The 123,899-nt window shown below is 41.8% G+C and overlaps 2 protein-coding genes and 1 non-coding gene across 9 annotated transcripts; 1 reads left to right on the top strand and 2 right to left on the bottom strand.

Moving 5' to 3' along the window:
- Nucleotides 1-341: 341 nt before the first annotated feature.
- On the bottom strand, nucleotides 342-25,788 carry MED1 (mediator complex subunit 1). Of its 2 annotated transcripts, XM_039227719.1 has the most exons (17): nucleotides 25,582-25,788; nucleotides 23,065-23,171; nucleotides 20,400-20,478; nucleotides 17,109-17,163; nucleotides 16,874-17,006; nucleotides 16,132-16,160; nucleotides 13,406-13,477; nucleotides 12,440-12,514; nucleotides 11,919-11,992; nucleotides 11,486-11,575; nucleotides 10,296-10,407; nucleotides 9,293-9,417; nucleotides 8,914-9,032; nucleotides 7,038-7,239; nucleotides 5,409-5,504; nucleotides 5,191-5,296; nucleotides 342-3,852 (listed from the first exon to the last, which is right to left on the bottom strand). In XM_039227719.1, exons 1-17 carry the CDS (start codon nucleotides 25,604-25,606, stop codon nucleotides 600-602), a joined length of 4,752 nt encoding a protein of 1,583 aa, XP_039083650.1. In that variant the 5' UTR covers nucleotides 25,607-25,788; the 3' UTR covers nucleotides 342-599. The 2 variants fall into 2 exon arrangements, with proteins under 2 accessions (XP_039083650.1, XP_039083651.1); XM_039227720.1 differs by lacking the exons at nucleotides 16,874-17,006; nucleotides 23,065-23,171; nucleotides 25,582-25,788 and having other exon boundaries at nucleotides 20,400-20,416.
- Nucleotides 25,789-32,857: 7,069 nt separating this feature from the next.
- CDK12 (cyclin dependent kinase 12) lies at nucleotides 32,858-109,990 on the top strand. Of its 6 annotated transcripts, XM_039227676.1 has the most exons (19): nucleotides 32,859-33,965; nucleotides 39,208-40,095; nucleotides 47,984-48,160; nucleotides 49,844-49,983; nucleotides 50,500-50,670; nucleotides 55,114-55,303; nucleotides 61,847-61,903; nucleotides 62,282-62,383; nucleotides 68,743-68,820; nucleotides 69,831-69,947; nucleotides 70,678-70,809; nucleotides 72,436-72,647; nucleotides 73,813-74,265; nucleotides 78,211-78,628; nucleotides 90,337-90,443; nucleotides 90,903-91,046; nucleotides 94,806-94,877; nucleotides 102,260-102,342; nucleotides 108,006-108,237. In XM_039227676.1, the coding sequence occupies exons 1-15, from the start codon at nucleotides 32,917-32,919 to the stop codon at nucleotides 90,338-90,340; spliced, it is 4,188 nt and encodes a 1,395-aa protein (XP_039083607.1). In that variant the 5' UTR covers nucleotides 32,859-32,916; the 3' UTR covers nucleotides 90,341-90,443; nucleotides 90,903-91,046; nucleotides 94,806-94,877; nucleotides 102,260-102,342; nucleotides 108,006-108,237. The 6 variants fall into 6 exon arrangements, with proteins under 6 accessions (XP_039083609.1, XP_039083607.1, XP_039083608.1 ...); XM_039227678.1 differs by lacking the exon at nucleotides 78,211-78,628 and having other exon boundaries at nucleotides 32,858-33,965; nucleotides 108,006-108,238; XM_039227677.1 differs by lacking the exons at nucleotides 102,260-102,342; nucleotides 108,006-108,237 and adding an exon at nucleotides 109,871-109,990.
- LOC120229166 lies at nucleotides 42,936-43,042 on the bottom strand. Its single transcript, XR_005527684.1, has one exon. It is a non-coding gene; the product is annotated as a U6 spliceosomal RNA (small nuclear RNA).
- Nucleotides 109,991-123,899: the final 13,909 nt, after the last annotated feature.

Below are 123,899 nucleotides of genomic sequence, written 5' to 3'. Positions count from 1 at the left end.
AATTAAAATATTATGAATAAATAGCTAAAATTATCTTCCCTCCCCCAATCACTCCTAAGAAACAGACACCAAACATTACTTAAGTGTCCAAAATGACCAAAGTCCTTCATTTGCCCATGCCTCAAATGGACAACTATCCAAACAAAGTGAACAACCTTCATGCAAATGCATCAAGGAATGTATTGCTTTTTCATTTGCTGCCCAGCCCTTCAAATACATGCACTAAAATGAGTTAAAACATGGCCTAAAAATGGAAAAAGGGAGAAAAAATATATATGAATATTTCCCACAAAACTGTTTCCCACCCTTCCCTCTCCTTATGACCCACCCACCCCCTCCCTTTCATAAGCAAGTATTTTAACTTTTTTTTTTTTTTCTGGCAAAAGAAAAAGTGATTCTTGGTAACCAGAATCAAACCCTATTATCTCTTTAGTTGGGTCTGGCTATGCCTTTCTAAATTCACCCAGCTCAGTGTCAAAACCATGCCATTTAAGATCCTTAAACACAAAATCAGACCTGCCTGACTCACCCCTTATGGTGGTTTGCCTATAAACTTACTAGTTTTTCTCTGGCCACTTTTGTCTTAAAAAGTAAGGGTCCTAATTGCCAATCAGGGCCACATCCATAAGATCATCATCTTCCTCCCCAATCATAAAGTCAGGGCTGAGCCTTGAGGGCCTGTCTGTAGATAAAATTGTGTTACTTGTCATAGACAAGGACTGGTCTGAAGAGATGGGTGATTTAGACCAACTCTCTGGCTTGAGGCTATGAGATTTCTTCTTGTCTCGGTCTTTGTCCCGGTCGCGGTCTCGATCTTTGTCTTTTACTTTCTTCTTTTCTTTTTTGTGCTTCTTATGCTTTTCTGTGCTGTATTCTGGAAGTGGTCGGATACCATCATCTGAGCTGGGACTGTTCTGATAAGATTTCTCTGCTATGGAGGAGCCTGACTCACTTTCACTGTCCAGATTCTGGGGGGTATATGCTGGTGACTTACTATGGCTAGGAGAGCCACGCTCATGCTTTGGAGTGGAACCACTGATGAGTGGAGAACCATAGTTTTTGGAAGAGGCCATCTGAGGCCTGAGCCCTTCTCCACTACTTTCCCCAGGTTTCTGCAAAGTCACTTTGGCTTTAATGCTGGGGGAACCCCCATCATGCTTGCTGATGATAATTTTTGCCACACCTGTGCTCCCCACATTTTTTGACTCTGAGGTCTTCTTAGACGAATCCACTGAACCCCCCGAGGTGGAAACCTTGGATTTTTCCTTATCGCTTTTCTCACGCTTACCCTGGAACTCTCCTCCTGACATGTTATGTTTGGAGGACATAGGATGGCTAGAAGAATTTGTGCTCACCCCCATCTGGCCATCCATTGGGTCTTCACCTCCAGGGCCACTGGTGACAACCCCATGCTTCAGTTTATCTATGACAGCTGTTAAGGACGGCTTCTTATTTCTGCTGGGGGACTTCCCTTTGGAACTCCCATGCTGGTTCTGGGAGGAGGACATGGAAGAGCCACTTGAGGAAAAGGAAGAGGAAGATGCTGTACAAGAATTAGATGACGGGGGAGTTTTCTGAGACAATGAGCCTGAGGATCCTAACCCTGAAGATGACTTCATGCCAGTGCCTGAACTAGTTCCAGACAAATGAGAACCACCAGAACCTGAACTGATGGGGGACTTGGCTTTAGAGGATGGGGGAGTTCCAGGGACAGGCTTCATTGGAGAGGCAAGCTTATCAGAGCCTCCAGGTGGCCTTGAATGAGAAGGGGATATGTTTGGTTTACTTAAAGAGGGATTCATAAGTGAAGATGGCTTCCCTTGAGGTTTCATCTTAGTGCTGCTGGAGCCACTGCTCAGTCCATGCTTGGTAATGGGAGAGGAGCCTGGCTTCCCCCCAGACTGGGATGAATTTTTAGACTGGCTAGATCCAGAAGATCCTTGGCTAGAATATACACTGCTACTTAACTTGGAACTTGAAGAACCTTCTGATTTACTGCTTTTCATCTTGCCTGAGTTGGAAGCAGAAGATGAGGAAGAAGAGGAGGAAGAATGGCTATGGTGGCTTTTACTGCCTGAGGAAGACACAGAGCCACTGCTGGTATACTGACTGTGGGAGGAGGGCTTGCCCACCATCACAGTGCCTTTAGGAATCTGAATAGTGATCTTGGGAATAGGTGGTGTGGCAACACCTGGGGGAGTCTGCGATCTTCCTGAACTGCCTGGAGATTTGGATCCACCTGTACTGGTAGGTGGGGTGAAAGGTCGGTTAGAAGAACTGTGAGATGGAGACTTTCCCTCAGTGTCTGCCTTCTTTCGCTTTGGAGGCTTATCTTTGCTTTTGCCATCATTAGAAGGGGTCCGGCTGCGCTTCCCTGGTTTGCTATCTAATCCTGGTCCTGACAGACTACTATTACTGCTACCGTTGCCTTCCTTTACTCGCTTTTGAGTCTTTTCTTTCCCTAAATCCCCAGTAGTCAATAAAGGACTCTGGCTACCACTGTGATGCTCCATGAGATCTGTAGGACCCAAAGCCTTACCAGCCACTGCTATAATACTGAAATCAACTGTGTCAGCTTGGCTATTGCCTTTAAACTTAGTCTCCCCATTATCACCTCCAAGCACTGGCACCCCCAAAGTATTTAGCGCCTGAGATGCAAATCCTTTGAAGTCATCATTATCTCCACTTTGGCTACTTTCATCAAAATATTCTTCTCCAAAACCACTTTGGCTCTGGCTGTTCAACAAATCAGGATTAAAATCTACTCCATCAGGAAAAAAATGATTGGTAGGAGAGTCACTACTGGGGCTTCCAGCAGCATCTGCAATTAGGTCAGCTGGATCTGTGTACGGATTTTCATTATTATTGGTTTGAAACACATCAGGGTCAAAGAGGGCACTCTGAGAATGCCCAGAGCTTGAAGAATCTCGAACAGGGGTGCCAATGGGTGGGCAATCGTCACTAGTGCTGGGAAGCTTAGAGGCTTCTTCCGCAATGTCTGAAAGGATATCAGTTACATCTGGGCCAATGCTGTCTGAACTGGATAGCCGGACCATCCTTTGAATACTGGGCTGGGGGTGAGGTACTGGTTGTGGGTAAGTTGTTGGGGGAGTACTGCACTGGCTTGGAGCTGGAGTAATATGTGGTGTATCCAGCGTGTCTGCTGTCATGTTGACATCAAAGATAGGGTTCTGTGAGTCAACATCCATTGAAAATAGCTCCCTCTGAAAGTCATCTTCAGTCTGGTGCTTGGGTTTGTCAGGTGGTAATCTTGACGACTTCTTCTTCTTTGTCTTGTTGCTTCCCGGGCATATTTCCATCCGGGGTGAGCCGGAAGAAGAGTTCTGCCTTTCTAAAGGGCTGCTTCCATAAAGGGTTGAGAAATCCTGGGCAGGATTATCTTTAAGAAGGTTCATGAGCATCGGGTGGTTCTTGGTGTTGCCGGCCATCGAAGAGACAGGTGGCGGCGTGTGATGAGGAGGGGTCGGACTCGAGCCAATGGTAGACCCCCCGTTCCCTGTGATTTGCAACAAACTGGTAAGAATTGGGTTCTGAGACACCTTGCTGAAGTCCTCCCCATGGCCCACCGACTCATGCCGATCTTTGATGCTCATGCTCATATTAAACAAGGTGGTAATGGGACCCCCCGGAAAGGTGTTGGTTGGTGTAGTGGTACCACTCATTGGGTTGTTGCCTGTGGTCATGCCATACCCTGGGCTGCTAGCCGGGGGCAGGTTCTTTTTCACCATGTCTTCAACTGTCTCTGCAATGAGGGACAGTGCTGGGGTGTCGGCCTGAATGGTTTCAGCTTTCCTCCGAATAGCCCTCATCGTCACAGGGATGGACATACATCTGTAAGAGAAGATGTTAAAAACAAAGTTAGTAATGTACTAGCTGCTGAATGAAAACAATTTTTATTTGGGAAAACAGGCTTTAATTCTGCCTGGGAATTCAGACATGCCATCAGAAGTTTATAGTAAGCAATTTTCAGGTAAGGCAAATAACCCGAAAGGCAGGAGTAGTCTATAAAATGGAGAGCTTTGAGCAAATTCATTCTAAAAAGAATCTGGAAGTGCCTGGGTGGCTGAGTTGATTAAGCATCCAACTCTTGATTTCGGCTCAGGTCATGACCTCATGGTTCGTGAAATCGAGCCCTGCAACAGGCTCTGTACTAACTGCACATAGCCTGCTTAAGATGCTCTCTGTCCCTCCCCTGCTCACATGGACGCTTTTTCTAAAAATAAATAAACTTTATAAATAAGAATCTGTATTAGTAAGCAATCTCAATCTCTTCTGAAGCACTACCAAAAACCAAACAACCATAAACACAGAGTCCAAATTAGGTATCATACTGAACTAAAAGAAAACTGATAATGAACTCAGTAAGAAAATGCCCTCCTTTTGGGGCTTCACATGTTATTAATGAGATTGCTATTTATTTTATGAATGAGCCAATGGAAAAATCGCTTGACTCATCAAGTTCTAAACTTTAATGGCTTAGATCATCCCAAACCTATACTGTGAAAAATACTGTTGTTGATATAAAATCTTGTTTATTTTAAAGTAGTTTTTACCCTTACAAATTTATAAACGTATTTTTTAAAACACTTTGTTCTAGAACATTTTGACAACATTTCTTAAAAGAAAAGATATAATATTTTAGGCTTTTGAAGTTCATACAGTTTCTGTCCAACTATGCTGCCATCTGAACTTAAAAGGCACCACAGACAATATGTAAATGAACAGACATGGCTGTGTTCCAATAAGATTTACTTACAAAGCAGGCCACAAGTACCGACTCCATAAAAATCTCAAAATTACATGTTTCTGGGAAGCTAACTGGCTTAAGTATCTTCCCACATGCCACCATTTGACATACTACATGTTATACTACATATGTTAAAAAGTGAAACAAAAGATAAGTGAAAAAAAATCTCCATCTTATTTTAGCTCTCCCCCTCCTAAAAGAACCCTAATACTGGGCCTAAAACTACCTACCTTGCTTCCTAATACTCTCATAATATTTAAAAAACCAAAGCTCACATTGCTTTTGAATCCCAAAGCAGAGAAAGAGGAATTCAAAGCAATGGCCAAATGCTCTCCTCCTAAATTTCCAGTTCAATCTAATACTGAAAGAGTATTTCTTATACACCTCTTAATGGGACTCTGAAGGAAAAGGGCCAGTGCTACCTTTGAACAACTTTGGCAATGAAGTCATCTGTGCAGATGAGTGCATCTGACAGCCCCTTGTACAGTTTACAGCTCACATGTGTTGAGTCCTGCACATCCATAACCACTGAAAGATAAAATTATATAGGAGGTATTTGAAAGACACTCAGCTTTTGATTTTTGAAAAGAAGATAAAGGGTCCAAACCACTGCCCTAAGTGCTAGCCCCCTCGCACTCACCACACACCAGGGAGTCATTCACAGGGTGCTGAAAAGATACGCTGAAACGGGACTCTGAGAGGGGACACACTTCAAATTGGAGGAGCCCAGGAGAATCTAACAAGCAAACAAAAGGGTCATAAAATAATCAACTAAATATTAGATACAAGTAAATACTAATCCCTAAGTATACGGAATGAAATTCTGTCTCCTGAGAAACTAAATCCCACACATTTTTTACACACAAAACTTACTATATCATTCATAGGTGATAGAAAGAATCAGATTCTAAGAACTATGCCAGCTTATGTTATAAATACTCCAAAACAAAGAAGTAACTAACCTTCCATTTTCTAAAATGAAAGCCATTTAATCCCTAAATTACTACAGACCTTCACAGATGTAAACACCTTGCCCTGAAAATGAATTCTGAAAATAAACTGGCCAAGGAGAGTTTTTCATTCTATGTGATAAGCAGATATCTAGAACCACTAAAATAAACCCTGCTATCAGCATTTGCAGATGTTAGCTATGCAACCCATAGTTTGGTAAGCAGGGATGTAGGGGCTATAATCTAAAATGATATAGTTATGCTGAATACACATATGTAACCATCATCATAAGCTCCTAAGCTAAACATGCTGGCAGCCCAGAGACAAGGATCATATACTTCTTGGGAAAAAGCATGCATCTCTACAAAACTAACTTCATAACTATCTTATGAAAACTAATATCCAGATGTACTGAAACTATCTGGAGAATTCTCCCAGGATTCAAATACATAAAATAGAAAGAACATAGCAAACTTGCATATGGTTAGTGTCATTACTCTCTAAACTTTCTCATTTTAAAGCAGGTGTTATTCTCAAAAATGCTATCTCCTGATTTACCTTCCCTGTTTCTTTTTGCCTACCATTCGCACTGACACATTTCTATTTCTGAAGTGCTTTACAACTAAGGTAACAAAATCAACTGTGGTAAAATAGAGCAGCCAAAATTCTTTTCAGGGATTCTAATAGTAAACTGCATTTGAAAAATATCAGCTTTCAGAATCCTGGGAGAAAAAGCAAAGGGCACAGGTCTTACCCCTTTTTAAGCTTAAACTCCCCAAAGAATGGGGAGATGAAATATACTCAGGCAGGACTAAAAGCTGGGAAGCACTGTCCTAACAACCTTAATTTAGATATCAAGAAAATGTCTCTGGGGTGCCTAGCAGCGCATTCGACTCTTGATCTCAGGGATGTGAATCAAAGCCCCACATGGGGTGTAGAGATTACTTTAAAAAAAAAAAAAAGGGGGGGGGGAATCATCTCTTCCTCCAGTGTCCCAAGTTCTACCTTACATATCTGCTGTAAGGTTCAGGATCACAGGTACCCAATTAAATATCACTGTATGCAGAGAAACAGGAAATCCATTACAAACAACCAGTGGTTTCCAAATGCCAATTTATTGATTACTTCTATCATAACTATTTGTGGAGCTTAAACTAGATTCCCAACTCCTACCACTGAAGTTCTAAATCAATTTACTTGGGAACAGAAACAAGTTTTAAAAGTTCCACGGATAATATAATAAGCCACCAATTTGGAGAACCACAAGAGTAATCAAGTTTCCATTTGCCAGTAAGTATATCAAAAGGAAAAGTAGTACCTTCTTTCAGAATAGTTCTTTTGACACAACTTCCTATTAGGGTGTTATAGGCCACTTGATGTCTGATCAGATTTAGAATAAGAGGAACTCGGCCAGGGTGCTGAAAGGTGATTTTGCTAACTAAGGTTCCCTGTAGACTTCTGCCATCTGGAAGAGGAGCATCCTTGTTGAGGAAATAGCAGTGCTGCTGACCCGGAAGAGCCTGGGCAAAAAGAACAAAGGAAACGAATGCTATTTACTCACCCATCTTGCTTCAACCACAGAATATCCTGGAAAAAAAAAAACTTCTCAAAAGTCAGCAGCAATTTCTTAGTGAATAATAAAACTCCACAGTGAATTCTTTGATCAGCCGATGTTATAAATGCCAATTACTTATCTAAAAAGACCCCCCTTTTTTAAATGTTCTGCTAGTGGTTTCCTAAGCTAGCTAACAAAGATAACCGCAGAAATCTGTTTAAAAGTGGTTCCTGCAGGGCGCCTGGATGGCTCAGTCAGTTAAGCACCCGACTTTGGCTCAGGTCGTGATCTCATGGTTTGTGGGTTCTGGCCCCGCATCGGGCTCTATGCTGACAGCTCAAAGCCTGGAGCCTGCTTCAGATTCTGTGTCTCCTTCTCTCTGCCCCTCCCCCACTAGTGCTCTGTTTCTGTCTCTCAAAAATAAATAAATGTAAAAAAAAAAATTATAAATAAATGAGGTTCCTGAATCGTAAGTGCTATATGTGTATCTTAAATAAAACACCTTATATAATTTAATGCAGTCAAAATTTGGGGAACTACTACTTTAGTCTAGACTATCATCAAGTATTCAAATAAATTCAAGTCCAGATGAAGTTTTGGAACCTTCATTAATTTATTCATTCCAGGACTTTCTTCTCTGTATGTACTTGAAAGATCTTTTCAGGTTATGAGCTCATGATACTTGAGATAATTAAACATTAAGAATTCTTTTTTTTTATGTTTTTATTTATTTTTTTTAATTTTATTTATTTCCAGGAGAGAGAGAGAGAGACAGCGTGAGCAGGGGAGGGTCAGAGAGAGAGGGAGTCACAGACCGAAACAGGCTCCAGGCTCCGAGCTGGCAGTCAGCACAGAGACCGACGCGGGGCTAGAACCCACGAACCGCGAGATCATGACCTAAGCGAAAGTCGGACGATCAACCGACTAAGCCACCCAGGCGCCCCCATTTTTATTTCTGAGAGAGAGAGAGAGAGAGAGACAGTGTGAGCAGGGGAGGAGCAGAGAGGGAGACACAGAATCTGAAACTGGCTCCAGGCTCTGAGCTGGCTGTCAGCACAGAGCCCGATGCAGGGCTCAAACCCACGAACCGCGAGATCATGACCTGAGCTGAAGTCGGACGCTTAACCAACTGAGCCACCCAGGCGCCCCTAACATTAAGAATTCTTAACATCTGGGGCGCCTGGGTGGCTCAGTTGGTTAAGCATCTGACTTCAGCTTAGGTCATGATCCCATGGTTCATGGGTTTGAGCCCCGCACTGGGTTCTGGCTGACAGTGCAGAGCCTGCTTGGGATTCTCACTTGCTCTCTGCTCCTCCCCCACTTGGACGTACTCACTCTGTCTCTAATTTAAAAAAAAAAAGTTCTTAACATCTACTTATAAAAGCTTGTAAAAGTTCAGGGTACCATTATGAGACTTTCATCTGAAATTTTGGCCATGAAATGTACATTTCCTGACTTGGAAGCTCATGCTCTCTTTCTTCAGTATGTTTCAGAAATTTCTGTAATTTCCTGCCTGAATGGAGAACTAGGATATGACCCAATAGTCCGAAAGATGCTTCTGACTTCAGTATTTCTATAAAGGAAGATTCTAATCCTGGGTTCAAATATAACCTACAACAATCTATAGAGCTTTACTTACAGCATAAAATCGCATGTTGTGATTCAAAGGTATGGGGTCAGGGTCCTTTGACAGCTCAAATTGAGTAATCAGTTCGTAGAGGGGTACATAAGTTGGTTGAGTTTCAAACAATGGAATTCCTGGAAAAACAAGAATCAATATAATGATCACAATAACATCAAAATGGTAACAGCTCTGTTTTCCCTTCATGACTTCTTCATTCATCCATTTACTGAAAAAGTACATAATAAATATTTACTAATACAAAGCACTATGACATTTATACCCATGAGTACTTTTTTGAGGCCTGCAAAACTGAAAGAGGTCTAAAATAATCTGAATTTGAACTTTATTTTTTTACACTTTTAACAAGTATTACTTCCTGACACTTAAAACTCACCTGTGCAGTTCTGAAGTTTCTGAACAAATGCTCTAGATACTGGGATTGGCTGGGGAAATTTCAAGAAGAAACAGGCAGGAAGATCAACACTGTTGGCACTGGTGATTGAGGAGAAAGAAGGAGTCCTTTCAAAAAAAAAAAAAAAAAGGGATAGTTGGATTTTTACTTGATACAAAAATGAAAAATCTAAACACCTGTTCAGATATGTCCGTATCATTTAACAAATGCCTATCAAAAGTTCCCTCTTTTGGGGGGTGCCTGGGTGGCTCAGTCAGTTAAGCATCAGACATTGGCTCAAGTCAAGATCTCATGGTTGGTGAGTTCGAGTCCCGCATCGGCCTCTCTGCCAACAGTGCAGAGTCCGCTTGGGACTCTCTCTCTCTCTCCCTCTCTCTCTCTGCCCCTCCCCTGCTATGGTCTCTCTCTCTCAAAAGTAAATAAGCATTAAAAAGAAAAACAAGTTCACTCTTTTGGGACACCTGCCTGGCTCAGTCAGAAGAGCATGTGACTTTTGATCTTGGGGTCGTGAGTTTGAGCCCCACATTGGGTGTAGAGATTACTTAAAAAAATAAATAAAATGTTAAAAGAAACAATTGTTCACTCTTTCAACTTTCTTCCCCCAGTTCCAAAACATCCTATTTATTAACCTTAAGCACTTAATCAAACAGCTATCCTGAGACAGGCTCTCTACTTATTACTCCGACATGACTCCAAATCAATATAAATCCCATGATAACATAAAAAAACTAAAGTAGCCATTAAACCAAGGGAATTAGTAAAGTTCTCCTCCTTCTCTCTCAGGATAGACAATGTGCTCTATAAGCAGACTTCAGAGAGGAACATTCAAATAGATATTGAAAAGAGGAATTAAACAGAGAAAATAAAAAACCAATTTCTAGAAAGTTAAGTGAGGGAAGAGCCAAATGAAAATATTACTTATTTCATACAGAGCTTGAAGCTCAAAAAAATGAACTTTGCTACCCTGGAAGTATACTTAACTTACCATTTGTTGTCAACTGGATGTGACCCCATAATTAATGGTGTAATTGGAAGTTTATACATAGCAGATGTTCCTTCAATTGTTACTGATGCATTCATGCCCAAAGATCGAGGAACTGAGAATAGGAAAGAAAAAGGGTATTACACAAATTATAAGGAACTTAACATTTAAAAACAAAAACAGGCTAACTTCTGCATAATTTGTCAACCCTAATTTGTCAGATAATTTAATACCTATAGGACTTAGAAATTTGAGAAGCTGCCTTCTAACAACCAGTATTTCTCTGTCAGTAAATAAAACAAAATATAGAAAACCATATACTCCAAAGAAAAAATTTTTTTAAATTTTTTTACTGACTGAGCCACCCAGGTGCCCCTTAAAGGCACATTACCAACATTTACTTATTTTCTTCAACTCCAGAATGCATTTAAATAGAATTATGATTATAGGAGAGTCAATGACTAAAGTTATAAGGGGACCAAAAGAGGGATTAGGCCATTTCTTATTATGTTTTTGTATATTAAAATGCAAATGGGGGGACCTGGGTGTTCAGTTAAGTGTCTGACTCTTGGTTTTGGCTCAGGTCATGATCTCCTGGTCTGTGAGTTGGGAGCCCAGTGGGGCTCCACACTGAAAGTGCAGAGCCTGCTTGGGATTCTGTCCCCCATATGCATATGCTTTCTGACTCTTGGTTTTGGCTCAGGTCATGATCTCATGGTTTGTGAGTTGGAAGCTCAATGGGGCTCCACACTGAAAGTGCAGAGCCTGCTTGGGATTCTGTCCCCCACATGCATATGTTTTCTCCCTCATTCTCTCTCAAAATACATAAATAAACTTTAAAAAAAAAAAAAAAGAACATCCATTATTGTAATTCTTTAATAAGAATTGGCTAATTTCTTCACCTTTAATATTTAAAGGGGATTATTTCAAGATAAATGGTTTATATCTTTTCATTCATTTACTTACTTGTTCATAAGCATCTGTTAAGCTTATATTATTATATATGTATACACAACGTATGTATATACTTATGAGAGTGTGTATGCATCAGATGCAAGGATTGATAGAAATAGCAAACTTTGTTAGGGATGGCAAACCAGGAAATATACACAGGCTCAGGCATTCAAATTATTTTAAATATTTTTTAAAAACACTGAACAAAACTTTCAGTTGCTTTACCGTTAAAGCCTTACCATTATTCTCATGCAAAATGATGGGAGATGTAGTCTTATCATCCAGCAGGTCAGAAGGAGAGGCATAGTACTTCAAGTTCATTAAATGACCTATGAAAAATAACTCATCACTACATCTCTATCAGGTAAATTACAAAAAAGAAACCCATTCCCAGTTCTACAAAACTGTATATGAGAAATAAATAAGGAGACTCATGCTCCAAAGCAACTTATGAAACATGATGGAAGCACAAATATTAATTCTAGTGCCAACAATTTACTTCACAATTTAAAAATATAAATGGGGGAGGGCAAGTGTTGACACCTTAGAAACCATCAAAAAATACACAACTAGTTAAGTTTCTCCCTGTGCTTATAAGCCCAAAGTGAAATTTAAGTAATGACCCTTAACTAAAATTAAACGTTTCTTAATAAGCAAAGTAGGATCACATACCCCCACTTCTTGGAGTAAGATAGCCAACACTTCCATGAAGAATCTTATCCAGAGGACCAGCATTAGTTGCTTTCCTATGAGAAAAATGATCTATGTTTGCTTGTATTGAAGCCCTAAAGGTATTAGTGCACAATGTATTAATGAGTTCAGCTGCTAAAAGTCTTACAATATTATCTTAAAAACTCTGTCATATAACTGGGCATATAGCAATTGTATTTCATTCTCAAAGAGATCATTTGCAAGTATAAACCGGTATGTAATATGGTGAACAAAAAAAATTTTAAGTAGACTATTATTTATGAGATCAGAGGCTAGGTTTGACAAGTTTTCAAATAAAAGTGATGGAATACCAACCAACAACTTAGACATACCGATACTCAGAAAATAGAATGTGATCATTTCAGAAGTAAAGGGAGATGGACAAGATATATGATATAGGACTCTAGTAAGCCCCTACATGAAAAGTTTTAAGAACAAAGTACCCAGAACAGTCACAGAATTGACACCTTAGCCAGTCTTACCAATACATAACTGCCATTTTAGATAGATCCTGTTCTAAGGATTGGAGAGCCAAGTACATTTTAGTCTTCAGTTTGCTAGAAAGTAGATGAAGAGAACAAGAGTTAAAGAGTTGAAAAACACACATATACATACACACATACAAACATTAACACAGTCTAGAAGGCAATTCTGTTTGAAAGACCCAAGCTAGCTAATAGAACCCCAGATACGTTAAAAATAAAAATGATGGGGGCGCCAGGGTGGCTTAGTCGGTTAAGCGACCGACTTTCGCTTGGGTCATGATCTCGCGGTTGGTGGGTTCGAGCCCCGCGTCGGGCTCTGTGCTGACTGCCAGCTCAGAGCCTGGAGCCTGTTTCAGAGTCTGCGTCTCCCTCTCTCTCTGACCCTCCCCTGCTCACGCTGTCTCTCTCTCCCTCCTAGAAATAAATAAAAATATTAAAAAAATAAATAAATAAAATAAAATAAAATAAAAATGATGAGCAAGTTCAACAACTCATTTGTTTTCAGCTTAAAAATCAATATGTTGGGGCACCTGGGTGGCTCAGTTGGTTAAGCGTTCAACTTCTGTTCAGGTCATGATCTCACAGTTCATGAGTTCGAGCCCCATATCTGTCAGTGAAGAGCCTGCTTGGGATTCTCTCCCCTCACCCTTCACCTCTCCCCCACCTGCCCTTTCTTTCTCTTTCTCTCAATATAAATAAACCTAAAAAAAATCAACATGTTGAAGACATCTCAAAGAGCTAAAAAGGTCTAAAAGAGGGCTCTTTTAGCATCATATCCATTAACACAGATATTATTTATTTAAAATACCTTCAAACTATATAAAGTTGGAAGCTATAGGTTGTCAGTATGAGACAAAATCACAAATAAGATAGGGAAGAAGACCTGGCAAACTTTTAAGCACTAGATGATTTATATTTATACAGATTTTTCCAACAAAAGCAAAAGTATAAAAAAATACTTACTTGTCCCCTGGAAGGTTATAAAGATTAACAAGACCCTTAAGGTGCTTAGAAAATTCATCAAAATTTTTTTCCCTATAAGGAGTTCAGGAAAGAAGAAGGAGAATAAAACACAATTATTACTCAAACTTAATGCAAAGTGCTAAAAATCATGGCTATATAAAACTAATTTTAATAATTTACTTTTTCCCCAGCCAAAGTTTTCTAGCATCAATCAAAAGTAGCAAACAGAAGGGACACTTGGGTGGCTCAGTCGGTTAAGCATCCAACTCTTGATTTCAGCTCAGGTCATGATCTCACCGCTCAGGTTTTGAGTTTTGAGTTTGTGCTGTTAGCACAGATGCTTGGAATTCTGTCTTTGCCTCTCTCTCTGCTTCTTCCCAGCACACACATGGGCACATGCATGCTCTCTCTCAAAATAATTAATCTTAAAAAGAAAAAAAAGGGGCGCCTGAGTGGCTCAGTCAGCTGGGCATCCGACTTCGGCTCAGGTCACGATCTCACCGCTCTTCGAGCCCCGCGTCAGGCTCTGTGCTGACAGCCTGGAGCCTGGAGCCTGCTTTGGATTCTGTGTCTCCCTCTCTCTCTGCACTCCCCCATTTGGACTCTCTCTCTCTCTCAAAAATGAATAAGTGTTAAAAACTTTTTGTAAAAAATGTGTTCCTTTCTCTGTCCCATTTTTCTGGAGTAGGTACTTGTAAGCGGTACAAAAAAACAGTCAAAAAGACCTCAATAGTTCATGTATTACAATAATTTGCTCGTATGTAATGAGAATTTAAATAAATCACTTTCGGGGCGCCTGGGTGGCTTGGTTAAGCGTCCGACTTTCGCTTGGGTCATGATCTCGCGGTTGGTGGGTTCGAGCCCCGCGTCGGGCTCTGTGCTGACTGCCAGCTCAGAGCCTGGAGCCTGTTTCAGAGCCTCCCTCTCTCTCTGACCCTCCCCTGCTCACGCTGTCTCTCTCTCTCTCTCCTAGAAATAAATAAAACATTAAAAAAATTTAAAATAAATAAATAAATAAATCACTCTCTTTTCCTCTTAATATGTATCCGAGATGATTGGATGTTCTGAGGAAAAAAAAAATTTGATTGGAGAGGAAATGGAAGTCAAATAAATTTGGAAAATAGAACACTTGCATACATATGGCAATGTAAGGGGAGAGAGGAAAATGAACACTTGGATAGAGATGAGAGGCCTGGAGAAAAGGAGATGAGCACTATGAAAGCAAACCACATATTCTAAAATGTTCCTATGACAAGATCGGCCCCAGGAAAAAGAAACTACTACCTAGACCCTTCGCATCCTAGAACCCAATATTCAGGCTTGGATTTTTAGTCAATTGGGCAGGGTCAGGAATCCAACATAACTCAACAATTCTAATTCTCTGTATCTTATTTCAAATATAAAAAAAATGTCTCTTGAAAGCTAAATTGCCCTGACAATGTGAGATATTTGGTCAGGCATTTATTGAGCAAATATGAGCACTTACTGCCCCAAATGCCAGAAAGACAGTAAAAAAAGAAGAACAGGCAGCAAAATAAACTCCGTACCTTAAATTACCATCTATACAAAGTGACTAAAAGTAGCACATAAGGGCTAATATTCTTTCTGAAGTTCCCATTTCAAAACATGCTTATAAATCAACTTTAGAACACCACAAGTTCATAAATTGGTGCAGTCCCCTACTCCAGGATTAGAACCAAAAGTATTGGCTTTCTGGACTATTCTGGTAACACACCTTTTGCTAGACTTAAATGATTCAATGAAATGATAAAAAGGTTATTTTTAGGTTACATTGCAATGTTTAAAAGGTAGTTCAAATTTGGCACATTTGGCTAGAAACACATTAAAATGATCACTGCAAAGGCCAAGTGTAAAACTTATTTCTTCAATATTAACATCTTAAGACATATCCATGTAGTATCTGAGAACTTAGCTATATTTAAAACATAAAATTGATGTAATGACTTTTTCAAAATCCCAGAAAGTAAATTTCTGCTCAATGTAAAGGGAAAGGATAATCCAGGAGGAAATGCCATTAACTGCTAAGAAATGCTTCAAGCCTAGTGCTTTTCCTATGATGGGAGTTCATCACACAAACACCTTAAATGTAAAACAATTTTTCTCAAAATTAAAGCAAAAATAAGTTCTTTTCATGACAGACTCAATTTTCTCAAGCCTTCTCTCATTCAACAATTATTTGCTACTTATTTATTTTTGTTGCACACAGAATTCTTGAGGCCAGATCACTAGTTTTCAACCAGGAGTGATTGTATCCACCAGGGAACATTTGACCATATCTAGAGATATTTTTTATTATCACAGGTCAGAAAATAGATATGACTGACACTAATGAGGAGGGACCAAGAATGTAGTTACACATCCTGCAATGCAGAAGGCAGCCCCCGACAGCAGCAAAGAATTTTCCAATCCAAATTGTCAATACTGCCAAGGTTGGAAAACCCTGGCACAGACTGAATAAGTTGAGAAACCAAGCTAAGTCAATTCTGAAAGTGAACAAATAGAAACTCTGGAAAATCTTGACCCAAGAAAATAAATTCCTCAGGAGAGTAATTTTTTTTTTCTTTCGATAAGGAGAATAACTTCTGACCAGCCTCAAGGCCCAACTGTAAAGAACAGCATCAGGGCGCCTGGGTGGCTCAGTCAGTTAAGTGTAAAGAATAGCACTGTCTGCCAGTTATCAGGGAACATAAACATCATTTGCTTACCTTAGTTGCTGTACAAGTTCTGGACAGCTCTGAAATTAAAGAAATCACATTAAAACTTTAAACTACTTTAAGGCTTTTGAAGACATCAAAAAATTTTCTCTTTTATTGGTAGCACATGCTTTATAACAGGAACATTGAAACTACAGATAATCTTTATATTAAGATATCAAAAAGCATCTTCTTCCTACTTGGTAAACCATGGGGTTGGGGTGGGAAATTCAAAGTTAAAATATATGAACTAGTTTATAAAGGAATCAACTTTCAGTAGTTTGTTTAAAACATTAGGACCTCTCTTTAATGCCATCCTTGGAGTCACATTCAACTGTCTTGGTTACACACATTAAACATTCATCTCTATTACAAGATTTTTCAGAGACGTTAACTATATATAAGATTATCTGTCCTTTTTGATTATTAGCCCTTTGAGGATAAGAGCTTTATTTATCTCTGTATCCCCAGCACCTATTGTTCAATTGCGGCTCATGTTTGTTGATATGAAATGGAAAGGGTTTCTCTAGTGTCTCCACTTGTCAAAGCCTTTGGATGATGTCAGAGATGGACCTATGTTACTCTAAAGTCCATTCTAGAGCTATTGGTATTATATTATAGCCCATCACATCATCTCTACAGTGGCTCATGAGAAAACCTAAGCCCCAGCTATTTCAAACCCCAACAATTCATTTTAAAATTAATGTCCCTAAGTAAACCCCACAGATTCCAGTGAAATATCAACAGCACATACCACAGGATTCTCCCCATGGTGAGCCACTTTTACATCACAAAGCTGTCCTGCAGGATCTAACTGCACTTCCACATAGAACATATCTGACGTGATGTAACATTCAGTGCCACTGGCACTGAGATGAGAGCCCAGTCTAGCAGGAACAAATCAAAACAAAAATTAATAGAAGACACATAAATAAAGCCACCCAAAGTCAACACTAAGTTAAATACTTCGTCTAAGATAGACTACTTACCCATTCTGTCTTGCTATAGACTCCAAACGATCAGTCATTGCTGGTAAAGATGTTACTAGGAAAGGGTTAAAAAAAAAAAAAAAGGAAATCACAAAATGCTCCAAATAACTTAAAATTTTATTCTTCGAAGACCAAAACATCCTAAAGAGTATATCCATACATCCAAGCCATTATATTCAGCAGTTCAAATGCTTATAATTTCTGTAAGTTCATTAGTAAGACTTAGCTGTGACCTAGACAATAAGGATCAAAACAAAAGGTGTATTTGAGGAGCACTTGGATGGCTTAGTTGGTGGAGCACGTGACTCTTAATCTTGAGGTTGTTAAGTTTGACCCCAGGTTAGGCACAGAACTTACTTTAAAAAGATCTATTTGGGGGACCCCAGGGTGGCTCAGTTGGTTCCAAGCATCCTACTCTTGGTTTCAGCTCAGTTCATGATCTCACGGTTTGTGGGTTCGAGCCCCGCGTCAGGCTCTGTGCACACAGGCTTAGAGCCTGGAGGCTGCTTCGGATTCTGTGTCTCTCTCCCTCTCTGCCCCTCCCCCACTCGTGCTTTCTTTTTCAAAAATAAACATTAAAAATTTTTAAAAAGACCTATTGTGGGGGGCGCCTGTGTGGCTCAGTTCAGTTAAGCCTCTGACTTTAGCACAGATCATGATCTCACAGTCCATGAGTTCGAGAACCATGTCAGGTTCTGTGCTGACAGCTCGGAGCCTGGAGCCACTTCAGATTCTGTGTCTCCATCTCTCTGCCCTTCCCCTGCTCATACTCTGTCTCTCTCTCTCTCAAAAATAAATAAACCTTAAAAAAAAAAAAAAATCTATTTGGGTAACTCAGTCGGTTAAGCATCCAACTTTGGTTCAGGACGTGATCTTGCAGTTGGTGGGTTCGAGCCCTGTGTCAGGCTCTGTGCTGACGTCTCAGAGCCTGGAGCCTACTTCAGATTCTGTGTCTCCCTCTCTCTGTCCTTCTCCTGTGCGCGCGTGTGCGCTCTCTCTCTCTCAAAAATAAACATTATAAAAAATTTTTAAAAAAGATCTAGTTAAAAACATCATCAGACCTTTCTCCTCTCCCTGTTGCATTATTCATTTGGGACAAATTATCTTTAATTTCAAAAAGACACATGTATCTGCTAATGCTAGAATAAGGAAGATTAACATCAAAACCAAAACCAACATAAAGAAATAGTCAGTATTCATAGCATCATTATTCACTACAGCCAAAAGGTGAAAACAACCCAAATGTCCATTCATGGATGGAGGAATAAAAATGCGGTATATACATACAGAATATTATTTAGCTTTTTTTGGAAATGTTTATTATTTTGAGAGAGAGAGAGAGCTGGGGTGAAGGGGTAGAGAAAAGAGAGAGAATCCCAAGCAGGTTTTCACTATCAGTGCAGAGCCCGACCCGGGGCTCAATCTTATGAACCATAAGATCAGGACCTGAGCTGCTATCAAGAGTCAGATGCTTAACTGACTGATCCATCCAGGCACCGCTATTTAGCTTTTTATAATAGAAGGAAATCCTGATACATGCTACAAATGGATGAACCTTGAAGACATTATGCTAAGTGAAAAGCCAGTCACAAAAAGATGAGTAGTGTTTGATTCCACTTCTTACAGAGAGAAAGCAGAATGATGGTTACCAGCAGTTGAGGAGAGGGCGAAAGGAGGAATTACTGTTTAATGAGCATAGAGTTTCAGCTTGGGAAGATGAAAAGTCCTGAAGATGGACAGTGGTAGTGATGGTTATGTAGCAATGTGAATGTACTTAATGTCACTCAACTATAATCTAAAATTGTTATAATGGACATTTTGATGAACAAAGATTCTTAACTATCAGAGAAGGAAACATTAGAAGGGGCGACGAAGGTTGTAGATACCTACTCTCAGACTTCAGATGTCAAAGGAAACCTGAGGCTGGTGGGGGGAACTATTCAGCTGAATCAAGTTCATTTGTGATGGATCAGAGTAAAATCTGTTTTTACTTTCATTTCTCCCCCAAAATATACAGAACTAATAGTTAGAATCATGAATATTCAAGCTCATGATTTAAATTTTATTTGCTTTCTTGAAAACACTGTCCATAAACAATGTGAAAATCCTTTAGAGTTAAAATGTCCATTTTCTTATTTCAAGTCAATTAGAAGAGAACATCTGAAGAAGGGTGCCTGGGTGGCTCAATCAGTTAAGCATCTGACTTCGGCTCAGGTCATGATCTCATAGTTCGTGAGTTTGAACCCCATGTTGGGCTCTCTGTTGTCAGCTCAAAGCCTGGAGCCTACTTTGGATTCTGTGTCTCCCCCTCTCTCTCTCTCTCTCTGCCCCTCCCCCAGTCGTGCTCTGTCTCTCCCTCTCTCTCTCAAAAATAAATAATAAAACATTTTTAAAAGGGGGGGAGACACCTGGGTGGCTCAGTTGGTTAACAGTCTGACTTTGACTTAGGTCATTATCTCACAATTTGTGGGCCTGAGCCCCGCGTCAAGCTCTGTGCTGATAGCTCAGAGCCTGGAGCCTGCTTCAGATACTGTGTTTCCCTCTATCCCTCTGAGGCTTGCACTCTGTCTCTCTCTCCCCAAAAATAAACATTAAAAAAAAGAGAAAGAGAACATGTGAAGAAAAAGAACTTTCCCCTGCTATCTTATAGTTACCTTCCATCAGTTATCTTTTGAGTCTCTACCAGTCTCCAAAATAGGATCAAAAATAAATGTTTCAAAAGTTCAGATAAGAGCTCATCTTGGGGTGCCTGGGTGGCTCAGTCGGTTAAGCATCTGACTCTCGATTTTGGCTCAGGTCATGATCTCTCAGTTCGTGAGTTTGAGCCCTACATCTGGCTCTGCACTGACAGTGTGGAGCCTGCTTGGGATTCTCTCTCTCCCTTTCTTTCTGCCCTCCCCTCCTCTCTCCCTCTCAAAAATAAATAAACTAAAAAAAAAAAAAAAATTAAGACGTGATCTCAAGTCCGTAGTGAAAACAAGATCAACACCTAGCACAGAAAATTTATCTATCTCAATTTCTATTTCTCATGTAAGTATAAAACAGTCTATAAAAATTGGGTGTTTTAAGAAAGCATATTTCAGGGATGCCTGAGTGGTTCAGTTGGTTGAGCTTCTGACTTCAACTCAGGTCATGATCTCCCAGTTTGTGAGTTGAAGCCCCACACTGGGCTCTCTGCTGTTAGTACAGAGCCCACTTTGGATCCTGTCTGCCCCCTCTGTCTGCCCCTCCCCTCTTACTCTCTCAAAAATAAACACTAAAAAAAAGCATATTTCAAACATGTTTACAAACCTTTGAGAGCTTTCTGCAATGTCTCCAGACAGCTGACCAAATGTTGGTGCCCTCCAGAACTCATCACAACCCTCTTCTCCTATAATAAGTAGGAAAACATTTGAGGTAGAAATTAACCAAGTCAACAGTGTTTCAGATAAATGCATTTAGTCCAGTAGTAAGAATTCAGGATACTGTTTAGACTATATGTTCTAGGTCTATATACTTTAGATAATCTATAGACTCCTGTTACTCTGTCCATCCTTTCATAGAAGGAAAAGTTCATAAACATGGATACATCTATATCCACATACATGAAGGTAGGAAAAGGTACGCCCAGATCTTTAGATTAGGAAGAATCAAATACAATAAATGAGATCAGCTTCCTGCAGAAATAACTACATCCTGTGTTTAGTCAGTTAAGTACAATAGCTCAGGAGATTTGGCAATTTCCAAATGTAACAAGGTGATTTGCATGTAATCTAAGAAATAAAACCAGGGGCACCTGGGTGGCTTAGTCGGTTAAGCGTCCGACTTTCGCTTAGGTCATGATCTCGCAGTTCGTGGGTTCGAGCCCCGCGTCGGGCTCTGTGCTGACTGCCAGCTCAGAGCCTGGAGCCTATTTCAGAGTCTGTATCTCCCTCTCTCTCTGACCCTCCCCTGCTCACGCTGTCTCTCTCTCTCTCTGTCTCCTAGAAATAAATTTAAAAAATATATGTATAAAAAAAATAAAACCAGACCTTAGTAAAATCAGAATGACTCTTAAAAAAAAAAAAAAACCAAAAACGCAGTATAGCAAAAGGGACTCCCAAACAACAAAAGATCTGACATAGTTTTTCTAACCCTATCCAAAGAAGTTTCTCTCCGCACAACATTCTATTCCCTAGAAATCTGAACAGTTTTATGATGCAAGGATAGTTTTTCAGGCCTTTCCATGTCCTAATCTTTGTTCTAAGAAACAAACATCTGATTAATTAATAAGTTGGCTTCCCTTGTACCTTGAATAGATAAGGGGTTGCTCTGCACAATGGATAACAATATTCTGGTAACTGGAAAGATAACCTCTCTGTGGTAGATTAATAAATTGGCATCCTGATTTACATTTTAGTCTACTAAGATTTTGTTACTATGTCAGAAAAGTCTTAATACACCAATAGAATTAGGTTTCTGAATCTGCAGAGTGAGAAGTAGACAGAAGCTATGGTGACCAAAAACCAAGACAGCGGTATCCCATGAGAGGGTCAAAGTAGCCACCTAGAATTCCTCTATCTCATGATGTCTCTCTAATGACAGTATCATTTACAGCTCTCTGATGATAATATCATTTACAGAACATATTTCCAACTAGAATATGGCTACCTTGTAGTATAAAAATGACAACCTCTGAATTCCCAGACAGGAAAAATTGTCATTCTTTTATTTAAAACATTAAAATATATATATAAACATTTTTATGTACATAATCCTCAGCTAAAAGATATACATATGTTTTTCAAATTTACAGTTACAGAAATCTTTTAGCAATACAACACTTTAATATCCATTATCTCACTCAATTCTTTCAATAAAAACTATGTGGAAAAGCGAACTGGTATTGTGTGTCTCTATTTCCCAGATAAGAAAACTGAAACCCAGTAAATAATGTGTTCAATGTCACATAGGTACTAAGTACTTCAAGTTTAGGTCTTTTGATAGCAAATTTAGTTCTTTTGCTGGAGCTATACTGATATGATCACATTAAACACTAATAAATCTACTAAACTGAACTTAGTCCGGACCCAAAATAAGATTTGGTGGGGTGGAAGGGGTACTTTCTTGAAGTATAACATATATACAGAAAAGCATATGAATCTTAAGTGAAGAGATCCATGAACGGACAATCACAAAGTGAACACACCTTTAATCATTACCCAGGTCAAATCACAGAAGTAAAGTTTTCCTACATCATTTGACTACCACTGGAATCACATGGATGAACTTTTAACATCCAGTCACGCCCCCTTGTCTTCCACTTAGCTTCAATTTAAGTGCTCCCATGCTGGTAAATGAGTCAAGAAGTAATAACTGACAGAGTGAACAGGTGAAGCTAATTAAGAATTAATCATAAACTCTACTAGTAGTATAGGTATATGAAAATACTATCACATTAGAACCAAAGAGCTTAATAGGAAGTGAAGAACAAATGTCTCCCTACATCAGTCTATCATATATGTCTCTTTTAGGTGTATTTCCAAGCACCTTTGCCTAAGTTCCCCAGTGTACTATAGCTCATGATGAACATAATTTTATAAACAGAACTTCTTATGTACTCTTTCAAGTTGATGGGCACCATTACTCAGGTGTTTTGTGATAACTAAAACTGAGGACACATTAAAATATTGGTTTTAAAACATCTACATGGGGGCGCCTGGGTGGCTTAGTCGGTTAAGCAACCGACTTTCGCTTAGGTCATGATCTCGCGGTTCGTGGGTTCGAGCCCCGCATCGGGCTCTGTGCTGACTGCCTGCTCAGAGCCTGGAGCCTGTTTCAGTCGGTGACTCCCTCTCTCTCTGACCCTCCCCTGCTCACGTTGTCTTTCTCTCTCCTAGAAATAAAACAAAACATTAAAAAAAAAATCTACATAGGGAGCTTAGCTTATTAAATAATTATCTGAGCACAACACTTTATCCACCACCATAATCCTCACCATGACTTGACGCACAAGCTTAATGGTTTCACTCCAAGGTCTATTTTGGTTAAATTTTGCATGTAGCCGTTCCAAGAGAGAACTCATCTTACTCAGCTTCTCCGACTCTACAATATAAATCAAAAAACAGTATTAGATACTCTTTCAAGACATTTGTTTTTCTTGCAAAGAAACTCCCATATCTTATCCTTGGTAAGAAACTCAGTTAAAATATTTTTCAATATTTACTTCAAAACATACAAATAATTTATTTTTAACCACAAGATGACACAAAATGGGGGTCTAATCTAACAAACACCTTACAACTAGTTTCTGTTCAGTTTTTTGATGAAAATTGAAGAAAGAATCATCTCTAATCATGTTTCAGGATCAAGACTACAATTTAGTGACAAAATCATTTCATGATATGCATGAAATCCCTTGCATGATATATGTAGAGTATACAGTTGAGCATGGCATTACTATGGTTAGTTTTCAATGGGAGATACAGGCTTTTTAAATATTTTGATTAACTCTAAGAGATCAATATATAAGTATTATCAAGAAAACAGGCTATATTGCCATTTTTATTCTTGTTTGAATTCAAGCTAAACCTATATGGATAGGGAATATGTCAACAACTAAAGGATAAATTTCCAGTAGAAGTAAGAGAAAGGTAGAAAAGACCTCAGTTTCTGTACTGTGAGTAAAAAAAGCTCTTGTGCTCTCCAACCTTCTTAATTTTTATTACTGAATTATAATTTTCATATTGAAATTTAGTTGATTTTTATTTTTGAATTTTATTATTTATTATTAAGTTATAGTTTTTTATATTATTGAAATATAGTTTTTATTTTTATTTTCATTGAAATATAACTGATCCTTCCTCTAATTCATGTATTTCTAGTATGAGCAAGAACCCATGTTAGAGATCACTGGCAATACAAAAACACACAATATGGGGTGTGTGGGTGGCTCAGTCAGTTAAATGTCCAACTCTTGATTTCAGCTCAGGTCATGATCTCATGGTCTGTGAGACTGAGTCACGCATCTGGCTCTGTGCTGATACCGGAGCCTGCTTGAGATTCTCTCTCTGCCTCTCTCACGAGTGCTCTCAAAAAAAAAAAAAAAAAAAAAAAAAAAGAATAAAAAAAACATACACACACTATGTCTGAGATGACATCCGTAAGGGTCTTTAAAAATTATTATTATTGAAATATATATGAGCAAGGACATGTGCTAGAGACCACTAGCAATGCAAAATACACAATATGCCTAAGATGACATCGGTGAGGGGGTATACATGAGTTAAAGCGGAAATAACCATGACACAGAGCAAAATGAGATATCCTGTTAAAAACAGAGACACATTACTCCTGAAAAGTTCATTATTAGTCGTGGAGATAATACAGAAAAAGTGACAGTTGATGATGACATTGAAAGACGAGTTGAATGTCAGCAATCAGAGTTAAGGCAGTGGCATTTTCTAAATCAAGATTCAAATTCCTTCTTCCAATGTCCTCATATTCTGAAAAACCGGTTTGAGGGCTGTTTCAGCCAGTTTACATAGTTTAGAACACACTGTTGGCAATTCTCACTTCCAAGACTCACTCATTCCAACAGTATTTTACGTTCTGGGGATACATTAGTGAGCAAACAAGACAAATTCCAGTCTCATCCAATTTCCATGTTACATTCATCAATCCTCTGCACCAAAGGAGTATACCTTTCTTCCTCCTATTCTTTAAAATACACTCCCCACCCCACCTTTTCCTTGAGAAGCCTGATGATAAGTACTTTATACGAATGTTCAAATCAAACACTTTCTGGGTCAGAAACTACACAACCCTGAGTAAGGCCCCTGATCTAACAAAGCTCAAAGTGGATGGATCAACATTAATACAGTGATTCTTATTAACAGAACTATATCCAAAATAGCAAGGAAGCAGTTAAGAGAGTAAGACTCTAGATATTCTAAGTAAGGTTCCAACAGAAAAGCTGTTTTTCAGCAGTTGTCCTAGCCATCGAAATAATGAATTCAGCGCATTTTACAAACATACAAGATTTGACCACTGTGGCATTCTATGGAACTACTGACTTTTAAAATCATAAGGTCCTAATCATTTTACTCGTGCCGAAACATCCTCCAATACTTGACACACAGCTTTGTATTACTATAATTATATTTCTTAACGTGATTATTCAGACAGCTCTTCTAAAACAAGGTGTAAGCAAACTATAGATTCACTCGCCTGGTCTTCCGTCAACTTTGGGTCAAAAATGTCCTGAGGCCCAAATGACTGCCCCTAGCTAAGCAGGAAACCTTTACAGAAGTTGGGAGCCCGCATCACCCCAAAGTCAGAGACCTCCATCACCAAAGAAGGCAGTCAGAATCTAAAACTGACACCTATCCCGCCTCCTGGACTCCACGACCTCGGGAGCGTAACCCCCACGGAGGCATCGGCCCCCCAGGTCCTCTCACAGATTGGCTCCCGCAAGCTGTGTCCCGCCCCCTGCTTTCTCCCTCAAGTCACTCACCCTCGGTTTCCCCCTGAGCCTTCATCCTGACGGTGGGGAGGTCCTGAGTCCTACACAAGAGGATAAGCCCTTCCCCACCACTAACGAGGGAACCAAGTTGGTTCGGGCTCTCGGGACGCAAGGCACCAGCCGTCCCCACTCTTCCCAGGGAGGCTCAGTCTGAAGTCCCCGGCGGCAAGAAGAGAAGGGTGCTCCCGGCCGCCGCCATTTTCCCCACGGAACTTCCCAAGTATCGCGAGATTAACCGTGATCCTGCGAGAGCTGGGGAAAAGGTTGGGCACCAAAATATCGCGAAAAATAGTGAATGCGGTGCTTCTCGCGAGAATTACCCAGTCAATCCTTCCCTTAGCCCTCGGTCGTCTCATGATACCTCCTCCTATGTAGGGTGTTTGTTGTCTGGTATCGTTTGGCTCTACTTGCGAATGGCAAAGGAGTTCGTAAATTAAAATCCTGGGATCTCTTAACTGAAAGACTAGTTCTTCAAAGAATATTGGTGTCAAATATTTCATTAAAAATAATATGATTTGTTGAGATACTAGATGGAAAATTATGCTATAAAAATTATAATGTAACATAAATAATTGTTGTAACATGACGTTCCAAGCCAGTCCAATTCACTTAATTCCCACGTCCTAATTTTTTCTTAAAAATTTTTTTAAAATTTTTAATGTTTATTTAATTTTGAGAGCGAGACAGAGTATGAGCAGGGGAGAGGCAGAGAGAGGAAGACACAGAATCTGAAGCAGGCTCCAGGCTCAGCTGTCAGCACAGTCCGATGCGGAGCTCTCGGGGCTCGAACCCATGAAATGTGAGATCATGCCCTGACCAGAAGTCGGACCGACTGAGCCACCCAGGTGCCCCTCAAATTTAAGAAATATTTCTCTTACAATTGTTTTGAAGATCTGGAAGATTTGGGGTTAAGGTAAACGAAGGGGTCAGAACATCATGCTATTAATTATATTTAGAGCACCAAGGTGTATGACAATTGGTAGTGTCCCTATTTTGTAATCATAGTAAAAACCGCCAGTTTAGCTTGCACTCTACATGACAAAGAATGTGTGTCCTACCTCTTCCATAAGTAAATCCTCACAAAGAGAAATTTGGAGTAATGCTGAGAAGTTCATGGCCACTGGAACTGAAGAACTAGGCTAAAACACAATGCATTCGGTGAAAATTCTTAACATGGTTATGGCTTTTTTTTTTAATGTTCTTTTTCTAAACACATCTTTGAAAATAACGGCTGTAAAGTTGGAGTTTACCTAGTTCGCTGCAAGGATACTAACGGTGGATTTCTACTGGCTCTTCAGTATGAGACTGTCCACATTTCAAAAATGCTATTCAAACATCCTCCAAGGACATTCCAGCAGATAACTACAGACACAGCACTTAAATTTAATAAAAACAAATCTTTAGAAGTGTCTGAAAACCTGTCCATTACCACAAAGGTATCTGTAACCATGCTCCTTGAAAGTAGAATTCAAATTTAATTTCTTATCTATTCTTTATCCTCATTTCCTTTGAGTTACTACAGAGTGAGTTTCTTGGGGCTGGATTTGGCTATCATTTTTTTTTTATGTACTTATTTTTTACTTGTGTATTTTAAGAGAGAGAGAGAGAATGAGCAGGGGAGGGGCAGGGAAAAGGTGGACAGGGTCTGAAGCCAGCTCTGCGCTGACAGCAGCAAGCCTGAAGTGGGGCTCCATCTCACAAACTGGGAGATCATGACGTGAGCCGAAGTCTGACACTCAACCAACTGTGCCACCCAGGTGCCCCTGGCCTTAATTTCCCACTACCTAACACTGTACTTGGGCCCAGTAGGCAAATTTTTATTGGGCCTACAAAACTGTGCTAGACCCAGTTCTTCTCCCCTTGCCAATCCCCAGCCATGCTGGCCTTTTTTCTCTTGCAGAAAATTCCTGCACTCTTTAATCTCCCAAGGTCCTTGAACAGGTCTTTTTAACTGCTGGGAGGGGCCTTCACCTGACCCCTTCACCTCACCAAGGCCCTCTTACTCAGAGGTCAGTTGTCTTCCTCTAGGCTAGAGAAGCCTTCTCTAACCCCTGACTTGATCAGGTCCACTGTTAATTATTTCAAACATCTCTTTAATAGCACTTTACCATCAAAATTAAGTACAGGATGGTTCAATGCCTGTCTTCTCTGTTAGATTGTTATTGCCAGGAAGGTTACACTGGATCTACTTCTTTCACTACAGTCTAATGACATTGCTTGGCCAAGTCCCCGACACCCATCAGAGACTCAATGCATATTGTTGGTATAAATTGATAGGGTTGTCAGATAAAATACAGAACACTCAGGGAAGTGCCTGGGTGGCTCAGTCAGTTAAGCATCTGACTTCAGATCATGATCTTATGGTTAGTGAGTTCAAATCCCATGTGAGTCTCTGTGCTGACAGCTCAGAGCCTGGAGCCTGCTTCCAATTCTGTGTCTCCCTCACTCTCTGCCCCTCCTCTGCTCATGCTCTGTCTCTCTCTCAAAAACAAATAAACATTAAAAATATATATGCAGAACACTCAGTTAAATTTGAATTTTAGATAATCACTGAATATTTTTGGTATAAAAGTATGTTCCAAATATCATATAATGTAAATCTAGCAACCTTAAAATTGATGAGGTACAGAGAGTATTTTACCCAAGTGAGAATATTCAAAGATAATGCATACTTAAAATGCTGTTTCCAGGGAGCCTGGGTGGCTTAGTTGATTAAGCATCTGACTTGATTTCAGCTCAGGTCATGATTTCACAGTTCTTAGTTTAAGTCCCATGTAGAGCTGCGAGCTGACAGTGTGGAGCCTGCTTGAGATTTGCTCTCTCACCTTCTCTCTGCTCCTCCCGTGTGTGTGTTTGCTTGCTCTCTCTTTCTCAAAATGCTATTTCCTCTTATCAAAGTGTTCTTCATTCAACAAGCATCTGTGGAATCCTAATTCTTGTATATTAGGTAGGAGATCGGGCATCTGGTTCTGGATTTCCGCTCATGTCATGATCCCAGGGTTGTGGGATCAAGCCCCACACCAGGCTCCACGCTCAGCATAGAGCCTGCTTAAGATTCTCACTCTCCCTCCCTCTGATCCTCTCCCCTCACTCACACTCTCCTCCTCCCTCTAAAAAATAAAATAATAAATAAATAAATAAATAACACAGCCCAACCCTTGATGGACTCACCTGACTTAAGAGTTCTGAAAATATGATTGGTCACAGTAACCAGTTACTCAAAAAATGTTTGTTAATTTATCATTGTTCCCAAAATATCAATATTAGATATACAACTATATTTCTTCATGGAAACTGTACACAATATGTAACCTCTATGCCAAGTGTAGCTATGGAATTTTAAACCTTATAAGCATAGAAATAAACTATACCAAATTTTGGTCACAGGAGAGAATAGGAAGTTATAATTTCTCATTTGTACATGCAGATAAAATGACATTGTTGAAAAGTTTGTGCTCCAGACGTAAAGATGGGAGAGACATGTAATTAAACAAGAAAATCACTGAAAGTGCACGTAGGAGCAATCTTTGTTTACGGCAAGAAGAGAACAATGGTCAAGTTTTAAATGACTAAGCTTTGACGGAGATTTAAGAGGGCACTTTAAACCTAAAATCTGAACTAACAAATTGATCTAGGGTGGGGAGTAGCAGTTATTGACTTTAGTTAAACATTTCCTCTTGGGTACAGCCTGAAGAGAAGCTTTCTGACTTGCTTTGGGGGATTTACAGGGAAAGTATAGTCTTCATCTGACTGATTACCTTGAGGTTCACAAAGTTGCCCTGACTCCCTGTCCTGGGAGGTCATGCAAATAAAGCATATTATGCAGTTCTGGAATTTCTGAGTTCAAAGTTTTTCTGTAGAGTGAAGTAATCCTTATTTTATAAAACCACTGCTATTGTCACCAACTGTTGGACAAACTTCTGCAGTTTACGCTGATTTTGTATTAAACACCTTAACAAAATATATTTCCTAGATTACATTTTTTCCAGCTTTATTGAGATATTAACATTAGAGTAGCATTTTATCCACCAAAAAGTGATAGTGTATTGAAATAGAAAGAGTACTGGTCTAAGATTAAATGAAAAGCTGTCCCTGCTCCTGGCACTTCCTACACTTACTATAAACATACTCCAACTCCTGGGTCTCAGTTTCAACCTTTAGTATATGCATATAGTAATACTCATCCTGGCCTGTCACCAGGTTTTTTGTTCAACTGATATCTACTGACAGGCTTAAAAGAGTTCTGCGGAAAACTGAATAGTGCTATAGAAATATAAGATGTTAGGGGCACCTCGGTGACTCAGTGTCCGTCCGACTTCGGCTCAGGTCATGATCTCACAGTTCCTGGGTTCAAGCCCCGCATCGGACTCTGTGCTGACAGCCAGCTCAGAGCCTGGAGCCTGTTTCAGATTCTGTGCCTCCGTCTCTCTCTGACCATCCTCTGCTCATGCTGTCTCTCTCTCAGAAATAAATAAAACATAAAAAAAAGAAATATAAGATATTATAAAAATTCAGTAAAACTTTCATTTACTCATTCGTTAGAAGTCTCTTAGTCTTCAGTAGGCAACCAACATATAATTAGGAAAGTTTCAACCACTGTTTAATTTATATGATGAATTTTACTTAAGATTTTATTTGACGCATTACAATAATTTCTTCTAATGTCCACACTTTTCCATTTTACCACTAGCGCAGATGCAACCTGGGTCAGAAACTTAATCTCATTTAAATTTTTTTGAATTTATTTATTTCTGAGAGAGAGAGAGAGAGAGACAGTGTGAGCAGGGGAGGGTGGTCAGAGAGAGAGGGAGATACAGAATCTGAAGCAGGCTCCAGGCTCTGAGCTAGCTGTCAGCACAGAGCCCAACGCGGGGCTCGAACCCACAAACCATGAGATCATGACCTGAGCCAAAGTTGGACGCTTAACCGACTGAGCCACCCAGGCGCCCCTAATCTCATTTAAAAGATATAAAAAATCAGAGTGATTTTGCTGAACTCATGCCGGTGTTTGATAAGGTGGGTCAGTCATTTCATCTAATCGGCCATTAGTCTCATGCTATCTGCTATCATGTCAGATACTGGTGGGGACTTTTACATCCAGGCTTTCTTACAGCAATGAATGAGGAGTTATCATACCTGAGTTCCAGTATTAATTCTATGCTTTTTTTTTTTCTTGATGGCATTAATTTTTCTTCCATGGTTAATTAAAGTTTATCTTTTACATTTTTAGCCAACATTTATAGACTCAAACATTTAGGTAAAAACTTTCTTTTACTGCTACCCATGTGACCAAAAGCAAAAAGAAAATTTTGAGGGAGTGATTTTGAGAGTGGGTTCTTTTGCCTTCATTCAGGATGTTTTTTGGCCCCTAATTTACTGGCTGATCGTCCCATCTTTGCATATACAAATCCTTTTTAATCTTCCTGACCCAACTCAAAAGCCCTACTTTTTTTTGTGTGTGTGTTTATTTTTGAGAAAGAGAGAGAGAGAGAGAGAGAGCACAAGCAGGACAGGTAGACACAGAATCCCAAGCAGGCTCCAAGCTCTGAGCTGTCAGCCCAGAGCCCGATGTGGGCCATGAACCCACAAACCACAAGATTATGACCTGAGCCGAAGTCAGAGGCTCAACCAACTGAGCCCTAATTTATAAAACTTTTTCTTAACACTCCCAGCCTCCTTCTGAATTTCTGCAGTGTTCTGTATCACTCTTACAACATTTATCATCTCATATCTTGTGTTATTAATATTTTCCCCATGTCTTGCTTGATGCCCATATGAGAGTAGACACTATTTCACAGAGAAAGGCCTTAAAGTCTCAGATAAATTTAAGAATAAATAATTTTGGAAAAGTCATTTAGCTTCTCAGTGCCTTAGTTTCCTCACATACACAACCTTAATTCAGATGATTGTTGTGAAGATGGAATGAGTTAATGTGTGCAAAGTTTTGAAAAGTAGAAAATGAAGGGCAGGGTAAGAGATTATTTGTTTCTTGCACGTGAATACCATGTTTTGCTTGTTCATAATTATAATCTACCATGTGAAGATAAAAGGCTAAATGGTTCCAGAAAAGTCACAGATGATCCCAAGAGGTGATGAATTTTCAAGTTAAGATTTTAAACAGAATAGAAAGAGGAAGTGGCACACTTTACAAGAGCTGTGCTTGAGTGTTAGACTTGAATTTGAATCTCGTCTTCGTCACTTGCTGGACTAGCTTTGTTACCTTGAGTAAGTTATTTACCTTTCGTGACTATGAGTTTTCTTATCTGTAAAACGGGGCTGAGGATATCGTGTTTTGCAAGGTAGTAGGAGACATAGGGACAATGCGCCTAGTATACGCTATGTAAGTGGAAAGCATTGTTAATGCTTAGGCACTTCGGTTGGAATGTCCGCACATCCGCCCTTTGTCCTGTTGACATTTTTTCATCCTGGTAGTTAAAAAGAGTTGTTATAAAGTGTGCAAAATTAGTCCTGCGCCGGAGCCTGGTTGTTATTTTTTCAAGCGTTATCAATAAAGCTTTGAATAAAAAAAAAAAACCCACTGCCGTTTCAATAAAGCTTTGCTCAAATGGAGAGCGAGGAGCCTATCGCGAGACTCTGGCGGAACGAGTTTCCTTTTCGGGACGTGCTCTCGCGATATTTGAGCAAGCAGCGCTGAGAGGTGAAAGGGAAGCACGAAATACCGCGAGAGCCCACAGGATTCTCGCGGCGTTTCCTCGGGTTGCCCCCTCCCCCCCTCCCCTCAAGTGCCGTTTCGGTTTAACCTAGTGTGTGACTGAGTCTGTGTGAGGGAGCGAGTGAGTGTGTGAGGTATTGAGGTGAGGCAGAGGCAAGAAAAGGGTCTCCCTCAGGAGCGAGGGACAAAGGGGGCGTCAGGCACCTAGGCCGCGGGACCCCAGCGACAGGAAGCCGCCCGGAGCCGGGCTACCGGGTAGGGGAAGGGCCCGCGCAGTCTTCACAGGGCCCCAGAGCCGGAGTCGGCCCCACAGCCCCCGGGCCGTCGGCTTCCTACTTCCTCGACCTCCCCGGCGTCCGGGCCTGAGGATTGGCTCGGCGGGGGGAGTACGGGAAACAGACTTGGGCAGCTACCCGTTGTCTCGCAACTCCTCTGCTGAAGAACTCTCATTTCTTTCCTGGCTCCTTCACCCCCCACCTCATGTAGGAGGGTGCTGAGGAGTCGGGAGGGAGGAGGAGCCTGGGCTACCGTCCCTTCCCTCCCCACCCCCTTTTAGGGGCGCTTTGGTAGGCGTGGGGTTGGGGGGGTGGGTGGGGGTTACTTTTCGGAGTGCTGGGGAACTTTTTCCCCATTTTGAGGCTAGGGGAAAGGGAATGCCCAATCCAGAGAGACATGGGGGCAAGAAGGACGGGAGTGGAGGAGCTTCTGGAACTTTGCAGCCGTCATCGGGAGGTGGCAGCTCCAACAGCAGAGAGCGTCACCGCTTGGTGTCGAAGCACAAGCGGCATAAATCCAAGCACTCCAAAGACATGGGGTTGGTGACCCCCGAAGCAGCACCTTTAGGTACAATTATCAAACCTTTGGTGGAGTATGATGACATCAGCTCTGATTCAGATACCTTCTCTGACGACATGGCCTTCAAACTAGACAGGAGGGACAATGATGAACGTCGTGGAGCTGATCGGAGCGACCGCCTGCACAAACATCGTCACCACCAGCACAGACGTTCCCGGGACTTACTAAAAACCAAACAGACAGAAAAAGAAAAAAACCAGGAAGTCCCCAGCAAATCGGGATCTACGAAGGACCGGATCTCAGGAAGTTCAAAGCGTTCAAACGAGGAGAATGAGGACTATGGGAAGGCACAGATCTCCAAAAGCAGTAGCAACAAGGAATCCAGGTCATCCAAACTCCATAAGGAGAAGACCCGGAAAGAACGCGAGTTGAAGTCTGGGCACAAAGACCGGAGTAAAAGTCATCGGAAAAGAGAAACACCCAAAAGCTACAAAACGGTGGACAGCCCCAAACGGAGATCCAGGAGTCCCCATAGGAAATGGTCTGACAGCCCCAAGCAAGATGATAGCCCCTCAGGAGCTTCTTATGGCCAAGATTATGACCTTAGTCCTCCAAGATCTCACACGTCTAGCAATTATGACTCTTACAAGAAGAGTCCTGGAAGTACCTCAAGAAGACAGTCAATTAGCCCTCCTTACAAGGAGCCTTCGGCCTACCAGTCCAGCACCCGGTCACCCAGTCCCTACAGTAGACGACAAAGGTCTGTGAGCCCCTATGGCCGGAGACGTTCTTCCAGCTATGAAAGGAGTGGCTCTTACAGTGGGAGATCACCCAGTCCCTATGGTCGCAGACGGTCCAGCAGCCCTTTCTTGAGCAAACGGTCTCTGAGTCGGAGTCCACTCCCCAGGTGAGCTATTTCTCTAACGGCCTTTTCTTCCTTAGGGTGGGTTATGAGGAACGGGCAATTAGTCATGTTAATCTCTTGTTGAAGCCCCCAGTCTTCCTCATTGACTAGACCACTTTGCTATCCGCTAGTGAATTCAAGTAGGTGAATCTGGTCTTCTCTCAACCCAGAATTCGGAGAAGTGGAGAGTTCACATGCCTAAAACTGCTAAAGGTAGGTAATTCCTGCGGTGAGATACTCCGTTGGAAGCTCCTATGAGAAAAACCCTCTCTCGATAAGTTTCTGCTTATCGAGTGCACAGGTTGATAACTGAGCTTATCCCAGAGCAGATTTAGCGATTTCTGTTGCTTTGTCTTAAATATTTTAAAATCACCTTGGTATTAGTGCTTTAGACCTCACTGGATCTGATTGGAGATGTAAGAAGTTACAAATTTTCATTTGTATTATCTGGAGGTATTTGCCGAAGTCATCTATCACTTGTGTGTGTGCTGTTCCCTGAGTCTCCAAAGCTATGATTTATTTCCTAACTGACGATGTTTTGATAATTCTTGTCTTATAACTGATGTTTCTAGTGGAAATTCAGCTATTTAGTCCTTTTTCCTTTTGTTGGTATATAGCCTAGCAGAAATTGGTTCCAAGGAAAATTTGATTATCAGCATCACCATTAACCTACCCTGTGACTACTGGCAATTTTCAGACTCTTTCTCCAAAAAAATGGTATTAGTGCCTTCATCATGGTATCTTAGGAAGACAGGCATGTTGGTTAGAAATTTAATTGTTGAAATGAATTACTGTTGAAAACTGTGTTTTTATTCCTAGGTGATGAGTTGTATATCCCTCTTTGTGGGCTCACCTTTGTCCACAAAAGAACATGGGCTTTGGAGTTATACCTGAGTGGTATCCTAATCTTGCTTTGTGAACTTTGGCAAAGAATTTATTTCTTTCTGCCCGTGTTTCTTTATGTGTAAAATGGGAATAATAACTACCTTATTTCTAGAGTAATTGTGAGGATTAAATTAGCTAGTAAATATGAACTGCATAGCACAGTGCCTGGTACCTGGAGCAAGTCAGTAAATTCTATGAGCAAGGAAATGTTGTTGAACACTAGTGGAGAAGTTACGCTAATTTTTAAAAATCCGTGCATGTCTTTTAATATGTCAATATGAGAAATTTTCACTGACTTAAAGTTACAATTATTCATAAACTAGTTTGAATTGATCAAGCTGCAGAATTCCAAGCTGTCAGGGTTTGAAGTTCCTAAGTCCCCCTCCCCGCCATTTTATCACAATTTTTCAAACACAGGAAAGTTGAAAGAATTATAGTGAGAACCCATATATGTACTATTTAAATTCTACAATTAACATATGCATATGTTTTGTTATAATTAACCATTTCTCCATCAATCCATCTTTGTTTTGATTCATCTCAAAGTTGCAGACATCAGTATACTTCACTTTAAGCATTTTTGTGTATTGTATATATAGCATTAGCTAGAGTTTACTTTTTTTTGAAGGAGCAAAATTTATATACAGTGAAATGAGTAAGTCTTAAATATACTATTTATAAAGTTGCTTAGTTTAAGGAAATCTAGGAAATATTCTCAGAATACTTGTTTTCTTGAGGGAGTCATTTCATTAAGGCTGTTTTGAGAATTTTTATTGTCTTGAGTTTTGTTAATACGGAAGTGCATTTGAGCCTAAAACACTAAAACGAGTTTCAGAAAGAACTTGCTTTGCAGTGATTCCTTTTGGATTCACATCTCAAGTTATCTTTTCCTCTCTTCCTAGATGATTGAAACTAGTGTAGTAATGGTAAAAAATAAATCAGGAAAGAATTAGAGACACAATATGATAGCATAGGACACAAATTACATTTGTGTATGTAACATTACATAATTTTAGAAACACATGCATATTTTTAGTTGGGTTATAGAGAGCATTATATGTTTGTGTGTATGCACTGCATATTTTTCCACAGTTATTGAAATTCCAGACAGCAAATAAAATACAAAAATTTCTTAGAGTCAGAGTAGAACATAAGTTTCCTCTGTGATATTCTTTTGTGTTTTTTCCTTGGGAAATACAGTCAAAATTAAACAAGCAAAATCGTTATAAAAGACTGAAAATGCTTTGCCAGAAATGCAAAGTCTTTGAATTCTCCAAATTAGTAACGATTAATAGTAGCAATTTCATTTTTGATGGGTAGAACCTAACTCAATTCAGGAGGAAAATACATTTGTTTTTGAAAACAGTTAAAAAAAATTTTTTTTAATGTTTTTAAATTTATTTCTGAGAGAGAGAGAGAGCGACAGCGTGAGCAGGGGAGGGTCAGAGAGAGAGGGAGACACAGAATCTGAAGCAGGCTCCAGGCTCTGAGCTGTCAGCACAGAGCCGACTTGGGGTTTGAACCCACAAATTGTGAGATCATGACCTGAGCCAAAGTCAGACACTTAACCAACTGAGCCACCCAGGCGCCCCTGAAAACAATTTTTATTGTTGCCTGCATTTGCCTATTGGTTGTCTCCTCTCCCCACCCCTGCTTTTTGTCTTGAAGAGTGGATCTCAAACTCAAATATAGCATTTGTACACTAAAAATGCCATAAGTCAAAGGCCATCAGAATGTTCTCTTAACAGTAGGCTTCTGTTCAGAAGTTGAAAGGTTTGTGACAGAGTTCCTTAGGAAGATTTAGTAATGGTGAAAACATTAAACAATAGTTTTTAGGGTATGGTCTCTGACGTTACTGCGTGGGATTTTAGAAGTTTACCCTGGCATAATAGAGATGGTAGTTTTATCCCAGCTCTAATTCAGTCAGAGAAACCTCTGGTTTCAGCCAGTTATTTATAAGAGAAGTATTAGTTTTCTTAAGAGTAAGTGGATATTTGGTAAATCCACTTAACCACTTTCAGTATTCTGTATCCTCATGTTTATATATATGTTGTTTTTGCTGTTTTGAGTCCAATAATGACTTTGTATTTTAACTAGCTAATAGAACCAAACTTCCAAAAAGCAGTATAGGTATAAGAAAACTATGGCTGATATCATGCAGTTTGTTTCCCTTCCACATATATGCTGTTTATTTTGAAATAGTTGATTAATGTCCGTGTTATCAGTATCAAAAATAAAGAGAGATAATTGAAGATCTGGAATGGGAACAATTTATTTTAGACTACTGGGCAAATTATGTTTTGTCCAGTAACATTTTTAGTCCTGCTTTTTTCCACCACACATTGAGGCCTGAGCACATTAGGCTTTATTAAAAGGCAAAAAGAATTAGGGTTGAGTTTCAGTCTAGAATAATCGGTCTCATAGAATCCCAGATTCTTAGTAACAAAGAAAATAAATTGAACATGCAACAGTACTTTGCTTTTTGAGTTCCAACAAAGTCGGAAATCATTTTACGTGTGAAAGTACCAAAAGTCATTATAGTTTTGAGAACTTCTAATAAATTATTTGGTAAGACAATTTTTTCAATTTATCTATTTTGTAAATCCTAACAACTCTTGTGTCTTTGGGTTCATTTAGTATAAGTACAGCTTAATTATCATCTGAGGATACAAGGAACAAAATCTTTTTCTGGGATCTATGAGTTAACTAGCTCTCTAGTTGAAACAATAAGCTTTTGGTGAAGTGTGCTGATTACTTCTAACATCCTGATTGGTATAACCCACCTTTAGTATAAAGTATAACTTTTTTGGGAGGGCACCTGGGTGATTTAGTCTGTTCAGCATCTGACTTCAGCTCAGGTCATGATCTCATGGTTCGTGAGTTCAAGCCCCACGTCAGGCTCACAACTATCAGTGCAGAGCCCTTTTTGGATCATCTCTCTCCCTCTCTCTGCCCCTCTCCTGCTTGCATTCTCAAAACAAAAAAGTATATATTTTTTAAAATCATGTTTTTACTCTGTCAGAGGCTTAAACCCAAATTCTAAAAGTGATCATTGTGAATATGGGTGTTTTCCAACATGGTGAAAAAATATTCACCCATCTTCCTTCAGGTGGATAAGTAATAGGTAATTAAAAAAAATTTTTTTTAGGGGCGCCTGGGTGGCTCAGTCGATTAAGCGTCCGACTTCAGCTCAGGTCATGATTTCACGGTCCATGGGTTCGAGCCCCGCGTCGGGCTCTGTGCTGACAGCCAGCTCAGAGCCTGGAGCCTACTTTCGATTCAGTATCTCCCTCTCTCTCTGACTCTCCCCTGCTCAAGCTGTGTGTCTCTCTCTCTCAGAAATAAATAAAACATTAAAAAAATTAAAATTTTTAATTTATTTATTTTATTTATTTTTATTTTTTAAATTTTATTTATTTATATATATTTTATTTATATTTATTTATTATTTGTTTTATTTATTTTTGAGAGGGAGAGAGACACAGCTTGAGCAGGGGAGAGTCAGAGAGAGAGGGAGATACTGAATCGAAAGTAGGCTCCAGGCTCTGAGCTGGCTGTCAGCACAGAGCCCGACGCGGGGCTCGAACCCACGGACCGTGAAATCATGACCTGAGCTGAAGTCGGACGCTTAATCGACTGAGCCACCCAGGGGCCCCTAGTAATGGGTAATTTTATTGTTATGTGATTGAAATATGTTGTCATGCAGGATTTAGTTCCTTGTAGTCGATTTTTTTAAATAAACTTTATATTTTAGACCAGTTTTAGATTTACAAAAAGTATCGAGTACAATACAAAGATTTCTTTTGTTTAGTTATTTATTTTGAGTGTGGGGGAGGGGTAGAGAGACGTAGAATCCCAAACAGGCTCCCCACTGTCAGCCTAGACCCCAGTGTGGGGCTCAAACCCGTGAACCATGAGATCATGATCCAAAACAAAATCAAAGTTGGCTACCAAACTGACTGAGCCACCCAAGCGCCCCAGTACAAAGAACTCTTATATGTCCTTGCACCCAGTTTCCCCTATGATTAACATTTTGCATTAGTATTTTACGTTTGTCAGTTAATGAACCAATATTGATACATTATTATTTGATGGTACCTAATTTATTTTTAATATTGCTAAATTATTCAAAGTGGGTTCTTTAAGTTACAGTGTTCCATAGTTGTTATTGTTTTAAATGAGCAGGAAGCAAAAGTTTATTAGAGTATAAGATTAGAAAGTAAAAATAATACGGAAGCTCTCTTTACAGAGAAGGGGCATTTGAAAATGACTCTCCCTACATTGCTCCATAGTTTAACTGATGTATTTCCTCCATATTGTCGTAGGCTATCCATTTTAAATTGCCGTTTTCTTTTCCCAGTAGGAAATCCATGAAGTCTAGAAGTAGAAGTCCTGCATATTCAAGACACTCATCTTCTCATAGTAAAAAGAAGCGATCTGGGTCACGCAGTCGACATTCCAGCATCTCACCTGTCAGGCTTCCATTGAACTCCAGCTTGGGAGCTGAACTCAGTAGGAAAAAGAAGGAAAGAGCAGCAGCTGCTGCTGCAGCAAAAATGGATGGAAAGGAGTCCAAGGGTTCACCTATATTTTTGCCTAGAAAAGAGAACAGTTTAGTAGAGGCTAAGGATTCAGGCTTGGAGTCTAAAAAGTTACCCAGAGGTGTAAAATTGGAAAAATCTGCCCCAGATACTGAACTGGTGAATGTAACACATCTCAATACAGAAGTCAAAAATTCTTTAGACACAGGGAAAGTAAAGTTGGATGAGAACTCTGAGAAGCATCCTATTCTTAAAGATTTGAAAGCACAGGGATCAAGAGACTCTAAACCCATAGCATTGAAAGAGGAGATTGCTACTCCAAAAGAGACAGAGATATCAGAAAAGGAGACCCATCCACCTCTCCCCACAGTTACTTCTCCTCCACCTCCTTTACCAACTACCACCCCTCCACCTCAGACACCCCCTTTGCCACCTTTGCCTCCACTACCAGCTATTCCACAGCAACCACCTCTGCCTCCTCCCCAACCAGCGTTTAGTCAGGTTCTTGCTTCTAGTACTTCAACTTTGCCCCCTTCTACTCACCCAAGGACATCTACTCTGTCCTCTCAGGCAAATTCTCAGCCCCCTGTACAGGTTTCTGTGAAGACTCCAGTAACTGTAACAGCTGCTATTCCACACCTCAAAACTTCAACATTGCCTCCTCTGCCCCTCCCGCCCTTATTACCAGGAGACGATGACATGGATAGGTAAGTCCCATAATTAACTGGGAAAACTTTACCTTCTCAATCTAAGTGTAATGTATTCTGTCTTCTCAAACTGTCAAGACTGCTCTATTATATGGCTGTTTAGAATGCTTTTTATGTATAGGAAATGCCTTTGATTTTTTTAGTGGAAAAGTTCTTATTTATAACAGTGAGGAGGAGAAAATTACAGTTTGAGCCCCTAGTAACCCTTTTTATTCACAAGCTTATTTGATAAGCATTGTGTTTGGTTCAAATTTTTAAAAATCAACAGCGTTTTTCTCCCTAATTAAAAAAAATTTTTTTTTAATGTTTATTTTTGAGAGAGACAGAATATGAGCAGGGGACAACAGAGAGAGAGGGAGACACAGGATCCAAAACAGGCTTCAGGCTCTGAGTTGCCAGCACAGAGCCTGATGGTGGGGCTCAAACTCATGAACCATGAAATCATGACCTGAGTCGAAGTCAGATGCTTAACTGACTGATTTTTTCTTTTTCTTTTAGATTAACAAAAAAAATTTTTTTAAGTAATCCGTAAACTTGAGTTCACAGCCCTGAGAGCAAGAGTTGCGTGCTGTACCAACCGAGCTGGCCAGGAACCCCTATGTTGAAATTTTTAATAGCTGTAGAAAAATTGAAAGAATAATACAATGAACTTCTGTATTCTCTTCAGGATAGATCGGTTATTTTCTACCACATTTGCTTTAGATATGATACTTTACTTCTGAGTATTTTAGTGTATCTCTCCTAACAGTAAGATGTATATAAAAAAAACATACACGCACGCACGCATGCACCTGGGTGGCTCAGTCGGTTAGGTGTCCGACTTCGGCTCGAGTCATGATCTCCTGGTTTGTGAGTTCAAGCTCCACATCAGGCTCTGTGCTGACAGCTTGGAGCCTGGATCCTGCTTTGGATTTTGTGTCTCCCTTTTGCCTTTGCCCCTCCCCTGCTCGTGCTCTGTTTTTCTCTCTCAAAAAAATTTAAATAAAACATTTAAAAAATTATAAGAAACTAAAGAACAATGTGTAGAATCTTTACTAATTAGAATACCAATGGGATGATAGGAAGAGCTCTAATTTTTTTAACTTGTTTTTAAGTTTGTTTGTTTGTTTATTTTGAGGGGGTAAAGGGCAGACAGAGAGGGAGAGAGAATCCCAAGCAGGATACATGCTGTCATTGCAGAGCCCAATATAGGGTTCGATCCCACGAACTGTGTGATAGCATGACCTGAGCAGTAATCAAGAGTCAGAGGATGCTCAACCAACTGAGCCACCCAGGCAGCCCGGAGGAGCTCTAATTAATGAATTCTCTGGATGTTGAGAAGTTAAATGATTATGAAACATGAAACTGATTTTATGGAAAGCATTAGGAAATATATTTATTCTTTATCTTGGCAAGACTAGCTAGGCAGCTACCACCAAACACATATGATTTAGCAGTGACATATGCTGTGGCAGTCTGTTACTGGTTTTTTCAAAGGAGATCCTACCTTCTTGTTCTCTAGGATATGAGTTTCATTTATTGCAACAAACTTTTCATTGTAAGCATAAAGTAAGTACTACTGATCTTGCATTCCAGACTAATTCCCAAGCCTCAATTATTTTCCAAGTGACATTAGTAATTTAAATGATGATACATTTCAGCCCTTTACATCTGTATTTTTCCAGACTATGTTCTGTGCCTTATATGATGGTGCAAATGCAATTTAGAAATTTAAAAGAATAGCTCCATTACTATTCATAGTGGTAACTCTGATTTTAAGGAAGAATTCACATGTTCTTTCTAATATTAGTAATTATTTATGAATTCTGCTGTATCCTGAGAACTGCAAAGGAGAAGAATAAAACCTGAAATTTTGTAAAAAAAACAAAAAAAAACAAAAAAATCTGTTTAGACACATGATATACATCTTGTAGATACAAACTATGTGTTTTTATGGTTTTTGTTGGAAAAGGAAATAGAAGGAAGTAGTTGAGCGTTCTCCAATGGGATTCTAGGCCATGATCTACCTACAAGAACCGTGTGCAAATATTAGTTTACATTGTGGCTAGAACAGAATTGGTGTGGCTGAGAATCTTCATTTTGAAATATTTATTTGGCTAACCAAGTGATTATTGAATTCACCTACCATGTGTCAATGCAGTGAATGTGTAGAGTGCAGATTACCAGAGGTGGAGTAATTTTAATAGGAGACACATAAGGATTTCTGTCTTTCAGATTGGAGAGGAAAGGTAAAGTAAGACATCTAGTGCTTACTTGAGTATGTGTAGCTATCTTTAAGAATGTGTTTTTGGGGTACCTGGGTGGCTCAGTCATTTAAGCGTCTGACTTTGGGTCAGGTCATGATCTCATGATTGGTGGGTTCAAGCCCCGTTGGTGCGTTCAAGCCCCATGTGGAGCTCCACACTATTAGTGTGGAGCCTGCTTGGGATTCTCTCTCTTTCCCCTACTCTCTGTTCTTCCCTGACTTGTGCTTTCTCTCTCAAAATAAATACCATAAATTAAAAAAAAAGAATGTGTTTGAAAGAGAATGAAGTGAACAAAACTATTTTTTGATATGTATAAATTCTGATTCTGAAAGTATAACTATTTTATTTCATAGTCCAATGTAATTAACTTTATAATAGTCTGATATTTATGTAAACACCCATATACAATAAACACAAAATATCTGTTTTCTATGGATACATATATCCATATATATCCACATAAATTCATACCAAAAAAATCCAGAAAAGAAACACACTAAGCTGATAAGAATGGTTACCTCTGTGGATGGGACTTAGGATGAGGACCAAAAGTAAAGGAGCATTTGTACCTTATCTACAAATTTTTAGTATTTTAAAAATTTGGAATGCTTCATGAATTTGCCTGTCATACTTGCACGGGAGCCATGCTCATCTTCTCTGTATTATTCCAGTTTTAGTATATGTACTGCCAAAGCGAGCACCAATGTTAATTATTTTTAAGTGTATGATTATTAATAGTTTTCCTCATAAATGTAAATAAATTATTGAAGGTAGGAAAATGGAAATGAAGATATCTTCCACTGTTGATTTTTTTTCCACTATGTATTAATTTTAGATTCAAGGTGGTTTTGTCTTAAAAAAATTTTTTTTGGTACTGTTTTTATGTACCATAAACAGCTATACCAACGTTCACATGAAAAATAACTTTTATGTAAGAAAACTTTTCAGGAAGAAATCTGAAAGTTGCATACAGAATTTATGAATTCATTTATTTTCTTCTTGATCTTCTCACATGAGATTGTAGCAACTTAATTGTTGAGAATGTGATTTATACATCTTTCCATTGCCCACAGTGCTTTAAACATAGAATACAAATTGCAGTCAGTAAATACTGCTTATTTGAATGAGTAAGTACAACTACTGAAGGAGCCAGGGTTAGGGCTTGTGAAATGGCACTGGGCATGTAGTTAATTCATTTGGCGCATGGATGATATAAAGCTTATATCAGAGTATTTGTCTTCTTTTAAAGTTCCTTTAGGAATAGAATGAAACTTTTCTTTAAAACATACATTGGGCCAGGAGTGTATTAACCTAGATATCAAATGCAAGAGTGACTTTGACTAATGGTATTGCAGAAGTCTTTGTAAATGGTCTGCAATTCTTTATTTCAAGAAATGAAGGCTACTAAACACCCATTCTTGATGATGTAGTGCATTCTTCTGAACATAGTTATTCATAGGGATCATCTGCTTTTAAGGAGATCATCTGTGTACTTTTTTTTTTTTAATTTCAGTTAAGTGAGGCACATGACTGCCTCAGTCAATAGAGCATGTGAGTCTCAGTCTCATGGTTGTGAGTTCAAGCCCCACATTGGGCATAGGGCTTACTAAAAAAATAATAATAGTAATAAAATCAAATCTTCATTTCTGATAGAATTTTTTGCTGGTCCTGGTTCATGTGGAGTTTATCAGACTTTTAGTAGAGTCTACATTATTCTTTAAAAAAAATTTTTTTTAATGTTTTATTTCTGAGAGAGAGAGAGACATACAGCGTGAGCAGAGGAGGGTCAGAGAGAGGGAGATACAGAATCTGAAGCAGGCTCCAGGCTCTGAGCTAGCTCTCAGCACACCCAATGCGAGGCTCGAACCCACGAACTGTGAAATCATGACCTGAGCTGAAGTCGGACGCTTAACCAACTGAGCCACCAGGCACCCCAAGTCTACATTATTCTTAAAGGTTTTACCTTTAAAGTATTGAGCTCTTAGCGTAAAGAAACAATCTGTATGAGCATCCAAATTTGATTTAGAATTTTGCTAATGGAATGCTTGGTTCTCATTTTTAATGTATTTGATCCCAAATTTTTAGTAGAAATTTATAAATGTAAATCACTTTTTTAAGTGTTTTTCATTTTTTTAAATGTTTTATTTATTTCTGAGAAAGAGACCGCATGAGCAGGGGAGGGTCAGAAAGAGAGAGAGACACAGAATCTGAAACAGGCTCCAGGCTCTGAGCTAGCAGTCAGCACAGAGCCTGACGCGGGGCTCGAACCCATGGACCACGAGATCATGACCTTAGCCGAAGTCGGACACTTAACCAACTGAGCCACCCAGGCACCCCTGTAAATCACTTTTTAAACAACCCACTTTAAGGGAAAAAGGATAAATGATCATATTTATTTAAAGTCATTTATGCTATTAAGTTGTGGAAAATACCTACTAAGAAATTATTCTTTTTGAATCATTGATAGTAAATTCATATTCGTTATTAACAATAAAGACTTCTTGTTAGTGGTATTGATGTTGTACCACAGATTAAATCCCATCATCATAAATTCTAAGAGACTATACAGATTTTAATTTGGAGCTTGGCAACTTTTTTTTTTAATGTTTATTTTTGAGAGAGAGAGTGGAGGAAGGGCATAGAACGGGAGAGAGAATCTGAAATAGGCTCTGCACTGACCGTACAGAGTGGGTTTTGAACTCAAGAACTGTGAAATCATAACCCGAGCCACCCAGGCACCCCTGGAGCTTGGTTTTTAAAAAATGTTTTTATTTATTTTGAAAGAGAGTAGGGGAGGGACAGAAAGAGAGGGAGAGAGAATCCCAAGCAGGCTCTGCACCTTCAGCTCAGAGCCTGATGCAGGCTCAGTTTCATGAACTGAGCTGAGCTGAAATCAAGAGTCAGATGCTTAACTGACTGAGCCGCCCAGGCTCTACTTGGCAACCTTTTTTGAAGGAAAATTATTATACATGAGCATTTATGCAACTACTCACCAAGCATGAACCCAACTACAGACTTAATTGGAGAGCCAGGAAATACTGATATTGATTGATAAGATAGGCCAGCACTTCCTGGTACTGAATCTTCACAGTAGTGAGTCACATATTCAATGTCTGTTCTCCAGTGTTAGACTCTGTCTACTGTATGTCCTCTGCACTGTATAGAGCTATGTTTTACTGAGTGCCCTATGCTGTACGCTAAAGGCCATAATGTTAAGCACTGCAGTTTGTTTTTAATGTTTATTTTGGGGGTGGGGCAGAGAGAGAAGGAGACAGGATCTAAAGCGGGCTCTGCACTGACAGCTGAGAGCCTCATATGGGGCTTGAATTCATGAACTGGGAGATCATGACCTAAGCTGAAGTCAGACTTTAATCAACTGAGCTACCCAGGCTCCCTTTAAACACTACAATTTTATGAGTCATCATTATTTCAAGATTTTTGGTGTATTGAATTTTTTTTTGAAATAGGATTTGACCTGTATTCAACTCGTGTGCCCTGAACTGGTAATACATATTGAACACTCATACTTGATGAAATAAACATGCTAAATATGCAATTTTTCAGAAGCAATGCACATTTTCACCATAGTAAACTGAATGTGAACCTGTAAAGTAAACCTTGGAGAAAACAAGAGCTAAATATAAAGCATATACTAAGGGGTATCTGGGTGGCTCAGACGGTTAAGTGTCTCAGGTCATGATCTCACAGTTTGTGGGTTCCAGCCCCTCATTGGACTTTGCACTGTCAGCACAGAATCTCTGCTTGGGATTCTCTCTTTCTGCCTATCTGCTTCTCCCCTACTCACATTCTTCTGTCTCCCCACCAAAAAACGAAATAAAACTTTAAAAAAAATACTTTAAAAAAATGGATTGAACTTACATGAAGTGATGGTGACAAAATTGAGGTCCTTAAGTTCTAGTGGAACAAAACCAAGAGGTAATCTATTTGTGCATCATGAATTAAAATTTGTAAAGAGTAGTTGGACAGTAGTTGGAAAGTTGATAGTAGTTGGAAAATTAGGAATTTTCATTTTATGAATATCTTAAAAATAGGGGAAATTTAGAAAAATCTTTATTGTGTCTACCTGAAGAGTTTTCTGGTAATAGGCTTTGTTCCCAGGGTGGAAAAATCTTACTGCAAATTATAATAATGTGTGTTTGTCTCTATCAGTAATTTAACAGAAAGTTTCAGATGATCATTTTGGTTGGGTAGTCCATCAACTACCCTAGTTCTAGTTGATACACACCAGACTAATCTAGATTTTATTCTACATGATTTACAAGAGATTGAACTGGTAAAAACTGGTAGGAAGTTGTACTTTTGAGATTGTTTTTCACACACAGTGTTTAAACGTTTTTTTAAATGTTTTATTTATTTTTGAGGGGGGGCCAGTGTGACTAGCAGAGGCAGAGAGAGAGGGAGAGACAGAATCCAAAGCAGGCTCCAGGCTCTGAGCTAGCCACCAGCTCAGAGCTCGATGTGGGACTTGAACCCATGAACTGTGAGATCATGACCTGAGCCGAAGTTGGATGCTTAACCGACTGAGCCACCCAGACACCCCTCACATGCAGTGTTTAAAAAGACACATTGAAGGGATAAATTTGTTCTTTATGGTTCTATGGAAGTGTTCATGAAAGAATACATTTTCTAACTACTTGTCAAAAAAGTAGAGGAGGCTCCTACTGTGGTTAGGATTCTCAGCTTGTTTTCAACCTTCTGATACTGTGATGGACTAGAAATGACTTACTATCTAACATGGTTTTATTTGTAGGCACGATTTAGTATGTTGTATTATTTTTCCTAAGGACATGTATAGCACAAAGTATTTTCTTTACTCAAATAAATTGGATGGTTAAAAAATTGTATCTGAACACTGATTTTTGTAATCTATTCCAGAAAAGACATCCTTTTCTCTTCCATCTCCCTACTGACTATTTTGTTGATTATTATGAGAAGCCTGCTACTAACTGCTTTAATGATTCCAAAGTATTTTCTTAGACTCTTTCTCCTTAGATTTTTAGTTTGAGAATTATTTATCCATTTTGGCTAGCCAGGTAGGTTTGTGTTTTGCTTCCAAGCCAATAGAATAGGTCAATATATTCACTAATTTTGATGTTCAACTTAACTGTAATTCTTACTGAACATTGTAAAATACTATTTCCTTTTCCAAGTTCTGCCCACATATTTAATAACATGGTAATGTTGCATTGTTGAGCTTTTCATTCTTTTGTTAAATCTTTGCTGGTTGCTGGTTAAAATATATAGAGTAGGTTTGGTGACTCCAGAAGTTGTAGTGGTACTTTGGGAATTTAAGGTGCCTACTTTCTGCATTTTATTTCATTTCAGTAAAAATTCAAATAGAATCTTAGGAAGAACATTAAAGACTTTGTTAAAGGACCTAAAAGTAATATCCCAAGTTTTTAACTCTTTATTTTATATACTATGGATATCTTTTTCCAAAATCCAAGAATCTTTGACTGTGATAAACTCCATATCCTTATGTTATGTTATAGAATTTTATCCCTTAAAAGTAGAACCTTTACATAATGTTTTAATAGCCAGACTTTAAAAGCTTTGAGAAGTTTTATTTGCTTATTTTTTAAGGAATTATGGTCTTTTTCTTCTCTTCCTCTATTGTTTAGTCCAAAAGAAACTCCACCTTCAAAACCTGTAAAGAAAGAGAAGGAACAAAGGCCACGTCACTTACTCACGGACCTCCCTCTCCCTCCAGAGCTTCCTGGTGGGGATCCATCTCCCCCAGACTCTCCAGAACCAAAGGCAGTTACACCACCTCAGCAACCATATAAAAAGAGACCAAAGTGAGTTTTTGGAGAGATCTATTTTTTACAGTCCGTGTGTGTGTGTGTGTGTGTGTGTGTGTGTGAGTGAGTGAGAGAGAGAGAGAGAGAGAGAGAGAGAGAGAATGTATGTGACCAGGGGAGGGGGCAGAGGGAGAAAGAATCTTAAGGAGGCTTCAGAATCAGTGCAGAGCCCATGTGGGGCTTGATCCCATGACCCTGGGATCATGACCTGAGCCAAAATTAAGAGTTGGACACAACTGATTGCACCACTCTGGTGCCCCTTAAAGTTTTTATTTTTAAGTGATCTCTATACCCAACGTGGGGCTTATTCACAACCACAGATCGAGTCGTTTGTTCCACTGACTCACCAGACTAGGTACCCAATGAGGGACCTATTCTTAATTATAAATTTCTTCCTTTAGGCCTAAATCTCACACTTTCTTCCACAGCCTACATGGTGGGATTATAAAAGATTGGACCTGATGTAGGGGCTCCTGGGTGGCTCAGTTGGTTAAGCGTCCGACTTCAACTTAACTGATTTGTGGGTTTGAGCCCTGTGTTGGACTCTGTGCTGACAGCTAGCTCAGAGCCTGGAGCCGGTTTCAGATTCTGTGTCTCCCTCTCTCTCTGACCCTTCTCTGCTCACACTGTCTCTTGCTCTCTCTTTCTCTCTCTCAGAAATAAATAAAACATTAAAAAAAATAAATAAAAGATTGGACCTGATGTATATCTTTTATTTTAATGGATAAAAAAGCTTTTCTGGGATACTGTTCATCTGCACTCTAAGATACCTAGCTCTATTTTTAGAAAAGCAATAATTTCCTGAATCCAAATATACCATGAACATTGATCCCGTCATATGCTTTGAGTTTGATACTTAGAATATTAAAAAAAAAAGAAAACCGTCCTTTTATTCAGGGTGTATCAACCATGTACACATTAATGAAAACTTAATAGATGTGGGATGTTTTTCCTAAACCACATAAATTGCTGTGCCATAAATGTAGTGGAATCTGGATTTGATCTTCTGATTATTAGCATAGGGTCCATACCCACTGTGGAGCTTAAACTCATGACCCTGGAACTGAGCCATGGGCCTACTGATGGGGCTGACCAGATACCTCACTATTCCTCTCTTAGTAATAAAAATGGTTATCGTTTATTGAGCATGTATTATTGCCAAAGTCTCATATATTATTTTATTTTTTAATGTTTTTATTTATTTCTGAGAGAGAGACAGCATGAGCAGGGGAGGGCCAGAGAGAGAGGGAGACACAGAATCCGAAACAGGCTCGAGGCTCTGAGCTAGCTGTCAACCCACGAACCGTGAGATCATGACCTGAGCTGAAGTCAGACGCTTAACCGACTGAGCCACCAAGGCGCCCCCAAGTCTTATATTTTAACAGTAACTCTATGATGTAAGGATTCTTTCCCATTCAATAGGTGAGGAAGCCAATACTGAAGAGAGGTTAGAAAGCACCAAATCTATTATTTGATCTTATGCCTTGCTGAATTAAAAAAACCTGTCTTAGCCATTGTGAGAGACTATTACCTATTTATTTATCTTTTTAATGAAGAAATTAATAAAAGATTCATGGGTCAGGGAAATCAGCATAAAATAATTGTTTTCGTTGAATAGGTGTAAGTATTTAAAATAACTTATTTTTGTTTTTTGGGGGTTTTTTTTTTGCGCTTTTTTAGAATTTGTTGTCCTCGTTATGGAGAAAGAAGACAAACAGAAAGTGACTGGGGAAAACGCTGTGTGGACAAGTTTGACATTATTGGGATTATTGGAGAGGGAACCTATGGCCAAGTATATAAAGCCAAGGACAAAGACACAGGTAAATATTAACACAAAATTCTAGATGTCAGAAGTTTTAAAATTTAGCAATACTAATGTAGATTTAGTAGATTTAGCATAAGTAAGTTTTTGAGTTCTAATTTGATTTCTAAAAGTTACTAAAAGACTAAAATTTTCCAAAAGAATAATTATTACTGTTTAAAAACCTTCCTCTTCTTCTGTTGTCCATTGTAAGTATTTTATAATAGGCTTGCTGGGAATTTAAGAGAGGGTAAAAATAAAATTTATAGATTTCTCTTTGTTTGGTAGGGGGTTAGTCCTTAAAGATAAAATGAATATTGAGTTAAGAAATTCAAGTCTTGAAAACAAAATTAAAGGCAAAAAGGGGAACATGGGGTTTTGTTTTGTTTTTTAAGATATAGAAGTATCTGGCACATAGCATTAAAGTAAGCTAACTATGTGTTTCAAAGCAACTCTGGGCATTTATCGGCTGATTCATGATGGTGGCTAAAAATGCTAATTGGTAATGTAACAGTTTGAATTTGTTGTGTAACAGGAGAGCTAGTAGCCCTAAAGAAGGTGAGACTGGACAACGAAAAAGAGGGCTTCCCAATCACAGCCATTCGTGAGATCAAAATCCTTCGTCAGTTGATCCACCGAAGTGTTGTTAACATGAAGGAAATTGTTACAGATAAACAAGATGCACTGGATTTCAAGAAGGACAAAGGTATTAGCAAGGAATCATGTTTCTACAGGGTGGATTGATACATTTTACTTCCCATTCATAGGGTGTTTACCTGTTTGAATTTTCCTAAAGTACTACCTTTCTTTTTTTTTAATTTTTTTAGATGTTTGTTTATTTTTGAGACAGAGGAAGACAGAGCATGAGCAGGGGAGGGGCAGAGAGAGAGGGAGACACAGAATCCGAAATAGTCTCTGAGCTGTTAGCACAGAGCCCGATGTGGGGCTTGAACCCACAAACTGTGAGATCATGACCTGAGCCGAAGTTGGGCGCCCAACTGACTGAGCCACCCAGGCGCCCCATTACTACCTTTTTAAAAATTTTTTTATTTATGTTTATTTATTTTTGAGAGTGAGAGAGACAGAGTGTTAATAGGGGAGGGCCAGAGAGAAAGGAGGACACAGAATCTGAAGCAGACTTCAGGTTCTGAGCTGTCAGCACTGAGCCTGATGTGGGGCTCAAACTCACCGACTGTGATATCATGACCTAAGCCAAAGTCGGACACCAAACTGAGCCACCCAGGCACCCCTAAAGTCCTAAATTTTTTATAAAGTCCAACTTTTTTTTTTTAATAAAATATTTATTTTTGAGAGAGAGAGAGTGTGAGCAGGGGAGGGTCAGAGAGAGAGGGAGACACAGAATCCGAAACAGGCTCCAGGCTCCGAGCTAGCCATCAGCACCGAGCCCGACATGGGGCTCGAACCCACGAACCGTGAGATCATGACCTGAGCTGAAGTCGGCCACCTAACCGACTGAGCCACCCAGGTGCCCCTATAAAGTCCAACTTCTTTCGTGAATCCATATCAGAATTAGATACTAGTTTGTTTATGTATTTATTTTTAAAATTGTTTAATGTTAAAGAGAAAGACCGTGTGAGCAGGGAAGAGGCAGAGAGAGAGGGAGATACAGAATTGGAAGCAGGCTCCAGGCGCTGAGCTGTCAGCACAGAGCCCGACATAGGGCTCAAACCCACTGGCCGTGAAATCATGACCTGAGTCAAAGTTGGATGCTTAACTGACTGAACTACCCAGGACCCCCAAGATACTAGTTTTTAAAGTCTCCCCCCCCAACACAAATTATAATTAAACCAAGATTTATTAGTTACTCTCATTTTTAAGCAATCTCATTTTAAGTAATCTCATTTTTACATCATCCTTCTGGATATTGTTTATAATGCATCCTTATTTTTACATGGCTTTGTACTTACATAGCTTAGAATTCAAGCAGTTATTTCTAAAACAATCTTTAGGTCATATAGTGGTTTGTTTTCCTGGATTTGTGACTTTTTTCTGTTTGGGGGATAAAATTGTTCATTCATAACTTATGTTTGAAGTAGTCTGTATATGTCATCCAACCAACTTTTATTAAAGCAAATCTGAAGATTTAGAGATGGGCATCTGTGAAGAAATGGCATCTGTGAATATTGTCTGGAATGTTAAGAGAGAATATGATTAAAGTACATAAAATTAGGAAGGTAATAGATGAAGTTAAGCTGGGCTTATTTATAGAACCTTAATGCTATTAGAGATATTAGCACTAGGGAAATCGCACTTCTCAAGTTTGGTAGAAGCAGTTTTTGTGGGTTTGTTTTTAATTTTATTAAGTGGTAGAAGTAGTTTTAAAGCAAATAAAAGGAAATTCTGCTTATGTGTTATATAGTTAGGTAAATTTATGGAAGTTAGACTTGTATAGAGTTAAGAATACTAGATATACTTCTGGATATGTCTTAACCTTTTCTAATTATAAAAATAATGTAATGTATAGGTAATTTCTTTAAGGATAAACAAAACATTAATTGGTCGCTTCTAGAGTCGCTTACTTTTCCCATGCCATTCTACATTATTTAAATAGTTTACCAAATACTGTTTAAATACTTTTAAAAAAAAACATAAAATAATAAATGAATAAATGGATGTAATGCATACCTTTTGTGGGAAAGTTGAAAATATGGAAGAGTAAGAAAAAGAAAATGGCAATCATTTCTCTCCCACTCCATCCCAGTCTACCAAGTACTTTGTGTATGTTATACTTGTTTTATCACAACCGAGATCAAAGTATAGTGTTTTATAACTTGTTATAGCAATTTCCCATGTCATTAACATTTTAATGACTGTATAAGGATAAATCCAAATTTATTTCACCAGTCTCTTTTGAGCAATTAGTTGCCAGTTTATTTTTAATTTAATTTATTTTATTATTTTTTTAAGTGAGCTGTATGCTCTCGGGGCATCTGAGGGGCTCAGCCAGTTGAGTGTCTGAGTTCAGCTCAGGTCATGATTCATGGCTTGTGAGTTCAAGCCCCGCATCAGGCTCTCTGTTGTTAGCGTGGAACCCACTTTGGATCCTCCTCCCTCTCTCTTTGCCCCTCTCACACTAGCACTCTTCTCTCTCAAAAATATAAACATTTAAAAAAAAAAAATAAGCTCTATGCCCTGCAAGAGGCTTGAACTCATGACCCCAAGATGAGGAGTCACATGCTCTATTGACTGAACCAGCCAGGCACCCCAATTAGTTACTAGTTTAAAAAATACTGTAATAGTTCTGCATTGAGAATCTTCGTTATAAATCTTCGCGTTTTGATTGATTTTGTGAGAAAATGCAAGCAAAGGTTGGGGGGAGACAGAATCTTAAGCAGGCTCCATGATCAGCACAGAGCCCAATGAGGGGCTTCATCCCACACCTTGGGATCATGACCTAAGCTGAAATCAAGAGTCAGACGCTCAACCTACTGAGCCACCCTGGCACCCCCTGATTTATTTCATAATATAGTTCTTAGAAGTAGAGTTATTTGGTTAAAGCAATTTAAAAAATAAATAATCCCAACACCCAACTTGGGGCTTAAATTCACAACCCTGAGGGGCACCTGCGTAGCTTAGTCGGTTAATCGTCTGACTTCGGCTCAGGTCATGATCTCACGGTTTGTGGGTTCAAGCCCCACAATCAGGCTCTGTGCTGACAGCCAGCTTGGAGCCTGGAGCCTGTTTGAGATTCTGTGTCTCCCTCCTTTGTCCTCCCCTGCTCATGCTGTCTGTCTCTCTTTCTCTCAGAAATAAATAAAAAAAACAAAACATTAAAAAAAAATTTAAAAACCCTGAGATCAGGAGTCGCACGTTCTTCCGAATAAGCCAGCCAGATTTTTATATTTAATGTTAGATTACTTTCAAGGTAGTAATAATTTATGTCCACCAGTGAGTGTCCATCTCACTTTATCCTCCCTAACATTGTGTATAATTTTTTATTTTTTTTTTTTAAGTGTATCTATTTTGAGAGAGAGCATGTACACACGCAAGCAAGTTAGGTTGGGGCAGAGAGGGAGAGAGAGAAGCCCAAGCAGGCTGTACTGACAGTGTGGAGCCGGACTTGGGGTTTGAACCCACAAACTGTGAGATCCTGACCCAGGGCTGAAATCAAGAGTCAGATGCCCAACGGACTGAGCTCCCCCAGGCGTCCCTGAGTGTATCTTTTTAAAAAATTGTCATTTTGGGGGCGCCTGGGTGGCTTAGTCGGTTAAGCGTCCGACTTTCGCTTAGGTCATGATCTCGCGGTTCGTGGGTTCGAGCCCCGCGTTGGGCTCTGTGCTGCCAGCTCAGAGCCTGGAGCCTGTTTCAGTCTGTGACTCCCTCTCTCTCTGACCCTACCCTGCTCACGCTGTCTCTCTCTCTCCTAGAAATAAAAAAAAAAAAATTTTTTTTTTAAAGAATCCTTGTCTTTATGCTATTAGGAGACAGAATTTTAGATTGAAAAAGTAATTGTCTAACTAGGTCTGATATATGTATTTGCCTCTGTCATACACCCTGCAAAAGTGGAAAGATAGCGTGAATTTCAAATCTTGTACAGTTTTCTTAGCATGCTTCTTCTTTTGTCTACTTCTAAACTTAGGGAATTTAATTAGATGGTTCACCTTTTTTCCAGTTCGTAAATACTATGAATTTCACTAATAATTTATACTATATATACTGTGCTGTCCTTGGCATATTGTGTGAGTCCTATTAAATATAATTAAGATAAAGACTTATACAGTAGCCATAGACAATGATAGCATAGTAACAAATGAGCATAGTTATGTTTTCCAAATAAAACTTTATTTACAATGACAAACAGCAGACTGGATTTGGCCCAAGGCCTGTAATTTGCTAACTGACTTAGATCATAAAAGATTAGTAAACAATATAGCTTGATCGCAGCAGTTGTCCTTCTCAGGAAGTAAATAGTCCAATGGAAGAGTGATTCAGATAAGTAGCTCTGTTACTTATTATCAGAAAGCACAAGTTATTCAGGTACTCTGAGTTTCAGTTTCTTCATCTATAAAATGAAGCAGTTACTTCAGAGAACCTTATGGTCCATTCTAAAATTATATTAGAATTTGAGGCATTGTCATTTCAGCACCCTTTCCTCTTGTTTTTAACTTTTTCTATCATTTTTGTGTAGGTGCCTTTTACCTTGTATTTGAGTATATGGACCATGACTTAATGGGACTGCTAGAATCTGGTTTGGTGCACTTTTCTGAGGACCATATCAAGTCATTCATGAAACAGCTAATGGAAGGATTGGACTACTGTCACAAGAAGAATTTCCTGCATCGGGATATTAAGTGTTCTAACATTTTGCTGAACAACAGGTAACATAGTAACCAAATGAGGCATTTTCCTCTCTCATCTGACCCATTTAGTTTCAGCTAGTAAATTGATGATAGGTAGACCCACAGATGCAGTTTTTGTATTTACATACAACTGATATTTGTTCTGTAGGCATAACTTATGATTGGGGTGCTCTGATGAGCAGAGTCTTCACACTCAGTGTTGGTAAGGAATTAACAGAGGTAGGATTGTAAAGGTTTTTTAATTGCAAACATTTTAGGGAATCACATCGCTATGGGAGTATTCAGAGAGCTTTTTGCTGTAGTTAGTAAATAGTACCATGGTCCTAGAAAATTAAAACACACATTGAGTTCTCAGTGAAATTCTCCCTTGTATAGTAAGGAGAAACATGCCTGCTCTTTTAGCTGCTTTTGAGACTTTTTCAGTATCAAATTTCAGAGTAAACACAGGTGTAGCTGGTGGTTGACCTATCTGCCAAGCACTTACTCCTAGGTTTTAATAATGTAGGCAAAGAAATTTGGTGATGTACAGTGTTAAATCTTCAGAAGTTTTTATTATCTGCTTTCTTTTTCTCTATTTGCTTAAACTACATTGGTGATATCAGGTGTATGTTTTATGCACATTAGTGTTTGGTAAATAGCCCTACCAATTGAGGAATAAAAAGCAAATCTGGTACTATTGAAATCATACCAATGTTTGGTTCTGTAGGTAATTGGACTATTTACAGCTGTCTTTGCCTGATTCTCCCGTTTTAAACATTTCTGTTCAATTATATTTAACAAACATTAGATAGAGATGTAGAGTGGTTATGGTCTATTTCACATCTTTGTGGAGTGAGGTGACCATCCAGAGTTGCCCAGGGACTGTTCTGGTTTTATTTTTTATTTTTATTTTTTTCTTTAAGGTTTTTAATTTAAAAAAATTTTTTTTAAATGTTTTTATTTTATTTTTTGAGAGAGAGAGACAGCATGAGCAAGGGACGGTCACAGAGAGAGGGAGACACGGAATCCGAAGACAGGCTCCAGGCCCTGAGCTGGCTGTCAGCACAGAGCCCGACGCAGGGCTTGAACCCACGACTGTAAGATCGTGACCTGAGTCGAAGTCAGATGCTTAACTGAGCCACCCAGGCGCCCCAAGGTTTTTTATTCTTAAGTAATTTCTGCACCCAGTGTGGGGCTCAAACCCACAACTCCAAGATCAAGAGTTGCATGCTCCACCAGCTGAGCCAGCCAGGTACTCCTGACCTGGTTTTAGCATTGAAAGTCCCACATGGGATAGTTGGTCACTGGAAAGCTCAGAGTTTAATAGGGGAGTGAAACAAATTGCTGAATCCAGTAAACATTTATTAAGTCCCCCATTTTTTTGTATAACCTCTACACCCAATGTGGGGCTTGAGCTCACAACCCCAAGATTAAGAGTCAAATGCTCTGTCAATTGAGCCAGACAGGCACCCCTAAGCCCCTTGAATCTGGGAGCATCTGGGATGATGGAATCTTGAGGAATGGATAGGAATTTATCAGAAACTCTAACAACAGAGGATTAAATTTCTAAGCAAAAGAAATTGCATGGGCAAAAGTGCATAAATGTTAAAATAACATGTTTTATCTGGGAAAATGTAAATAGGTCAGAATTGCTAGGGCAAGAAGAGTGAAACACGTAATGGCAAGATGAAGTCAGACAGTTGCAAGGAGCCAATTTAAGGGTTTTGTGTACTTTGCTAAGGAGCTTATACAGTCTATAAGTGACAATGATTGGTGCTGGTTTGGTTAATTTTTTATTTTTAAATTATACAGTTAATTTGGTTGGCTACTTTTTTAAGTTACACAGTTAATGGACATGTTAAATTATTTTACATGGTGTATATAGTTATTAAATATATTTTGTACTTAAATACCTTTATGAGATAAAACACGATGTTAAAAGAGCATTCCTTTCTGTCACTATCTCTGATCTACAATTTTCAGTAAAGTTGGGCGTGGTTAATCCACATCTAGAGTGATAATGCTTCAAGAATTTAATGATGATGGCTATTAGCTTGCAGCTATCTGGACTGTAGCATATACTTTCTTTGTTCCTTTTGCTCTTTCATGTGGGGGACGGATGTCTCAGGCCAAGGAATAACTGCTGTCCTACTTGGTGTCCTTTCTAGTGGGTTAGGCCCCTCCCTGTCCCTAACTTCTTATATTTAGGAAGCTAATAAGTTCTAGACTAACTGAACTTCCTCCTGAGGTTACCAAGCAGGATGCAGGAGTCTCATGGTCTAGTCTGATCCATCCAGCCTCTGCTCTTGCCTATTTAGCTCTGTCTTCACAGAGAGTTCTAAGTGAGATGGCTTGGAGAAAATGGTAAGGAGCCCTCAGCTGGACAAGGAAGCAAGAGCAGTTGATAAGAGAAGGAGGAGAGCACTTGGGCTCCATGATGTTCATTATATCTTTATTACACAGATATAAATGAGACCAAGTTATTTTAGATGGTGAAGACACAATTAGTCTTCTCTTTTAGAAAAATCACTGAATGGTCACTTTAATAGGGTATATATAGACTGGAGGCAGGGAGAACACTATAAAAAAGAACACCTATTAAAAACACCATAAGAAATTGTCAGTGCTTAAACTAACCAAGTCCTTGCTAGTAGAGATGGACAGGATCAATTTTGTGAATCAGATTTTGGTGACTGAGTGAATGTTGGAGAATGAATAAGAGTACTTTTTTTTTTTTTTTTTCCTGTCCGCACAGAGCCCGATGTGGGGCTTGAACTCACAAACCGTGAGATCACAACCTGAGCCAAAACCAAGAGTTGGTTGCTTAACTGACTGAGCCACCCAGGTGCTCCCTGAATCAAAGTACTTTAAGATAACTCCCAGATTTCTGACTTAAGTAACTCACTAGATGAGTGGTCAATATAGGGAATATAGAAGGAAGAGCAGGATAGATGAGTAAAGAGTAAATCTCTTTTGGATATGGCTGTTGCATATCCAGGGTAGTGATCTCTAACTAATAGGCATATAGTCACATTGAAGTTCCAAACTAGCAATATAGTTAAGGAGTTAGCAAGCAGAGAAAAGGTGTCAGAAGATGGAACCTCAGGGAATGGTCAGATGTGGAGAAAATAAGGAAATACTATGAATGTAATAAAATAGGCAGGTTTAAGAAGTGAAAGGTCATAGATGTCCGGTGATGCAGACAGATTTATATAAGACATACGAAGGAATCTGAAAATTAAAAGGTCAGCATTGATGTTGTGGGGCAAATTGGTGGGTAGCCCAGTTAATGGGAAGGTGATGGTAGATGTGTCTTTAATTTTTAATTTAAGGATGAAGAGATTGGAGCATATTTAAATACTAAGAGAAAAGAAAATCAATAGAGAGGGAGAAGTTGAAAATTCAAGAAAGAACTAAAATAACTGAAAGGAACAAAGTTCTAGAGGATATGAAATCAAAGCCACAGGTGGTAGTGGCCACAAGTATAGGCATTGATTATCCTTTAAAAAAATTTTTTTTAATGTTTATTTTATTTTTTAAATATTTTTATTTATTTCTAGGAGAGAGAGAGAGAGCATGAGCAGGGGAGGGTCAGAGAGAGAGGGAGACACAGACTCTGAAATAGGCTCCAGGCTCTGAGCTGGCAGTCAGCACAGAGCCCGACACGGGGCTCGAACCCACGAACCGCGAGATCATGACCTAAGCGAAAGTCGGACGCTTAACCGACTAAGCCACCCAGGCGCCCCTAATGTTTATTTTTGAGAGACAGTGTGAGCAGGGGAGGTGCAGAGAGAGAGGGAAACACAGAATCTGAAGCAGGTTCCAGGCTCTGAGCTGTTAGCACAAAAGCCCGATGTGGGTTCTAACTCACGAACTAAGATCATGCTTAACTGACTGAGCCACCCAGGCACCCCTAGGTGTTGATTATCCTTGAACGAGAGAGATTGATGCACTTTTTTTGTAGTTGAAAGGAAAGAAGAAAGAAGGGCTATAGATGCAATTGAGGTTATGTAGGTAAAAGGTTGTTAAGTAGCTCCTACCTGATGATTTCTGTTTTCAGTGAAGAAGGTCATTTACTGAGAGGGAAGGAGATAGATTAGAAGATATGCTAGGTGCTCAGTGATATTTAGGTCTAGCCTAACTTTCATAACTATCTGCTGTCATTTTAAGTTTTAGTCCTATGTGCCTTCAGTCTTGGATCATCTCAGGTTCTTGGAGTGAGAAATTTGAAGAACCCTCTTTGTCTCAATATAGGGTTCAAGTCAGCTAGTCCTTTCCCTTTTGCTTTTTTCAGAATTTGCTTATAATTTGAACTTAAAAATGTAATGATGCTAGTGGGGTAAGTGAATACTGTGCCAATAATATTTACCAGGAATGATAAGGGTTGCTGTAATGTAAAATTTTTTTGCTAGTAGTTACTTTGTTTTAACTTTGAGGAGCACCTCCTACCATAGCCTCTTTTTTCTGTCTACCATGTCTGTCTGATCTGAGCTCTCAGGTACCTGAAATATCTCCAGTACCTTAAAAAAAAAAAGTGAGCTGGCTACATTCCCCAAGAAGGAACAAGTGGTAAATGTGAATAAACAGGCTATATAGAAATTTAAATATGATTAATCCAAAATAGTTAAGAATTTTAAGTTTTCTGACATTTTGGGGGCACCTGGGTGACATTTTGGGGCAGCTGGGTGTCTCAGCCGGTTAAGCGAAGCTCAGGTCACGATATCGTGGTTCCCAAGTTCGAGCCCGCCTCGGGCTCTGTGCTGACAGCTCAGAGCCTGGACCCTGCTTCAGATTCTGTGCCACCCTCTCTCTCTGACTCTCAAAAATGTGCCCTACTCGCACTCTGTCTCTCTCTCTCTCAAAAATAAGTAAACTTTAAAAAAATTAAAAAAGGTTTTCTGGCATTTTGTGTTATAGTTTATTAAAATATTACTTGACATTACTGTCAAAAATTTTAGCAGAGTGAAACGTGGGTGTGATCCCTTTATGGGATGGTTCTCAAAAGTGTGGTTCTCAGACCAATAGATGCATTGGCATCATCTATGGCCTTGTTAGAAATGTGAGTTTATGAGCCTTGAATCAGCATCTCTGGGAATGAGGCCCAGGAAACTTTTTTTAAAAAAAATGTTTATTTATTTTTGAGAGGGAGAGCGAGCAAGCATGAGTGGGGGAAGGGCAGAGAGAGAAGGGGACACAAGACCCAAAGTGGGCTCTGCATTGATACCAGTGAGTCTGATGTGGAGCTCGAACACACAAACTGTGAGATCACGACCTAAGCCGAAGTTAGACACTCAACTGACTGAGCCATCCAGGCATCCCAGGAAACTTTTAATAAGCTATCCATGTGATTATTTCATATGAAAGTTTGAGAACCCCTCTAAGATCATAGTTATATATCTTTATCTTTATGGTATAGGAAATGATGGCAATATGTTGGTAAAAGGGACCTCATTTGTCATAAGAATTGTGTGCTCAGATCAAAGCCACGGTCCTGGTTTGAAAAATCTGTTAGGGCGCCTGGGTGGCTCAGTCAGTTAAGCGCCCAGCTTCGGCTCAGGTCTTGATCTCATGGTTCGTGGGTTCGAGCCCTGCATCCGGCTCTGTGCTGACAGCTAGCTCGGAGCCTGGAGCCTGTTTCACATTCTGTATCTCCCTCTCTTTCTGACTCTCCCCTGCTCACGCGGTCTCTCTCACTCTCAGAAATAAATAAAACAAGAAAAATTAAAGGAAAAAATCTGTTAGGGGCACCTGGGGGGCTTAGTTGGTTGAGTGGCCAACTCTTGCTTTCGCTCAAGTCATGATATCATGGTTCGTGGGACCAAGAAGGGGCAGAGACAGTTGGGGGGGGTGGGGGTGGAGAATCCCAAGCAGAGTTTATGCTGTCACTTCAGAGCCTGACATGGGGCTTGATCTCATGAACCAATCTCACAAACTCTGAGATCATGACCTGAACCCAAATCAAGAGTTGGTCGCTCAACCAACTGAGCCACCCAGGCACCCCTGTAATATGTTTTATATGGCTAGTGTCTTCAAGCCAGAATTAATCAAGGTTTATCATTAATCTAGAACAGCTCATTCCTTTTTTCCCCCAAAGATAAGTATTTAATCTGGCAGGCTTTTTTTTTTTTTCAATTTTTAAGTTTATTTATTTTAAGAGAGCACAAGTGGGGATGGGGGCAGAGAGAGAGAATAACGAGGCAGGCTCCACACTGTCAGCACAGAGCCTGAGGTGGGGCTCAAACGGTGAGATCATGACTGAGCCACCCACATGCCCCTAATCTAGCAGGTTTTAGCAACTGTTGTTTGCCAAGAAATAAAAGAAATTCTTAGTTAAGGAGTCAAATCCAAAAATACAGTAGTAGTCTAAAAACCATAAGTCTTTGTGACGTTGAGTAGTTAAGAGTCTTAATCTGAGTGTGTGACCATTAAGAGTAGAACTAAGAGAGTAGATGTTAAAATTCATTTTTGTAATTCCTTTAACTCCTAAATTTGTGCTTGACTGTTTATATGTAATTAGGAGGCTGCTACTGTTACTTATAAAAATAATTGTTTTTTTTGTTTGTTTGTTTTTTTGTTTTACAGTGGACAAATCAAACTAGCAGATTTTGGACTTGCTCGACTCTATAACTCTGAAGAGAGGTGAGGCATTCATCAAAATAAAATGTGGGAAAAAGGAAAGAACCCCTTTTATTCTTGGATATTCTAGTATTCTGCAAGTTGCAGTAACTTTCAGAGTTCCCTAATTTTCTAAGTATGTTATCACCTAGATTTTAGATAGTATATTCTATCTGAATTCTTGAATCAGTCTTTGACTGAAGTAAATCAACCCAAATTGGAATGGAAGTTATTTTTTCATCTACTTCTGTCCAGTTTACTTTTGAACCATTAGATTGTTACGGAGCTGTTTTGACAATCCCATTTTAATTGGCAGTTGTTCCTCTTTGCATTTCATTTTACAAGTATCTTTTCATCAGAAGTGATTGTAAATTTATGTCATGGTTATTTTTTATATTTCAGTCGCCCTTATACAAACAAAGTCATCACCCTCTGGTACCGACCTCCAGAACTTCTGCTGGGAGAGGAGCGTTACACACCAGCTATTGATGTTTGGAGCTGTGGGTAAGCCTCTGTACTTTTTCTTTTGTTTATAATTCATGTATTATTGAACTTATATCTGTTTTCTCTTTACATTGCCTTTTAGTAGCTTTTTATTTAGGTTTGAAAGGATGGGGATAAACTTTCTGACAGAATGCAGAGAAATCTGTGGAATGTTTCCTAGTGTTAGAGACACCCTTCTTTAAATTTTTATTTATGTATTCATTCACTTTTGGAGACACACATGTTTTTGTTTTTGTTTTTTATTTTATTTATTTTTGAGAGAGAGTGTGAGAGCAAGAGAGTGAGCAGGGGCGGGGCAGAGAGAGAGAGACAGAATCTGAAGCAGGCTCCAGGCTCTGAGCTGTCAGCACAGAGCCCAGCATGGGGCTTGAACACACAACCTGTAAGATCATGACCTAAGCTGAAGTCAGATGCTTAACCAACTAAGCTACCCAGTTGCCCTGAGACACACGTTTTTTAAAACATTTCCCCCAAACATCTTTTTTTTTTAAACATGTTTGAATTGGGATCCAAATACATTCAAATAAAGTCCATAGATTTCAGTTGATTATCCCAAGTCTTTTAATTGTAGCTTCTCCCTCCATTTTTCTTGAGTTCCCCACCCCCATAATTTCCTTAGAAGAAACTGGATCGCTTTTGTCTTACAGAGTTTCCCACATTCTGGATTTTCCTGATTGTATCTTTACTGTGGTTTTTGTTGTTGTTGTTGTTTTAGTATGGTTCTCTATCCCTTTTATTTCCTGTAAATTGTAGGTGAATTCATGTTTCATTTCCAGTTATCCCCTGACCCTGAAATTACTTCACAAGTGGTTTTGAGTACTTACGACAGATTATAGTCAATGGTATATCAAAGTTGAGGGTAGGTGGCAGTGGGAGCTTCTGCCCAGAATACAGGCAATAACTAGGTATGTTATCTGTAGAGAAGTTAAAAGCAATAAAACAATAGTCTGCTTTTATTATCACATTACACATGCAGTTCTAAACAATGTTTGATAAAATATTCATCCCTATCAGCGGATTTACACATACATGCACAGACACACACCCCACTTTACTAATATACAATTATCTCTTTTTGAAGTGTTGTCACCTACTAATGATCCACTTTCATTTATTCGTTTGTGGTTGTTTTATGATGGTGATATTCTAATTATATTATTCCAGGAAGAAATACATAAAGATAACATCTACTTTACTAACCCTAGGTACGGGTCACGTAGATAAAGGTAAAGATAAAGCTTTAATTCTCTGGTTTTATTCACCAGTTTTCAGAATAATGAGGTGGTTTCCTAGTATCCTTCAGAGATGACCAAAGAGAGGGTTTATGGGGTGTTTTTTTGTTTGTTTCTGTTTAGTTTCATTATGAACTCATGGATTTAAACATGTTTTATGTGTTTTCATCTGTTATGGTTATCATCTTATTCCTATTCACATTTTTCAGTCTTTGGCCAGTGGGAGTTTAGAGAGTCCTTCCTTGTTTTTTGGTTCCAGGCTCATCGCATTCATTTCCTGCTCTAGACCTGAAATCAGCCATTCTATAAGGAGTCTTAGTTCCTTTAGTGGAAAATAATACTTAAAGACCGCAATTTGTGGGGCGCCTGGGTGGCTTAGTCAGTTAAGCGTCCGACTTTCGCTTAGGTCATGATCTCACGGTTCGTGGGTTCGAGCCCCGCGTCAGGCTCTGTGCTGACTGCCAGCTCAGAGCCTGGAGCCTGTTTCAGTCTGTGACTCCCTCTCTCTCTGACCCTCCCCTGCTCACGCTGTCTCTCCCTCTCTCTCTCCTAGAAATAAATGAAACATTAAAAAAAAAAAAAAAAAAAAAAAGACCGCAATTTGTGTATTAGGAACATAGACATTTTTTTTTTAATGTTTGTTTATTTTAGAGAGGACGAGTGGGGGAGGGGAAGAGAGAGAGAGGGAGACACAGAATCTGAAGCAGGACCCAAGCTCTCAGCTGTTAGCACAGAGCCCAGTGCAGGGCTTGAACCTACAGACCATGAGATCATGACCTGAGCCAAAGTCAGACACCTAACTGACTGAGCCACCCAGGTGCCCTGGAACATAAACATTTTAAATGGGCCATATTAGTTGTTTCTGATACTGCATGATTTGTGCATATACTGTCCTTGATCTGCATACCTTACTTAGGATTCTGACATATACTTGTCAGTGGAGCTTATCACTTTTTCCCATTCATTCCCTCCTCTATTAATGTCATCCTTTGAAACTTCAGGGGTTTTATTTCAAAATTCAAAGGGGTCAAAGAAAAGAGCATAATTTCACAAGTAGCCTACCCACCTCAAATAAAGCTTTAGTTAAATTTTACTGACTCAAGCTGGGTATGTTTGTGTTCTGGACTATTTGCTTTAATAGTATTAGCATTTAAATTGTCACAACTAGGCTCTAAAGTTAACGCCCCATTAAGATACACAGAGAAAGTTCATAGCTCTGTTGGTACTATTATTTCAGTGTGTGCAACCTGCCACCTCTGTAGTAGCAAAGTATTGATTACATAATAATGTCTTCCCCACCAAAGAATTAGAAATGGAATAAAACACCAAAACACAACTTGGAAATTAAAATTATAGATTAGGCTTTAATTAAACCTCAGTAACTTAATTGAATTGAGATTTTGCTAGACTTTTGATGTGAACTTACTCCTTTGGTGATCCATGGAATTCTCTTCGAAGGAGAAACTAGAAAGACTGGTACAACAAATTATATCTAGATTCTGAAACCCCACCTGGTTTGATTGGTTGGTTTTTCTTTCTCTTATTTTATCAGTTGTGACAACACTGTATTTTGAATTTGATTTAGCAGTTAATGTTCGAAACAGAATTAAACTTGACTTTTACTTTTGTATTTCTGGATAAGATTTGAGTGAATATGGAAGTGAGAATTTGTCTTTTGAGGTTGAGAAATGCTAATATAAAGGTGCTAATAGCTTTAAAAACTAGATTTGTTCTGCTTCTCAAATTTAGTCAAGCTAAAGAATTTCAAAGTAAAACTATAAATACTGCTTTTGTGAGTATTTGCAAATCTGATTTCAAAGTATAGGCTAGAGAAGAGATTCTTTGTCCATTTGTTTTCCTTACTTTTCAAAAAATAAAATACTTTAGGCATATAAAAAAGTGCAGAGTATTCATGTAATTTTTTAAATTTGTTATAAATTTATCTTGATATGGGGGGATAGGTTGAATAGGTGATTGAAATTAAGGAGTGCACTTGTGATAAGCACTGGGTGATGTATGGAATTGTTGAATTACTATATTGTACACCAGAAACTAGTATAACATTGTATATTAACTAACTGGAATTAAAATTAAAACTAAATAAATAGATTTATTTTGATATAATTTCAAATGTACAAAATAGTTACTAGAAAAGGACAAAGAACTTTAGTATAGCCTTTATCCATATTCACTAAAATTTTTCAGCCTTTCATTTGAGGTATGCAATAAACTGCATATGCTTAAAATGTACAATTTAAATTTTGACATATTGTATACACCAATAAAACCATCACCACAACCAAGATATTGATGACCTTCAAAAGTTTCCATGTGTTCCTTTGTAATCTTTCTCTTCTGTCCCACACTATCCTAGGCAACAACTGTTCTACTTTCTATCACTATAGATTGATTTCCATTTCTGGAATTTTATATAAATGAAATTGTACAGTATATGTTCTTTTTCCCTCTTGCATCTTTTACTCATTATTTTGAGATGTATTCATGTTAGAGTCACTAAATTTTAGCTTCTTGACACATTCGCTTTTATATTCATATGTTTATGTATGTGTATATACATATAATGCAAAAAGTATATAAATAGATTAAAATTGTATGTATGCACACCACATCTTTTTTACAGAGCTATTGAAAGTAGTTGTATATAACATGCTCCTTACCCTTTTAATATTTACTGTATATTTCTTTTTTATTTGTTTAATGTTTATTCATTTTTGAGAGAGAGAGAGGGACTGAGCACATATGGAGACGGACAGAGAGAGAGAGAGGCAGACATAGAGTCTGAAGCAGGCTCCAGGCCCTGAGATATCAGCACAGAGCCTGATGTGGGGCTTGAACTCATGAACTGCGAGATCATGACCTGAGCCAGAGTCGGACACTTAACCGAATGAGCCACCCAGGCACCCCTTTAATATACATTTCTTAAGAGCAAAGATATTCTTTTATGTAATCACAGTACCATTATCAGATTCAGGAAATTTAACAATGATACAGTATCTTTTAAAATAGTTTAGTTTACATTCCATGTTCTTATTTTTCAGTACCCTAATAACGTCCTGGAAACAATACCTCATCTGATAGAGGATTTAATCCAGTATCATGTATTACATTTAGTTCTCATTCTTTACTCTGAAACATTTCCTTAGCCTTTGTTTTTCATGACATACATATATATTTTTTTAACGTTTTATTTATTTTTTTTTAAATTTTTTAAATGTTTTGTTTATTTCCAAGAGAGAGAGAGACACAAGGTGAGTAGGGGAGGGTCAGAGAGAGGGAGACACAGAATCTGAAGCAGGCTCTAGGCTCTCAGCTAGCTGTCAGCACAGAGCCCGACACAGGGCTCAAACCCATGAACCATGAGATCATGGCCTGAGCCGAAGTCAGACGCCCAACCGACTGAGCCACCCTGACGCCCCTGTTTATTTTTTGAGAGAGAGAGAGACAGAGCATGAGTGGGGAAGGGGCCCGGGGGGCTGAGGGAGAGACACTAAATCCTAAGCAGACTCCAGGCTCAGAGCTGTCATCACAGAGCTTGATATGGGATTCAAACTCATGAACCATGAGATCATGACCTGAGCCAAAGTCCGACGCTTAACCGACTTGAACCACCCAGGGGCCCCGATATTTTATTTTGCTTAATTTAAATAAATTATTTTATTTTATTCATTTTTAATGTTTTATTTATTTCTGAGAGAGAGACAGAGACTATGTGAGCAGAGGAGGGTCAGAGAGAGAGGGAGATACAGAATCTGAAACAGGCTCCAGGCTCCAAGCTGGCTGTCAGCACAGAGCCTGATGTGGGGCTCGAACCCACGAACCGTGAGAATCATGACCTGAGCTGAAGTCAGATGCTTAACTGACTGAGCCACCCGGACACCCCACCGATAATTTTTTTTTTAATGTTTATTTTTGAGAGTGAGAGAGAGATAACATGAGTGGGGGAGGGGCAGAGAGAGAAGGGGACAGAGTATCCAAAGTGGGCTCTGTTTTGAGGGCAGACAGTCCAGTCTGGGGCTCAAATTCCCAAATGAGAGATCATGACCTGAGCCAAAGTCGGACGCTTAACTGACTGAGCCACCCAGATGCCCTGACATTTACATTTTGAAGGACAGACCAGCTACTATATAGGTTCATGTTAGGAAGTTTAGGCTGGAATATTGTATGAGTGTTCTTTTCAAGGTATCACATTTGTACTTAAATGATGTACAAATTTCCTTCTTATTGATGATGTTATTTTTGGTCACTTAGTTCAGGTATTGTCTTTTTTTCCCACTAAATAGTTACTAGATTTCCTTTTGTAATTAAGTAATTTGTGGAGACATACTTAGGGACTTTGTAAATATGTCAGTATTATTTTGGAAGGCATTTGCAGAATGGAAAAGGCATTTAAGCATAATGTATTTGAAAGTCCTGCTGAAACTGATTCTGTGTGATAACAATAAACATTTCTTTAAAATAACAGTGCCAAAAGGGCCATAGTATATTGCACATTCTACAGAGCAAATGAATGGAAAAAGTTAATCTCTTTATAGGAACTGCTGAGCATCCTGGTAAAATTAAAGTGTGAGGTTTTTAGTGTTTATTTCCTTAATTTACAATGGAATTGATAGAAAAGGACTCTGACTCATTTTCTTTGCTAGTAGACTGTCCTTTATAGGTGGCAAAAGTTTCATCTCCTGGGAAATTTAAATTCTTAATACTGTTTATTCTCACTGCAAGAAATATTTTCTTTTTTCTTTTTTAATGTTTTTATTTATTTCTGAGAGAGAGAAAGACAGCGTGAACAGGGGAGGGTCAGAGAGACTGGGAGACACAGAATCTGAAACAGGCTCCAGGCTCTGAGCTGGCTATCAGCACAGAGCCCAATGCGGGGGCTTGAACCCACGAACAGTGAGATCATGACCTGAGCCAAAATCGGACGCTTAACCAACTGAGCCATCCAGGCGCCCCAAGAAATATTTTCTTTTACAAAACTCAGACACTGCAATTTGGGGCTTATTTACAACATGGTATATCATATGCCGCCAGATATACTATAAAAGTTTATTGAGACATACTTTAGGCTTGGGGATTTCTCTCCTGACTTCTCAATTTTACTCTTTCTAGATGCATCCTTGGGGAACTGTTCACAAAGAAGCCTATTTTCCAAGCGAATCTGGAACTGGCTCAGCTAGAACTGATCAGGTACAGCTGTGCATGTGCTCTGAGTGCCCAGGTGTGATAGGTCATTTCATCCTCTAATTTCTAATACTTTTCAGTCACTCCACTAAAAGTTGACTTTATGCTTATATCCAAGTAAGTTTCTCTGTTTGATTTATCACATATTTTGTCATGGGCTATATATGTAAAGAAATTATATTCCTCCTTTTTAGGTCTGTCTTAAGTATCTTAGTTTTTAGGTTCGCCGTTTTTAGACTTTATAGGTCTTTGCCTATTTCTTCTTAGTTCTTTGTATAAAAGCATGCCATTCTCAAGGTAGCTGTTTCATTCTTAGGTTAGATTAAGATCAACTGTATCCAGCAAACATTTATTAAGCCTGTTCCATAACAAATTTCTTTTTCTGTTAAACTTTAGGATTCAGACATAATTAAGATAGGTCTCTGCTTTCAGAGAGCTCAGAGTTTAGTAAGTGATACAGCATGTAAACAAATAACCTAAAATAGAAGATTTGGTGAAAGACTAGGGATGGGATAGAATTTGGGTTGTTTTAATCAGTAAAAGTAAAGAGAAGAATACAACAGGTTAAATGTAGACTTTTTAAAAGCTGGTGTATAACTCATTATTGTGCATTAAATTCAGTTTTCTATCAAAATTTTTAGCCTCTCTTCTGCTAGTTTTCCCTATAGGGATATTATAGGACCAGCTTAGCACTTTGAAATTAATACTAATGGACAGAATAAAATTGATAATGAGAACCTTTATGGAGGGTTAAAAGCATGTTTTACAAAACCAAGTATACATAATTTTATACTATTTTGCCAGTATTTTCTCTTCATTATCTTGTAGCCAGCTCTTTCTGTCCTATTCCTTCTGTCCTTAAAGCAGTGAGGTCAGGCTTTACCTTTCTGCATGCTCTCTAATTTAGTAAGCCAAGATTTCCCAGACCTCAGGAGGTAATAATTTCTGCTTCTGTAATCTCCAGAATTCACAATGCTGACTCACTTACTTGCTTTGGCTTTTTGCTTTGTTTTCAGTCGACTCTGTGGTAGCCCTTGTCCAGCTGTGTGGCCTGATGTTATCAAGCTGCCCTACTTCAATACCATGAAACCGAAGAAGCAATATAGAAGACGTCTGCGAGAAGAATTCTCTTTGTGAGTTCGGCAAAAATGTATATCTCGTTTCTGAGTTTGGCTGCTGTTTAGACTTGACTTTTTCCTAGCCTAGAGAGTTAGTGTTGTCCCAGCTTATTATGCCAGCACACCATAATGTAGGAAAACATTTTTTTTGAATAGTATATGAATCTTATCATATTCTTGTTGTCATTTTCTCTTAATGAAGGCTTTATTTTTTTTTTACCTTTTTTTTTTTTAACTTTTAGTTATTTTTGAGAGACAGACACAGTGTGTGAGTGGGGGAGGGTCAGAGAGAGAGGGAGATGCAGAATCTGAAGCAGGCTCCAGGCTCTGAGTCGTCAGCACAGAGCCCAGTGCGGGGCTTGAACCTGTGAACTGTGAGATCATGACCTGAGCCGGAGTCAGACACGTTAATTAACCGACTGAGCCACCCAGGTGTCCCTGTTATAAAGGCTTTAGGTGAAAGAAAATCATTTTATTGTGAACAATATATAAATTTTCTCGTAGTCCTTTTGCTCTTCCCATAATAAAAAGAATGGAACTGCTGGCTTCATGTTTTTTACCTATATTATATACCATTACATAAATCCTCTGTGGGAACAAATCTGTCTGCTTGCTTGTTTAGCCAGCTTTTAGTTCCTTTTCCACAGTTTTTACATGAAGGTGGAAATTTAGTGAACTTTGACCCAAGCTTACGGCTTAAAAACTGTGGGATCATTATGAACTTGTTCTTTATTCCTTTCCACAGCATTCCTTCGGCAGCACTTGATTTACTGGACCACATGCTGACACTAGATCCTAGCAAACGTTGCACAGCTGAACAGACTCTACAGAGTGACTTCCTTAAAGATGTTGAGCTCAGCAAAATGGATCCTCCAGAGTAAGTGCTGGTGTCCAAGTAGTGACCCTAAACCTCCCACTAAACCTCAGGAGATGTGAAACTCAATAGGTTTTTATAATAAAACTGCAAATGGCTAAGTCTCAAATGGAGAGGTGCCCTTGAGTATTGCAGTTGATAAGAGGCTTGTTTTATTGCTTTAAGTTTTCTTTTTTAAACAAGGAATAAATTTAGTTATGATATTTGTTCTGATTTGATTCAAACTATTTATTGCCCTTTACAACCTCTTTGAAAGTATTACCTAGTTTTTGTTCTTACCCATTCCATTTGCTTCAGTCCCCTGTATCTGTGATGACCGTGTATATCTCACACTTGCAAGGACAATTTTAATTTATGTAGCTTGCATCACTATCAAGTCAGATGTCCCGAATTTTGAGGTTGAAAATATGGTCTTTGAATGTGTCTCTCTTTCATCAGAATCTTATGTATTTTCTGTATTTTGTAGGATCTTCTGAGGCTTTACTCTTAGGTTTCACATTTGTCCAATAATGTGACATCGTATCCCTACCAGCATTATAGCTCTCGGATCAGTTTTTGGGTATTTTTTTCTTACATAGAGAAACCATGTATCTTAAATACACAGTATTTAAAGATTGATTGTTCCAAAGAAGTGTCCAAATTCATTTACTGCACTAGAATTTTGATACATTTTTTTTAAACTATTTTTTTTAATGTTTTATTTATTTTTGAGAGAGAGAGACAGCAGGGGAGCAGGGGAGGGTCAAAGAGAGAGGGAGACACAGAATCCGAAGCAGGCTCCAGGCTCTGAGCTAGCTGTGAGCACAGAGCCCGACATGGGGCTCAGACCCACAAACTGTGAGGTCATGACCTGAGCCAAAGTCGACGCTTAACCGACTGAGCCACCCTGGTGCCCTGAAATAAGCTTTTTACTGAAATTTGGGAGCTTTTATTATAGAGAGATTTGGTTCTGGTAATCTTTATTGTAATAAGATTTGATTTGCTGGGACTGTTTGCATTATTGAATATGAGGAAATATGGAAATACCTTAAATATATTAAAATATAAACTCCACAGATGAAAATATCGAATCATAGAAATTCCATGGGTAGAAAGGAGAAAACCTGTTTTTTGGTCCTCAAAGACCAACTAACATGTAAATTGATTTTACACAAAATTGATTTAATCAGATGCTGCTTAAGTGGTTCACCACCTTGCCTGGACTTTTGTAGATATTAACAAGCCAGTCATCTCTGTCCTATTTATTCCCAACTGAAACTTGACCAATAAAGTTCTTTATTCTTTATTCTTTACTCTTGCAGCAAGAACAGTTATAAGACTTAATTATTTGATTGGAATATAGGTGTTTAAATGTAGTAGGTATAATTTAAATATAGTAGGTATGACTCTGATATTAGCAAGGTCCTCATTTCTCACTGTAGAATCTTTTGGGCTTTTATTTCCTCGGACTACCATATGCCATGCTTCCTTTTACATTGCTGTTATCTATTTACTAATATTTCTGGTTATTTTTATGTTACTCTGTCCATTTCCCTCTGGTCTTTTCTTTCCTATTTTTAATCTCTTGTTCCTCTATTCATTCACTGTCACAGTCCCACACACATTTCCCCTTTGCTTTGTCTTTTGCAGCCTCCCCCACTGGCAGGATTGCCATGAGTTATGGAGTAAGAAACGGCGACGACAGCGACAAAGTGGTGTTGTGATAGAAGAGCCACCTCCATCCAAAGCCTCTCGGAAAGAAACTACCTCAGGGACAAGTGCTGAGCCTGTGAAGAACAGCAGCCCAGCACCACCTCAGCCTGCTCCTGTCAAGGTGGAGCCTGGGACTGGGGATGCAGTAGGTCAGTTCTGGGATGGAGTTTTTGTATTTTATTCAAGACACTTGATCAGGTTTTGATAATCAAGTGTAAGGATGGGTGTGTGTGTGTGTGTGTGTGTCTGTCTGTCTGAGTTTTTAGCCACTGAAGCAGTAAAGAGATATCCCATTATTGTGGGGAGAAGAAAATAAACCAAGTTTTGTACATGAGGCCTAGGAAGTCTATAATAGATTATTTTCCTTTCCAGAATGAGGGAATACTGTATCTCAATTAGAAGTGTAGCATAAGTCAGTAAATTGGGTAAATCAAATTTAAGGTTCATTTACTCCTGGTTTTCTAAAATGTAATTTGGAGCCCTGCTTATGTTAGATTTGATAAGACCTTCTTAGAATCTGATCATTTAATCTTTATTTATTTTTGAGAAAAAGAGAGTGTGAGGGGGGAGGTACATAGAGAGAGAGACACAGAATCAGAAGCAGGCTCCAGTCTCTGAGCTGTCAGCACAGAGCCCAACGTGGGGCCCAAGCTCACAAACCATGAGATCATGACCTGAGCCGAAGTTGGACGCTTAACTGATTGAGCCACCTAAGCACCTCAGAATTTGATTGTTTAAATCACAATTGCATAGTTAGTTCCATAGATGGTTATTTGATCTAAGAATATCCAAAACTGTGTAATAATGAACTGTTAAAGTAGTTCTCCTGTGGCACCAACAATTTTTCTGAACTACGGGTATTTTTTTCGAGGCTCATTTGGCTTTCCCTGTCTACCTACAACAGTGGTTTTCAACACTGGTGCACATGAGATTCATCTAGGAAGCTTTAAAAATAAACTCTCCTGAACGATTAATTGCCAGATATCTGGGGATGGTAACTGAAGCATCTGAATTTTACAGTCTCTTCTAATAATTCTGCTGTATAGTAAGGGTTGTAAGTCACTGACCTTGAAGAATACAGATAAAATGAAATCACTTTTATTCACAATACAGAGATGTTTTAGTTTGTTCCTATATTTTTAAGTGAAAATCCAAAGAATGACAGACTGTCACAACAGTCTGAGGCGTGAAAAATGAGACCTTCAAAATGAAACTTCATACATTGAATATTGTAATTTGGTCTTGCCAGTTGAAGAAAGCAAAGGTCCTTACCCTTCCTCATCCTCTTATATTGGCTCCACTGTCTCTCCACAGGCCTTGGTGACATCACACAGCAGCTGAATCAAAGTGAATTGGCAGTGTTACTGAATCTGCTGCAGAGCCAAACCGACCTAAGCATCCCTCAAATGGCACAGCTGCTTAACATCCACTCCAACCCAGAGATGCAGCAGCAGCTGGAGGCCCTGAACCAGTCCATCAGTGCCCTAACAGAAGCCACTTCCCAGCAGCAGGACTCAGAGCCCCTGGCCCCAGAGGAGTCTTTGAAGGAGGCGCCTCCTGCCCTAGTGGTCCAGCCTTCAGCAGAACAGACAACCTCTGAGGCTTCAAGCACACCAGCTGACATGCAGAATATGTTGGCAGTTCTTTTGAGTCAGCTGATGAAAACCCAGGAGCCAGCAGGCAGCCTGGAGGAAAACAACAGTGACAAGAACAGTGGGCCACAGGGGCCCCGAAGAACTCCCACAATGCCACAGGAGGAGGCAGCAGGTAAACAGACCGGTCATGAATCTCATTGAGCTCAGGTGCTGTTGATCCTCTTAAAAATCTCTTTAACATTTTCTTTTTCACATCAATGGCCTCAGTTTCAGTTTTCTGTAACCTAGTCTACAGGAGAACATAGCACCCAATGATGTATTTCTTACCCAGCTTCTATTTAAGTCTCAGAGCTTCTCAAAGCACCTTCCATATACTGATGGTTTTTCCATTTCCTAGGAGGTAGGTAAGTAAAACCTCTGTGTTTTAACCCAAGGAAACCACAACCATAACCACTGTGTAAAATGGTTGCCAACTAGTACTAGCACTTGAAAAATCTGCTTTCCAAATAAACTATCATCAGATTGTACAAATAGTCGATTTTACTCCAATGTAGTGGATAAAGTCAAGAAAACTCTAATAAAATGCCATTGTTAATCTCTTGAAGAATAATTTGGAAATCTAAGTAGATAAGTGTAACACCATACATTTCCATTTCCAAAAAATAATAGCATATAAAAATGTTTTTTAAATCTGTGCTCCTGAAAGAGACCATTGAATGGACCCCAAGTTAGGAAGTGAGCATTACATAAAGAAAAATCTGAGCAAAGGAAATATGTTACACCTTGACCTGACATGACCACAGCATGCAATTTTATTAGAGGAAAGAAAAGTTTAAATTTTCTAATTCTGATTTACAGTCTGGTTTGCAAAATGTTTACTTATCTGAAAGTGTTTTCAACTCCTTGGAAATTTTCGCTGTCCATGAAGACCCCATGAATTGGGGAATAAGAAGAGGCACAAGGGCTGATGAGGTACACTAACTTTCAACTTTAGGTCGTCTTACATTCACATTTCATACGGGATGGTACAGAAGTGTATGCCTTATTTCCACTGGTATACAAATATATAAGCTATTTTTCATATGTAAAGCTTTTTAAAACTGGAAGATAACAAATAAAATTAACCTCTTTACTTTACAGATAGGGAAACTATAATCCAGGGAGTTCTATAAGCCTGCCTATGGTTCCACTGCTGAAACTGTATTATTGGAAGAGCAGAATTAGAACTGGTGTACTTTTCTTAATGTGTTTCTTTTTAGTGTGTTTTTAAATTCACTTTGTTACTCTGACATACTGATTCATTTGCTTTTAAGAGACTCTAGGACAGGGTCTTGCTAATCTAGAATTAAAGCAGGCCTCTTTGTCTCTTCCCCCACATCTTCTTCCTCCTCCCCACTCCAGCAGAATTCATCTATAATCAAAATATCTTAAAGAAGTCATCAAATTAAATAGTATAGTGATTGAAAGAAATTCACCCAATAATTGAGCCAACAAACGTGAGATTGAACTAAAATTAAGACCTGGCCGATAGCCAGAAATTGTTGGATTTACTTTTCAGGGAAGAGTAAAAATACCACTCCTTTGTCACCGCTGGATGGTCCAGTTTTCCTGTTATGTCTCCTCTTCTTGTTGCTCCCCAGCTGCCTCATGTTTGGCCATTTTATTGTTCATTAGCATTTCCACCAGAGGGCAGACTGAGTCAGCCAGAGAAGGTGAAAATCTGTCACTTTGACTACCCTTCACTTGTATGGGGAAAGAGTTATGGTTGAAATCTAATGAGTCAATTGAAAATTTTAAATTATTTGTACATTTTATTAATACCTCCCTCCAATAGTACAGACTGTTGAGAATTGGCAATATTGTTAACACTAAATCTCATAATAGTATTTTTTAAAATGTGATCTTTTGACTCTTTTAAGTAGTTTTATTTTACTTTAATAGTTATTTACAATCTATCTGCTTTTCTAATTTGAGACAGTTTTCATCCTCTCATACATGTGAATTTCAGCTCAAGAATTAGTTCTATTGAAATACAACTAGAGGCACTTGGGTGGCTCAGTTGGTTAAGCATCTGACTTCGGCCCAGGTCATGATCTCATGGTTCATGGGTTCGAGCCCCACATTGGGCTCTGTGCTGACAGCTCAGAGCCTGGATCCTGCTTCAGATTCTGTGTCTCCTTCTCTCTCTGCCCCTCCCCTGCTCATGTTCTCTCTCGTTCTCAAAAATAAACATTAAAAAATATTAAAAAAAAGAAATATAACTAGACTATTTACATAAAAGGCAAAGTTTAAATATGAAAAGTAGTATAGCTAGAAGAATAAGTTTAGCTTTGCTCACTTACACGGTTAGACATTTTTAAAGTTGTTTGCCATCAATATTTTAAAAAAGTAAACCTTAGTGTTTTATGTATAACTGGTATTGAGATATTCTTATGTAGTGAGATACATACTATTGACAGCAACAAGCTCTGAAATCTATAGAAGTTTGTAGTCCAGTCAGCTCTCCTTTGTCAGTATGTCGTCTTTTCAATTGTGAGTTTTCTATAGCTGATTTTTTGTCCTTAAGTTTATTTTTACCTACCACCTACTCAACCAGTCAATCTGTCAACAAGCAACTTGGGTGGGTACTGTATACAGGGTGACCAACTCATCTGAGTTCTGTATTGGTTTTAAAACTGAAAGTCGGCAACCCGAGAACCTGCCCAGTCCCAGGCTAATTGGGACTGTTGGCCACCCCACTTGTAAGTTACATATAGCACCTGACCTCGTCCTTCCACAGCATAATGTTACAGTATTATGTTTTCAGACTTCTTTCATTTGCATGCTACGTAAATACATACTTTACTGATTGTCTTTACAAAATATAATTGTGGTAAATATGCTACCAAACTATAACTAAAAACTATTTCGATTTGTCTGACTAATGACTTTCATATCGGTAGCTCAGATAATAAAGAATTAACTATATGGACGTTTAAAAATATGGTTCCTAGGGAACGGAAACATCAGTCATTTGGAAGATATCCCAAAACATGAAACCTTTTCTTCAGCAGAGTAACTCCCAACTCTTAATAGCACTTTTCTTATTGTACTTGGTTTTGTATGCCCTCAGACTCACTCCATTTTACATCCCTACTCTTCTGCCTTGGCAGTAGTTATCAGACAGTGATTGGCATGCTTAAGCAAATTTAGCCAGCAGGTGGGGAGGTGGGGAGTGATTCAAGAAAGACAAAGATCTTTGGAAAGACATAGTATAAGTTCAATACATTTCTAAATACTTAGTTTTTTTCCATCTCCAAGATAAACATGTTTATCAGCAGCCCAGTCTGCATGACATTGCTGTAGTGATATTTTTCATAGCATGGAAAAAATGTAGGAGGTTGGAAAACAAAATAGAAAATTATGATAGATTACTTTAGTCTTTATAATTACTGTAACATAGGAAACTGAATGACAGAATGGTGGTTAATATCCCTTCAGAATGTGATTATGGGGAGAGGGGACTGAAGTTTGGAGAAGCAAGTGTATATTTATACATGATGGTAATGAAAGGTTTTATTTCATCTCTCCTGTACATTCTTTAAATTCTATTTCAGGTGTTAACCTTATATCATCAAATGTTCTGTAAAATGCATTAGCTAAGTCCATACAAGGTCTCCTATTGTACAGCAAGATTATGTGCTAGAAATGTGACCACAGCATGTGTATTGTTTCCTCTCATCTTCTTTCTTTCTACTTTATTTTCATTAATGTTTTGATCCAACAGCAAAAAGGGGCGGGGAGGCTGCCAACAGCCTACATATTAGAACAGTTCCTTAAGGAAGGAAATGGAGGAAATCTCAGACAAAATTCAGGACAATCATTTGAAACATATGATCTTTTTAACACCAGCTGTTAGATTCAGAATGCAACTGTTTTATTTTAATCACTTGATTTTATTTATTATAAATTGCAATTTCCTGATCCCAAGATTTTATTCTTTATATATATTTGGTTACTTGTGTTAATATTTGTTTATGTTGGGCAGCGTGTGCGTATGTGTGTGTGTGTGTGTGTTTGTGTTTATAATCACATGTGATTTTTAAGATGGTGTTTAAAAGAAGTAACCCTTCCACAGCATGTCCTCCTCACATTCTTCCACCAGAGAAGAGGCCCCCTGAGCCCCCCGGACCTCCACCGCCGCCACCTCCACCCCCTCTGGTTGAAGGCGATCTTTCCAGCGCCCCCCAGGAGTTGAACCCAGCCGTGACAGCCGCCTTGCTGCAACTTTTATCCCAGCCTGAAGCAGAGCCTCCTGGCCACCTGCCACATGAGCACCAGGCCTTGAGACCAATGGAGTACTCCACCCGACCCCATCCCAACAGGACTTACGGAAACACTGATGGGCCTGAAACAGGGTTCAGTGCCACTGACACTGATGAACGCAACTCTGGTCCAGCTTTGACAGAATCCTTGACCCAGACCCTGGTGAAGAACAGGACCTTCTCAGGCTCTGTGAGCCACCTTGGGGAGTCCAGCAGTTACCAGGGCACAGGGTCAGTGCAGTTCCCAGGGGACCAGGACCTCCGTTTTGCCAGGGTCCCCTTAGCATTACACTCAGTGGTTGGGCAACCATTCCTGAAGGCTGAGGGAAGCAGCAACTCTGTGGTACATGCAGAGACCAAGTTGCAGAACTATGGAGAGCTGGGGCCAGGAACCACTGGGGCCAGCAGTTCAGGAACAGGCCTAAACTGGGGGGGCCCAGCTCAGTCTTCTGCTTATGGAAAACTCTATCGGGGACCTACAAGAGTCCCGCCAAGAGGGGGAAGAGGGAGAGGAGTTCCTTACTAACCCAGAGACTTCAGTGTCCTGAAAGATTCCTTCCCTATTCATCCTTCCATCCAGTCCTCTGAAACATTAATGAAATCATTTGCCAGAGCGAGGTAATCATCTGCATTTGGCTACTGCAAAGCTGTCTGTTGTATTCCTTGCTCACTTGCTACTAGCAGGCGACTTGTAAAATAGTGATGTTGGCACCAGTTCCCCCTGGATGGGCTACAGCCAGAACAATTACTTCAACTCTACCTAGTAGATATAAGTAGAGAATGTGGAGAGGGTCATTAAATTGAAAAGTAAATGTTTTATTAGTTCATTTGCCTGCACTTCTTGAGCAGAAGAAGAGGAGAACAGTTTTAATTTTGAGATGGCTCAGGAGAGGCTTTCTTTAGGTTTTTTAAATTTGGAGATTTTTTAAATGATTTCTTTTGAATTTTTTATTTTTTATTTTCTGCCTTTTTTCGTTTGTTTTCCTTTAAATATAATAGTGTTCACAAAATTTGAGCTACTCTTAGGCTTTTGCTATAAGGGAAACAGAGTGACTGGCTGATTTAAATAAATGTTTCCTTCCTCTCCACCATCTCACATTTTTGCTTTCAAGTGAACTTTTTTTCCCCCATTGAGCATCTTGAACATACCTTTTTTCCAAATAAATTACTCATCCTTGAAGTTTGCTCTGCTTTGACAAAAAGACATGCCCCTCTCCCTGCATGACGCAGGTTGTAGAAAGAGGCATTCTTGGGCATGTAGGTAGATTTACCCCATCTCTTCCCTATTTTACCACATCTTTATAGAGTTTCTCATTCTCTCTCTCTCTCTCTCTCTCTTTGAGGCATTTGTTTGGAAAAAAATTAAGTGTTGAGATGCCCAAGAATCTGGGATAATTCTTTACATTTTTGAAATAAAGGAAAGGAAATTCAAACTCCTATATTGTTCTCTGTAACTTTTCAATTCTAAAATGTTTTTTTTTTTTAAACCATGTTCTGATGGTAAAGTTGATTAATAAATGCAGACAGCCTAGGACTTGCTGCTGAGCTGGGATTAGAGACGATGCCTCCATACCTAGAGGGCTAGTAAGAACAGTTATACTGTTTACACATATATTTTTGTCAAAAAAAAAAAAAAACCAACCCTTTGAAACAGAGCATTGTAATATTGTCAAAGAGAAAAGAAATACATCCTGAAAATACATGGAAATGTGACTTAGTTTAGGGTGGATATTTTTCTGAAGATCTATCAATATCTGAGACCTTTTTTAAAAAATAATTTTAAAAGAGCAGACCATGAGAAAGAACAGTATTGACATATACACATCTCAGCATGTATATCCTGCCAGTTCTTTTAGGGAGTTTCCTCTGGAGAGATTTGATTTTGGTTTTATTTTTGGTAAAAGGGGTTAAATGACTTCATGGCAAGATTTTTGCCTTATTATAAACAGGAAACAGAAAATGGAAAGGCTTTCAGGGTGGGATAACTTGGGAGGCTTCTCATTCTGGCTTCCATTTCTGTGTGAATACCAGCATATAAGGTATTTTAAAATCCTACACATTCATATAAATTCTCTGCACAGACTTAGACCTTTGTGAAACCTAGAGTAGGGCCCCTTTACAAAGAAAAGGCAAACATGTTTCAGCATCTTGGAGAATAGTTTTCAGAACTCAAGTGAAATTTTGTGTTTCAATGCCAAGTTCGTATATTAAAAAAATAAAAACTACTTGTAAGAGAAAGGTGCACTAATAAAAAAAGCAACTATAAAGAAATGAAAGAAGAACCCTCTTCAGAAACTTACGTGAAGACTATTTTCCCCGTTACTGAAATAGGTAGATATCCGGTGTGTGTATTTCTTTATTATTCTATGGGTTTTGGTCTGGCCTTGCCCTCAGGGGCAAACATTGATTAGAGAAAGAACCTTCTAGCCATTTTGGCATTGATGGCTTTTTATACCAGTGTGTCCAATTAGATTTGCTAGGCTCACTGACATGCTATTGGAAAATTCCATTAAAGTTCATCTGACTATTTTGTCTGTTGACTTCATAGTCCTCAGACATGGGCCTTTGTATTTTAGAATATTTGAATTTGAGGCATCGGGCCCCACTTCCGTTTTTTTTTTGATTAAAGAACTTAAGCCTGTGATACTTTCAAAAGTGTCTATTCATAGTGAAAATAATTGGTCTCCCATCAAATAATAAAATTCTCTCTATATTTTAATTATATTTTGGTTATCAGCAGTTATCAATAATGTTTTTCCTCCCCCTTCCCACCCCTTATTTTTAATTATGCCAAATATTCTAAATAATATACTTAAGTCTCCCTTCCCCCATCTCTACTTTTAGGGAAGGGGGTGAGTGTATGTATGGATGTGTGTATGTGTACGTATGATCCCATCTCACCTCATATCCCCATTTGGGGAGTCTAGCCTTTACAATGAAAAAATTTGGTAATTTTGACTATTTCTAAAGGCAGACGAAAAAAAGAAACTCAAAATATCCTGGAATCTGTGTGGAGAAAGAAAAGGTATTTGTTAATTTTTCAGCTATGTTATCTATACATGTGATAGAAGTAAAGTTTTTGCAGAATTTCAACTTGACTGTTAGAAAGTTACAAACCCAATTATATTCAAAAGTGGTTTTTGTTTTGTTTTAATTATTGTACCATGGGAGATAATAAGTCTATTAAATACATTATTTTGAACAGATGAGAAATCTGATTCTGTTCATGATTGAGAGCAAAACTGGTTTGACCATGATCATTTTTGTAGTTTTGAAAACAAATTTGACCCAGTTTCCTTAGTTTTTTCTTCAACTGTTCATAGGAATGATAAGGATTGGAAAATGACATCAAATCTATACATTTAAAAGCAGGGCAGTAGCACAAATTTGTAAGTAGAATTTTTTTGTTAGCTTATGCCATAGACATCACCCAGCCACTTTGTGCGTGCGTGCGTGCGTGCGTGTGTGTGTGAGATATGCATATATAGTTACAGTACTAAAATGGTTACCAGCAGGTTTTGAGAGAGAATGCTGCACCAGAAAAGTGTCAGTTGCCACCTCATTCTCCCTGATTTAGGTTCCTGACACTGTATTCCTTCTCTCTCTCGTTTTTGCCCCACATCGGGTGTATCTTGTCTATGTACAGATATTTTGTAATATATTAAATTTTTTCTTTCAGTTTATAAAAATGGAAAGTGGAGATTGGAAAATTAAATATTTCCTGTTACTATACCACTTTTGCTCCATTGCATTTACTTCTTAACCTGTAGCCTCTGAGCAGATCTAATTGTGTACAAAGGGCTTTTTCCTCTACTTTATCTTAGGAGTGCTTTGTCTCAGAATCTCTGTAGTCTCATAAATTTTTTTTTTTTTAAATGGTTCTCAGGGTTTGAAGAGATGCTTCAAAACACTAGACTAGGAATTAGAGAAGAAAAAAGCTGGGGAAAACTGTAAGGTGTGATTTTTTTAAAAGTAGAAATAGTTACACAAATGATGGTGCCGGGTCATCAAAAGAGTTGAGCCTCAGTACCCTGACGCCTGAAAGGAGAGGTAATGGGTTTGAGCTCAGCTTGTCGATGGAAGTTGGTAAGAGGCTGTTCCAAAGAATAGTCTCTTAAACCATAACCACCCCCACCCACCAGTTCCTGTATTACCATGAGTAGAGTAGGCATGGAAATTAGTGTTCCTAGCTCCGTTGAGATTCCTGATGTGTTGCCAATCCAGGAAACGAGTCAAAGTTGTTTATAAGGGTAAAATTCCTATTATCTCCAAAATCTTTTCTATCTCCACCTGAGGAGAGAATTGCTTTGCCTTCTCTTTCATGGTCTAGGACACTAAGAACTAAATTTTCCCTTGTGTGTGCTGCAGTCCTGCTAGTTATGACATAAGTAGATATAAGCAGATGAAGCCCATTAGAAGATAGAAAGGAAGGGGCGGGGGGTGAGGGATAGGTTATCAGGAAGTTGTTGGGGCGAGCAATCATACAGGGTTAACGGGTACACCAGAACAAGGAAATTAGGAAGAGAAATTCAAATACTGGTAATGAGGGTGGCCAGCCTGTTTTTGAACACCCAAAGTTTATGATGTTGCCTCACCTGTGGGCTGTCCTGTTTTTACCCAGGAGAATGGAAAGCTCAAGATTGTTCCAATTCCTGGAATCCTGTGTTCCTGGTTAGCCTCTAGAGAAAAGGAATTTGGTTTTGGTCTTTATATATTGCAGATTCATGACTAGAAGTGTGGATTTCAACCTACTAGGGAGTATTGTTTCCACTTAATAGCAGTGGCTGTCTTTAATTCTAGGCCTGAAGGCTGAGGACCTAACTTGGACTTTTTTCTCTATCACAGCCAAGGCTATTTCTAGTTAGAAAACATGCTGTTTCAGTATCTAAATTTCTTAAGTACTGTCTTTTCCCAGACAGGTATCCTTAACTGTATGGTAAAGTTAATGCCTCAAGTTAACAGTTAATATTTTTGCTGCTGAACTGGGATTTCCTTTGTTATTAAAGATTGCCCCATAGTTTGACTGTGTTTCAGTATGGAGTTACTTCTCTGTTCACAACTTAGTCATCCTGAAGGGCTAGGTGGAATGGAAGTGAGTTCTTCAAGTGAGTAAATGCTCAACTGTTCCAAGGCAGAGGTGGTACTGCTAAGTCTTCTGGTTGCCCTGAGAGGCAAGGTGAGCATTTCTGGACACTTTGGTTAATTTTACTGTCTAGGTGTGGCGTTTCTCATCCGTAGGAATACTTTTAGTGTTCCTTATAGCCTTAGGAATACTCTCAAGTGAATATTTACTCCAAACTAGGTTTGAGAGACTTTAGGGGAAGTATGACATCTGAAGGAATTGCTGGGGGCGACTACCACTCCTCCCCATATGCAGCCATCTCTCCATCTCTCCTGTCCACCCACCTTTTCGTTTCCTATTTTTCACTCACTACCCAACTTGCATGCCTTAAGCCTACCAGAGGTATTGATTGCTTAATCCTGCAAGGTACTTAGAGTTACTGCTGCTTCATAGGTTTGAAGGGTAATGAGTGGCAACTCAGAAGACACATTTCTATTCCAGATCCTCAACTTAACGGGTGAGACATGAAGGAGGAAGTAAAATAATCATGCTTTCTTATTGCTAAGGAGATTCTAATTTACGTTGTGCAGGATACAAGAGATTCCTTTACTGGTCTAGGAAGGGCAGGGAGTCTCAACATTTCACTTCTCATATCCTGAGACAAGCTTTTGGTGATGACATTTCTGAGCTCAGTTGCAGATGGTGTCTGTGGGAAGTAAAGCTTGGTGAGAAGAGGGCCCTGCTTGCTATCCATGAGAAAGCAGATGAGGACTGCTTTGAGGCACTGGTGATTAATCACAAGAATGCCAAAACGCTTTGGCCACTGGATTGCTCTCATATATATTTCAAAAATTAGTCATTCAAGGTTGAGAGAAAGGGGCTGATACTAAGTTAGTCTTTAATACTCTCTAGATGGGTGGTTTTTAGTGAAATTTACTCAATATGTAGCCAATAGCCACAGCATACTTGTCTAGAATAAGAATATGGCCATAAAGTACGTTCACTTAGACATAGGTTTCCTAGGACCTGGAAATAGATTTTTAGATGTCTTCTTCTGGCATGGTTGTAGACTAAAGATAATGTTAATAGTTGCAAAGGAATAAAGGGTAATTTATCCAAGCCAAACCATGTCTTAAGGGAAGCAGCATGGAGAAATCTTACAAAGCCTACAATGTAGCCGTCAGAGCTAAGTGAAAAAGCCTGGGTCTTGGAGGCTGTTTTTTCTTTACTTTAAGGAGCCTATTCTGATGGCTGTCTCAAGGAGAGGATCCTTTGCCTTCTTGTGTCTCAGAACTGCAATACAAAATGAGGGACACCTTTGGTGAAGATTAGCTTGTAGACAGGCCACTCTCCCCACCAAAGCTAATGCAATTTTGAATGCTTTTGGCCCTGGAGCAAAGAAGCCGAATTCAAAGACTTAGAGAAAGCATAGGAATATGATCCCTTTTATAAGTTCAGGAACTTCTGAGTTTGGTCTTGTACCAGTATATGCATTTTAGGTTAGGGGACCAAAGTCTAGAAAATGAAACAATATGAGGAGACAGAAGACAAAGAAGGAGAACTGGAGCAGGCTGGTAGCTGGGCTGCAGAAAGAGACTTAGGGTGTAATTGCTTTTAAAGAAGAGATAAGAATATGGAGTGAAAGGAAAATTTATGGTTGGACTAGTGAAAAGGGATAAGTGCCTTAAAGGTTCACAGTTCATTTCAGGGAGGCCGATTAAAGCACCACTGTGAGTAAAGAGTTCTCCTTGATTACAGTAGTGTTACCTTTATGGTTAGAAGATGGGCCTAGAACCCTTAGGTTGGGAGATGTTTTTCTTTAGGGAGGCTTGATTATATTAAGCAAATAACTCATTTAGGGAAATTTTGCTTCCCACTGCTATCTACATAGTTCAAGAGAATAATTCAGAAATAAGGAATGATATGGATGTATCACATTTAAAAAAGTTATTTGTATTTTTGGAGTTTTAAAACTCTTGGAAGTAGTTTTATACACTTTAGGTCAACCGGGAAACCAGCATTATTCCTCTCCTTTGCTTTTAGATCCAAGTGAAGACAGTGCATAGATGAGTAAACAAAACAGAATATGTGAATTAAACTCACAGACTGTTAGAACTACAAAAGGAAATTAATTTGTCGAGTTCAATGCTGTCTTCAGCCAGCAAACAAACAGGCCTAGAAAGGTTGAGAACTTGTGGTTTGGGGAGGAAGGAGGGAGAGAATAGGAAGTAGCGTTGTTGGGAACCTAATATGTGTCAGGCACTGTGCTAAGCTCTTTGCTTTTATTATCTTGATCCTTAAGCACCTTGAGACTAAAGGATGGAAGGAGTAAAAAAGCAAATCCTTATTATTATCCTGAGCAATATGTAGGTGATAATGGGGAGTGGCAGATCATTTTTTCTGTCTAACCACATAGAGCTAAACTATAGGAAGTGAAAAGTTTGAGTGAGGTTAATCTAAGGAAGTGCTCGCTAAATAGTTCAGACTCATGAATAACTTGTCTATTCCTGAAACCTTCCAAAAATATGTACAGAGGTAGACTAGAGGCAGGACTGGTAGAGAACAAGATTACTCTTGGCTTTGGGATTGATTTGCATTCTAGAAAATCAGCTCATGACCTGAGAATATAGGTTAATATTAAGAGGTAGGGAACAAAATGAGGTTTCTCATCCTAAAGGGTCTTAAAATAAAATAGTGTTTATATACCAGGAATCAAGGAGATAAACAAATGCCTTTGATGACCATGCTTGTTTTTGGGTTTTTGTTTTGTAACACATTTTGAAATCATGAAACAATTTATAATTTTGGAAAGACTTAGTGCCAAGTTCAATGTTGATAGGACATTGCTATTGAGAATAAGATTTTGTTCCTCATAGTTGTTTGATATGCTATCCCAAGAGTTATACCATGAAGGCTGCTTCAGTGGAGAACAGTAATATCATTAGCTGAGTCATTGTCCAGAGTACAGAACAACTTCTGGGGGAGATTAAGGGAGGGCCTCACTTTTTTAGGAGGTTTCTGGATCTAGTGAGATGAGTCTTATACTTGAGTGGAAAGTAAGGAATCAATGTTTATAAGTCAGCACATCATGAATGCAGGCTATAAGATAAAATACTAACAGTACAGAAGTAGCCATAGCCAAGAAATAATTTTTAAAAAATGGAGTTAGCCAGAAAATATTCTTTGAAGGTAATGAAGACGGGAATGGAAGAGAAGGTGTTCAGATGAAGAAAACTCACAGAAGAAAGTTTGTGTGTATTGTGTGCAGAAGTCTGTGAATGGATTAGTGTGGTAAGGGAAGGGAATATTAGGAGAAGCAGTTTTGTCGGCCGAAATAAGGAATTTGGATTTGATTTGGTAAGCATTAATGGGGAGCAGAGCATGGTGGGGATGAATATGATGTTGAGGACTTTCACAGCTGTACTGGGTCAAGGAAGCAAGAAAAGTGTGCTGGGATATTTTGGGTTTTATCTGAGAGCCTGCACTAGAGTGGGACTAGGAGAATGAGAAGAAAGGGAGGGGGTCCCTAGAAATTAGTCAGGCTTGATGATAGTTTGGATGTGAGAGGAGATATGACCCGACATATTTATCCTATTGACGGTGATGGGAGCTTGGAAAAAGGTAGCTGCTTTGTTTTTAAGAAGTAGGAAGTGTACTTCATTAACTAAGTGATGGGATGTGTCTTTGTTCAGTATTGCAGAATCTAAGAGGGGACGGTGCTCCTAGAAAATAGTGAAGTATGTGCTGTGTGCCCAGATGAGCACCTGCCCTTTTCAAAAGAGAGTTTATTGCTGGGGTGTTCCCACAGACTTCAAGAATGCTGTCCCTCTCCAGATCTAGGAAAGAAAATACAGGTGGTTTTGTTTGTTTGTTTGTTTGTTTGTTTTTTACCAGTTTCTTCCCCTTTAATGCTTTGAAAATGGGATATGACTAGCCTGTGGCAGCGTATGCCTGTGGATGCACAATTCTCTGGCTTGTTTCTTGGAAGGCCTTTTTCTGTCCCTCCCTGGGGGTCATTTGTATCTCTGGTTCCTGCTCCCAAAGCCATAAAGTGGGAGCCCCCATTTATTAATTGGGTTGGGATTGGGGAGGGGGTCCACGGGGGACTCTTTAGTGCAGCAGGCGGGGGTCTTCCCGAATGAGCCCATTAGCCAGCCCCAATGGCAGCTGAAACGGGGCCGCAGCCAAGTCCTCTCCGTTTCAAAAACCCTCCATCGCCTGCAGCAGATCAGAACAAGGCCTGCGGGAGCCCTTAGCTTCTGATTGCAGCTGTGAGGAAGGACAAAACAATTTATAGGAAGCCAAGTAGCTCCTGTCTCACTGTCTCTTCCTTTCTGACTTTGGGGAGGGGGAAGACTGGGATGTGGTGCCCCCCCCCCCGCCCCCATTCACCATAGCTTCTTATAAGGACGTGTGGGCCTAATGTAGGATGGAACAGTAGTGAGTGTATTTGCGCTGATTGGACATTTGTGTCAATGCTCTGGATGTGTTTACACATGTCCTTGTTTTCTTCTTCCATCCACATACAGTTGTATTTGATACATGGTCCTCCCTAGGGCAAAGCCAAGTGTGTGCTCAGACAGTCTAAGTTGTATGTTGCGAGGTTGGGGGACGAGGGGGAGACTTATCAACTCTTTCTTTTCCCATACCTGCCTTGACTCTTCTCTTTGTCAAGATTTAGGACTAGATTTACATCACCTCCTCAACATTTCTTTATAATAGAAGGAGTTTGGCACTTAAGGCCTCTTCCTGGAACTCCTTCATTTATCCCTTTGGTTATGCCAACATGAGAAAGGCAGGCATCTATAAGGGACCTTCCGCAGTGGCCCAAAGAGAAGGTGTGAAGGGCAGAAATGTCTCACTTCCTGACAAAAGGAAGTGTCTCTTTCCTCAAAGAATCATAGATGGCCAGAGCTAGAAAGGGACCCTACAGATCACCTAATTCACTCTTTCGGTGTATAGAGTAGGGAAACAGGTTTAGGGAAGGGAAGTACCTTGCCCACTGTCTCACAGTGAGGTAGCAGCCAGCCAACACTGGAATCCAAGAGGCCATAATCTTAACCTACTGGAGTATAGAGCCCCCAGCCTTAAGATTGCCAACTCCTGAGAACAATGAGCTTCCTCAGGGAAGGAAGCTAAGGGCTGTGGGGTTTTGAGGCAGGAGGGACAGATTGAAGGAGAAAGGTAGATTTGAAAACACTAGTAGAGAAACTGTGAAGCATGATAGTTTCTACCTCAAAGACTAATCTTTCCATGATATGCAAATTGTAAAAGTGTAATTTTTATTTAGTCAGGAGCTCTGATTGGTTGGGAAGCAAGTGGCAGCCATAGCCAAAGATCTTCATGCCCTCAGAGTTACCCCCAAGTTCGAGGAGCACTTTGCCATCATCTCTGGGGTTTGGAGAGCAGGAATTTACCCTAAATCTCAACTCTGGCTCCTTTGTATTACAGTAACAGCTGTAGAAAAGCAAAATCAGAAGGAAAAGAGAAAGAAAACACATCTCACTGGGAAACTAAGGGGAGTCTCTGAACAAGAGAAGGGATTATAGAACTCTGAGTAAAATGAGATATTCTCTGAGATTACAGGGAAAAGGGGTTGGAGGGGGCACCTTCTACTCCTCTCCCTTATTAGTTTTGAGTTGTTGGTTTTCTCCTTTGAGGAGGTGGAAGGAAGGTGGTGTGTTGCTGCATTGTGACCTAAGCCCTCAATACTGTGCTCAATGAACTGACATACACAACAGGTCTTGAAATCCTCTCGCTCAGGGCTGAGATGACCCCTCTTTGGAACCCTTACGAGATGTATCTGCAGTCCTTTTCAGTGCTTATTTTCTGAACATACGAGTCTGGGAGCCAATGATGTGCATAGAGGAAAATGCTAGGGTCCCTGAGCTGGAATCACAATCTTGGAGGGAGAAAGGTACCATTGGGCAGCATAGAGATAGAGTTATGAATCTAGGTCTGAGGTGCAGAGGATCTGCAAAATGAACACTGTCTGCCAATGACAAAGAAACAGATCCCAATACATAACTACATTTTCTCCATCACACCCCAATTGATAATATAGGGGGAACGTGAAGCTGGTGCCCATGCAGATTCCTCCCTACATAGGGAATGTGTATGACAGACCTTATTGTCCAAATTGCATCAAGTCTGCTCACAAACCTCCTTTCTATCTCATAGGACTTTCTTGTTTATTTGCCTGCAAGCCTTTTTTTTTTTTTAAGTTTATTTGTTTTTATTATTTTTGAGAGAGAGAATGAGTGGGGGAGGGGAAGAGAGCAAAGGAGAGAAAGAATAAAGCAGGCTCCAAGCTGTTGGTACACAGCCCAGTGCAGGGTTTGATCCCACAAACCGTGAGATCATGACCCGAGCTGAAGTCAAGAGTCAGATGCTTAACTGACTGAGCTACCCAGGTGCCCCTGCCTCCCAATCCTTTATTGAAGAAGCTGTTTTGGACAAGTGAGCCTTGAATACAAGTTGATGATCTGATCTAAAATTAGATGGCCTCCTCTTGAGTCACCTTCTTGCATTAACTTGGCATTAACCTTGAACTTTCATCACCCTTTATAATTCTGGGTTTCACAGCTTCCAATTCAGTTGAATTCCTAACTTAACTTCTTAATTATAGGAACTTTTTTTTTTACTTTATCAGACTGGGAGCTAGTTCTCTGGAGGTAGGCATCTTAGAACAGTTATAACTCTCTCTGGAAGCATACTTACGGTTCATCTTAATCCTTCTGGGCTTTTTGAATTCAGGTTTGAGGGAATCGGAAGAGTGGTGATCATCACCATCACTGTTACCTACGAAGGCCATATTTCTTTTTGGTGTCTAGTCCCTTGTCTCATGTCTAATGTAACCTGTCATTTTCCTTTACAGGTAGCAGCAGCAGGAAGAATGGCCCTTGAAGAGTTCGGTGAAGTCCATCAGTCACCTGGCATCTGGAGCCCTGACACATTCAGTCTCTTTCTTAGACTCTAAAGCAGGTAGGGACCTAAGGCCAATCAGGCTGCAGGATTGCTTTTGTAAAGGATTTCCCTCAACCCCCTTCCCCCATATAACTAGATCTCAAGGAAGTTTCTTATTCCCAAAGACCTCGAGGGGTGTTCCCCTAGCTTTTTATTTGACCCTATTATGGTGTCCTACCTTTTCATTGACAATTGCTCCCCCTGGTAAGAGTAAGTATCTCTCTTATCAGCACCAACAGCCATTTCACTTCCTCTTCTTTCCTTTTGGCCCACTGTGCTAATGGGTTTTCGATAGTGATGTTGACTACTCTTATCTCCTCTCCAACACTTTCCCCACTCACCCACCAAGTGTGCACACACACACGGGCACAGCCCTGCCTTCTTCCCCAAGAAGTTATTTTCTCTCCCTTTTGAGTCAGGATTGGGCATACTGTGCCTTTTTACTACTTCTCATCAGCTTCTCTACCTCCTTTCCAGGTTTGATGGGAGCTCCCACCTGTGCAGACATTGTGCAAAGCATCAGAAGTAGAGGCCTACAAGCCTGCTTCTCTCCATCTTCATTGCCCAGAACCAGACAGGTCATCAGCTTCTAGTGCCCACCCCCACCCTTCTTGCTGCCAGGTAGGTGTGATCCTCTCTCTACCCATCAATCCCATACAAGGTCATATTTCTCTCTGGGAGTATTTCTCTCTGATGTTCTCTGCCTTGTGACTTTTCAGCTTTAGTTGTTAGCAAGATCTTGCTGATGTTAAATATCTGTCTCTTTTCTACAGTACAGAACCATTTCCCCCTTTTAGTGGATGTGGGAAGAAGGGGCCAGTAAACAGATGAGATTTCACACTGGAGGGTGAAGGTACAATGACAGGCAGCATCTCTCTTGGGGCCAGAAGTCTAAAGCCCCAGATGTACATTCTGCCCAGTAACCTGGCATCCTTAGAGAATACCTGGATCTTTTGAGGGAAAGGTATTTATCTGGTGTCTGCTTTCAAGGACAAGGATCTCAGGCTCTGAGAATCTGTCCCTGTTCATTCCCAGACCTCCCTAGGGAGTAAGAATGGATTTCTGTACAGCAGAAACCCACCACTAGGTGATAGTCTCTGGAGTTCAGGTGGCACCTCTTGTCTGGCACCTGTAAAAAGTTGGCAGGGTGCCAGAGCTTCTTCTGCTATCAGATGTGACATCAGCTTACCCTTTGCTCTTAAGCCTCCTCTCTCAGCAGTGCCTCTTTCACCCCTGCAAGCCAGACAACACAAGCAGCTCTAATAAGTGCCTGCTCTGGGTAAGGTGCTTCCCCCACTGGTCACATGCCTTGAGTTGGAGGATGCCATAGATGGAAGGATAGGAAAGCAGAAAATGTCCACAGAAGTGGTCAAGCAGTAAGTATACATGGGTACCTTGATGAATCAGAGAGCACCGACATTTATAATTCTGCCCACCGAATGTCAACCTGGATGTCTGATCCCTCGAAGCTGCTGGGCTACTTGGGCAGCTGCAGTCCTGGTTTCCGCCACACGAGGGTGCTGCTGACCAATTAAAACTCCTGCCCCTTAGCAGACAGAGTTTGGGTGACAGGGCATTCTTTCCCCAAGATAGGGATCAGAGAGTCTGAGAGCTAGGCCCCAAGAAGCCAGTAGAATAATTAGAATCACTTGCTCTTCCTTAAAAATGGCCTGAGACCCTGACTGTTCCATCCTAGTAGCCTGACAAGTCTATGTTTCCAGCCAAATGCCAGAAGCCCCCTAGCTTCACGCACCAAACTTCTTGCCTAGATGCTTTTCTCCCTCGAGGGTAGCAGGTTTCAGCTGTCCACCCCACTATTTCCCAGCCTCTTACACAGTCACTTTCTAGTCCAGAGGGCGGGGGTGCCTGTGATTTTCAGAGAAAAAAAATCTCTCACAATTGTTGTAAGAGAAGTATCTTTGGGGGCGCCTGGGTGGCTCAGTCGTTAAGCGTCTGACTTCGGCTCAGGGCATGATCTCGCAGTTCGTGGGTTCGAGCCCCATGTCGGACTCTGTGCTAACAGCTAACTCAGAGCCTGGAGCCTGTTTCAGATTCTGTATCTCCCTCTTTCTCTGACCCTGCCCTGCTCACGCTCTGTCTCTCTCGCTCTCTCAGAAATAAATAAAACATTAAAAAAAAAAATTTTTTTTAAAAGAGAAGTATCTTTATTAGTGGGAATGTGAGGGAGAGGACTGTGAGAGGGGGAAAGTTCAGCTTTCTGTGCCCCCATCACCTCCCCAGCACAGACTTGCAGAACTCAAGATGATCCAGTGGAGGTTTGCAACTTGAGTGGCCAGAGGATACCCAGGACACCCCAAAAAAGGTTTCAGAAAGCCAGATTGGGGGAGGGCTGCTTTGGCCTTTGAGCTTCAAACCGACCCCTTGCAGTATAATGGTTCTGCCGACGATCCAAGTGGTGATGACACCCCATGGGGGTGAGGTATCCCACAATTGGTCCTCAGTCTCCATGAAGCCCTTCCAGGCTGAACAGGCTAAGGGAGATGACAGAGGTTCTCCTCCTCCCTCCTACCCCCATGCCCGAGGGCCCCTCCCCAGGAGGACAGCTTGATTAAACAGTCGGTGCTGCTGGAATTACTGCACAGCTGGCACTCCCCCCAGCACCCCGAGCAGAGCAGCAGCGCAGATTAAAATCTCCAATTAGCGTTAAAGTGAAGTGAGGAGGTACTGAGGCTGCCAAGGAGGCCAGGCGGGGGCCCTGGGTTGGCAGACACCCCCACTGGTGCCTGGATTCTGAGCACCACCCTTACTCATCCCTTCTTTCCTAGCTCCTCTTCCAACAGCTCTCGGTGCCCATTAGCTTTGCATTGCTTGGGGCCAGAGGGCTTTCCAAAGGGCAGAGGGTGGAGCAGATGCTTTACGGAACAAAATGCTGGGGACACTGTAAGTGTGGAGGAGAATGAGTGACCGGTGCTTGTCAGGGGAGATACCCTGTTCGCAGCCTGCCAGGCAGCCAGGTTGAGGTGACTTCACACTACTGCTGCTCCATTTTGACTAGAAAAGGGGTAAATAGGACTGGTCCTTCCAAGACCCTCTTACCTAGAAAGTGCTGGGTGTTGTGGTGCTCAGACAAACAGCCATCCTTGTATATTTTATCCTATCTGACCCATCTCCTTCTACCCAAATTATGACTCTGTCCTTCCTCCCTCCCTCTGATTTTTTCCTCAGCTTTCCTGTGGGTAGGGGTAGGCACAGCCTGGCTTGGGAGCATCGCCATGCCGTGCCACCTGGGTCCCAGCCGGCTTCTCATTATCTTCTTTGCAGGTTGGGGAAGAGCAGGGATATGCCAAGGATGGAGACCTAAGACTCTCCCAACCTCTGAACATCACACCCTGTCCTAAGGGCCCTCTACCATTTACACTTCTGCCCTGCACCCACCGAGCCTAGAAGGAGGGCAGTACAGCTAGCCACACCCTTTGACTTCCCTCTGCCCCTTTAAGGGAAATGGAGGTGGGTACCCAGCTGACTGAACCTACTCACACCTCCAGAAATTAGACACCAGGGCACAGTGCCACCCTCCCAGGCTGGCACATGCTACCCTGGCAGAGGTTCAAATAGCACCCCCCCTTCATTCTCCCACCCCTATGTCTTCCTCTTCTCTCTCTCTCTTTCTTCCTCTCTCTCTCTTGCTCTCTCTCTCTCTGTTTTTTTTTTTTTTTTTCTCAGCTCAAAGCACAGCTGAGCCTTAAAGGGGGGGGGAGAGACCAAGCTGGGGCAGGGGGGTGGAGAGCTCCAATAGCACGTTTTCACCTGCCATTTAATTGGATGTATTTTTAATTAATGGGACCTCAGGGACCAACATGAGACAATCTGATCTCTGAATAGAGACAGGGGAGGGATTGGGTAAGGGAGGAGGATTGGGCCACTGGGTGCGGTTACCGGGAACCCAGGCCCATCAATCACTGGCCACTTTGCGTTCTGGCATGGAGAATAGTGAGGTGGAGGAGGAGGGGAGGTCCTAGGGAGAGTTGTCAGGATTTCCCCCCAACTGCTAGGACCTCCAGAAAGCATAGAATTGTACCAGTTGACTTGGGTCTGAGGCGCAGAATTGCAGCCAGGTTACTAGGTAAGGCTATTTTCTTGCTCCTGGGATTTTGTCCAGTTGGGCTTGTCCCAGTGAGTGATGTCAAACTGTGAAAGGAAAGTAGGGACAGAACTTTAAGGTCCTTGAAGAGAGAAGGCAAGAGAGAGGAACCACAGAACCAGGTGAGAGAGTTCAGAGATATCTCTGTATGTTTAGACATAAGAGAACTGCCGTGGATATTACTTGAGTCCTGGTGCCATTGGGGTGTGGCTCATAGGACCATACTGCTGCAAGGAAGGGAACTTGGAGCTCATTTCGCCAAACCTTTCACTTTACAGATGCGGAAATGGAGACTGAGAGAGGAGAAATCAGTTCCTGGATTTGGAGAATTCCTGGGAACACAGGGAAAGGTAGGTAGGTAGGCAGCTAGGTAGAGTGTGGGGAAGAGTGTCAGAGGAAGAGAGTTGGCAAAATTATTATTGGAGTCTCTTATCTCTGGCCTCCACGTCTTAGGAGCAACTAAAGGGAGTTAGGCAGGTGCAGGATTGAGGGAACATTTCTCTTATACAGGTCCAGAGGTCACCTCACCCATTCCCTTGCTCCCAAGCAGACAGATCTCCAAGAGTCCATCACTCTCATGGGATTTTACTGTACTCTATAAGTCCACAGGGAACGTACCAACTATCCCAGTTCCTTATCAAAAAAATAAATCTCCCAAAGGTGACTAAATATTGATCTTTTTTTTTATTTAGATTTTATCACAAATTTCCCTGTCACAGTATCAACTAGTACACAAAATTATGCCCAGAAATGTAGAGAGTAGCATTATATCTCCTGTCCCATGTCTAACCTAAAACAGAGACAGGGTTAAAACTCAAGGCTCTGGAAGCCAAGTCACAAATGGCCCTGCATTTCATGCAGTATCATGGCCCCAGAGCACTTAGTCAAGCCCTATCTGGCTTTGTGTGGTGTTGGTGCACAGTGGAGAGAAGGTTAGAGCACGTTTCGAACTGTCCACCATACCCTGCTCCCTCCTTCCTTTACTGTTCAGATGCTAGGGTTAAGGAGGGAAAGAATGAAGGAGAAAAGGGGCTTTTCCACCAGGTGGCCAGAAGTGGCATTTCCTGGCATATTCTTCCTTCCTCAAAAAATTCATGATCCTTTGTTCTGTGCTTCAGGAGACTAATTTGGAGTCAGGGCAAGGGTGGGAGATCTTGGAAAGCAGCATGAATAGAAACTTCCTCACAGTCTCCAAACCCCCAACACCCTTCCCTCACGCCGAGAATTGTCTTCTCTATCTTAGTGTCCCATTTTATATCTCCAGAGTCCCTGAGGAAGAGCACTCTCTAAGTGCCCCACACTCACCCACCTTATCTGTAGACCTTCAGGGTTTTCTCCTTGGTTCTCTGATTCTCTGGCTTCTCTATAAACAATAAGTGAAAAGGACCCTTCGCATCCCCCCAAGGCAGTCTGGAAAGAATCCATCTAGCTCTTCTTCTACTTCCAAGGTCTGTAGTAGTGAGAGCTGGGAGAACTGTGCCAGGGAATTGAAAAGGACAATTCTCTTGTCTGGGAAAGTCAGGGAGAAGACAGAGAGGGGAAATTTGGGAACTAAGGCCTACAGTCCCATCTGTGGGGCTGGCTGCCTAACCTAGAAGGGTGGCGTTCATATTGAATATTATTCATGAGATTTATTAAAGGCTCCTGTTTACAGAGCTGCTGTTTTTCTTTTGAAACACAGAGCAGTGGAGAACAGCAAAGGAGGAGGAGAAAGGGTGTCAGGCTTTTGGTAGGCCCTTTCTCAACCCTTGTACAGCCCTGGTCCAATATTGGAAGCATATTGGAGGGTCTAAAAGGCCCTGAAAGCATTCAATCTAGATTCTGGATGTTTCTCTAAGGATGAAGCTTTCATCCCCACACTCCCCATCAGTCCTGCCTTACACTCCCAAGGTTTAGGCAGGGGTGCCAGATCTACAGCCCCAGATTCAGAGCCTGGAGTCTAGAGGCCACGCTGAGTCTTTGCTGGGAAAGAGGAGTAGACTTGAAGTAAGTGGGAGGCAGAGGTAACAGCATTCAGAATCCCCTGCACTTTGGAGGAAAACGAGCTCAGTATTAGCCCAGGGTTTTGCTTTTACTCTGATAGAATTCCACCTTTCCTCCTTCTCCCTCAGTGTGTCCCATGGGTTGGTAAGACATCTAGATGTCTGAACCTCCCACCTGACACCTCAAAGGTTGTTACAGCCCCCCTCTAGCTCTCAAAGCCATGGGGGAGGGGGAGGAAGGCCTCTCAGAGGCGGCAATGCCGTGATGTCCATCAGCACCCAGGGAGAGAAGCGAAGGGGAAGAAATAGTGACCAGAGAGGGAGCCAGGAAGAGATGCCTGCTCTTGAAACAGCTTCCTTAACCTATCCTCTCCTGCACCCCCTCTCACATGCTGACAAGGTACTGTGCCACATGTGCCAACTCTTCTGGATGGTGATCCTGCTCTGCCATGCGGACAGCCAGCTCTGCTCTAGCACAGAGCACAGAGCACATGCTGAGGTCTCTCACACTTCTTTGCTCACTCACCTCAGTGTGTCTGTGTTACAGATTCCTAGGGATGAAAGAGAAGGCTATGGCCCTGTGAGTAGGAAGATGGTGGGCTTGGGGCCCTTTAGGTACATATCTGCCTTGCTGCAGGGTAAGGAGGGAGAAGGCTGCTGGCAGCTGAGCTCAAGGTTCTGGTGACTCATAGCAATGGGAGAAGCTCATGAAAACAACAGAGGGGAAGAGGCTCCAGGCTTGTTAGAGCTCTCTTTTGCCCCAATTCTCCCCCACTCTGAGCTGTACAGAGAAAGGTCTCTCATCTGGATTGTGGGGCAAGGAAAAGCCCCAGCTACTAAAGAATGGAGGGAAATGGGAGAGAAAAGATCAGGGACGGCTGAGCATTCCCACAGAGAGGCTTTCCAGTGAGGAAAGGATACAAGAGGCTAGGCTAGTAGTATACTATTATATCCTTTGGTTGCACAGAAGGTACTGGGCATTCACATGTGCAGGCCGACACGGCCACTCCTCCCTGGAAGGATTGCCACTTGGTCTCAGTTCTCTCTTCCCTGGAAACAGACACCATAGATCTTCAAAGGTGTGGATTCCTTTTTCTATTATAGGCCAGGTGGGTAATGTGTGTCCACTCCATCTTTCTGAATCAGGGGGATGATAGGATATTGTGTTTGAGATCACGTCAGCAGAAAGCAGCCAGAAGATAGACCAGGGGAGCCATTCATGCCTCTGACCACAGTCCCAGGGACCTCCTTGTTTCAGCAAAGGGAAACAGAGATCTTTGATACTAGTGTATCCAGATAATAATACCTTCCCTCTAACCTCAGTGAAGGATGGGCTAAGAGGAGGAGAATTCTCTGACAGCGAAATTCATTTGCCTATTTCAAAGCTGGAGGCTTTGCTCTCCAGCTGGGTTGAGGGACTCTCTGCTGGGCTGCTTCTGGAGATCCAGAGATGGTTTTGGTTGGAGAAAGAGACCAGCCACTCTTCGTTTTTCCTGTAGGGAGTTGGGACCATCTCTACTCCCCAACCTCTCCCTAGCAGAATCAGGAGCCCAGGGCCCCCTGCTGGAAAACCCATAATAAAGCTCAGTCCTGAACTGAACCAACACATCACCTGGCTTTGGTATAAATATGGTGCTGTGAGGTGGAGCCTGGGTGCACCAGGTGGGTGTAGGCAGGTGTAGGGAGTTTAGGCCCAGGAGAGATATTAGAATCACTCCTCAATACCACATGCTTCTCTTCTTTCTCAAACTTTCTCCTTGGCCTCCCTTTTCTTCTATCTCCCTTCTACTAGCTCCACTCCTGGCCAACTCATCCCTTCCAATCTGAGAAGATACGGAAAGTAGTGGCCTTTTCCCTACATTTTTCTCTCTTTTACTCTACTCCAAACTCCTAACCAAGAGTTACCTCATTTGAACTCTTTGCACCAGTGAATGCCATCAGGATCTGAACCCAGAATCCCCAGCCTCTGCAACCCCCCTGACTCTGAGAATGCCAATCTGACTCTGAGACTGACTCTTTCATGCTCACACTCCCCACAAGGAGTGGGGATAGCCAAGACTGCTATGTCCACTGACAGTACGGGCCCTGACCTGAGGCAGAGGGCAGCTCTAAGGGTGCAGTGGGGCCCAGCCCTAAATGTGTGTATGCTTGTGCATTGGGCACACTGGTTTATTAGTGTTATTTCAGCATTGTGATGCAGAGAGAGTAAGTGTAACAGCTGCTCCTTGCTTGCAGTGTTTATTGTTACCTAGAGACAACCTCCTGGCTTTTTCCCAGCTCCCCCTCCCCCCCAGCCCAACCCCCTCCCTGCCAACAGTCCTCCTCTCCCCACACTGATGGGAAATTTATAGCTTGCCCATACCATGCCTTTAACCCTCTCCTGTCCATAGGGTAAGTGGGGCAAGGGAGGCCAAAGTGAGCAGTGGGCCTGCTTAGGCCCCAGCAGGGTAGAATGGTGTGATTGGAGAGAGGGAGGGTTGAAGGGATGTTCAAACTCAGGCTCCAGTTGCCCTCCTGGCTCTCATGTTGAGAGAAAAGAGCTTTGGACCTAGCCTTGAGATCCTAGCACTCTTCACAAGATGATTCTCTTCCCTGGTCATCTCTAAGCACTCCCAGTTGGGCTGCCTAATCCTGAGCAAGCACATTGAGGTAGTACTGAGGCAGGAGTAAATAAATATAGGTAGCAGAACCCCCAGCCAGCTCCTTTCTGTAGAGATGTCATATTGAGACTAACAAGAGACTGGAGCATGAGGAATGGTGGGAAGACTCCCCAGCTAGATCGATGTCAAACATAAACCTGGCTGCTGACTCTGGTGGGAAAAAATGCTCACCTTAACTTTACCCCTAGCCCAGCACTAAGGTCCCAAGAGACTCCTAAGCCATTCTCCAAGCTGGTCTCCTTGGTCTGGGTAGGCTACTTTTTTCTGCTCTTCTTCTTGGTCCATTTTTTCCTGCTTATCTGTTGGTTTGATACCTTGGATCAAATCCAAGACACCAAGAGGACTGAGACATCTTAGTCATGGCCTCAACAGAACTAGGGAAAGAGAAGCTTCTCCAACTTCTCCTCACCTAGGGCCTTTCATGGAACGGCACCATGTCATACATTCACTGTCCCCACTGGAAATGAGAGTTTGAAGAGGGATTAGATTTTAGCAAAAAGATAGAAGTAAGACATAGGGAAAAACTTACTCATGAGATATAAAACTTCAGAATGGGCCTATTCAGAGGTTGTTTTTTTTTTCCTGCCTGAGATGAGTTTGAGTCTGTGCCTACCCAAGGGGAATTGAAAAAATAGGATTAGTTTTCAGTGGCTTCTCCAGATGTGGGCCTTGGTGCAATTTCTACACTAGCTCTGGGAGTGCACTCCTTCTCACTCCTTCTAAATGGAGTATATGGTGGTTAGATCCCAAGTTTGGGAGGCAGGCAGCCTTGGGTTCCAGCATTAGCACTGTCATTTACCAACTGTGCCACCTTAGTAAGTCACTAAACCTCTCTGTGCCCTAGTTTCCTTGTCCGTGAAATTCAGAAAAACAACCTCTTAAGGTTATGAGTGTATTTAGTGAAATAATATATGTAAAACACCTAGGACACTGCCTGGTACTCAGTCAGTACACAGTGGTTGATACAATAATCTATTATGTTTATGGAGTCAGCAGGGCTGACGTTGCTTCAAAGACCCCATGAATCCCCTGAAATTATAGACCAAATATGTGAATGTGGGTATGCTGGGGACAGTGATTGTCCTCATGGTGTAGAGCAGGGGTGGCAGTCTCCTGGAAAGGAAGTAGCCCCAGTCCCTTGACTCAGACTCTCCCATTCTCATGCTCCAAGCCAGAAGCACATTAGGCAGTGTTCTACCTGGAAGTATAGCTTCATCATCTAAGATGAAACTGAGAAACAGCCATTAGGATAGCAACTTTTAGCATTTGCCAGGCAATTTACAGTTTGTCTAGTATATTTACCTACATTAGCTCTTTTATTTATTTTTTTGAGTTTATTTATTTTGAGAGAGAGAAAGCCAGCTAGCAGGGGAGGGGCAGAGAGAGAGAGGGAGCGAGAGAATCCCAAGCGGTTCTACACTGTCAGCGCAGAGCCTGACATGGGGCTTGAACTCATGAACCAAGAGTTTGTGGCCTGAGCGAAAGTCAGATGCTTAACCAACTGAGCCACCCAGGCGACCCTTTTTAAGTATGTTTAAAGTCTATAGAGTATTTCATCACCTAAATATGTCATGATTTACAAGGGTCATCCCTATTTTTTAATGTTTTTTTTTTTAATTTATTTCTGAGAGAGACAGGCAGCGTGAGCAGGGGAGGGTCAGAGAGAGAGGGAGACAAAGAATCCGAAACAGGCTCCGGGCTCCGAGCTAGCCATCAGCACAGAGCCCGACGTGGGGCTCGAACCCACGAACCGTGAGATCATGACCTAAGCTGAAGTCAGACACTTAACCGACTGAGCCACCCAGGTGCCCCAGGTCATCCCTATTTTTAACCATTTAAATATTTTTACTGTTATAAATAATACCATAATGAACATCCTAGCACATAAACCTTCATGCATTTTTATAGTAAATATCAAAAAGTAGAATTAATGGGTCAACAGATTATCCCCTCGTCCCTATGGTTATGATCATTTTATTGATACACCCTAATGAGAATAATGTTTTTAAAATCTTCTTTGGAATTTTGCAATGGAAACAAAAGGGCAGCCCTTCTCCCTCCTTTACCTAGCAGAGACATTAATAATCTATCATGACTTTTTTTTTTTTGAGATAATTGTAGATTCACATGCAGTTTTAAGAAATAATACAGCAATCTTTTGCACATTTTTTCCTACTTTCATCCAATGATAATATTTTGCAAAAACTATAGTATCACAACCAGAATAATGACATTGATGCAATCCACCAGTCTTATTCAGATTTTCCCGTTTTACTTGTGTGTGTGTGTGTTCTGTGCAATTTTATTACCTGTATAAATTTGTATATCTACCACTACGGTGAAGACACTGAACAGTTCCGACACAAAAATGATTCCTCATGTTGCCCTTTTATAATCACACCTACCTCATACCCTCCTTAATCCTTAGCAACCACTTATCTCCTCCATTACTGAAATTTTGTCCTTTCAAAAACGGAGTCATACACTGTGTAACTTTTTAGGATTGGCTTTTTCACTCACCATAATCCCCTAGAGATCCAGCCAAGTTTTTGTATGTATCCATAGTTTTTTCTTTTTGTTTGTTCCATGGTATACCATGGACCACAGTTTGTTTAACCATTCACCTGTTAAAGGACACTTTGTACTCTCACCTTGTACTCCTTACCAATTAATGAAGTAGCTCATTTTACTTGGTATGCTGACTGTTTTATACTCATAATTACTAAGCTTCTTTAACCCTTCAGGCATGGCACTATTATTTTCATTTCATAGACGAGGAAAATCAAGACTCACAGTAAATGATTTTCCCATGATCACATGTTAAATGGCAAAGAAGAGCCTGGAACCCAAGACAGTAGGGCTCTTTCTACTGCAATAGGTTTTCTCAGACCTTGATTAACATTGCTGGGAATAGGGAGGGTGTGGGCAGAACCAAAAGAGAGTTGTTGGAGGCAGAGGAAGAGCATTGGAGCAACCTGGGTCAATACAGGTCCTTACAGCTAACTTTGGTTCATAGGTTAGAAGAGCAGCATTGTTATAAAGGAGGAAACGGTATGGCATGTGCCTTTGAAATTGTTTTCCCTTTGCCAGGGAAGAACAGGGTTGAAGTGGATAGACCCCATGAGCAATCTGCCTACAGACCTGGGACCTGGAGTCAGAAAGGAAGCCTCTAGGTATCTATGAGAGGATGTGTGGCTAAGGTCCTCCTTGAAAGTGTGATGTTGAATGTGTCTCTGATGAGGTCTGAAGAAACTGAGGCCATGATGAGTGAGCTGTCTATTCTGGAGGGGTAAGGACAACAGAGCACTTTTCTTTTGGTGGAGGTGGAGGAGCTACAGGTCATTTGTGTATGCACACATTCATGTACACACACACACACACACACACACACACACACACACACATTGGGCAGGCTCAGTGTCTAGGACATGATACAGGGGGCAAGCAAAAATGCCAGTATAGCACTTAGTCCTTGCTTTACAACTGTTTTTCCCCTCCAACTGAAGTCATGGACAACTAAATCAGAAGGAGTTTGAGAAATCATTTGGTCTGTCCCTCAGCCTGTGGGCACTGGTTGAAGCTGACAGGTGGAAACCTAGAGTTGGCCCAGACGTAATGGGTGGTAGAGATGCCAGCTTGTGGGAGAGAAGGTTTGGCTCCTCTCCTGGGAGCTGTGTCTGGCCAAAGGCTGCCTCTTCCCACCTCCTACTGGAACTGGTTCTTTTATAACTGATATTATCATTGCTCCATTGGCCTATTCCAGTGGCTGTGGACTCAACAATTTTCCCTGTGTACTTATGGTTCTAGAACATACACTCTTCTCCATCTCCCTTGGCCCATCAGTAATGGCACATCTCCCAGTCATACCTACCACCCTTACCCAGTAATTCCAACCATGGAGGATTAACTCTGAAGCCTTCAGAATTTATAGGGACTGCACTGCATCATTGAAACATCCAGAGACACCCATTCTGAATTTGTGTCTTTTGGCTGTAAGTTCTTAGACAAAGAGAGATCACTCTTTACCGAATGTTACCCCCACTGACATTTCCTGAGTGTCAGAGGTCCTGAATGTGGCTGGGAGACAGCTCCTTTTTCTTGAAGCCAAGATGGCTCCTAACCAGGAAATCTCAGGACCAACCACTATTTCCTTTCCTTGGCTGCCCTTCTATTCCAGGTCCCCTTTTCTCCTGCCACCATTGCCTTTTCCTTTCCTTCTTTCTCTTCTCTCTCTTTCTCAGCAAGTTTTTTATGTGATTACAGGCACTGCATGGTAATTAGTGCTAAACTCATTTGCACAACTACAGTTAATTGGCTACAACAATTAATTAATGTGTTGGAAATTTGGCACTGGAAAAAAAAAGTTTGTCATCAAAAAAAAGGGCAAAAAATTGTAGAGTGAGATACCCATAAAAATCGAGGGCAGGCTTCAAAAGCCCAGCTGGGCCTCAAACTTCAGGCTGGCCTCTGATGCCTTCCTACTCTCAACTTCAACACATTTTCCTCTTTCCTCTTTCATTTTTTCCCCCCTCTTCCTTTCTTTCTCTATTTCTCTTCTCTCTCCATTTTTTTTTTTTTTTTTTACAACTTAAGCAAACTCATTTCCCTGATAAAATATAGCATGACTAATGGCTAGAGCATGTAAAAATCATTGGGAAAATGTCCTTGGAAGACGAATGCATTTTCAGCAGAATAATTAACTTAATTAACAAATTCACATGCATATTCATCAGGCTATTAATGTCTTCTCGGCTCAGCTTGATGAACATTGCGGTAATAACCATCTCATTTACATACTGCATTCTACTGCGATCCAAAACAGAGACAACATACAGGCATACACACACACACACACACTTGCACGAATACACACAACATGTCTGGGCTGCTTTGACTTCCAGGTTGGCTGGGAGAGTGTGTGTGTGTGTGTGTGTGTGTGTGTGTGTGGTGTGTAGCATGGGGGGGGACTCCCTCTGGGTGGTGTAATCTTTAGAGGGTCATGAGTTGAGGTGGGCTATGGATGCCCACATGTGAATGTCTGAGAACTTTAATCCTCCTTCTCTCTCTGACTCTTTCTCCCTCTTTTTCCTTGTTTCCTTTTCTCTGTGTCATTTTCTCTCTTCTCTCGCCACCCCCCCTCACCATGTCTCTCTAGGGAAAAACTTGGTATCTGTGCCAACTTTTTCCCCCTCCCCTCCTCCCTCTCTCTCCTTCTTCCCCTCTCCCAACTGCTGCCAGCCGGCATCAGCGCCGAATTGCCATCTCCTTGAGCTCTCTGTGGAGCAATCTCAGAGAGCAGTAAGGTGTGACGCGGGGCTCTGCCGGCTTCGCAGCACCGCCTGCGGAAAGAGCGCAGGATGGCGGAGGAAGATTAAGAGAAATCTCGAGCAGGGCTCGGCTGCCATTGGTGTGTGCAAACGCCGAGGAGGAAGGGAGAGGGAAAGTGGGGGGGGGTGGAAGGGGGGGGCACCAGCAGCTGTCGGCCTAATTCTTCTAACACTCTGCTTGTGGTCATATTAGAAAAACAGATTATGCCCCTCGGTGCCACTCACTTATACTTGACATACGTTAATGTTCTATATCTCCATTCTCGGGTCTTGACAACAGTGGACTTTAGGTTGAGGAGGATTAGGGCTCTGGGTGGCCAAGGGGCATAAAAGACCCTGCCCCCTCATTATCTCCTGACCTCCAACCCCAGCCTATATTCACCCTTTAGAAAGCAAGCCTGGGCATAGAATTTGCATTGAATGCCACCATTTGTCTGTGTTTTTGCAGCCCCTTAGGAGGTGCAGCAGTTAGAAGACACTTGGAAACCCTTTCCCCTAAAAGTCACTCCCTCTTTAGAGTCTTAATAGGTCATTTCAGGGCCAAGTGAGACCAGCTGTATGGCACTGCCGCCCTTAATCTTGTGGGCCCTCCCCCTCAAATCGGAAGTTGGGAGTCAGAGAAAGGGGTCCATGATAGTTGGTGCTCCATGAAGGGGGTTACAGAGAAGCCATAAGCAAAACGAGGCCAGGATTGTTTCTGGGTTGCTATGGAATCCAGGTTCCCTCCTCCTGGCAGGAAGGGAGGAGCGCCTGAGGCCTTCCTTCTTCCACCAATCCGGAAGACTGTAAAGGCGGAGTTTACTAAAGCCTGGGGAATAGGGCTGTTCTTGGAGGACAAACCAATCATTCCAGCAGCCCGACCTGCCTGTCCAAAGCCCTTTGACCCCACCTTCCATACCCTCTCACCTCAAAATTCAAAAGAGGTTTTTTTTCCTCTTGTGCCTTGTCCTCTTTGGAGACCTGTTGCTTAGCAACCACTAGTGCCTTCTTCCCAATAACTTGCAGGGACTGAGAGATAAAATATCTGTCTATATTCAGTTCCCCTCCCCTGTCTATTTATATTTAATAACCCAAGCCCTGTCTTGGGTTCCCTCAGCACCTGTTTTAGAGGGCTTTTAGAGGGATTAAGATGTAGCCTGAAGAAATAAAGTTATACCCGAGGAAGAACTTACAAACAGGGAAGAGTGGGAGAAGACTAGAGTAGGTAGGTAGGAAAGCTGTGGAATCATATTCTCTTAAATATAGGCTTGGGAGGGGGTTAGGGGAGTATTTAGAATGTTGGGGGGCGCCTGGGTGGCTCAGTTGATTAAGCTCCTGACTTCGGCTCAGATCATGATCTCACCGTTCATATGTTCAAGCTTTGTGTCTGGCTCTGTACTGACAGCTCAGAGCCTGGAGCCTGCTTCAGGTTCTCTGTTTCCCTCTCTCTCTCTGCCCTTCACCGATTCATACTCTGTCTCTCTCTCAATCAATCAATCAATCAATCAATCATTAAAAAGAAAAAAAAAGAAGAAGAAGTTGGAATGCAGGGAGGGGGTATCCACAGGGTTTCCCAAGGGTCTACTCAGGACTTGGAGTGGACCCTAATGGCAACTAACTGGGCTGGTATTTTCCACTCCCCCCACCCCCTGTCTTGCTCTCATTTCCTGACCACTTTCAGTCTAGAGCCCTCTCATATTTCTATATGTGGGAGGCCCATCCCTCTGAGGATGTCCAGTTTCCTAGTGTCTGGATGTTGGTATCCAGGAATGGGAGCTATGTGGATGTATGTATCTCCCAAAGGCCTGGGTATCTCTCAGAGTTTGTCAGTCACAGGGAAGGAGTTCTTCTGAGCTATCTACTAGAAAACCCCAACCTGACCTGGCAGTGGGGGCTATACAGTATCACCAAAAATGAGGAGCATGGAAGGCCTAAGGATATCCTAGTAGCTGCATGTCAGAATACCTGAGTTTGGGCCCCCTCTCCTTACTCTCCTGTGATCCAAGTTATTCACTTAATCTTTTTTTTTTTAATTATTTTTTAAGTTTATTTACCTATTTTGAGAGAGAGGGAGGGAGAGAGAGAATCCCAAGCAGGCTCCATGCTGTCAGCACAGAGCCCGATGTGGGGCTCAAACTTACAAACCTTGAGATCCTGACCTGAGCTGAAACCAAGAGTCGGATACTTAACTGACTGAGCCACCCACCTGCCCCGATTTAATTATTTAAACCCCTTGTTGCTTCATCTATAGATCAAGAATAATAAAGTTCACCTCTGTAGACTTCAGCAGGATCAATTAAAGTGATATGTGAAAGGAAACACTCTGAAAACTGCCAAACTTAAATAAATATTATTTTAAGGTCTGACTGCTGGAGAGAGGGAGATACCATTAATCCAGCCCAGTCCTTGGCTTAGGAACACTAGTAGTTTGTTGGCCAGAGAGGTGTGATTCTTTGCCCTGTGGTTATTCGGGTGGGGAGCTATAAATCAAAATCAAACACAGGACTTCTCAGGGAAAGTAGCAGAGTATCCCTGTCATCTTCCCCACCTCCAGTCCCAGCTTCTAACTTCTAGTTCTCCCAGCCGACACCTCACCCTGACCCTCCGCCCTTCTCCCCAGTCAGCACCTTCACTGCCGTCATGCTAGATCACAGACTGTACAATTTCACCCTCTATACCCCCCTTTTCGGCACCTCCTCCAACCCGAGCCTTCTGTGGGAGACAGATGGGGTGTCTGCAATGGAAAAGGCTCTGGGCTCTATGCCGCCTTGGGTGGGCAGCCCCCCCTTCCATCTCCCCAACTACTACCGCTCCCTACCTAAGACACTCAGATTCACCCCGGGCAGCTTTGAGAGCTGCTGAGGATTCCAACACTCTTCCCTTCTCAGACTCAGCCCAGAAGCAGAGCCAGAATGACATCTTTCTCTGAGACCTAGACCCCAGCCCCTCTTCATGGAAGGCCAACACAAAGGAGGAAATAGGTTAGGAATAGTAGGGCTCCATGGGACCAGTGTGAAGAGGCAGGGAAGGGCCCAGAGTCCCTCACTGAGGACTGGATGGCTGGGGTTTGGGGCTTGAGTTGACAGAAGAGGCTGAGACTAAACGGCTCCTTTGTTCCAGAAATCTAGGGTCCCTGGAGGGAGGACTCAGCTTGGGGAGGGAGGAAAGGGAGCTAACATTACAGAGCACCAACTGTGAGCCAGGCACAATGCCAGAGACTTTCCATACCTGTACTCACAACTAGCAGGTGAGATGTCAGGGTGAATAGGTGTCTCATGAGCTCTCAGCATCTCTCAGCACAATTGACCAACTTCTCCTTTGATTCTATGATTTCACTGCCAGTTCTCCTACACTCTGGCTGCTCTTTCTCGGTCTCCTTTGTAAGCTCATCCTCAACTCCTTGGACTCAGCCAAGTCCCCCGATTATACACTTTCACGGTACTATATATCCTTCTTTCAGAGCACTTAGCACAGTGATTTCACACTTATTTGTGCAGCCATTTGAGTAATAATCCTATTTCCTCCACCAGATGGAAAGTTCCATGAGGACAGTGACCATGTCTGGCTGTATTCACCAGTGTGCTCCCAGTGCCCCCAGCACAGTGCCTAGCATAAAGCAACTGTTTGGTAATATTTGTGGGATGAATGAATAAATGACAAAAGGACATCCCTCTGGCCTAAACTCAGTTTTTTAGTCACTTCCTTATCCCAGAGTTGATTCATCCCCAATGTGGGGACCAGAGAACAGGGTGCCTGGGAGGTCAGGCCGCCTCATTCTCCCTGGGAGGAGAGAAATCCATCAGGACAGAACTAAACCAAGTTCCAGGATATGAAGCCCCTACCTTACCAGTGCCTAGACCTGCCTGTATGCTCTCCAGCTTCTCCAGGGATGGAGAGAATTCAAAGTCCCAACAACTTCTCTCCCTTTGGGTCCTGAAATCACTCATGAGTTGGAGAGGAGTTTCATCAGAAAAGGGTCCTCTGAAGAAAACCCCTCTTTTCTGCCTTAGCTGAGACTGCAGAGACCATCTGTTGCCACTCTTTTGTTTGCTCCTGTCCCATTCAGAGCAAGGAGACAAGTTTGACCAAGTAGGAGGGATAGATGGTGAGAGCAAGACAATGTGCTTGTTCTTTGAAATATCTGGGGCGATGGTGATGATCCTCAGCCAGGTGATTGGAGCAGAGGAACACAGGAGCCAGCAGCCTTAAGTCCTTTGGTACTTTAGACTCTGGGAAGCAGGGAGTAGACAAAATGACCTCTAGGAGGTGCCCAGCCTGCAGCCCAGGGTCTTTATCTGACCTTTTTACCACCCTTGCCTTCTGACCTCAAACAAATATGTGAATCTGCAGGAAGAAAATGTTAGGCCAGGCTTGGCAGCCCTTCCCCTCCAGAACACTCCCAATTCTAGCCAATTGCCCATCCCAGACCCTCTCTCCCATCCAGCTCAGCATCAATACCCAGTCCTCACAGTGTCTTTGTACCCAGTCCCCTTGTCCTGACGGTGCCCCCTCAACACCCCAGTACCTGGGGTCATGGATCTGGAAGCCACTCTAGGCAGTGTTGCTCTCTCTGACCCCACCTGTTCTCTGGGCCCCTAATGAAGTAGGACAACTCAGGCTCTGGGCCAAGTCCCTATGTCCTCATCAAAGGCAACATCTGTCTCCTCAAAGAAGATAAGCCTGCAGGGAAGGAGGTGGGACAGGCACAGGGGAAAAACCCCAATCCTGCCTGGGCCCTCACCCCAGATTCCACTGCAGGCCCAGATTGAGGGTGAGGGGGGTCAAGACCGCCACAGAGGCCTACACTCACACATGCTCCTGGACAAGACTTCATGCCTCTGAGCCCCCAAATATGAGGGCCCCTCCCAGGCTCACCCAACTACCTGGGCTGCTGCTGCTGCCAAGCCGGCTTTCTTTTATTCATGCGTTGTTTTATTGCTGGCAAATGCTGCTGCTTGCCGCTGTTAGAGGCGTTCCTGCCAAATCCATCCCAACATCTTGGCCTGGCATCAGGGTGGCATGCTAATGTGAAAATTTAAAGAGCCGCTCGGCTTTAAATCGGAATTTTAAATGAGCAGCAGTGCTCCAGAGGGACCCAGGCAAAATCGAACAGTATCTGATCCACCCTTGCTATTCCCACTCCTGTAGCATCACCCTACTTCCTCTCACCTCTCCCCTTCACTTAGACACTAGATGAGGAAGTGGCGTGGGACACAGCAGGTCAGAGGAATTGATGCAAGTTGGTCATCCCCAGAGCTGGAATCCCTCAATTCAAAACCAAGAAGGAATCCACCAGTTGCTGTCATAGGCGAATGGAGGCAGGGACCTTCAACACAAGGGATCAGGGCTGGATATGGTGAAACTAACATTCATATGCCACTTCCCATTTTACCAGGAAACGAGAAGAGAAGACCCGGAGCAGAAAAGAAGGAAGGTGGAATTCCATGAAGACCCTCACGTGCAGTATACACTTGTGCACGCTGGGATATGTGCATACAGCTGTGCATGCATGTCAGGATGCTTGCTGAAGCCCCCTGGAGCACACGTACACACAGCTCACTTATTACCCATGCATGGAGAAGAATTATTCACATATGCAGGGCAGTCTTCGCACATCCAGACCACTGTCCTAACCAGGTTGGTTTCTGCAAGTTGTTAGCCTGAGCCGTGCCCCATATTTTCCCATGAATCTTAATGCACCAATGTTCCCTAGCTTCTGGCAGCTACCTTGAGTCAGCCATGGTGGTGACAGAGCACCACAGCAACTCTGCCAGGATAGGGGTTGGGGATACTTGCGCTCATCCTGTGCACCTGTCTTGACTACAGTGTGATGCCTTCTCTGTGGTCATCAGATGACAGGCCTAGATATTGCACTTGGGAGAGCTGCTGGGCATAGCTTTGATTTCAGAGGGAAGAGGAAGCTAATTGGAGGTGAGAGAGCAGAATCCATGCCTGTGACCCCCTTTCCTCCTTACCTATTCCCAGGAGACAGGTGGCCCCTTATTATCAGAAAACATTTACTGTCTCCTCAAGGAGACACTGCTCAGTTTAGCACAGTGCCTCACAATTTTCTGAGCTAGGTTGACGACAGACATAAGAATCTGGATGTGCTGTCCCCATTGGAGGATCCACAGTAACTCTCATGGTAACCTCAGCCTTTTCCATGTTAGACTGCCAGGCGAAGGGATGCTTCCTGACCTTTCCCAGGAATCCCCCTCCCTCAAAGAAGCCAGCTTCTTCACGGACTGGTGTGGCTGCCAGCCAACAGGCTTGGGGCAGGCCTGGGGCATTCAGCTGGCACCTGCCCACCAGATCCCCAAGGAGCACTCTTCCCCCCCAACTCCATAGCCCCATTCAGATGGCTCCTGGACTACAGGGAAACAGAGCTGGAACATCCCTCCCCGCCCTTTCCACCATAACCTGCTCCAAGATCCTCCACCCAGACTAGGTGTACTAAAGACCCACTGTGTACTTTTTCCAGGCAGAACCAAATACTTAATACAGTAGGGGTTGTTCGGGGGCTGAGTAAGACCTTTAGGGGAGAGCCTTGGGCTGGAATTACAGGAGAAGTTGCTGAGGTCAACAGATGGATGAGGAAGAACTCCATGAGAATGACATAGGACAGGGGGACACAAAGGGAGGAGGCTAAGTGAATCTGCCTCTCTCATCTAATTAGCAACATGCAAATAATATGCAAATCACCCCCTTTGTTTAGAGACCACTGGGCTTGTGTTTTTTGGATGTGTTCTACAGAGGGACCACCAGGCAGCATCTCTGAGACCCTCAGACGTGGAACACTCAAGGGAGAGGCTCAAGAGAGAGGCCAGAGTGCAGCCATCTTGTTGTAGTTTATCCCCTCCAACTCACTCTCTATGGGCCTCAATTTCCCTATGTGTGAAATGGCAGGACTGTACTGGATGGTGTCTAAGGCTTAGGGTCAGTCTAATGTTCTCCGATTTGGAGCCCAGTGCAGCACGTGGTAGAGGGGTTGATTCCATTCTGGGTTGGAAGCTACTTGGCCCTCTTGCCCCTGCCAACCACCTCAGCAGTTCTTTCATGCCATCCCCCACAACCCCATGCACCTGCCTCCCAAACATGGACAGTCTCCTGAAGGCAATGTTCTTTCCTACTCCTTTACCCACAGTTTCCTCTGCTTGGAATGCCTTCCTGTTTTAGCCCCTCACCTGGCTAACTCCTTCCCTAACTCCTACAGCTTTAGCTACCTTTCTCTTCCACCTTCTGGGCATCCCTATGCACTGGTTAGTTCTCTCATTTCCCATTGGACTGTGAACTCCTAGAGGGAAGGTACTGGAATCTCCACTGGGGTTTCTGGGTGGCTCTGTTGGTTAAGCTTAAGCATCCAACTCGATTTCGGCTCAGGTCGTGATCTTGTGGTTTGAGAAATTGAGCCCTGAGTCAGCGTGAAGCCTGCTTGGGATTCCCTTTCTCCCACCCCCCACCCCTCCCCTGCTCATCCCGTCTCTCTCTCTCAAAATAAATAAAAGAAAGAAAAGCTGGAATCTCCATTGTAAATGTATTAGAACAAAGTACCACAACCTTGGTTGCTTAAAACAAAAACAAAACAAAACAAAAACTCAGAAATTTATTCACTCATACTTCTGGAAGCCAGTAGTTCAACATCAGTTTCACTGGGCCCAAATCAAGGTGTTGGCAGGACTGTACACTCTCTCTGGAGGCCCTAAGGGAGAATCTATTCTTTGAGCTTCTAGTGGTCTTGGGCATTTATTTGCCTGTGACTGCATCACTCCCAATTTCTTCCTCTGCCTTCACATCATCTTTTACTCCTCTCTGTGTATAATCTTCCTCTGCCTCTCTCTTATAAGGACACTTGTGGTGGCATTTTGAGCCCACCCAGATGATCCAGAATAATCTCTGCATCTCAAGATTCTTTTTTTTTTTTTTAATGTTTATTTATTTGAGAAAGAATGCAGGCCGAGAAAACATGAGTGGGGGAGGGACAGAGAGGGGAGACAGAATCCTAAGCAGGCACCACACTGTCAGTGCAGAGCCTGACTCAGGGCTCAAACTCATGAACCATGAGATCACGACCTGAGCCAGTCGGACACTTAACTGACTGAGCAACCCAGGTGCCCCTCTGCATCTCAGATTCTTAACTTAATTACATCGACAAAGATCTTTCTTTCCAGATAAGGTAATAACATTTACAGATTGCAGGGATTAAGAGGTAGATACATCTTTGGGAGCCATTATCAGACTATCAAAATAAACAGAGACATCTTTAAAGTTACCATTTGTTAAGCGTCTACCATGTGCTAGACATCATACATACATTTTTCTCGATGCATTTAAATCTTGAAATAGCCCTGAAAGGTAGATACTAATGCCTCTGCTTTACAGAGGAGGAAACTGAATGGGGCTCAGGGAGATTGAATCACCTGCCCAAGCTCACATAGCTGAGAACTGGCAGAGCCAGGATTTGAAATCAGATGAGTCTGACTATAAAGTCAGCATGATATTTGCCTTCCCAAAGGTCTCTGGCACATATTTCTTACCTGAATGGATGTGCAGAAAGAGAAAAAGATAGGTTGACAAGAGAAGGGAAGATGAAACCCAGTCTTCCTATTGATATTGACTTGGGCTTTCTTTTGCCAAAGCCCCTTCCCACCCGTTTAATCCTCCCCCATCACTCCTGACCCCTTGTTTCAGAAGCCTGGAATCTCCACACACACCCCTGCCCCAGTTTGCAGCCCCCTGCCAACTACTGCCCAGAAGGGTGGTACAGTGCCTAGACTTCAGGCAGGAGACATCAAATTGCAGAACCAGAGGGACCTCTGGAGGTCATCCCTTCTAGCTGTCTCTCCTTACATATAAGTCTGTCATGCAGACAGTGTTGGTCTAGTGGGCAGCAGAAGGGAGAAGTAGCCATCTCTGCCTCCAGCTACCCTTTCTCCTCACTTCTTACATGATTTGTATTGGGAAGTCCTCACTCAGATCTAACCTTCCAGACATCATGCTGTAATGAAAGCTGGCCAGAGTCAAAAGTCCTAGATTGTCCGAAACATAAAATCAAATTTTGGAAAAGTTCCTTTACCACTCTAGACCTCTGATTCTTCATCTTTTTTTTTTTTAATGTTTACTTACTTATTTTGAGAGAGACCGCGTGCAAGTAGGGGAGGAGCGGAGAGAGCAAGAGAGAGAGAGAGAGATCCCAAACAGGCTCTGCACTGAGACCGATGAGGGGCTCAATGTCACTAATCATGAGATTATGACCTGAGCGGAAGTCCAGAGTCGAGGCTTAACCGACTGAGCCACCCAGGCATCCCTGATTCTTCGTATTTAAAATAGAATGGGGGGGGGCGGGGAGAGGGCGCCTGAGTGGCTCAGTCGGTTGAGCATCCGACTTCCTGCTCAGGTCATGATCTCACAGTTTGTGGGTTTGAGCCCCCGTCGGGCTGTGTGCTGACAACTCAGAGCCTGGAGCCTGTTTCAGATTCTGTGTCTCCCTCTCTCTCTGATCCTCCCCTGCTCACCCTCCCTCGCTCTCTCTCAGAAATAAATAAAACATTTTTTTAAAACAATTTTTAATGAAAAAGGATCGAAAACAATGGTAAATGAAAATAATAGCCATCTCACGGGGCTTTTGGGGGGGGCGGGTGTCGGGTAATAGCACAGTCCAGGAACGAACTGTCTAACCCACGGCCTAGAACAAAGCAGGTGCTGCAGGATTATTTTGTAATAGCCTCTCAGCCCTCCAGCCTAAACCCCTCATCCTGGGTAGTGCAGGGTTTTGCTCACCTCAGCCAGTCTGGTCTGCCTTGCGCGCTAGACTGTGAACTCCTCTTGGCAGGACTTTGTTCATTTTTTTAATCACAGCCCGTTCTCCTCCCCAGTGTTAGCCCGTGCTTGGGCACGTAGGCTTAATCTACATTTGATAAATGAAGGCGTAAGGCTATGAGTTGGACCCTCAAGTCCCGAGAGGCACAGGGCCTGACTCCCACCACTAACTCTCTGGGCACGACCCTTTCCCCTGAGGTCCAGGAGGCGGCAGCGGTGAGGAAAGGGGGCGCTGCAGCTTTAAGATTCCTCTCGGGCGTCCCGGTTGCCAAGGCGCTGTTGCCAAGGACCTGCGCGGAGCTGCGTCCGGCCTCCGCGCAGGCCCCGGGTTTCCTCAGCCGCCGCCGCCGCCGCCGCCGCTGTCGCCGCTGCCGGGCCGTGCCGGGCTCGGCTCCTCCGAACCGTCTGGCGGACTTGGCACTGGCCCCGGCTCCTCAGTGCCCCCGCGGTGCGTGGCAGGCTGCGGCTTCATTATCCTGATTGATTCCTCCTGCTCCTCGACACCGTGGGGGCCCCGACCAGGGAGGGGGGGCCGAGGCGGCATCTGCGGACCCCTTCCCCGGCCGTCACCCCCAGCAGCTCCTCAGGCTGCCGGCCCCTCGGTGCCCCGCTGCGGCTCGCCGGACAGGGCAAGGAGGAAGGGCAGGGGCAGCCTTTGCCCTCCTGGTGGGCGGGGAGAGCTCCAAGGCGGTGCGGGAGCTGTGTCCGATCTGGTTCAGTGCTACCGCCCAAGGCACCCGCCCTGGGCCCTGAACGCTGCGGGTCTAGGGGCCTGCCCTCAGCAAAGGTTTTGCACCCTAACCGAAAAGAGTATGGAGGGTTTGGGATGGGGAGGGAGCACAGTGATGGACTGAGAACTTAAGAATAAGCCTTGGCAAAATGGGAAAGGTGACGTCTTCAAGGAGCATTGATCACGTAGGCCAAGCCCTGGTGACTAGAGTCTTATCCCAGGCCTCCCTAGGCGCCTAAAATCCAGTTCTCAGGGGAAGCAGGGACAGGATCTGCCCAAACGACACCGGACATAGCAAGGATCTGAGCTCAAAGGAAGGCCCCGGGCCTCTAAGTTAGAGAACCTGTGCCCAAATCTAGCAGAGGGTGGTCTGGCCGCAAAATGGTGTCTCCCTATATCAGGTGTTGAGTTGAGGCCTCAGTGGAAAGAGCACCTCGGGGGCCAGGCCTGAGACCGGAGGGTCTTCCTAGTCTTGTCACTTGGTTTGTTACCTGGGCAAGTAACTTTACCTTTTTTTTTAAGCCTTGGTTTATTAATCTGTAAAATGGGGTTAAGACCTCCCTAACAGTTATCAATGGCTAAATGGGATAATATCAATATCCTGTTGATGGCAGGACTCTTAAGTTCTCTGGCAAGGAAGAGAAAGGGAGATGAGGGGCTGGCTTTCATCCCTGCTGCTGTGTTGGATGAATCCCTCCCCTCTTCCTTGAAGGAGGTAAGTTTCCTCCATATACTTAAATCCCTTCTTATCTGGAAGATGACATGGAAACTTCCAATCAGATCTGTTTCCTTGCCAGGGTAAAAGGGCAAAACTGCTGTCCACCTCACTGGCCTGGCATGAATTTATTTATTTGTTATTTATTTATTTTTGAGAGAGAGACAGCACAAGCAGGGGAGGGTCAGAGAGAGAGGGAGATACAGAATCTGAAACAGGCTCCAGGCTTTAAGCTAGCTGTCAGCATAGAGTCCGACGCGGGGCTTGAACCCACGAACTGCGAACCCACGAACCATGAGATCATGACCTGAGTCGAAGTTGGACACTTAGCCAACTGAGCCTCCCAGGTGCCCCATGATTTAATTTCTAAATTCACATCAGACACTCCACCACTCCCATCCCTCTTTGGGTGGGGCCTCTCTTCCTACAAGAACTGACAGTCTCCCTCTAGCGCCTCAGAGCTGTCCTAAGGGCCAGACCTGGGAAATTTCTTCTGTAGCCTTGCCCCTTTTGGCTAACCCCAATCTTTAGCTCTCCACAGCCCTGGGGAAGAGGGAGCTGGTGGAGAATTTGAAGCCAGCTTTTCTCCAGAGCTGTGGCAATCGTTGTATTTGTGAACATGATCTGGGCCACTCTGGCAACTCAGTGTCTATCTCTGGGTCTGTTTCCTTATCTATAAGTTCATGAATTTATTCTTCCAACCCACATTTCCTGGGTGACCACACTGGGGCAGCATGGTGCACCCAGAAGGTAGAAATGTGGGAATAACACAGAGTGAGTGGGAAGAACTCCACTCAGAAGCAGCTGATCTTCTGAGAGGAAAACAGATAGATACACATAGCAGGCTCTCCACTAGTACAAGGGTATTTGCTTCAGGAGGACTTCCAAAATTCTAGAACTTTCTACAGTGTCATGATACTTTCCCCCTCCTTCCTGAACAGAGCAGACTCTTGCCTTGTACTCTTCACCAGAGGCTGATTGCTTTCCTATGGGAAAAGACAGAACTAAAATTTGAGTCTGGAGCTTTTGTTCATTCTGTTTTGTTGGAATTATCTATTTTTGTAACAATCATGCATTACTTTTATATTCAAGATAAAAACACAAAAGCATTTCCAGTTTGGGGAAAAAGATGTCAGGGGGGATTGTTGGGTTTTTTTTCCCCCCTCTGGTGACCAGAAGGAGGTCATCACATGTATCTAAACATGCCAGGCTGCCTGGGGCCCTTGATCAGTGTGACCCTGGGAGAGGCTGCCTCAGTCTACCCACCTATCCCTGGCTGGCCTGTTCCATCCTCTGCGCCTGTAGTCCTGGGCTCCACGTCCTATTAATATAAACCACGTGGGATCCTTGCTGTGGAGTCTCTAGGCAGAAAAGGGAGCCACAGCCGCCTAGTGGCTGTCAGGGAGGCTGGCAGGAAGGGGCATCTCCACCAGGCGTCTCCTGGGAAACAGCAAGCTCCCCAGAGAAAGGACATTTGGAAATAAAATTTCTGCTGCTGTGTGTTTGTATGTGTGTTGGGGCAGGAGAGGGAGTTAAGAAACCTCACCAGCCCCCTCTGCTTATCTCTCTTCAGGGAAAGCCTCTTTCAGTAGCTCTCCAGACTCCCTCCCAAAACTCCAGCCCATTCCCCAGAAACCGCATAGGCTCTGCTGGGAGTGGACAAGGGACCTAGAAAATGTCCCTTCAGATTCATGATGTGGGTGGAGAAGAGCCCTGGACTGAGAGCCAGAGCCCCACATCCTCGGCTGCCCTGCATTGCCCTGTGGCCCTGGTCAATCAGGCCCCCTTTCTTAGTCCTGCATTCCTCTGTTAAATGAGGGTACTGGATGGTGTTTCCGCATTATTCTTCATCTTCACATGGTGTTCCTCCACAAGGCTCAAGAATACAATCAGAGCATTTTAGGCTGTTATTTCTGGCACTTGGAGCAAATACCTGATAGGAGTTAATAATTCCTTATATGACCTTGACTGGTCACTTAAACCATCCAGATCCCTTCACCTGTACATTCACTCATTCAGGTTATTTATGGGTGCTTATTGAGAATGAAGTCTATGCTGAGAAGGTGAGACTGCCCTGATATACATGAAAGAGGCCCTCAGTCCTCCATGCTGTCCTCTGTGCCAGAGGTGCATGCCACATTCCTTCCATGATGACTCCCTTCACATGGAGCTTGAGGGCTCTGGAAGTTTCTCTTCCCTTAGTGCCTAAAGCCAACCTGAGGGAGAAGCTGTGGTATCCCCCCCAAGGAATAGAGATAGCGATGATGTCCCTGTCCCCCCCCCCCACTCTCACACCTACCTGGTTCCCTTTGCCATCCCTGGCTCTTGAGTGACAAGCCCCACTCCCAGGTCACTCCACCCCTTCCTGGTAAAATATGGGATTATCAAACTGGGGACAGGCACCCTTTGGAAACCATAGGAGAGGTCAGAGATGCTGAGTAAAAGCAAGTGGCTCTCTCGCAGCTGGGGTGCCCCTCCTCCTGGCCTCACTTCCTAGACCTCCTCTTCCTCCAGAGACCCAGGCAGGGTGGAAGGTGCTGCAATCTCCACACAGGAGACAGCCCCTACAACTTTAGTAGGAAACAGAGGAGCTCCAGGAAGGAAGAAGGCTGGGGGCCCTGCAGAGACCCAGGGGGCCTAGGCCTCCTTTGATGTCCTCTTAGGAGAAGACATTGGCTCTCACAGACCTGACTGACCTTGTGGCTTTTCAGCCCAGGTCTGCCTGGGAACCAGGCATTGGAGGTAGGAGAGAAAAGGGAAGAAGGGGGGGGGGGGGGAAGGGAAGTGGGGAAGTAGAAGTATCAGGGAGGCGGAGTGTTGATCCAGATTCTGTCACCTTTATTGGGTACCTACTGTGTGCCTGGCAATGGGCTCTGTTCCCCCTTTACCTAGATTATTTTGTCTAGTCCTCACTTGAACCCTATGCCAGTGTTATTATCCTGCTCTGACAGAGAAGGAAACTGAGACTCAGAGGCATTATGTAACTTGCCCAAGGTCACACAGTTTGTCAGGAATGAAGCCAGGATCCCAGCCCAGGTCTGTTGGCCTCCAGTGGGTTCTCTCTGCTGCCAGAAAGTCCTCCTCCTGGAAAGCAGGTCTGGAGTTGGGGTTTTCAGTCAGAGCTCATCAGGATCCCCAGAGGTAAATCTATTGTCATCTGCCCTCCTCCTCCTCACCCATCTGCCAAGCAAGTCGCAGGTGAACCCCCCGCCAAGGCCCCTGCCCTAGCCCCAGGTGCTAGCTCAGCTTTGCCTGGCTCCAGGCCTCTCTCTGGTGCCCCCAAGGTGGCTCTGAGGTCACCCCACACCCCAATGCCTTTCTTTCATTCTGCATTTCCAGATCTCAGAATACATAGGAAAACGCAGGAAGAGAGAGGAGGTCACTTGAAGGTTGGAAGCAGGAGCTCTGGTCTCGGGCAAAAGATTGGGGGGCCTAGTTATCTCTTTTGATTCAAATGAACCCTTTCCCTAACTCCCACCCCTCACCCCCAGAGACAGCCAGAGCTTTGCTTAGTTAATGAAATACAAAAGAAGGAATCAGGGGGTGGGGGTGGCTCGAGTGCTGGAAAGCAAGGGAGAGAGGAAAAGTTGGGTCTCTTCCAAAGAGTTAATGTTCCACAGTATGATCGATTAGGTGTCAGATGTAATTTCAAACCAATACAAGATGAATGGCATAATTTTCCCTCTCTCATTTTAGACAGAATTAAGAATCCATTAGCTAACACAAATTTTTGGCAAGTTTAATAGGAGCTCAAATCTACATTCGGAGGAAATGCTCCCCAAAGCCTGTTTGAAGCATTTACTCCTCAGGCCCCTGGCCTCCAGTGTCCCCCCCCCCGCCCCCCCCCCCCCCCCCACCCTCCCCCCCCCCCGCCCCCCCCCCCCCCTCCCCCCCCCCCGCCCCTCACAAGCCCTCTGTTGTCTGTCCCCACATGCATCCCCCTCTCCCTTCCCCTAGTCCTCCTACATGCCCCTCCCCAGCCCAGCCTGAGATTAACTGGCCTGACCCCTCTCACAAAGGCCGGGCCTGCCCACCATTGTCTTCCAGTGGCAGTGGGTAGGGGGAAGGGGCGGAGGGGCTGGCAGTGGGCCCGGAAAAGGAGGAAGGAGGAAGGTTGCGGAATTGGCCCCAGGCTGCAGACAAGCCCTAGGGAGAGGGGTGAATTGGGGCTTCGGGACCATTTGAGTCTCAGCCAGTCCTCAGTTTCACCCCTAGAAAAGTTCTTGTTTTTATCCTAGACAAAGCATTACCCAATGTATAAGGGGAGATTCAAACCCAATTCTTCCTTTTATATTTATATATATTAGTCCATACACTGAACCTGAGAGATTAGAAGAACAGCTACCATCCTATTCCATAGGTGAGAAAACTGAGGCTGGGGGCGGGAGGTGATTGGAGTCAGCTGGGTCCAAGGGTGAAACTTGGCCCTGCTACTTGCTCACTTACTGGGACCTGTAGACATTTCCTCTGGGCCTCAATTTCCTCATCTATAAAGTGGGAAGAACCTTGGTCCCCAGTTCATAGTATTATCCCAAAGGACAAATGAGAAAGCTATTGATAAAGGAGAGCTTTTGTGACTGTCCACCCTGGCAGAGGTGCCAAGTATCCTCTCTGCACAAGCTTCATGAATCAGCTCCAGCTCCCACCCTCTAATCTCACAGCCTGGTCTGGAAGACAAACATGTAGACTGAGTTCTGTCCTGGAAAGCAAAAGAGGCTGGAATAATAATTATGACAGCTTCCCCTTACTGGGCATTTATTCTGTGCCAAATGTGGGAACAAATTATTTTTACATAGTAACTCACTCCTCAGACCCTTATCACATAGATATCATCAGCATCAGCATCATCTCACTTTCCAGATCAGGAAACTGAGGCACAAACAAGTGAAGTAACAAATGAAGTGCTAGGAAGTGGCAGAGCCAGAATTCCAACCCAGGCGGGCTGATCCTAAGGCCTGAAGTTCTCTACCCGATGCTAAGCAGAGGTAAAGGGCTGGGGTGGTGGAGCACCAGGATGTGATCCCAGACCCTGGGTCTGGAAAGGCTTCACAGAGGGCAGTAGGCTTAACTTAGGTCTTAATTGATGAATAAGAGTTTACCAGTTGGGCAAGGAGAGAAAGAACATTCAAGGTAGTGAGAACAGCATATGCAAAGGCACTGAGAGAAGTCTCAGCATGGGGATGGTGAGTAACGCACTGTGCCATCTAAAACAGGGTTCATGTGGAGGACGGCAGGAAACAGGTTGGATGGGCGGGCCAGGTGCTTCATTCTGACAAGCCTGTTCCAAAAATTGGGAAGTCTAACTTCTATAGATAACCTTGCATGTCATGCTCAGGAGTTACGATTTTTCATGTTGTTATAATACCAGGGCTAGCATCTTCCATGTGCCAAATGCTTTATATCAATTGCCTTGTTTCTTTATTGCAACAACCACACAAGGCAAGTACTGTTATCCTGTTTTTCAGATGAGTAAACTGAGGCTCAGAGATACTAAGTAACTTGCCTAAGATATACAGCTAGGAGGTGATAGAATTGACCATCAAACCCAGGTCTGAGCCCAGAACCCAAACTTAATCACTGTGCTTGCTGTGTCCTGGTAGGCGGTGGGGAACTTTTAGGAAGTTAGTTTTAGGAAAGGAATTCTGGCAGTGTATAGAGGTTCAATTAGAGCAGAGTGGAGTTGGAGGTTCCATCTGGAGCTTTCATCTGAACTGGAGGAATAGAGAAGGATGGGGGGAAAGGCCCTTCCTCATCCATGGGGATGGAAGAGAGGGCCTCCTGAAGCCTAAGTAATAATAATCTTAACAATATCAACTATTAAGTGCCTCTCCTGAGCCAGGAACTTCCCACGAGCCATCTTCTATTCATACAATGCTGTAGGGCAGATCTTTTTCATCCTATTTTACAGATGAGAAAGCTAAGGCTCAGAGAGGTTCTGGACCACACAGCAGTGACCCAGCAGAGCTGGTACTGGCCCAAAGTCCTAGCCTCCCCCTCAAACCTCACTGCCAGAGATGGTTGGGCTACACAGCAGACACCAGCTCTTCCCTCTGGACATGGCTTAATATTCCCTGAGGCACATATGGAAATGTCTTTCCATTTGGACCCCAGGAAGTGGCTTTGAGCTAAGGGAAGTAGAAAGGAGATGAGGAAGAGTGAAGAGATGTTGGAGAGGGATGAGCTCTAAGGGGACAGTCTGCATTTTTACTTGTTACCTCTGAAGAGTTACAGGATAGGGTTAGAGGAAGATGAGTGCACTTAATTATCTTAGCCCATAAGTAGACTTTCGCTTCATTTCCAAACTTTAGGAAGTCCTTCCTGTTATCTAATTCCCATACCTCCTAATGGACTCACAAACAATCCTAGTTGCCGTTCCAAGGAAGAGTCCCCGCCTGTGCACTGCACTTTGAAGAAATAACTTGTCACTTTCCTCATGGGGTAAGAAGTCAATGGCTGGGGAATCTGGTGCCTACTTACCTTTGTGTTACTGCATATCCAGAGGTGGGGTGAGAGTGGCTATGTTCCCAAGTTACCCTACTGAAAGAAGGAAAAGAACTAGGCTCCTCAGCAGACAGGGGAAGAAATACCAGAGTCTGGGGTTGGAGTGAGGGGGAAATGTGCTGGGGCTGCAGCCTGAAAAACAGACCCAGGGCTCTTGCCTTGAAGAGAGGAGATCTCTGAATTTTGGTAAAATTAATTCAATTCTGGGTATCACAGCCAAGAGTATATAAAAGAATTCATATCCTTCCCTAGATTAGAAATTGTGTGAGCCCAGGACCACCCTTAAGGGAGAGAATTTGAGGAGGGGACTGGAGAGAATTCTTAGTTAAAAAATGACTTTGAGGGAGGGCGCCTGGGTGGCTCAGTTGGTTAAGCATCTGACTTTGGCTCAGGTCATGATCTCACAGTTCATGGGTTCAAGCCCCACGTCAGGCTCTGTGCTGACAGCTCAGAGCCTGGAGCCTGTTTCAGATTCTGTATCTCCCTCTCTCTCTGACCCTCCCCTGCTCATGCTCACTCGCTCTCTCTCTTTCAGAAATAAATAAAACATAAAACATTTAAAAATTTTTTAATTAAAAAAATTGAAAATGACTGAGGGAAAAATTCTGGCTTTAGAAGCAAAAAACGGTCAAGTTAAAATCTGAGCCTTCCTGCTACAAAAGCAGGAATACCTGGGGCAGGCTTGTTCATTTATCTGACACATTTTCACTCATAGCCTACCATGTGCCAGGCACTGTTTGAGGCTCTAGAATATTTCAAACAAAAATACTTGCCTTCGAGAAACTGATGTTCTAGCTGGGAGATAGGCATCATTTACATCAGTAAATTATATTTATGTTAGAAGGTGGTAACTGTTAGAGAAAAAAGTTCATGACAAAGTATCTAGGTTGGGGGGTGGAGGTTGCCATTTTAAGTTGAAGATTAGGGTATACCTCATTTGCCAGAGCAGCATTTGAACGAAGACCTGCAGGGGATGAAGAAATTGGCAGTATGAATATCAGGGAGTAGCCAGCAAATAGGCAAGCCAGTGGGCCAACGGGGCCAGTGGACTGGAGGTATCCAGGGAAAGCAGAAGCAGGTGAGGCTCTGAGTGGGAATGGGGAGGGGCACAGACTGCATAGAGTCCCATAGGCCTTTGGTATTCTCTGGGAATAAGATGGGGAGCCTGGAAAAATTTCCAGTAAGGGAAAACATGATCAGGCAAGTGTTTCAAAGGATCACTGTTGCTCCAATAGGGAGAATAGACTGGGGCTGGGGAGGAGAGTAGGGGTGAGAGAGTAAATGCGAGGGAAGAAGAAGGGAACAGGGAAATCTGGTAGTTGCTGAATCTGGCTGAGTCTCAATTTTCTCATCTGTCAAACAGGAATAAAAATGTGTCCCAGAAAATATGCAGTAAAAGATTTGTGGGTATATCCCCAGTCTTTAGCAGATGAGGTTCAATGAAGTCTCATTGAGTGAAAAAATGAATGACTGTCTTTCTAAGCCCTCCTCACATATATAGCTCCTACCCTAAGCCCTGAAACAGCTCCTTAGAAGGGTCTAGAAGCCAACAAAGGTGGGTTCTTATCTGATTAGCCACTCCTCTTCATCTGTAAAATGGGGTTAATAATATCTACTCCCCAAGATAATTGTAAAGATTAAATAAAATAAGGTGTGTAAATC

The sequence above is a fragment of the Hyaena hyaena genome, unplaced genomic scaffold (assembly GCF_003009895.1).
Source record: "Hyaena hyaena isolate Hyena2069 unplaced genomic scaffold, ASM300989v1 scaffold_29, whole genome shotgun sequence".
Lineage (NCBI taxonomy): Eukaryota > Metazoa > Chordata > Mammalia > Carnivora > Hyaenidae > Hyaena > Hyaena hyaena.
Note: the sequence above shows the minus strand (reverse complement) of the source record. Positions and strands in the feature narration are given on the sequence as shown.

What these genes read in the sequence shown, in the direction of transcription:
- MED1 (XM_039227719.1), bottom strand. Translation starts at nt 25,606, where the DNA reads ATGAAGGCTCAGGGGGAAACCGAGG. An exon ending in GGCTCAGGGGGAAACCGAGG is followed by an intron (nt 23,172 to 25,581) that starts GTGAGTGACTTG and finishes TTTATATTGTAG; the next exon opens with AGTCGGAGAAGCTGAGTAAG. An exon ending in GAATGACTCCCTGGTGTGTG is followed by an intron (nt 5,297 to 5,408) that starts GTGAGTGCGAGG and finishes TTTATCTTTCAG; the next exon opens with TGGTTATGGATGTGCAGGAC.
- CDK12 (XM_039227673.1), top strand. Translation starts at nt 32,917, where the DNA reads ATGCCCAATCCAGAGAGACATGGGGGCAAGAAGGACGGGAGTGGAGGA. An exon ending in ATTGATGTTTGGAGCTGTGG is followed by an intron (nt 62,384 to 68,742) that starts GTAAGCCTCTGT and finishes TACTCTTTCTAG; the next exon opens with ATGCATCCTTGGGGAACTGT. An exon ending in CTGCGAGAAGAATTCTCTTT is followed by an intron (nt 69,948 to 70,677) that starts GTGAGTTCGGCA and finishes TCCTTTCCACAG; the next exon opens with CATTCCTTCGGCAGCACTTG.